The sequence below is a fragment of the Phaethon aethereus genome, assembly GCF_964289735.1.
Source record: "Phaethon aethereus genome assembly, chromosome: Z".
In the NCBI taxonomy this organism is placed as follows: domain Eukaryota; kingdom Metazoa; phylum Chordata; class Aves; order Phaethontiformes; family Phaethontidae; genus Phaethon; species Phaethon aethereus.
In genome coordinates, this window is record NC_138577.1 from 69,634,872 (window position 1) to 69,779,050 (window position 144,179).

A 144,179-nucleotide genomic window follows, 5' to 3' on the forward strand; every position below is an offset into this window, starting at 1 on the left:
GTGCTGAATTTCCTTGATACCTATAGCTACCAGCTAACACGGAACACAGAAAACTTACAGCATAGTTTTGTGCATAGTAGAAGGCTGTTAAAGAGAATGGCAGCAGTGTGAATGTTATGATGGGTCATATACAAATGTAAAGCAAGATGTTAGGCCTTAATAAGGGAATAGATAAAAAAATGAAATGTACCCTTATGATATTATACAAATCTATGGTAGGCTCCTAACTTGAATATTGCATGGGGTTCTGGTCACCACCTCTCAAACGGCTACCTAAAAGCTTAAAAAAACAAATGAACCAACCCCAGGAGAACAAGGATGATCAGCAGCCTAGTATGGCTACCACACTAAGAGATTTCATAGACTATTCCACTTGGAAAACCAGAAGTAATACCAAATCTTGAGTGGTCCTGGATGGAAAGAGGAAATTGTTGATATTCACTGTTTCTCACAGTACAAGAATTTAAGGATATTTAAAAGGACTGTCAGAAAACAACTTTAAAACAGAGACGAGTGCTCTTTTGACACATGGATAAAGTATTAAATTCCTTCCCATAGGCTGTTGCAGAGAACAAAAATAGCTACATGAGTTCAAAAAAAATTTAGACAAAGTAATGGAGGCTATTAAACACAAATATCTGATGGTACCCCATGTCTTAAATACAGTTTAATGCCTGGTGGAAGGAATTTGCCTGGGTAAAGGACATTACACATCCCATTTCTTATATTCTTTTGTCCTCAAGCATCTGCTGCCAACCACTGTCAGAGACCTGACACTGAGCTTGATGGATCTGTGGTTTAACTCAATGTGGCCATATTTATACATAAACTCGTATCCCGTATTCTGCAGTTTTTAATCTAGGAGGTAGTTATTTTATCGCAGAGAAATGACAGCTATGCTTCACTGGCTGACGTGTCCACATCTGAATTTTAAATGTAATGAACAACCTACAATACATAGAGGCTTTGAAGAGGTTTTATAAATATCTTTTCTCCTTCTGTAGACTATGACATCTAACTAAGCAACATACATATTTTACAGCTGGAGTATTTGTGTTGCTAGAATCATGGCTGTGTCAGCGTTTCCACTGGAAGCCCATATTTCAGGGGTTTTTAATGGGACTGTAAAACTTTCCTCCAGCCTCAGACTTGGCACTTACATGTGAGAGTCTGAGCTGATCACCAGCTGGGTGAAGAGGGAATTCCTGCAGGACTTGGGTTTTGTGCGCTCTGTGTGCCGTCGGATCAGATCAGGTTTGCGTAGAGCAATCTGTATCGGCCATGGCTAAAGACACTAGATTTGAACCAACGATACATTCATATATGGTGATTCTTCCTAACGTTCCTAACAGCAAAGAAGTTTTCAGAAAAGATTCATCTGGAAGAAAGATTACATTTTTAGTTCTCTCAGATACTTCTGTCGCTAATTTGCCTGAAGAGACGCCATTTCCGTGGAAAACTCTATGAAAATGGCCCTAGACTCTGCTATTCAAAGATGGCACTTTGGCAGAGTACATCTATAGCAGAAAGTTGCATCACTCCTAAGAGTACAGACAGGTTCCAACACACTGTTCAAGTTTGTACTCAAGGACCTCTGAAGCTGTTTACCTGTGATTTACAGATATTTAGGTCCAGTTTTTGGTCAGTTTTGATTTTATGCTCACCTTTTGTAAAGAACAGTGAGTGATAGTATCAACAATATTTACATAAAAGGAGTGCTGTAACAAGTGATAATAAAATACAGATAAAATACAGTTATCTCACAGATGAACAACTATCAATAGCGTAGGTGTTTCTGACGCAGTAGTAATATAGCGCTGTCTATAAAAGTGATATGTTAGACTTATGTGTTCTAGTTTAGATATTTAAATTAATATGCCAAGAAACAATAAGTCTTATTTCCTGAGATCCCTAATGTCTAGAAAGTTACTATTCCTAATGATTTTTTGTCATCCATCTCACCTTCATTTTTAAGGGACTGAGCCCTGGCTGCTATGACACCTACAATGCTGATATAGATTGCCAGTGGATTGATATTACAGATGTAAAACCTGGAAATTACATTCTGAAGGTAAGGTTATTGGGAGGTTTGGGTTTTTTTCTGTTGTTTTTTGAAGAAGCAAATCATATGCCTGTGTCCTCTTGAATGTAAGTTATTGACTCAAACCTGTAAGTAGACAACACTCTGCTTTCTCCCCTTAAGGTGAGTGTAAACCCCAGCTACTTGGTGCCTGAATCCGATTACTCAAACAACATAGTACGCTGCGACATACGCTATACAGGCCACCATGCATATGCCTCTGGCTGTACAATTTCACCGTAAGTGCATTCCTTTGTCTTTGCAACTGTTTCATATTCAAGTTATTTATAACTGCATAGCTTCAAATCCTGACCTCTGGTAATTAAACTATTTCCCTAAGGCTAGCACTGTTTTTTTATAATTTTTAGTCTTGAAAAACAATCGCCAATGAGAATTTTGCTCTTGCAATCATGCCATCAGGGTGTATAGCACTTTCAAAATTGCTGCTCTTGTCTGGGTTGCTAGATAGCTGCCTCTGGCTCACGCCTTCTTTGTATTTGCACTAAAACCTTTCTGTGCTTATTCAATACCCATTTATAGCATCCACTCAGAACTGTTGAGCAGTTATAGACCTCTTAAAACATTCCGCAAAATCCCACACATATATGTTAGTTTGCTGCTGCTGACAGAGCAGCCATCCTCGCTGAAACAGTTCTTCCAGACACACTCCATTTACAGTTTAGTTCTTTAAAAAGTTTAAACAATGCCACAGTTTCGCCTTTTTTTTTTTCCTCCAAAAAGGAAAATTCATTTAACTAATGTTCTTGTGGTAGATCCACTGTAGCTTAGTATCTGTGAAACACACACACACAAAGCAATTGGTCTTTTTTAACAGACGTAAGCAGCTAAGTATAATCTATTAGTTGCTCGTACAAAATATTTATCAAGTGGTTTCATCTGGATTGCGTAAGGAGTTGAATTAAAATTAACATTGTATAGAGGTTCATGTGAGAGAAATTCCAGAGCAGTAAATGAAAAGTGAAATAAATGACCACTATAGTCTGCTATAAGAGCATCAATGAAACAAACATACTGAATTAATGTGACTATTGCTTAATTGGCCTTTAAAATACTCATTCCTTACTTTTTATTAGGAAACCAGTAGTTAAGTGAGGCTAAAATGAGAAACATTTTTTCACGCCAGTGTGAAGTCCTGTATTTATACTCACACTCTGGCCATAAATGCGACAAGTTAAACGGCTTCAGCAAAACACTCCGTTTGTTCTCACCGTTGTGGTGGTCAGACTTGCAGGAAAGGGAGGAAAAACAACAACAGGGGTCCTGCAGGTCACGAGCGATTATTTTTGGCAGACCTGTGGCAGGAGGTTTTAAAACATTTCTCTGTAACAGGACGGGCTGATTGGTACTTCTGGGAACACCATTTCTGCTCACATTCCCGTGGAAGGGGAATTTATGCTTCACGCCTTTAACTTTCAGTCTCCCCACCTTACCTCTGTGAATGTTACCAAGTAAATGTGTTAATTTAGGGTGAGAAAACAAAATTTCTGCACCGTCAAGCTGACAAAAGGGTATTTAACAGATGCTCTTTTTGCATCTGCTTGGGTCATCTGCATAACATTGTTCTTTTCTTTTGACAGATACTGAAGAAGATGCAAGAAAATGGACGAGACGGTGCCAAGTGTTTTGAACTGAAGTATCATTATATAAATTTCAATAGGATGTAAACACTATAGAAACGAAACTACAGAACATACACACACACCCCCACACACCTTATGTGATTTTGAAGCACTTCAGCTGCTTCTGAACCAAATCTATAACTGGATTTTAAGCATTTAAATCGGCATTACTTTTATTACTATTGAAATGTGTGGAACTGGTGATTCATGCACAGGTACTTTAAATTTTGGAAATCTAACTAATTCATTAAAAAATGAGCATTTCTTAACTCCTGAAAACTTGGAGTTTAGGTGATAATAGACTTAAATGGGAATATTACTGGTGAATGAGTTGAATATATTTTAAAAGGTAGCAAAAATTTATGTAAAATGAAATAAATAAAATGCAATAGAAAGTACTAATGTCAGCTATCTGAGAAAATACCAGACTAAAAAACAGCTTAAGAGTAATGCCACAGTACCATTAAAATAAAACTTGCTAGGACACATTGATATTAATGAGAAAAGTATGTTCAGTTTTCAAGGAATATTAACATATAGCAGAGAAATACATATATATATATATATCAGTTATACCCCTGCAAGAAAAGTTATGTTTACATTTTTAATACATTAGAAGTTCTTCCATTTTCTTAAGTAAAAAACAGATGGGGTTTTGAAAGAAACCTTTCATCTGTGGAAATGAATTAAAGAACTTATCCACCTTTCGATGTTCAAGAGATTTTTCAAGGTGGGGCTTTTAAAAGACTTCTGCAAACTTAATGTGGATAAAAATAAATACCTGTTGAGAAAAGGGCTCTTGGAGATGACGAAGAGTCCCTGATGTAGTCATCTGTTAAAAACATCCGCTTGAACAGGCTAACCATCAAAATAATACAGGCAATTAACTCAGGTGGCACCACAAACAGAAGTAGGTCAGAATCTCAAAGTATTTTTATTGTGAAAAAGCCTACTACCTGCTTCCCCCTTAAGTACTGTATGTGACTTTAAAAATGTATATCTCAGTATTCAAACAATGACGTTGAAAATATACTATATATAGAGGGAGAGCAAAAGTCAATGTATTTAACATCCTACTTCAGGCTGTTCAGGAACCAAATACAACATTGTTAAGGGGAAAAACTTCCAGCCCTAATTAAAGTTTTTGCTGAACTGTTTAACTGGTGCTGGGTACACCACTCCTCCTCCCATCCCCAAATTATTTTGCTTTTGCAGTGCACCCTGCTGTAAGCTACAGTAGCTGTGATTTTGTTTTTAAACTGTGAAATAACATATCACAAGGGGATCTGGCATTTTTTTCAGAAGAATTCTGATCATGTAAAATGAAGGATCTGCTTTTGAAACAAAAGGACCTGGAAATATTGATTGGTATTGGTTAAGTTTAATCAGCAGTTCAGAACACCTAATGAAACATGGAACGCTCAGTATCTTTTTTAAAAAAAATGAAAAATACATGTGCTGTTCAGTATAGTTAAAAAATGAAAAATCTGAGAAGTATGGAGACGTTATCACTATTGAGAATACTTCAGGCAGTATTTGGAAGTATTTTATGCACTAGAAGCCTATGGATTAAATTTGGAAGTTTTATGAATTATAAATATGATCATAATAACCTCTAAGGATCACCTTGTTCCTTGCTACATATGGTTAAGCTTATTTCACAATTATGAAGTATTTCCACCTTGGAAATAACTTGATTACAAATTTACACAACTAGTATGTATACTTTAAAAGAATCTAAGAACCAGCAACCCAGTGGTCACTACCCAACGTTGGGAGTGGGTGCAGAATGATTGCCATTTGTACCTGCAGGTCCCTTTTTGTTTGCTGAGAGATCCATTTTAGCAATCGGTCACCAGTATGGGCAATGAACAGAAGCAAAATTTGGAAACTAGGTTTATTGGAAAGCCATTTATTACATATATCTGCAAAAACGAGGGTCTGTTTAAAGTCTAGGCTTCTGAAATCTCAGCCCAAAGAGCTTTTAAGATTAAGAGGTGTTAAGGGATGCAAGTGCATTCACCTTGCTATAGACTTGGGTCAAAACTGGGGTGAAAGTCCTGATAGGCACTTGGGCAATGGACACGAAAGCTACTGTAGTGGAAGCTAGGCTGTGGGCACGGGCTGCTTCCTGGTAAGAGGTTGTGTGCTTGTACCTCATTGTGCCTGATGCTGAATGTGGGATAAGAGAGCACTAACTGGACACAGAGCAGCCACAGAAATTGAGTTTATCCCTTGGCTTACAAGGCAGTAAGCTGCTCACATGTCTATACCCAAACTACTTGCAGAACTCCACTGAAGTCAGCAAGAAGCCGGAGGACCTTGAGCATCTGTGTAGGTGGAGCAAGTTGTAATACTGGACTTAGTCCTTTCAGTGGGAATGGCCTGGTTCGGAAAGGTGTTGAACTCTATAACTGAATATTGGGGATATTGTAGCTACAAAAATGTAGCTTTTTTTTCCGTAGCAAAATATTGTATTTGTTTTGAAATGTGTGTTAAGCAACATGACAGTGATGTACAATAGCACAAAAATTGCCTAAGATAACATGAACAGTCTATTTAGAAAAACGAGGGATTTTAGGATTAAAAAAAATGAAGGAATGTGACTTTAACTTCCCCTGTTTAACTATAGTAAATCACAACGCAGTGAAAGTAGAAGAGTCTATTATGTAGCATGTGTAGAAATAGTTCTAAATAGGGGAGTGCCAACCAGTATTTTCAGTATCTTGGCTCTGCAGTTTTGACCCAGACACCTTAACTTACTTTTTTCATACTGGAATATATTTATGGGATTACGTGCATTTTTGTTGAAAAAAATTTATAAAAAATGTTTTGATAAAAGGTTATTTTATACAGCAAATTATATTTTGGAATCTTTTTTACCAGACATTGGGCTTACTCCCATTGTCTTTGAAAGGCATCTTGCCATTGGTCTCAGTGGGAGCAAAATCAGATTTAAATTTCATGAGAATTCTAGCATCAATTTGCTGTCTTGCAGTCTCAAATTTCCTTTGAAAAGCCAAATCACAAAAATGTGTGTGAAGCAATTACCTCACGCATTTCAGATCTTGAGATAAAAATTGCACATAAGGAACATATTGTATGTCAGGCTCATTACAGGAGGGGTTTGTTATATATTTTTTTTAATCCTGAAATACATTTGATACTTGCATATTTCTAGACAGAAGTATAACAAAAATGACAGATTGGTCACCAATGGAACCAACACATTGTGTAGATGATGTTTTTGTGTTAGTAAAAATCTACTCATTTTCTCTCTGCTCCAAAGTTTACTATGCAATGTCGAATGAGTGCAAACACCAGATGTACCTTCCTGTAGTCATACCTGCATTGTTGGCAGTGTACTCATTCAAAACCAGCAGGGTGAATTTCATAAATGAGACATTGAAAGGTGGTTTATCCTGTGTCTCACATGTATGCTGATAAGGCATTTTCATTTCTCCAAATCCTAAAAGGTGCTGAAAGATTTTAACTTGAATTAAAACCAAAGAGTATGTTATTGGGAGGTTTTTATTATGTAACTAAATGCTACAGATACAGTGAAATGCCACTTGTTTTTGCAACTTTTTTGAAGGTTTTTCATTATTTCTTTCATTTTTCTTCCAAGAGTCTTAATTTCAATAACTTTGCATCTTTATCTGAAGAGCTCTAATTTATAATATTCAGGCACTAGCTTCGTATTCTTCATTGCACTTTCATATTCTTGTGTTACATGCCCGTATTATGGTTGCAAGTTTATGTGAAAATGACTTGAATAAAATGTTTCAAGCGTTCTACTTGTCGAAGTATTATACTTAATGCATAGGCCAGATCCATCTCTCAATGGAGACTGAGCTCTCTTGAAAGGTTCAATTAAAGTTGTTATATCTATATGAAAATGAGGAAGATTCTGTCACGCTGACATGGTCTCAGAAAAAAAAGGCACAAGTTAGAAGAAAGAAAAAGTTGCAAGGCATAAATTACCTCTCACACTACATAAAGGCTTAAAGGCATAACAGGATGAGGTATGGTTCATCTGGATACAACATTTCCTTACCGTATCATAGGAACAGGAACTTGGAAACCACTTTCAGAATTTCTGCTCCAAAACCTTTACTTTCATGGAAAGAACATTTGAGCAGTCCATGGTAGAAAGTCTACGTACTGTAGAACTAACACATTTAACACCCAGTTACGCCAAAAACCTTTTACCCTTTGTTATTTACATTCTCCAAGTACAAACCAACGTCCTGCTGCCTCTTCAATCTGTACGCTAAACTGATGAAATATGCTGAATCGTGAAGCATCTCTTGTCCCTTCACCGAGAGATTAATACAGAGGTGCACGGTTAAAAACTTTGGAATGTTCAGTCTAGTAAGAGGTTGTCAAACACTTAAATATCAACTAATGGCACTCTTGGCTTTGAGTAAATGGGAGACAAAACCAATGTAGTACCTTTTAAAACTCATAAAATAAATGTAGAATTATTTCAGATAAAAAGTGTTGCAATGATGTTTCTATAATTTAACAAAATTATTCCTACACTACTACATATTAGATCTCAGAGCTTTAAACTGGGAATTCCTGCAAGTGCTATCCCTAGAGCACAGAACTTGGTGTGGATCAGAATCCATGCAAATACAAAAATGCAGTCAAAAATGCATACAATTATTGCAGAACAATGTTATGTTTATGTTCAATTTTATTGAAAATAAAGCATATACTAGTTTCCAAATATTTTCTACCTGCTATTCTACTATCTCATTTTCACATTAGATCACCTGCCTAGTATTGCAAAATGATCTATCACCAGTGCATGGTTAGAAAGCAGCCAAACGCTGTTAAGAAAGCATTGCTGTAACTGAATTTTCATTCAAGCCCTGTTTCTCCTGGTCTAATCAGTCCATAAAAACTGATGAGAGAAATATCATGCCTGTTTGGAAATCTTCAAATTGGTGCTATCAACAGTACACCTGTCTTTTTTAAAAAATACATTTAAACTAATATTGACTCTCTTAAAAGATACTGAAAAATCCGAGATGGTTCTGTCAGTAAGTCTGAAGTGAAAAAATTGTGCACCTGAAGCAGTCTAGTAGTGTCTGACAGTATGTACCCTGACTGAGAACACTTCTTCTATGGTATGGTACTGAACTGGAAAGCATGGTTCTCAAGGATTTTTAAATCTAATCATCACAGAATGAAATAACTTTTCGTATCACTGTAAAAATAAGTTGGTAGTACTTTGTAAGAGGTATCTGTCTAAACAGTATTACAGATACAAGTTATGTTAAAATCATGTATATACTGAAAGTGTTATGTTGTTACAATGAGGAAAAAATGTTCTGAACTTTTATCAACAGCCTCCAGGCAAGTTTATTGGCTTTATCAGTTCATAGAAAAATTGTCCAGTTCCACATAAAAAATATTATCAAGTCTCAACCACCACTACTCATTTGTATAGTGCATTAAGGCTGTGATCCAGGTGAGTCACCAAGTACCAGCTGAAAGTAGCCGTAACCCATTACAATATGAATCAATGCCAGTAACCTAATCTCTCTTTTCTCATTCATGTTCAGTGTATGTTATCTTTTTCTTTTCTTTAAAGTAAGAGCTCAGAAGTGTTTTTTGGAGACTAAAAAAGAGGTTTTGATAAGTCAGACGTCCTTCAGGAAGAATTCTATGGCCACAAATTACAGCTGTAAGAATGGAGCAAGAAACTTGCTCAAATGCCAAGATAAACCAACGCTCCTAGATGTCTAAGCACATGTGAAAAAGCACTTTAAGACAGTAAGCTTCTTAAAGTCTTTTTTCTCCGCAAACTATTTGCAATCTTTAACAGTTTTTGTCTTCAATGTGAATCAACTCTTAAAATAGGGTGCTCATCTGCTAAAAGAAAGATAAGCTGTCCATGAAAAACTGTGTTATAGCTGATGACATGTACCAGAAGCATTTTTTCTTACCTTTTATTGGAAACAGAGAAATCGCATACCAAACATTTGTTTGGTGTAGCATTCAGCTAGGATTTATTTATTTAAAGCATTAAAGATTAGCATTTGCATCTGGAAAACCTGAAGAGTTTGTATATAGCAGGTAAAAGCATGGCTTTTTCTGGAAAATATGATCCTTCCCTACAAAGCCACAGTAAACACGTTTCTGTGTTTTATTTTGATGCTTCTGGCCTTAAATGTTGTTCAATATGGTACAGTGAAAATGACAACAACAACAAAAAAACCACTGGGAAATGGAAGGTTATCTGAATTTCTAATTCCTCTGAGCAGCACTGCCATTCAGGAAGATAATACCACATATACTGACATTTGTTCAGGATACAGAAAATAAAGCCTAACTCAGTGGGGCAAAGACATACCTAGATAATAATACAAAATGGACCAACCAGAACACTTAGCCTTAAAGAATTTAACAGAGGATGGGTCAATGGGCAGAAACTGCTGGGCTATCAATGTTATTAAGATATAGTCTGCAGGGGAGAGAGAGAGGTGGCCATACCAGCAACAGAGTAAACACTATATCAAAAACCCTGTATTTGTTCCTGCCATTTGACTCTAATGTCATCCCAAGTGGAAACCACTGAAGTATTACACAGCGACTACATGTTTTAGACACATCCAGCAACTCTCCTGTGGAGCTGCTGACTGTTAGGGAGTCATTGCTTGACTCAGTCCTAAGTATACAAAATCACAAGGAGTAGATGAAGAGGCCTCCGGATATCATTTAGTTCAAACCCACTGCCCAAGCAGGGTCAAGATTGTGTCCGGTCAGGTTCTGAGTATCTTCAAGCATGCAGACTCCACAACCTTTCTGGGCCCCTGCGCCAGTGCTCTGTCACCCTCCCAGTGAAAAAGGTTTTTCTTATTCAAGCAGAATTTCTTGTATTTTGGTTTGTGGCCATCGCCTCTTGTGCCATTCGCTAGCACTGAGAAGAGTCTGGCTCAATCTTCTTTACAACCCCCCACCCCATATTTATACACACTGACAAGATCCGCTCTGAGCATCCTCTTCTTCTGAACAGCCTCAGCTCTCTCAGTCTCTACTCTTATGTCATATATTTTAAACCCTTAATCATCTTGGTCACTCTTTCCTGGACTCATTCCAGTCTGTCCTTCTCCTTCGTGGACTGGGCAGCTCAGAACTGGACCCAGCACTTCAGATGTGGCTTCACCAGTGCTGAGTACAGGGCAAGGATCACCCCTGTCATCCTACTGGCAACACCCTTTCTAATGCAGTCCGGGAGGCTGCTGGCCTCCTTTGTCAAGACAAAGAAAAAGATTGTTTTTCATAAGAGTGTAATACATAGGAAGGACTTCTACACCTTAAGGAATTACAGATTCCACAAATTTACATGGATTTAAGAGCAGAAAAATCTGCAGAAAAGGAATCCACTGTGGATTATTCAACACAGTAAGCTACAATATCACAAGATGTCCCTGAGCTATAAAAGTGGAAGCTTGCCAAGTTGGAAGCTGGATGATGTATCACTGTGTGCTTCCTCTACCCCTATACTTAAAGCATCCCTTTTTGACTACTGTTGAAGGCATTAGGCTAGATGGATCTTTTGTCTGATGCAGGGCTATTCTTAGGCATTACAAAATGCCTCATACCTCAGTCAAATGAACTCTCAAACTCAGAATGGCACTTAAATGTTTCACAGTGTACAAAGACCTTTCAGTTCAGCATTCTTTCAGAAAGTGCAAGACGAGCATATTGGGGGACCCATATATATCCACCACAATAATAGTATTAAAAACACTCTTTCAGTTCTTCGAACCGGCAGTATAATCAAAGACAGATCACGATTTAACAGGCCAATGTTTTATTGCTCTCCAGAAATTTTCATATCATGCATACTACTGATCAACTTTTCCAGCTACCTGATACAATCATGAATTTGTGAAGTCTGTTCAAGTTTAAGATTCTCTTACTTTTCCTCAGCTGAGATGTATTTGATAATACAGTCCTAGGATCATCACCTCAATATTTTGTATTTCCCCCCCCCTTCTGACATCCAAGTCCTCACATAGTTTTGGTTTTTTTTTACACACACACAAAAAAACCCCGTCCAAAGAGTCTGTACTCTTTATACAGGGCACAAATGATGTTCCTAAAAAACATTCATTCACGTTAGGGTGTATTTCATAACTGGTGACACTACGTAATGGGACTTATGAACCAACACCATATGACCACACAGTAATCAACAGAGAGCACACTGAATAAATGAATCAATCTTCATTATTAACAGGTAGTAAGTTCTAGCAGTTGCTATTTTATACGTCACAAAGGATAAGGACAGTGTAACAAAAATGTTCCAAGAGCACTTGTTACTTCATATGATGTAAATCTGCAAGAATCTTCTTTTAAAATCTCAATTTACAGATAGTCTAGTCATCAAATTTAATCTTTTTCCCTTGGAATGCTGTAATTTGAGACATTTGCTCCCGGCGTCTCTTGCTTGCTTCCCATGACGGATGAAGAGGCTGCTCCAAACATGCTTTCTTATTGTCGCATTTAACACCTGCAGCTTTTGCAAATGGTTGCTTCTTGAGCTGTGGTTCCTTTTTAAGAAGAGCTGTGCAAGATGTACAAAATAAAACATTAACTACATCATGAACCTTCATAAAAGTATGCTAAAACTACCTTGGGATTGCGGGTATTTTCAAGAATTTCTTAATGAGCCATGGGGAATACATTCATCTGAATGTTCGCAGCAAGATTTCCTCATCTTACGCACCAGTAAATTGTCACTCGGTAGACTGCAGATAGTTAAGATTTATTATTACTGAACACACTCAAAATTTGTGGAGACAAATATTCAGCACAGTCTCAACTTTCTTCCTCACAATAAACCAATGACCAATTGGTTTATTGTGAGGAAAATTTATTATTATTATTACCAATTTATTATTTCCTCACAATAAACCAATTACACAAAGTAACTAAACATGACTGGAATGATATCTTCGATACAATTAATTCCAAAATGGAACCATGTATTATAAATGGAATAAAATATTGAAGGATCTATTGAAGGAAATGCTCATGAGATAAACTACTTGTTAAATATCATAATCTGACACCTTTACCTGTGCACAGGTAACAATAACTGCTCGACATGAACACAGATGGAAAAGCACTTTCCTGTGTAAACCCTACTTTAAATATTTCTAATATTAAAAAACAGGAAATAGCAAACAATATGCATAGATTAAAATGAAAGCTCAACAATTTGACCATTTTAACAATAAATGTTAAAATGTGCCACAAAATTGAAATAAAACAAAACCCAGCCTATCACGATTAGTCTGCAGAGGCAACAATATCTTAAGATGTTTTTACTCTTATAACTTTACCATGTTAAGTAATACATACCTGTTCTTCCATTTTTGAGAGGCTGGTCTTTAGTATTTCTAAAAATAAAAAGAGAATTTAGGATTTTTCAAGAAACTTGTAAGATGAAGAACACCTGTGAATAAAGAATTGTCATCACCAAAACACTTGTGCAATGACTTTTCAAGCATAAAGTGCAAACTGCTTATATATTGTTTTGTCTTTGTTAATAAAGAAGTAAAGATAGAAGTATTCAGTAGTGATTTAATCTGGATGCAGGTCTAGTTAGGAATCCTGTGTATATGTCAGTGCTAATATGAATATGAAAAATACGTAAGTGTCAAGAAAGCACAAGAAGGCTGCAGTGTACTTTATGTGAAGATGTTCTAAGCTGTAATTGTCTGAAATTAGAGTTGGGGAGAGGGGAACCTCATGAAATTTAACAAGGACTTGTGCAGAGTTCTGCACCTGGGGAGGAACAGCCCCATGCACCAGTACAGGTTAGTGGTTGACCTGCTGGAAAGCAGCTCCATGGAGAAGGACCTTGGAGTCCTGGTGGACAATAAGTTATCCATGGGACAGCAACGTGCCCTGGTGGCCAAGCGGGCCAATGGTATCCTGGGGTGCATTATGAAGAGTGTGACCAGCAGGTCGAGAGAGGTTATCCTCCCCCTCTACTCCGCACTGGTGAGGCCTCATCTGGAGTATTGTGTCCAGTTCTGGGCTCCCCAGTTCAAGAGAGACAGGGAACTTTTGGAAAGAGTCCAACGGAGGGCTATGAGGATGATTAAGGGACTGGAACATCTCTCGTATGAGGAAAGGCTGAGAGACCTGGGGCTGTTTAGTCTGGAGAAGAGAAGGCTGAGAGGGGACCGTATCAATGTCTGTAAATCTCTGAAAGGTGGCTTCAGATGGAGGATGGAGCCAGTCTCTTTTCAGTAGTGCCCAGTGATAGGACGAGGCACAATGTGCATAAACTGCAGCACAGGGAGTTCCACCTCAACATGAGGAAAAACTTCTTTACTGTGAGGGTGACGGAGCACTGGAACAGGCTGCCCAGAGAGGTTGTGGAGTCTCCTTCTCTGGACACCTTCAAAACCCGACTCGACACGTTCCTGAGCAACCTGCCCTAGGTGATCCTGCCTTGGCAGGGGGGTTGGACCAGATGATCTTCAGAGGTCCCTTCCAACCCTTACCATTCTGTGATTCTGTGAAATTGTCCTTGCTTGGTAAGGGCTACTAAAAATCACAATTTCCATTACTGGGAAGGTGGGAGGGAATGGAGAACATAACAAGGAGAAAAGGCTTACCTTCTTCTGTTTTGAGATTTCTGATTAGAGGTAGACAAAGAACTGCAGAACATTGATTCTAGCTTGCTTGCTTTTGCATGTGGCTTTCCCTCTTCCATGATCAAATCTTGTGCTGTCCCAGGCGCTGTGTTCTTGTCTTTCTTCAGTATGTTTTTCTGAAATCTATCCTTTTCTTTTTCTGAAGAAAGATCAGTAACTGCTGCTATCTTTTTCTTTCTTTTTACTTTGCCAATGAAGAAATCATCATTGCTGTCACTGCCAGAATCTGATGACTGGTTATAAAACCTCTCTTCAGTACTATCATCAAAGTACTCCTCTTCATTAGGATGTTCCTGGTCACTATCATCATTAATTATTTCTTTTATTGCACTTAATTTGTTCATGATTAGATTTTCTTTCTTTTTTTGATAGCCAAGTTTCTTTCCTGTTTTATTCTGAGTAACTGCTTGCATTTCTACTGCCTGAAATGAAGATTCTTCCCGAGCATGTGCTTTCTCCATTTCCACAGTTTTCTGCTCAGATTCACTCTCACAAAGTTCTTCAGCCACCCTGTCAGTTTCTATTTTCATAAACATTTTTGTTTTGTGTTCACATCCTTGCTGTTTTTGAGCTAGTTTAAGAGCTTGATCATCCAAATTGCTATTGAAATGTTGTGCTGATTTAGGCTGTTCTTCTGTCTTGTCCTTTTTCGAAGGAGTGGCTTTGGCTGGGTTCTTTCTTGCATCCTTAAAAGCTTGTACAGCAGCTATACAAGGGGCAGAAGAAAAACCTTTTGTTGCAGCTACACAAGTTTACGTAAGTTATTTTAATATAATAAAACACTTTTGCAAGTTAAATATGTTGTATTAAGTAAGCATATTTTGAACGTGGGGAAATACCTTAGACTACAGCAACAACAAATGTGAGGAAAAGAACTTGAAATTATTACCAACTGAATACACTGTTAAACTTGTGTTTAACTGTGAACTTCTCTTTCAGCAAATAATCTGCAGCTGATAATCATGTTCATTTAGGGTATTACTTTGTGTGTAAAAACTGCAAACAAATAGTAAATTGCTCAGATACAATTAAATGGATATTCGACATGCTCTGTTACTAACAAAGTAACTTCGTGACAGTATTACTAGGACTTGATGCTTTTTAAGATAAATTTTAGTTGGAAAATTTGAGTTTAAAGAGAACAAGAGATAACCTAAAGTATGAGGAAAGATTCCCTCAGGATTTTGTGGACAGTTTCCAGGGAAGTTTAATGGAATCATCTGCAAAACCTCTTAGCTGCCTTTGGAAACCCAGTTGTAATGCTCCTTTTACCTTTGTCTGTGCATGTTGTTGTGCTCATTGACCGTTCAGTCCTATTTAATTTAAAGATACTCCATTACATACATTCCATTTTTAGAGTTCCCATTATAAGCCCTGTTTGTCCTACACCACATATCTTAAATGCCATATGGCATACTGTCGCGTATAAACCCATTTCAGACAATATAAATGACCACAAGCTTGTGACACTTCGTTCACTGCAGCTAGTTAAGGTAATTACAGGAGCTTTTCACTTTTCTTTTTATACTGGTTGTTCATCTCAGGAATATGCAAGAACAAAGTAACACACCAGTTTACACTTCAGCTACTGAAGTCATAAATAAGTTAACATAATATTTCATACCTTTAAGTTCAACAAATCTGGGTTTCAAGATGGGATGTGTTGCAAGTCTTGCAATGGCTCGCTCAGCTGCAGTACAATTTGGCTATACAAAATAAATTCAAAGGCATGAAGTCAATAAGAACGGTGAATATTTAAATATTTATACAGGCCTGTATCAGTTATGCTACAATGCATATTACTGTGATTCTGGACTATTAACTGAACAAGAGGAAATGCTTATGGTACTATAATATTTGAATATTTCTTAATTTTCCTGTATTACCGTCATTCTAAATGACAAAAAATCTGGCTGCCCAAACATTAACAGAAATGTAACAGACATGTAAATCTGCTATTTCTCACATACTAAATAGGGTTAACATTATTTTTGTTTTAAAAGCATAACAGACACTTTTCAGAGCTAACATGCTGATTTGACATTCACTATTTCTTACTTGTGCAAAACAAATTCATGAACCACCTGAATAAAGAACATCATATTGGTAGAAGGCATTCTGCATGAAGGAATATAGCAGCTTCCAAGAAGCGCAGTATGGATCCCACAAAAGTAGACACCATGACATAGCAGGTATTGAAGGAATATAAATTAAATGTGGTTGAGATGCAAGGTCTAACCTGGTCTTAAAGACAACCAGCCTTGAATTCATGTGGTAAAATACTGGAACTCTGTAGACTGATTCAAAGAACAAATATGATCTTCATGCTTTAATTTGAAGAAAAAAGAGCAAAGTACGAATTGCTTCCATTTTGGACTTTGTCTTTTATATATTAGAAATCACAGGTATGACACACTGTAAAACATCTCATTTTCAAGTTCTTGTCATCACTCTTCTTGAAGAAGAAAGTGAGAGGTATCTAAGACTGTTCCAAAGACAGCTTTGTCATCTTTATTTGAAGGTGTAACAGGCTTGTAAACCAGAAATTTATCAAGATTTCTTAGAGCCTGCAGGGGAGAGGAGAAAATACACAGCTTCCTCCTAGTGGTACTGTAATTGATACATGTTTAAATTGTTGCTACCTGTGATTTGAGCTATATGCTACACAAAGTACTAAAGCAGAAGCCACCTGAACCAACAGGTGATGAGCCTCATAAAAAAAACAGGCAAGTGTCCTGTGACCCAAGCTGAGCTGGTTTTCGTGCCCAACAAGTTAACACAACACGCTGCGTCTCCTGTCCTGAACAACCACTGCAACAGATGGAGCCCAAGTCACAGGTATGTAAATGGTAGAGAGTAAGGGGTGGAAATTGTACTGGCTCTGCCCTGGGATGGAGTTAACTTTCTCCATAGCAGCTGAGATGGTTGTGCTTTGGATTTGTGACTAAAACATTTTAGAGGTGGTAACACACCAACGTTTTAGCTATTTCTGAGCAATGCTTGCACAGCATCAAGGCCTTCTCTGTTTCTCTCTCTGCCCTCCCAACAAGAAGGCAAGAGGTGGGCAAGAAGCTGGGAGGAAACACGTGTGGGATAGCTGATCCAACTGACCAAAAGGATATTCCATTCCATATCAAGTCGTGCTCAGCAATAAAAGCTCAAGAAAAGGAGAAGGAAGGGGGGATGCTTGTGGTTATGGTATTTGTCTTCCCAAGTAACCATTACGTGAAATGAAGCCCTGCTTTCTGGGATGTGGCTAAACATCGGCCCACCAATGGGAAGTAGGGAGTAAGTTCCTTATTCTCCTTTGCTTGCACACACAGCTTTGCTTAACTTATTAAACTGTCTTTATCTCAAGCCATGAGTTTTTCTCACTTTTGCTCTTCTGATGCTATCCTTATCCTGCAGGGCTGGGTGCTTAGTTGCTGTCTGGGGTCAAACCACGACACAAGCACTACTGAATCATGTTTTAAGTATCCAATTTGCTTGACAGCAGAGTGCTCAGTGGGGAATCATACTTGTTTGTGTGTACATTTTCCTACAGCAGAATTAGGCCGCTTAGTATAAACACTTAGTATTCCCTGCATAAAGATAGATGGACACTTCACACCAACTACTAGTGCAGGACAGTCACTTTCAGTGCTTTGGTCTGAAGGAAACAGAGCAGAAGATGACACTACAGCTACAGCAGAGCCAGTACTTCTAAATGCAGAAAGATTTAATTGGTTTGCAAAATGTGAATCTTGTTCCTCAACCAATGCAAAGCAAATCCCATTTGTATTTCTTTTACTTTAGTTCTACAGCTTACAAAATATACTCTGGGTATGTCCACTTATATTTCATGTCTGAAGTGCAGAGCATCTAAGAATTCTAGTACTTTCTCTCCTCCTCAAGTCTCTGCTATTACAACGTTATTTCTTCAGGTCAAGAAAAAGTGGAAAAACATTTTCTGTGTAGACTGTCTATAAAATTATGAACATTGGCTAGAGGAGACAGGTCAAAAGATGGGTCCATTTCCAAGGTCCACAGACTGGCTTACTTTCAGGTTAGCCTAGCTCTTGAGAACTTGAAAACTGAATTTTGATCCCCATGTGACAGTGCTGCATGCTGCCACCAGATTCCTGGGACAGCAAGCTCACATTTCTGAAGATCAAACGCTATTTTCTTTGGAGATTTTTCTATAGCTGGAAAATCTATTTCTGAACTTAATTAATACACATTTTCCCTCAGCTACTTCCTGTGGGTTTTGAAAGAATATACCATGAAGTTCAGAAAGCAGCAGCAGCTTCTGTGCAACATCTGGTGTCCTTTAATTCAAATATTTATAGAAAGGGCTTAAGCCTATACATGCCAATCCATATGGAATAACCACATTTTTTCCTTATAGCAAAATACCTCACAAACACTACTCACACTGATAGACAGTAGCCAACAAACATACAATATGACATTCACATTCTTTAAAATTTCCCATTTTTCTGTTTTTTTGGCACATCCAATGCTCAATTTATTTTTCCTCAAGTATTTTCCATTATATAAAACCTTGGCAGAAAATAAAACTTAACAGAAAAACGTCAATTGTATTTACAGCAAGAACACCCTTTCCCCCTTCTCCTGCCCCCAGTATGTTTAATTATGCAGATACTGGAATCATATACATTTATTCTCACGCATTCCTGCTACTTCTTGTATTATTTTGCACTAATCATTTTTTCACGCAAGAATTTCCTAGTACTTTCCATAGGAAAGTGTGCAATTGAGGCAATGCAAAGTGAACAAAGCAACTGAGCAGTGTATAGTCACACATTTCAGTGAAAAGTTGTAAGCTACCTAGAGAACTACTTGAAAGTCAGAGTCTCCTCAAACTTTTTATCTTGGTAATTGATGCATTTTTTCTATACATAGTATTAAAGATGTCTAGCTATTGTCACTGACATGTTTCATTAAACTCCATGGGGACATTTAACTGAATTAGCTGCACTGATCTATTTTCAAATCTCTTAAAATGAAAAGAAACCCAAACTGCATGAACAAGCATTCTTCATCCTAAATGGCAGATGTGCACACAGATGCACAAAGCTCAAAACATAATTTGTCAGTTATAGCATAATAAAGCAGCAGTTGTATAATTTATACACGTGAAAACACACATGCATGTCCCACATAAGGGACAGAAACTTTGTACAATATGGAAATGATTGGTAAGAGAATGGACATTACAAGCTTGCTAAGATAAAAACAGCTTCACAATGCAAGTTTTGAGATATGCTGGAATACAGGTCAGAAGAACTATGAAATGGCTCTGAGAGCTGGCAGCACTGGGTAAAAAACAAGTCAGGCAGAAGTTGTGTGGGTAGTACCTGCTTCAGGTGATAAAGCAAGAACAAGAAGCTGACTGTCTCAGGGCCTTGGGGCAGATGGGATTGCAGGAGCTGAAGGGGATTCCTTGTTAGCATGCTTGAGACAGTAGAGCTTCAGGCATTTAAGGGCAGAAACCTGGGATTAACTTGGCAACATGAAATGGGGACTTCTGACCATCATTTCGTTCCGATTACTCTTCCTGTTAATTTTGTTCATACCCTCTCTACTATAATTATAATCAATAATAGGAAAAAAAGAGGTCATACTTCTATGCTTCAATTGACTTCCACACAAAAGGGGATTGCCTTGTTACAGGTCTCACCAGAAAGAAGACTGCTACTAGAAGACCATACTACTACAAAGACTAATACTAGAATTTCAGCTCGGTGAAGGACAGTGCTACCAAACTGACAATGCTTGGTGGCCCTGTATCTGTCAGTTTGGATCATTGCTCAGTTATTTAAAATAATAACATTCAAATGGAAACAGTCAGAAGCCCCAGTGACAAGCATGCAGTACATGGCAAAAGCCATGACATGAAAAGTAACCTTGAAACAGTCATACTCAACTTTCTTAAACTAACTGAAAATGTAGTTTAATGTCGAATGTAACAACCTGATTTTAAGCAAAAAAAAAAAAAAAAAAGGGCAGAGATAATGCTAACCAGGGTAAGCATAAAAAGTAAAAATTTCCCAATTGTGGGCCAAAACAAGATGTCATTGCAATACCCTTTGTCACAGCTTAGGAGAAGAGCTGTCTCTGAACTAAGAAAAAAAAACAAACAGAAAACCTGTTAATCCACACGTTCTTCCCAGAGCTCCTAACCAGTTACAGCTGTCCTTCATAATAGCAGATGTGGTTAATGTGGAGTCACAGGGTAGCTGAAGGTGCCAGATCATGGCTGCCACCCAAGTCTATTCCATGACCTCATACTGCCTTGGACTAAGACCCCTGAGAAAAGTTACTTTCTGACTGTGAAATGCTGCTAGTTCTCCCTCTTCCTTTATGTGTGTAAGACATCTAGTATGTGATTTGTGGCCATCAGACATGGTGAAGATTTTGGTATGAGAGGCAATCGGTTATTGGTATCACTGTGGCAGCATTGCTGTCTCTCAGCTCCTGACAGCAAGCAACTTCTCCAACACTGAGTCCTTCCCACAGGCTGCAGTTCTTCACAAACTGCTCCAGCCTGGGTCCCTGCCACAGGGTGCTGTCCTTCAGGAACACACTGCTCCAGTGTGGGTCCTCCACGGGGTCACAAGTCCTGCCAGCAAACCTGCTCCAGCCTGGGCTCCTCTCTTCACGGGTTCACAGGTCCTGCCAGGAGCCCGCCCCGGCATGAGCTGCCCATGGGGTCACAGCCTCTTTTGGGCATCCAGCTGCTCTGGCATGGGGTCCTCCATGGGCTGCAGGTGGACATCTCCTCCACCATGGACTTCCATGGGCTGCAGGCGCACAGCTGGCATCACCATGGTTTTCCCCACAGGCTGCAGGGGAATCTCTGCTCTGGTGCCTGGAGCCCCTCCTGCCCCTCCTTCTGCACTGACTTTGGTGTCTGCAGAGTTTTTTCTCACGTATTCTCACTCTTCTCTGCCAGCTGCTGTTGCACAGCGGTTTTTTCCCCTTCTTAACTATGTTGTCCCAGAGGTGCCGCCACTGTTGCTGATGGGCTTGGCCTTGGCCAGCAATAGGTCTATCTTGGAGCCAGCTGGCATTGGCTCTATCAGACACAGGGGAAGCTTCTAGCAGCTTCTCACAGAAGCCACCCCTGCAGCCCAACCCCAGCTACCAAAACCTTGCCATGCAAACCCAATACACTCATCTTGATAACAGGAGGATGGATCAACTGGGGAACACAGTAAACGGGGCTCTGTTGGATTTGGCAAGAGTTTAGAGAGAGTGGTTCTCCTGAGTATAGAAATAACAGAGAGCAATCCCATAGTACTGAAAGGAGAGAAACATCAACATTAAATGCTTCAGACTCTGCACTGGAAACGGATAGCCAAAACCTGTCGGATCTATAATCAGCTTTTACTCAGGTTTTCCCAATTTTCCATGTAACGTCAAAATGATGGTACAAGGTTACAAAGAATTTACTCTACAGGCTTAATAGCAACACAGGTGAGAACTTCTTACAGCAATTACTTCTGTATGGATCTCAGGAAATTATGCAAATCTCAAGCTTTTTTTTTTGTTGTACTATATACAATTTTTAAAGTAGACTGATGAAAAAGTTCCAGTTGAAGCTAAAAGGCATGTCCTAACAGATCTAAAGCCTTTGCAAAAAAACTCAGCAGGATAATCATAGAATCATAGACTCTTTGGTTCGGAAGGGACCTTTAAAGATCTTCTAGTCCAACTCCCCCTCCCTGCAATGAGCAGGGACATCTTCAACTACAGCAGGTTGCTCAAAGCCCCATCCAACCTGACCTTAATGTTTCCAGGGATGGGGCATCTACCACCTCTCTGGGAAACCTGTGCCAGTGTTGCACCACCCTCATTGGGAAAAATTTCTTCCTTATATCTGGCGTAAATCTACCGTCTTTTAGTTTAAACCCATTACCCCTTGTCCTATCACAACAGGCCCTGCTTAAAAGTTCATCCTCATCTTTCTTATAAGCCCTCTTGAATTATTGAAAGGCTGCAATAAGGTGTCCTGGCAGCCTCCTCTTCTCCAGGCTGAACAACCCCAACTCTTTCAGCCTGTCCTCAGAGGAGAGGTGTTCCATCCCTCTGATCAATTTTGTGGCCCTCTTCTGGACCTACTCCAAAAGGTCCATGTCTTTCCTGTGCTGAGGGCTCCAGAGCCAGATGCAGGACTCCAGGTGGGGTCTCACCAGAGTGGATTACAGGGGCAGCTCCCTTGACCTGCTGGCCATGCTTCTTTTGATTCACCCCAGGATGTGGTTGGCCTTCTGGGCTATGAGTGCACATTGCCAGCTCTGAAAATTTCCATCTGTGTTGTAATAGTACAATATAAGAAAAATTGAACAATTTCTTACAAAACATCAAGATACACAAGTATACCTGAAGTTCCCCATGGCTTCTTGTTGTTTATTATTCTTTTCAACATTTGCCACAGTTTATATTGTTTTCTGTTATCATGTTAATTTTACCACGAAAATATCTGGATATTTACTTTATTTATCTTGCAAGCATTATGGAAGTTGAAGACCCATGGCAACATGGGGCACTCTGGACAATCTTTTGCTCTTCTGCAGAACTGCACCCAATAGAAGGTAAAGGTCTAGAGAATCTAGCTGACCTTGCATTGATGGCAGTAGCAGTGACTGTCAACTCATCACTGACTTTTGGAGACTCCTGAATCCATCATCAGGTAGAAGAAGTATGAGATTTTTCTAAATACTATCAAGGTGCTTGCAATGCCTGAATTTCGTTTGTGTGTCGGGACCAAAGTTATTCTTTCCCCCATAATTTGTGCACTTAGATTCACTTCCACTCTTACATCCAGTTTGGCTTGTCTTTTATCAAAAAGGAGTGTGAAGGATAAATTTGTTTCTGTCATTGTCTTCTTTTAAAATAAGAATTTCAAAATAGGACATAAATTCAAACAAAAATAAGAGTTCTTGCTGTTCTTTGCTGCATGCATGATAAAAAATACCTACTATCCAAGAATTTGAAAAAGATTAAAGGCCCTTTAAGAAGCCTAGCACTTTACAAGTGTTAGAAGACCATATTTAATTGGTGTATAAAAGAGTCAATACAGTTTCTCTGTAATAACCTGTCACAACTAATTTAGCCAACCATACAAGTGTGAGGTAAATGCTTATTTTTCAGATTGCGAAATGGTCAAAGAGAAATGGAGTGTTTCATCCCAAACTACCACAGTGATCTACAGCAGAGCTTGGCATAAGCCCCAGACCTGCCCAAGTACAAATTATGTACTTAATCTTCTACTAATTATTTCCTTCTTCTCTTTATGCATAAAATAATTCCTATGATTGTTTCAATAAAGGAAAGTCAGAGCAAAAAAATCCAGAATAAAGCAGGCAAGGATTCTTAATCACCTCCTCATGGAGAACAGGGTCAACCTGAAACAGCAAGACTGTAGGAAAGCTCAAATGCTTCTAACTCTTCTTCACTTCCTCCAGGGCTAGTAAGGATATGTGTCTATAATTCTCTCAGTTTGGCATCCCACACAAACAATGCACACATTTTTAAAGAAAAAAAAGTTAACTTCTTAAGGTTGTGAAAGAGGACATAAAGCAAGCACCGTGGCAACTCCCCTGCACAGTTGTGGTGGTCTAACTCAGTAACTACCAACACTGACACCTCTGCTGGCCTTTGAGAAAACACAGAAGCATGCTGAACATTAGTTTATGCTATCGACAAATGTGTCTATGATGTGGAAAAATTCCCAGTGGAAAGAGTTGTGAAGAGAGTACTCCCCGTATTAGATTCTAAAAAAAAAAATTAAGAAATATCTGTAATGTAAAAATATTACATAATTTGAATTGTACATCCAGTACAATTAATCACTATAAAATATGTACAGTTCTGACTTACAGCAATGTAAAATCAAATACATAAAACATAACAGCATAAATGCTAAATGTTCTTTCTTTTTATACAACTTTGTAAAAAATACATGCATTTCATATATTTTAACATTTGAACAGTTGAGGCACTATATCACTACAAAATATATGTGTCTTGTCAAACTGAATAAAAAATATTGCCGCACAGCACAGTCAAATAGATGCCATTAAAAAAAATAAAGCCCCACAAAAAAAAACAATTAACTCCCCCAACCCAAATCAGGCAAAAGACAATCATATTAAGAAAGTAAACTGGAAAGCAAAATATGATGAAATAGAAACCCTGAAGCAAAAAAATGTACTTCAGGGTGAATAGAAACAAAACACACCTTGGATAAGGGGCAGTAGCTGTGAACAATACATAGAGAAAGGTCTTTGCCACAAAATTCATATAGACTTCTTCAGAGAACGTAATGAAATTTGGAGGAAAGATCATATATAAATTAGCTTGACAACCACAGTGTATCAGATCTGAAACCACAACTGACTTTTGCAGAAATGTGAAGTTAACATATCCTTTGCTCATAACTGGCCATCTAGAATGAGGGTCTGGAGACTTAAAATAGGCAGTTGTTTATTAACAACAGGCTGTTTGTTAATATTGTTTATTAACAACAGGCTGTTTATTAACAGGGAGTTAAGCTGGCCAATCTCAAAATGAAATCTGAAACAACCACTATTTGGGAAAACAATTTAAAAAATTGATTACTTATTTGTTATAGAAAAGACAGCAGAAACACAAAGTAGACCAACAACACTCAGGCAATGCTGCAAGCCAAGTGGGAAACAGAATTATCCAAATTTACTACAACCTGAATGCATCTGAACTCCCAAGATCCAGCTGTGCATCACAGGCATGTCCAAAAACTGAGTGGAAGCAGATGGTAGCAAATAAATTGGTGAGATACAGGGATAAGCTACACATTATTAAAACTACTTAATGGACCAAAAAGTTGACAGTATTCTGCCTTGGGTGAACCTGAGAAGGTTAAGAATTGAGATATCCACCAGTCTCATTATGAAGTCAATTTGGTGACAAAACTCTGTACTGAACTTCCAGGGATGTAATGTTGAGATATCCTTGCAATATTTCACTGGAAAACAGATGCTCAAACCTCAAATTATCACTTGTCAGATGCAGCCTGATACAGTACCACATGTATCAGCACCATGTAAAAGACAAGTTTATAACAGAGAAAGTAGACATAGTTCAGATCTGCGAATTTGAAACAGATGCAAAGCTTCAAAACTAGCTAACATTTGAAAAACAAGTGCCAATTTAATCAAGTATATTTCAGACAATTTATAACATCAAGGTAAAAAGCTTTATGCCTGCCAACAAACCCTGTCTTGCTCAGATCTTCACATTTACAAGCATTACCACCAGGCAACACACCTACATATAACTAAAGTATTGTCGGGTCAATGTCTTCAGATAAAACTCTCGGGAGAGATGTATTTAGGTTCAGAGCACTGCTGATGGAACTAAATATGAGAGCCAGGGATTTGGAGGCACAGACGACTTAAAGACTTTGTGAACGCTGCACACACTAACCAGGGGTAGGCCATATTATAATATGCTATTCCAAACAAGACAGAATTTCTTGGCATAGCACATTGCAATTTTCGTGCACAATGGAAAACAGATTTCTTTTAATCTATATGTTTTTCAGCCACTTTCTGAAAAATACAATGGAAATACAAATTCTGTCCACTGAAAAACTATTAAAACATCTGAGATAAACACACCAGTTTGGCACCAAAATGTAGATTTTCCATCATTAAGTCTATTGTGGGAGTATATGCATTTGAAACTTACTCTAATGATAAACATATGTCAGATACATATGGAAGCCCTGATATAACTTGAGCATACTAGCAGATGATGGATGTAAAATAAATAGAAATCCTGGATGTTCACATTTTATAGCAGGTATTTCAGCATATGGCACACAGAACAGTCACCTTTATGCTTAGAGGCTCTCGGGCATCTTCTAGGCTCTTACATTATTATTACCGAACTCTGGCATGCAGAATTTTCCTAATGTGTAATCACTCAACCATTTCAGTCGTCATGCAGTTATTTGTCTTTGAAACTCGAGAAAACCTAAACCATCACCTTGTAAATTTAATGCTGTTATACTTTCACTAAGTGACTAGTTACCTCATGCTTCCTATACTTTCTCCTACCTATAATCTTGCCATAGAGGGGCAATATGCTGTAAACTTTACAGTCATTTTACCAAGCGGTAACGTTTTAATGTAGTCAGCTTTAGCGGCTATATTCACTGACATCCCAATAGATAAGATTTTTCTTTAAACAGAATTCCAATAATTTAAGAACATCTAATTTTTCTCCTTCTACCATTGTGTTTTAAAACGTTCAAGCAATAGTGCCTCCAGCACTTCCCATCTAATTTTCCAGTGTTAATAGACTGATGGGCTTCATGTTGAGGTGAAACAGCCCTCCTAATTCGATAACTTCCCTTTTAAATTTTTTTTTTTTATTTTTATAAATCTCAGTTTCTTAATTCTGAGTTGCATGACTTTAAAAACTGATCTGGATAGGAAAGGGGAGAAAAAATCGGAATTTTTTTTACTTTATTTTTATATTATATGTATGAAAAAGTGATAGAGTTTAATTTATAAAAAGAGCAAGACAGCAGCAGCTGGTTTTCATTTTTAGAAATATCAGGAATGTCAGATTTATTTTTTTCTGATTTTGTAATGCAATTCTGAGTCATACTACAAAGCACATATACTGAAAGAGCTTTTCCAGTTAGTAATGTGTAGTAGCTCTCAGTTTTACCATGTGATTACAACTGTTTATATAACATAAAAGACATCTTAACACTTTTTCTCTATGCAACCAAAATAATGAAAGATTCTACCTCATGTATGTTCTACCTTACGTTCTCTCTCCTTGCACTTAACTTCAGTGACAACTCCATGGTGCTTCTCAAAACAAGATCAGGAGGTAATGCATTATAGCCACCTTTCCCTCAGTGGTACATTGATCTTGGTTTCTCACACAAAAAAACCCTGTTGGAAGTTAATGCTTTTAAAACCACCTCCAGTAACCTCGGCTGAAATTGCTCAATACTTAGAGGATTAGCAGATAGATGGCAAGACAGGGAAAACATTTCACTTCCTCATTTGGTTGAGGATATCCTTCTCCCTGCCCCTTCATGTGGGGGGGGCAGGGAGAAGGATATAAACTGCTTACTTTCCCTATGGATACATAAAGGATGCAATTCAAAGATTCTCTCATTAGTACCTGAATGAATTAAGCGTAACTGAAAACTCTCGCTATTAATGTATATCCTAATTTTGTAGGTTCTCTAATCTCATTTACATTTTATGTTCACCACCACCATTCTGACTGGAGGCTCTTAGCACATTACTAGTACCAAACTTTTTTGACAGTTGGAACTGTCCATTCAAAAAGCTTCCCGGTGCTTCTCTTTTCCTGTAATACATTTGTTCTATTAGACTTAAAATACAGTGCTTCACAACACTGCACCATTCTCATGTACACAGATCCTACCCATTATCCTTGTAAAGATGGTACCTTTCATTAGTTATCTTGAAGACCTGGTGGAAGGAGGGTATTAATTATATCTGTGGTGATGTTATAAGTCAGTTTATTCTAGTTTCCCCCCCATTAATTTTTTCGGTTCAAGGATTAGTATGAAAGCATTCATAATTTACACCCTTTCTATGTGGCTCAGTATTGGAGGTGCCAATCAACTGACACTGTAGGAAGTCTGATTTACCTTCATTATTTATTGGATCAAGCTGTTCCCTCTTTGGCCTTTAAGAGACATCCTGAAAAGTAGCCACATGCCCCCTGTTGGTCATGTCATTGTGAGTCAGATGTTCCTCCATGCATATCGTCTTCCCCTTGATTCCTTTATGACCCTTAAAATTTTCAATGCTGGCAGCCTGGCACAATTTTTATTATCATGCAGCTCATCTTTCCTGTCTAGCTTCCTCTTGTCCCAAAGGTTCCCCAGACACCTCAATCTCTTCTTTCTATACCATACTATCATCCATGCATTGAGATTCTGGACCTCTGCCTGCCTCTTGAGGACTGCATCCAAGTCTGAACAGTATTTTGGAGAAGGATACTAAGGAGATTCTGAACATCAAAAACTCGGCCTTCCTTTACTGAAGGGGGGGGGGGGGGGAAGGCCAGACCAACCACCATAGTTTAACCTCTTGTTACTTTTTTCCCCCTGCCTAAAATCAAGACTACTTCTAACATTTTCCTGTTGCTTCCTTGACAGGTCATATCCAGTAAGATATTTATAAACACACCGCTTAAATACTCATTTAAAATAGGAATGAAAGTCAAGAGTTGCTTGTCTTTCATAAGCACTGTGATATAAATCTTTCTGTGACTGAAAAAATACAGCCATGTGCATGTGAGGTACCACCCATCACAACATCACTACCACAGGCATAGCTGAGCTTAAAAACACTGCTCTTCCACCACCTTTTTGTCCATTTATGCTCCTGCAAGTTGTTTATTGTGTCTGAAGTACCTAGATGGTCAAAGCCAAATATTGCTTAAAAAATGTGATTCCCTCTGAGCTTTACTGAGAACAATGTGCCTGCTCACATTATGGTCTGACACACCAAATATGTGAAATAGGCATATTCAAATCAAAAGCAATCACATCACTTTTGGGATTGAGCTTTGTCTAAGGACAGGTATACACTTTAATAATCTCAAACAACGAGTTCAGCCAGGCAACAAAATTCAGTAATACAGCTTCACAGGAATGTAAATGAGTGGTCAAAAGATCCCTGGACTAGCAATTTAGAATTTGACAGGAGACAGCCTTTTTGTGTCAGAGATAAACATAGTATCTCTGTGAAAAACTGCCAAAGTTGCTGGCAGTTTATTTCAATATTGAACTTCAAAGATTCTTTCCAGAATGCACACAATCCAAGCTGTAATTAAACTGAGATCACTGCAATTACTACTCTGCTGTTGAAGATGATGGTAACTTTGGTCTAGTCTATCTCCTTGCTCTCAAGGAGATCCTACTGAGGCATATGTGTGGCAGCCTAGATTGAATGCAAAGGGCTAATGGAGAAGAGATCTACAAATTGGCCCAGAGCAAATAAGGGAAAGAGTGTGTGTCTGTAGGAAGGAATGGCTAACTAAAGGTGGGAAGGCAATGGACAGAATATAGCATAGACAGGAGCCTGCATTCTTGCACTGGAAGCCTGGGAAGGGATTGATACTGGCTGGCCTAGCAGACAGATGGACAGTTAGATGGAGAAGTCACTGGGAGATGAGTGGAGAAAGATTTGTCAAAAATTGACAGACTTAGTTTTATATCAACATAAAACTTCAGTTGCAGCCATAGCAATGGATTCTAGGCTGTAAAATACAGAGGAGCACGTATAAAGGACATGCTAAACACCTCGCAGTTCAAGTGATCAAACTTGGAAGATGAGGAACCTTTAGGAAAAGAAAACAAAAAACAATCAGTCACACAGAGAAAGTATTTACACCTCAATGTGATATTCATCACTGAATGCAAAATTCTTCACTTCATCAGTAGTCTTAGGAAGACCACAGACATTCCTGTTTAACGTTAACATCTGGTGTTTGACATGGAAAATTCTCAGGAAACAGCGGCTTCATACATTCAGCGGCTTCCATTCAAACAGAGTCAAAATACTCAGGACAAAAAGAATTCAACTCTGCAACACTGATTCCCAGCATCAAGCCAATTATTTTAGCCTGTGTTACAGGAAATTGTGCTATTAAATCAATGCAACACATTTCCAATAATATAAGATGTTGACAGATGCAACTATTACATAGAGAAAAGTATATCTGGTATCTGATATGCAAATGAGTAGCTTTTTTTCCATACTGAAATAAGAGAGCAACATAACATTTTAACATGAAGGAAAATAAATGTACGAGTATTATTTTACTATTCTCAGCATAAGCACATTGTTGGAGAATGGAAACATCTTTGTAGATATAAGGCAATACAATAATTCCGAAGGAAAAGTAAGTAAAGTTGTTAACGATGTTTCCAGTAACTGATACTTAGAAAGAAGAGGGTGGGGAAATAAGATGGAGAGTGTTAACAGAGTCCAGGTAGGTGATCATTAAGCTATTAAATTATCACATACCCATCTTACAATTATGCTCTGACTGTCCATACATGATTTCTAATTTAAGAAGTGTGTAACAACCACAATTTTGATAAAAAGAATGAAATCTTTCACGTCCTCAAAAACACCAGCAATTTGCCCCCACTTTGTCAAAATAAACCACAAGCCAGCGAAGAATTAATGATAAGCATATTATACAAAGCTGATGGACTATCACATCAGTATCACATGAAAGACTGATTCACACAGTAGTCTTCTCTCTATGGTTTACAGATTGCAAACAAAATATTTTCATAAGCAAAGAATGTTAAAAATCCACATAAGTAATTATCTAGTTATGCTGCTGTTAAAGGCACTAACAAGAGAAACAGAAGTTTTATATCAATAATAACAACTATACTAATGAGAATGTTTTTATAGTGAGTAGAGTTCTTCAGGGGGGGTGGGAGGTAGAGAGGAGGAGGAGGTTTTTGTGGAAAAATCCCCCTAAGCCCAAACAAAAGACAGCAAATATTCTGTACTTGATCCAAAGCCTTTGAAGTTAATGGAAAGTCTTCAATTAAACTGCAAGAGACTTTGCATCAGGCCCCTTTTCTGATTTAGTGCATCTCCTCACATTAAATCCACAGAGAGTTCAGAGGTTTTGTTTTTGTATCTTTTCCACTAGAAAGTACATTTTTAAAATAAAGGCAAAGATTACAAGTGCACATTTAAAATTGTCAGCTAAAATAGAAACCTTTATATTTTTCAAAGTTAGAAAATACAGATATGACTGTACCTCCTCGGATGCAGATGTGTTTAATCAAAAGTTCTACTTCATTCAGGAATTACATCTTCCTTTCCTTCCCTGACACACAGTTAAAAAGTACTAGCACTATCAAGTTTAAAATTTCCTTAATAAATACGTGTATTAATTAGAATAAATTTATTAGTTGTGTAACCATATGTGTTAGTGTCTTCTAACCAAAGTTTAACCTAGTGATATACTCCTGGGAACCTGATGCTCCAAATAATTACTGACTGTTAATTAATGCCTCAAAGTTACTAGCCCTTCCTAAATTGCATTTCACAGATTGTTGGTGTGAAACACATTTTCAGTGTAAATCTACAAAGAAAAACATAAAACAACACAAGCAGTGTGACTACGCTATCCTTGCTCTTTTTTTGGTTACTTAGGAGACAGAGGTTGTGGACTGATAAACAGGCTAACCTCAGGCCATCACCTGCATAGTTTAAAAAGAAGGTGATATGAATCTGAGAAATGCTATTTTGCTAATGTGATTTAAACACTCTTTTGAAAGGAAAAAAGGTACTACATAATCAGTCCTCCAACCTCTTCTTTTTGTTCCTGTCTGTCCAGGACAGAAATACCTTTCTACCTCTTTCTCATGTCTTTCTTGCCCAAAGACTTCCTTAGTCCTGTGCCAGAGATCCAGTAAATTCACGGAGGAGTTTGGGATGTAAAAAAGGGTCTTCTCACATGTGATGCAGTAGAACTCTCATTTGATAAATCACAGAAAACCTTTTCTTATTACTGTTAGTATTTTAGCTGGTTCCCCAATCCCATTCACAGAATCGCAGAATCACTACGTTGGAAAGGACCTTCAAGATCATCAAGTCCAACCATTAATCCAGCGCCACCATGTCCCCTAAACCATGTCCTGAAGCGCCACATCCACACGTTTTTTGAACACTTCCAGAGATGGCGACTCCACGACCTCCCTGGGCAGCCTGTTCCAATGCCTGACCACCCTCTCAGTGAAGAAATTTTTCCTAATATCCAATCTAAACCTCCCCTGGTGCAACTTGAGGCCATTTCCTCTTGTCCTATTGCTGGTTACTTGGGAGAAGAGACCAACACCCTCATCGCCACAACCCCCTTTCAGGTAGTTGTAGAGAGCGATAAGATCTCCTCTCAGCCTCCTCTTCTCCAGACTCAACAACCCCAGTTCCCTCAGCCGCTCCTCATAAGACTTGTGCTCCAGACCCCTCACCAGCTTCATTTGACCTCAAGTAAAAAGCCACATATACTAAATTCGCTCACCCCTGAAATAACCCCCAGAACTTTAACTGCAGCATTAACAGCCTTGAGGCATCCATTAAAAATATCTGGACTGAAGCTAGACAGCACTAATGACATCCCTCCAAAATCATGTTAAGTACAGCTGTCCTCATCAGGCAGCTTAGACTTTTGATGATAAAAATCATACTGTGCACCAGGCTGCTCAGTCAAATCCTGGCACATCTCTCTACGGCTGTGCATGAGCTGCCCGGGATCCTGTTTCTAAAGCCTTCGAATTCCTTTTAAATTCCAAACAAGACAAAGTTGGTTCCTGAACATGAAGCAATCAAAAATAAGCTCAGCAGGCCTTACATTAGCAAAAAAAAACTTCTAAGAGCTAGTAATGGCTTACATTTCTGGTCTAGAAGAAATTTCTCAACACACTTAGAAATTGTGGCAAGCTTTTCAGTAATCTTGAGACTCAGAGGGATGTGGCATGGCCCCAAGAAACTTTGCAGATCACAATATACTCAAAATTTGCTGTGCTGAATCCTCTTTGCAGACAAGCATCTGCATGATTCAAACACAACAGGATTAGAGAAAATACAGGACTTGTAGGAAAAGTTGGTGCTCTTCTCAAGGACCACAGATTAGAGCTCAGTGCAAACTAAGGGAAACTATGCTACTAAGGTTATGTGAAGATTGTATCTGAAAGCAAAAAAGAGGATGTACTTAACATCTATGAATATTTGTTAGTATTCCTGCAAGCCAGAAGCACGTGCTCAATTCAAACTCTGCCAATAACGTATATTGGTACTCTATTCTTTACTCAAAGAAAAATGCAATAGTTCTTTGCAGTTTCAGTTTCAATGCTGGCCCCTATCTTAAAGTCGCTGAATTTTGAAGCACATAGACTTTATTACTTTGAAAAAATAAGAAGTATTTTGACCTAAGTCAAGATGGTACTCCAGATCATTGCTTGTAGTAGAGAGTTCCATTATGCTGGAGCAGAATTCTGTCATTCACATTCCCTCATGTCCTATATACCAAAGATTTATTGGAAGAAAAACTAAATGAGATGCTACAATAAGTTAGTCAATTTCTGTTAGCACTAGTGCCAAGGCAACAAAACCAACTGCTGTTACGATAAAGGTGTTCACAGGTGGACCAATGTCCCCCTTCCTGAAGAAACAAGCTGACACATATAATTTCTCTATTACTGGAAAAATATTAATACATATTAACCTATCGATGCTGCCTATCTTAACCGAAGTTATCTTAACCCTATGTTAGCAATAAGTTGAAGATAACATCTAAGACCTTCGTCAGTTCCCAAGTCAGTTTCCTGCTTGTAATGAACAGCATTTTTAGGATTAGCTTCTGATTCATAACTTTGGTATACTGGAGCACAACACTGATGAACCAAGCCTCCTGTAACAGTTCAGGTACATATCTTGTAAGGAACACTTCAAAATGCAATCACAGCTGGAAATATCAGTTTAAAAAAACATTAGACAACAGATCTGCTGCATGTTTTTTAATTTTATTAATGGTTGGCGAATACATTTGTTGCAGACAGTACACAACTGTGTACAGAAAGTGCACAAAACCTTAGTCAAAACCTGGAAAATACAGGTTCCATTTTTCAACATCTGTAACTAAGTACCAACAACATAAAGTCTAGTTGCAGTTCCATGGTAACATTCATTACAATTTTTAAAATAGAATTTATCACCTGTTGATAGCAATGGTGCCACAATGGTGCCAGCAGCAGCAGTATTAAAATGGATTAAAAGTATTTCAGCAGAGGTGCACGAAGAAGAACTGTTCACCTACTCCTTGTCTTACAGTAATGTGGTAAGCCCTATAACATTTTTGTAAATTAGAAAAGGAAGAAGTCTTGTGTCATGTAGCTGGTGAGTCTTGCCAACTCACTCTGCAACTATCATAAATCTGATTTGCATATTAGCAATCATCAGTATGGAAATATTGACAGCTAAATCATAAGAACTCAAGTTAGAGCGCCACTTGCTAAACACTTAGCACAATTTTATTGTAGTTGACTGCAATCTATGCAAACTCTTTTTATGTAGAAAAGTATGTGTACCTTATTCTGAAAAATATATGGGGAAACATAGTAATGGAACATAAAATCTCAGTGGGCAGAAAGAATTAAACAAATATCTTGACTACATGTTCACTATGCAAAACTAATATTCAGCATTCCACAGTGAATTAAAAGCAGATTGCTTTTTATCAATGAAAACAAACCTATTCTGAAATTGAAAACAGCCACAGGATGTTTTTCTTCAAATATTTCGAAACTCAAGTTAATGAAAAGGTAAACAGTGTGGTCTGCATTTCATGTGACCTACAGATTATTGCTAGGGATAGAAAATCAATTTTTTTTAAATTGTGTGTTTAATAACTAACTGTGGGAAAAGAAGAAATAACATATTGGAAAATTAACTTTTGTTAAAGCACAAGAAGGGATGCCTTCTATAGTTGGGAATATGCTATAGTCAACCAATAGCAAAGAATAAAGTTATGATGACTTAGCCACTACTTGTCAATGTAATCATTAATTGTATATGTTCTTCTACTGCAGTGAGGTTAAGAACCCTCTATGGGCTTAAAAAAGCATCAGCACCCATCCATAAACTTGATTTGAAACACGAGAACCGTTTACTACAAGGTGTGAGACTAACAGACTTTGACTCCACTGTAAAACAGGACCAGCAGAAAGTAACAGAAATAACAACAATTCTAAAACCAAACAATTCCATTGATACCTTTATTACCTGTTTTCAAGGATTACAGCTAAATAAAAGCCTGTTTTAAGTAAATATGGAAAGCATAAGTCAGCCATGACTATGAATATATCAAAAATAACGGGACAAAATAAACTAGTAAGACTAACAATATTCCTCCTCTATTCCTGGCAATAAAATTGTCCTCTTAGAAAATAAAATTCCAGCTGTAAACCTATAAAATCCTTTAAAACAACAGCATCAATTACTTCACTTTGGGTCTTCTATATGTAACTAGCATAAGCCTGATGCATTTGAATCCTTCGCAGAAGAATCTCCTAAAAAAAGTGACAAAATGTCTTACTGTTTGGGTTTAGCATCCCTATTCTAGCATGAAATCCCTCTCCAGGTGTCCTCACATAACCAGAATCTTCACTTCTGTACCCTTTCTAACATTACCATAATCATTTTCTGACTAGCTCACTTTCAGATTGGAGAATCTTGGTCAAATAAATTTAAATGAAGAATGCTGCTTCTTAGCTTTATGTCAGTGCATCTGTGACCTTTTCCTTACTCTCTTCGATCATTAAGAGAAGGAAAAGCAGTAAGACACTTCCATCCAAACACTGCTCCAGAAATACCAAATTCCTATGATATTTTCCTATTAACTTGATTTGGCTCACACAAAGCATGGAAATCATGCTGCACACAATGCTAATAGATGAACTACATCACACATGACTTGCTTTGCAACAGAATAGTTGTATTACAAACTAACGCCATTATAGGAGGAAATGACCCAATTGTACATTAAAACCTAGCCTGTGGACTATAAACATTTCAGATTTCAGACTCCCTCACTGGACCACCCACAGGAATTTAGGATAATGTTGAGGAAAATACACAATTTCATGTACTGATATTTTTTGATTCAGAATTGCCTTCTGGCATCAATTCTGGAACACATCCCTTAAAATGGTAATTATTTCTGCTCTTCTTCACTCTAAAAGAAAAGTGTCCTGTCTACCCTCAACCTCAACTGCTTATTTCAACAAGCATCTTCCCACTTGTATGTCCTAATTTCATCTCTTACAGATATGACTAGTTAGAAAGTTAATGTTTAATAATGTACCATCAGTGGGCTTCATGAGAAACATTGCACTGAAATTAATAAGCCACAGCAGTGTTAAAATTCCACCTTTATTTCAGGCTAACAGTTGTCATGTTTTGTTCACATATGGAAACTTCTCTCTGCATCTAGAACTATTTAGAGTCTTTTTCCAACTGTTGTTGAAAGCTTAGATTATTTATACTAACTGAACCATGTATACATACTGTATAAACAAAACAAATCTATTTATAAAGACTCAGAAACCACTATTACGCTACTCCAGTTACTAGGGATTAGCCTAGATGACAAGCCACTTATATTAAACAGCTATACATTTTTTTGGTAGGTATGTCCTAGTTGATGAATTTCCTTAGAAAAGGAATTAATATCTACAATGAAGATGCAATATAACATACAAAACACACTGTGCCAATGCACGTACTCCCACCCATACGTGCACCTTTTCCTACAGAGCACTCTCACACTCACAGCAGCAGGGGAAAGAAAACAAAAACCAAGCAGCCTTACCTTTCTGCAGACACTTTCAAAATTAACTTCCGTCCTAAGAGCAAGTCTGGTAACTTCATCTGGCTTTAATTCCTGTGGACAAAAGATACACTTATTCTTCTTATGATCAGTCTTTATGAAATCTTTCTAAGGTTCACCTTCCTCATAAATAGTCTAACTTGATGGCATCTCCCACTGACCTCTTAAAGGAAGAAAATCAGTTAGCTATATAGAGAATGTAAATATTACATTTACTGACTTCCAAAACATTACTTATGCCTAACCTGACTGTATCTATTTACTACTGAGGGCAATAAAGATTTTCAACAGCAAAGTATGCAGAAGGGTGATTTTATTTACAAAAATGTTTACATTGCCTGTATTGTTGTGCTACCAATAAACTCTGGAAGGTTTGGAATGACCCACTTATTTTAGACTCTGAAGTTATATGAGAACTTACCAGCATATGTGAACATCTAAGTTTGAAACAATGAAAATTAAGTTGGGAAGAAAATAAAAAGTCTGTTTTCTGAAGAGACTGACTACACATGTAGTTTTCATTCCTGGACTTAAGCATTTCCATTGGCAGCTGAAATAGAGAAATGAAAATCCTGGACAAGTAGATTTTGTTAAAAGTTGCGTATTTTATGAAACATGCCCCCATGACAGATTTCCCATTATTTTAAAATACACACTTTATACATGTTGTATTACAAAATGCCCTATTAACTTTATCAATTGAATGCACTGAATATTGTTTTTTTTCTCCTAGGGCACTGCATCAAATAAATCATGTTACATACCAGTTGTTTGCCAGATGGCCATTTTAAAAGCAGTTTAACTACTGTTAGGCAGACACCAAATAACTTCCACACATCCATAGTTCTGAAAAACGAAAAACTGTACAGAGAAACCTAGTTATTCTGACAGCTTTCATCTACACCTATAGCCTATTATCACAATGCTGGTGGCTTCAATACCTGAAGAAAACTATCTGCTGAATTTCTAAAACTGTAGGGAAGTAGATGACTTAAATATACAGTAATTTTGCAACACTTGTGGTCAATAAAAGAAGAATAAAACCTAAATTGGAAGTGCCTGTGCAAAGTGTTGTATTTTGAGAAAATGAGACATGTCCAGGTGCTTGGGCTGCACCTGTAGTTAACATTATGCTCAGATCTGGACAAGAAAGATGCTAACTGAAAGTCCTTAAAAGCAACTACTCTAACTATTGGCTCAGAATAATTAATCTCAGCAAAGATTCAAATACAAATCAAATTATGGGGGACATGATAATTTGCAAATGTCTAGGAAAAAAATGTACTATACAATAGTGAAAGACTATCATGTTAACAACTAAATTATATTTGTTCCATTCTCTCTTTTTCCCTACTTAATCACCCTTCATAAGTATTCCAACGCTTTCATTTAACATCCTGCTCCCTTGTTAAGTGTCCATATTCTACACTGTTTCTGCCCTAAATCTGGAGCTGTCTGCACACTTCCTTAAATGTAATTTCAGGAAGAACCAACTAGCTTACTTTCTTTTAGAGGGTCATAGCTTACATTTCAAAACCTTGTATTGTCCCTCCTTTTCTATATTAGATACCTTACAGAGAGTTTGCATCTTACCTAGGTCTTTAATGTGTTGCATAAATTGCAAGTCTTAAAACTATGAGCAAGCATATAATAATGGGAATAAAGTAACAGAATGAAATTAAATTAACAACAAAAAAATCTCTTTTTGTGAATGTCAGAAAAGCTTCTTGACAATGAGGTGTAGAAGTCTGCAAAATCATCTCCCAAAGGTACTGGTGGAAGCCCAATCACTTGGAGGACAGAATCCAGACTGGAAAAACACTGGTGGATGTAGGAAACAATCTTCTACTGGCAGATGGACAGTTGGATGACCTAATAGAATCTAGAGATGGAAAAGACCTATGATTCAGTTTTCCATGACTTTCCAAAGTGTTTCACAGATGGTGAAAGTAGGACACTGCAGTTAAGTGACATGCTTACTGTCACATAGTTGGTTGGGGGCTATGAATAAAGCTCTGGCACTCAATGCTATTTATTAAATCAAGTTGTTGCTTTATTAAAAAAAGAGGTTATAATACATATGACCTCCATCACAAATACAACTGCCTGTTTTCTGCCTTTCTAGGATTTAAACACAGCAACCTGGTTCAGAAGGGAGGCAGGTAGACTTCAGCAATCCCTACGCTAGAATGTCAAAGGTTTAATTTTTATATAACAATATCGCAGAATTCCCTTAACATTGCAGAATCTTGCATAATAATGGAGAAAGAAATTACAGTTTGGAATGTAAAGTCATGAATGGAGCTTCACTGAAATGTGTATACAGTATACAGAATGAGGCCAAGAACCTCCTGTTAAGGCTCAGCCCCCCAAGTTTATACAGCATCTCCTTCATTTCTCTTAAATCTAAGGCAAAACAAGCTGCTTGTAAAAGCAGCCATGTAAGTCAAGTTATTGGAATAAATAAACCTTTCTTCTGTGTCTATCAATGGTCAGCAGCAAACAAGAAAATAGAAGAAGGATATAGTGATATTTTTCCCATGACAGTTTTCTCAACTTTTGAGATTCAATATATTATGAAATATTCTTTCATCAATTATGTTAAGGGAGGTTCTAAGTGGCTGCTATCTCCAGCATCTCCGGGACCAGTCCAGGGATCCCTCCTGCCCTGCTGCTGAATCCCATCCTGGTGCATCCAGAGACCTGGAGGTCTCCATCCCAGGCCTACAACCTGGCAGTTGCTTTCTCATTGACCGGTTCAACCAGTAGTGAAACTCAGCTATGCAGCTAGCTGCTACAGACAAGGCACTGCCTTCAACAACAACCACATGTAACACTCCCAGGACTCACATAAACTTAAATACAGCCAGCCAAGACTCCTTCCTCCTTTTCGTCAGGTCAGGATTGAGCTCACTGTTGAGAGTATGTCCCCTTCCATCCCCTCTAGATTCATGACAACATGCACATTCATGGATCCCTCAAATATCAGCACAGCATACACCTCTGCCCATCTAACACCCCTCTGCCTGTGTCCAGTGCCCTTTTACCTATCTCATGGGCCTCCTACTTGTGGGCTGGCAGCACATCACTAGCAGGCAGATGCATGCACAGGTACTCTTATCTTACAGGCAAGAGGTGAGCATGTAAAAAAAAGCATGAGCCCATGCTCACACGTCCCTCCCAAACACAGGCACAGGCCCTCTATGCACCTGATACACCTGCCCAGTCCCAGCACCTCCCACTCCCTGCTAGTCCAACTTGGAAGTTTGCTAATGAATTACAATGGATGCCAAAGAGACACACACATGGGGTCAAACCACATGAAAATACACTCTGCCTGCCCCTGTCAGCAGCAGGCACCAGGCACACAGGCTGTGACCCGTGGTCCCAGTCCAGATGCTATGCTGAGAGCCTCACTTGCTTCACTGGCCCCAGTCTCACCCGTAGCTGCGCCCAGGAAACACAATGCACAATGTCACTCTCCTCCCAGTTGGGACACATGCTGCTCCTGCCCCCATGGCTGGAGCAGGGACCCTCACCCCCTCCTGCTGCTGACTCCCTAGGCTTGGAGCACCCAAACCCCTGGTCTGACTTCAGTTGCTAGCCCCATATCCACTCATACCAGTCCCGCCAGTCTAAGGCACCTAGTCCTTACAGCACTTGCACACACAGGATAAAAAGTGAGATTACATAGAGAGTTAAGAAAAGATTTATAAAAAGATGACAGACTGTGGCAATCAGACACAGGGCTTGGTCAGGTAAGTGTACTGACTGGCACTGGCCTCTCTGATACCCGCTCCCACCTATGCCCCCTAAACATTATTTAGTGAGCTTCACATAGTCCACAGGTACTCTCATATCCCCAAATCCTCATGTTCATCTTCCTTCCCCTTCGTATCAGTTACAAAGTCCATGCTGGCCTTTCCCAAAACTGTAAGAGTAATTTCTTAATGACCCATTACTCAGTCACTGGAGACTTTTTGTCTTTGTCACTGTCTCTGTTATCCCTTGTCCACAAGCTCGGTTCCTCTCTGTTTTTGTCCACCCCTTCCCCCTTCATTTATTATCCCCTTAGCATTGAAAAGGTCCACTACTGGAGGCCAGAATGAAGAATGCTCTCACCACCTTCCATATGCCCTCACAGATTATAGCTGCTTTCTGAAACCATGTTAATACCTGGTATCATAACACCCTGTGCCAGTAATTTTCCAAGATTAATGAGGTGTTAGGTTCCAAGTGAAGAGGGAATACAATAGTTAAGAGGGAACCAGGTAAGCGTGTTACTTTATGAAGTATCTGGTCCACAATAATCCCAAATTAGGTAGATACAGACAAAGCCCCCCTACCAACCAACACACACACACACTCTCCTTCTCTCCTTGAAAATCCCCTCTGACAAACATTTTAAACAACCCTCAAACACCAAAAAAAAAAAAAAAAAAAAAAAGCCTTAAAAGTAAGGTGTTGAAGTACCAACTGCCTCTTGAGGGATGATGAAAAACAACTGCTGGGATCAACAGACCCTTCTCCCATGCATGCTGACCATGTTTTCTCTCATGGGAAAGAGACTACCATTACAACAAGATCTACTGACTTTCAGATACACTACAAGCACCAGCAGCACCAGTGCCCTAGCTGGCAAATGCTGGCATGCTCATAGGTAACGGGTAGTAGGCAATGAGGGAACCACTAATTTTCTTTTAATTACAGACTGCACACCTATCTCAACTTCTGTCACGAATCCCTTTAAGAGAAAGGGATGTGAGCAAGAGGTGTTCAAAAAATGTACAGATGTGGCACTTCAGGATATCGTTTAGTGGGCATGGTGGTATTGGGCTGATGGTTGTTCTTGATGATCTTAAAGGTCTTTTCCAAGCTTAATGATTCTGTTCTATGACTCTGATGTGCACAACCCAAAGCACAAGAGTGTAGCTCTCTTTGTCCTGGTGCCCAAGCTGAGTCAACAACTGCCACTGGAGCAACTAAGATGAGACTGGAAGGATGTGGCAAGGGCAACAAAGCGGCAGCAGCAGCACCAGTCTGACTCTCACAGCTGGAATTTGCACAATTTTTCAACAATTTTCACAATGTGGAGACTAAGACTCCTCCAGGCACTGGCCGCTTGAGCAGCTGCTTCGTGCTCTGGTGGGGGGGTGTCAGGCGAACCGACCTGTCAGCCAGTTGGACCTCATCATGGCTGCAGGCAGATGACTAGGCCTTGGCCTGAGATTAAGCTGAATAAACAGGATGTGAAAAACTACTGGACGTGACATAAGAAAACTGCTGGATGTGACAGATAATGCGAGAAGCTGACAAAGCGGCTGGATTTTACAGATCACACGGCAGAGATGTGAAAAACAGACAAGCTCCCCGGAAAGGTGGAGTACCGGGCAGCTATCGGGGGGAGGGAGGAGAATGTCTTGCAAGGTTAATGGTACCGAGGTAACCATGAATAGCACACAAAGCCAAGACCACCTATGAAGTCACACCAAAATACAAAATTTGTGGGAAAAGTAACTAGGGGTGGCCAAAGACTGGCATGGGCTGGGAAAACGGGGTGCTGGGGCAAAGGAATGGATAAGGCGGTGCGCAGCAGGGCTAGCTGTGGGGCAGTCATGCAGCTCTGAAGCGAGTCCCGGTACCAGAGGCAGAGAGCTCACCCCACTACTTACAGAAACTCAGAAGAGCAAAGTTTGGGTTTTTTTTTTTGAGTGTGTTTTAGATTATATATTTATTTAAACAAACCATAACTGTTTTACACAGAAAGGCTGTATGGAACAGAAGTGTGACAAGCATAAATGGCATCTGAAAACATGATTTCATGCTGATGTTGATTGTGGTCACTCAGACAACACTTCATCCAAGTGATACTGAGGAAGATAAATTTTCTAACTTAACAGGTATGTAATGTAATTTATCGAACAGCCTTTGGAAGTCAGGAAAGACACAAAGAAACCCTGTTGGATGAGGCTTTGACAAATCTCAGAAATGCAAGACTATTCACGTAAAATGTATTCCCAACTATGCTCTCTAAGGCAGTTTTAGTTGACTCTGGAAAAAAAGTTTGCCAGTACTGGCCTGTGGAAGCAATTTAGGAGTCCTCACACTATTGAAAACTACCCAATTTCAATTTTGTTTTGCCTAGTATTTTCCTTTGACTTTTATCATGCAATTCATTCATTCTCCTCATGATTTTTTCATACACAGCTGTATGAGTGTTAAATCTTTCCTCATGAAATCACTCCAGATATACCACCTCTGTAATATGACTTCTGTCTTAAAATGGAGGGATTTCTATAAAAAATAAGTAATAGAATCAGCGTATATACAAGTAGATAACAAAACACCCATACTAAAAATCAAACATTTCAGGTGACATCTCAACTGTACTTTGTGCATTACTGCGCTTATATCTTTTAAAACATTACCACAATTTTTACCCTTGAACAGGTATTTAAGACTACTTTTTCGCAAAGTTTCTTATATTTTTCCACAGCATTCAGTCTCATTTTGCTGTTTTCTGTCATTTTTCTAGGCTGCTTAGTGAGGAGGAAGGGAAAGGAAAAAACCACAAACCTAATTTCAGAACAGGTATTTGCCTTATAATTTAATTACTGCATGGCAGCCTATCATAACCAATTTGTTCCCCTAAGTCTGTAAAAGTTTAGAATTTTAGTCATTCAGTGCAAAAGGAGTCTATGACTCTTAGTGTAAATACTACCATTGTCAAAGTACACAAAAATGGGATCACACACTTACAAGCAGGATATCTTCAAAGCAGTGAAATAAATCAGCCATGGTTAACCTGGAAGTTTATACGCTTTTCAAAAAGAAACTAAATCCATTATAAGAGTACAAGTTTGCTTCATCTATGAAGGCCTGTTTTCAAGAAATGCAGTAATCTAATTGGCTATACCAAACTGATTATGAAGAAAAAGTGACACTTTTTTCCCCTGACAGTTTACAAATCCAAATCCTTTGTCAGTAACTGTGACCCAAATACATATTCATATACATGCACACACACACGAGAATTTCTACAGACGCAAGTCTCATTAGTGGACCACCATAACAAACTAAGTGGCACTCTGCCTACGTAAAAAAATAAAATACATCCACTGCCCAACCCATATCCCCCAAGCCCCCATTTTACCAGATGTGAAACCAAGATGCACAGTATTGCCAGGAGAGGAATTTGGATAAAATTAATAAACAGAACAGCAGGACAGAGGATTTAAACTGGTAAGTAAAAATCTGGTATTGTCTACTTAAGTGTGGCTTTAGCTTATTAATAAATTTATTAAGCAGATCAGTGCTAGACTGAGATATCTGCTTTGTTATAAAACCACTATGCAATTTTACCACAGACAAAATTAAGCACTTTCGAGTAGCTGGCTGCCTTCCTGCCAGTACTTACAAACTATTAGTGTCACCTCTCAAGCCCCCTTCTGAGAAATTAAATGTCCTGAACTTCATCTACCATGGAATGAAAATTTGTCCATATGTAACCTCTGCAAGTCTTTTCTGCCTTTGTTCTCATTTTTTTAACTACAAATTTTAAAACAGGAATAAAATGGGATGCAGTAGCTGTCTTGGTAATATCACACAGAAGAAGTCTCATTCTAGACAAAGATCCTGTACCGTTCTTTACTTCTCGAAACTTAATCTTTCATTTGGCTTTACATTTTTCCTCCATGGAATCCAGGCAACCCAGGTTACTCTCATCTTTATCCACCACCTTTAAATTACATAAAATCCTTCCAGAGAGGTCTACTGATTTCTCTCAAGTTTCCTTCACTGTAACCTGGTGTTAGGTAAACTCAGAACACTGTATGTGCTACTTGTTTGTAACTGCACCTTCTGCAGCAGAGCTTTTGACACCTAAAAACTTGGACTTTTGTTTTAATGATTTCCTGTGACTGTGACAAGTAACCCTGAAAACCCATTTATCTCCTCTGGCCAGATGACAACATGAGAATGCCTGAATGATGCAACCATGCCATTTATTTCACTTGGTGCTAAGAAATAGATTGGATAATCATTAAAATGTTTCATTCCTAATTAACAAAAATATAAGCTGATACATTAATGTAAATGGATACAGTAGCACATTTGATACCAAAAATTCTGTTGCTAGCAGCCCCTAGAAATCTCCAGTCTTTGCATCCATACATTTCTACTAAAAATAGCAGTCTGAAAGCGTGGCAAGTAAAAACCAGATTTTTTTCATCAGGAATTCAATCCAGCATTTCAATTCTAAAAAGACCTGCCATTGCCTCCTGTTGCAGCAGGCTGCAAACAGACACTTTACGTAATGCTTCACGTCCGTGGATGTGAAAGCATTATGTCACTGTTACCAAGAGTTTCAATTACCGCTTGAGGTGGACTGAGGTTTTCAACCCACAGGTAAGAACCCAGTGAGAGCCAGTAGCAGTCTCATTAGAGGTAGACTGATTCACAGGGAGTCTAGGACAGCACTGTTTGGGCCATTGCTGTCAAAGGTCTGAATTTGACTGATGCCCAGAAAATTAAGAAGGTATACAGACCGCCAAGTGACTTGTTCAGAATATTATGGCCCTTCATGGGTCAAGTAAGTATCTAGGTATCTAGGTATCTCTGTGACAAAAGCTTTCCTGACTTTTTTTTTTGCCCCCTAAACAGTCATTTGGAAAAAAACCCACACCCACCACTCCTAGAAGTGTCAGTCTTCCCTATAGCCCAGGCAGCTGAAATGGGGATTCATTCTTGGGTGAATCATACTTGGGGCTCTGGGCAGAGGATGTGCTGGGTAATTTCTCCACTTCAGCTACCCCGGTTTACAGAATCCCCCCATACTACACAGACAAGGTCCTTGTTATGCCTCCCAAGCCACACTCAGTTCATGCTAGATTTAAATAAAATGCAATTAAAAGCATTTGTTTGTAATACTTAAAACACACAGAGACACATTTATAAAATGCTTAGGTAAAGAAGTAAAAGACAATATATGCTTTATCTACTCACACTAAGGTTAAAGATCTCTCTGCCTTGCTCAGGTTGACTCGCTGTTCCTCCTGGCAAGGCAACGCTCAGGATTTTCAATGTTTTACACCACAGCCTGCACCTTTCAGGTAGGGGATCTGAGGGAGTCTATTTGGGAGCTCGTCATGGCTCCTTTGGTGACTCACTGGCACCTCACTGGCATAAATCCTTGCTTTTTACATTACAGATGGACACAAAATCTAAGTGATGCAAACATATAAAGCTTATAGAAAAACACAATACTCTACTGGGTGATAATAGAGACCATAGAAGACAATAGCTACCCACTGTGGGGTGAATGTGTTTGGGAAGATGGATTCCCAATACTTTTCATCTAGTATAATGTAATATACTGACACAGTAAAGACTGCATGTTGAGGCATACATGCACTCAAAATTAATACAAACAAGACATATAAATCAGCATATTACTAATGTATTCTTTTTTCTAAGTGAAAATGACATGTCACATTACAATGGGGGTAGGAATGTCTTTCCAATTAGCAATGCTCTGCATGTTGTGGGAACTTCTCACTATTAAACTGTCTTCATACTATCAGTATTACAAATATTTACCAATATTATTTGAGTAAATACTATTTCAGAAGTTTGTACATTCTCAGGAATGACATCGTCTTTTAATAAATTACTTCAAGAAGTTAAACTTTTGCTAAGCTTACAGCCAACGTAGTAAGGCTGATAAATGTTCAAAGGATGCGGATGTACAGATTTAGCTTTCCACAGAAGTCAAGTTTTACTGTAAATACCTGTGTCATAAAGAACAGACAACCACAGGAAAGCAAAACCACAACAAAAAAAGATTCCATAGACCTTTTTTTGTTCCATCAGTCTAGCCAACAAAGCTTTTCCCGGCAACCTGACTGGATGACTTGATTCTATATCATCACATACTGGAAACAGAAGTTTTATCCAGTAGAAATGAAGACATTTTCTCTCTAATTGCAGACAAATTAAGTGAATTATAATTTAAATACATTTCCCTGTATCATTAAGGTTTAAGATTATTATTATTATGTCCTACAGTAATTATAGTATTTTTCACTTATCAAATATCTAGATTCTGTATTACAAAGAGCAAGGAAAGCATAAAAAGAAAGGGTTCTACAGTTGCTAATTTTCTGAAAGTATACACTAAAAAAATTTTCCTGTATTTTTTAATGTCATTGCATGTTTCATTGATTGCCTTACATTTTCAAAAGCTTTATAGAATTTAATGGTATTTTAACTTGCCTTTTATTTTCATATATGACTTTTCAAAATAAAAAATAATCTTCTTTGAAATCATTAATTTTCAGCCTTGTTGGACTGATAACAACTTGGGCAGGAATACCACAGAACAGATTAAGAAAAAATACTAAAACTTAATTCCCATTTTAAAATAACAAAACCAAAGAAATCACTAGAGGAAATTACCAGAACAGAACTTCCCCAAAAATCAAAAGCTGTACAGCCATCTCACTTTAGATGAATATAGGACATTTGATTTTGATGGGAATTAACTATTACTAACCTGTTAAAAAAAGAGCACTTCAAAACTACAGTTAATCATTGGGAATGCAAGAATGTATTTCAAGTGGAACTTGCCTAGCAATTGTTCTTTTTGTAAACTACACTGGTGTCAGGTTTTTGCTGGCACCGATTTTAAACATTACTAAATGTCTACAGTATTGCTGTCTCAGTTTAGATCCAAGTGAAATTCAATGTCAACCTGTGAGTTTTCATCTACTAAGTTTCACACTACGAAGTTTTATAATGTTCTGTTTTTATTGTTCTCTGGAAAATTAAATTTATTAAAATACTCATAAAACAAAGCTACACAATATTCCTATAAACAGCTTTATCCAAAAGGTTACCTTCCTCTAGCTAAAAATCATTACTCTGCTATGCTGTACAAGCTCTCTTAAAAGCAGAGCAAGAAGCTGAGGCAAAGACTACTTAGTCACACAGTTCAACAGCAAAACAAAATGAAAAAACAACTCCCTAAAAGAAGAGTTAACATGGCTCGTTTGTTTAAGCTGTTGTAAAATACCCAAACTTTATTTGGCAAGTATAGGCTGCTCTTTTCTGCCACGTTTATAAACTAATTCAATATTTCAAGAGGTATGCAAGTCAAATGCCAGCAATTACATCAGTCTACCGAGATGAACACTGTGAACTTGGCATTTTATTTAGTCAATTAGATTAAATTAATTGTTTAATTTTGGAGGTTCCCATCTGATTCAGTAGCCACATTCATGGAGCAACATCACTGTTTTCACCATGGGATACAAAAAAAAGTTAACAGGTCTGTAATCTTGTAACAATTTCAGAAGTAGAAGGTATTATGAAAGTAAACTACAATTACAAGCATTCAAAAGAAACGTTACAAAAGGAAAAAACAAGCTCACTGGGTTATTCAGTACAGCAAGCATGATGATGCCAAAACTATAGTTATTTGAATACTCTTTTTTTCTTCAAACATCTTTTAGTTCTGAATGTCAGTGTTCACTTGGACTGGTACAATCTGTAATTTCACTCTGTACTGGCAATTTGTTAGACACTGCTTTTCTAATATTAAAATAACAACCACATGGAGTTTCAGGGTTAACATATTTTCAAGCAGCCCTGTGTTGGCTGGAATTATCTTTGTTTTGAATTACTATTCCCGGTATTCACAACCGTTGCCAATATCGCTGGTTGCCAGATAAACTGTTTTTGTAAAAATTAAAGAAAAACAGCGTTACCTGTCAGAAGGGGACGCTATGCACAACTAGCAGAAAGCCGCGTCTTTCTCAGTTTAGCCTCCTTTCTCCTAGCAGGAGCTTCAGCCAGCAAGACTGTCACCAAAGCAGCCAGGAAAAGGATGTGCAATATTCTCACAACATTCCCAATGAAGACAGTGACTGACAAATGAGTGCAATCCAGCTAATAATCGCCACCCTCTAGATTCTAGTTTGAAATAGATATGGAAACAGAATGGAATAATGAAGACAAAAGAACCTGGACAGATGCAGAGAGAGGTAGAAGAGTGTGAATGCACAGAGCCATATATGCAGCCCCTCTGTCTGCTTCCAGAGGGCATAAAAGAGTTCAAAGATTAGACACAATGGAGAAAGAAAGAATTTCCTTTTTCCATTCCCCTTCCCAGTATGCACTATCTCCAGGAAAAGTACTCCCCCCCGAGTTGTTTCTTAAAGCGCCATGGGAAAGAACATTATTTTTTTTCCTTTCCTAGAGATCTTGAAACTTGAGCAACACAAACCTGCTATCTCATTTGCCTAGAGTGAGGGGGTAAAGGTGGAAAGAAGAGATCTGGTAACAAGTCGTTAAAATACACAAATTTTTTTCAGTGCCTGCAGATTTCCACATTGGCTGCTAAAAGCTCCTGAGCAAAATATTGGTATACAAAGTGCAAAAGAACTATCCATGACAAAGACATGAATTGTGTAAACCTCCAACATCTGTAGATCACCTTGTATCCTGGGGAATACTGTTCCAGTTTTTTTACACCTTCTGTAGATGCTACACCATATTTCTGATCATCCTTGACATTTTTCTTTATACTTTTACTGATTTTATTTTATGTTTTTTTGTTTGGGTTTTGTTTTGGGGGGGTGTGTGCGGGTTTTTTTTTAAAATACATTAAGAAAACGTATGCAGCATATGGTAAAATAATTGATTCAAACAGGAATAGACTGTCTTCTGTCTGAAGACACTGAATAGCAACATAGCATTTTCACATGGATATCTATGGTAACTCAAATATCCACCTCCTCACTGTTAATAGCCAATTTCAATCCAGTGAAAATGAACCACTGAAAATGTAATTCTCACCACCACCACCTGCATTACTTTGCATTTATCACTATTGAACATCTTTAGACATTTTATTGCCCAGTTAGTCAGTTTTGTAATTTTATTCTGCAGTGTCTTAGTATTAGTAACTTCACTATCCTGAAATTTTGGATCATGAAACTCTGTCATTCATTTTCTATTTCTGAATAATTTCCAGCACTGATGTCCACAGAACTCCACTGTTAAGCTTTCCAACACTAAGAAAGCTAACCATCCTCTCTTCCACATATTCCTCTCTGTGACTAAAAGAGGAAAACTCATATCCATGAACAGCTTTTTTTTAAAAAAAAAAACAACCAACCAACACAAAACCCCACCAGATGCTTTGGTGAAAGCTGGACAACAGCTTTTTGGAAATTTAAAACAATATACAGGCTCAATCAGCAACATCTACTGTATGTAGTTATTCCTTCAAAGAACTCTCACTGATTTGCAAAGCATGACTTTCATCTCCTAAAGGTACAATTATTCTGCTTCATCCTATTCATCCATGTGTTCACTAAATCCATTCTTTAATAAAAAAGCCAATGAGTCTGTCCAGCACTGAAGTCATATTTACATTAGTATTACATTCCCAGAACAGACTTTTTTTTTTTTGTAAGCAGGAGGCAACCATGGGGGAAATAAGATTTTACACATAACAGCATCAATTGGAACAAGGAATTGCAGCAGCTGCAGGCACCACTCTGAATTAATTAGTTTCCAAGTGACTATAAAGACATTTACAGTACGTCACCAATTTCTTTGTCTCTCTCAACCCCTCCAATTAGATGAAATAAGAATAAAACCTTTACTACTATATTCAATAGTAGTATTCAATATAGCTGTGAAAAACAAAAGACCTAACTTCTCTGCGAAATTTCTTCAGAGAGTCCCCAAAAGTAGAGTTGATTAAGGATATTGAGATAGTTTAATACTGAGCGACCATACTAAGGAGATTCACTGCTTACTGGAGATAGTAGTCTTAGCTGCTCCAGAATAAATTAAGTACAAAGACCAGCTAGTATACAGTGAGAAATTAACTAGAACTGCCTCAGAGATCTCACAAGGACCATCTTATTTGGCAACTATTAGTACACTTTAGCATGGGATGGCCAAAATGTAAAGAAAAGGTATGCAGTGCTTACAGAAACATTCTTTTATATCTCAGGTTCAGATGATTTATGAGGAAGGTTAACAAAGAGGCCCAAGTTGGTGTACTGAAGTGAAATACATGTTGGGATGATGAAAGAAGTGAACAACAAAAAAGTATCTATTTGGAATATGCATAAATATTTTCAAAATGAGAGCAGAAACATGCTGACACTTCTGTCATTATTTTTAATAATAACAACAAGAAGTGATTTGGTTTGCTGTCACTGTTCAATTTTCTAATAAATTAAGGCATATGGGTTGCATTAATTTGTTTTTTGTACTCCTGCAAAGGTTGCCTCTTTATTAAAATAAACAATAAAAATACTTATGCAGATTTCAGAAAGGAGATGGAGTCTCATCTGCAAGCCATATTTTTTAAAAAGTGAAAATAGCTTATTTTGCATCCTTACAAAAAAATAATATAGTAAAATTCTTATGCAAGACTGAAGAGGAAAAAGCTTCATCTGCAAGCCATATTTTTAAGATAGTTGACAACCTTTACTTAGAACCTACTTTAATATTTTCCTTAAGCTGTCTCAAATCCAACAAAAAGCTGCTTTTGTGACCTGTTTTCACTTTGTAACTAGGAGTCCAGTGCATAAGAAAAAAGCACATAATAACTGTTTCTATTTAAGTATCTTGTCAACAATGAAGCCTTGAAAATGAAGCGGGTGATATTTTTACTGACTTTGATATTTAAGAAATGCAGCCCATCTTTTTTCATGCAATCCAAAGCAGTATTTGGTGTAAAAAAAAATAATTACTTTTGTTATCATAATGAAATAAAACAGTAGGAATGGCTGTCAGTTGTTTTCTCATTCTAAATTAAAATCACAGAATCACAGAATCACAGAATCACTAAGTTGGAAAGGACCTTTAAGATCATCAAGTCCAACCATTAATCCAGAACCACCATGTCCCCTAAACCATGTCCTGAAGCGCCACATCCACACGTTTTTTGAACACTTCCAGGGATGGCGACTCCACCACCTCCCTGGGCAGCCTGTTCCAATGCCTGACCACCCTCTCAGTGAAGAAATTTTTCCTAATATCCAATCTAAACCGCCCCTGGCGCAACTTGAGGCCATTTCCTCTTGTCCTATCACTAGTTACTTGGGAGAAGAGACCAACACCCTCGTCGCCACAACCCCCTTTCAGGTAGTTGTAGAGAGCGATAAGGTCTCCCCTCAACCTCCTCTTCTCCAGACTAAACAACCCCAGTTCCCTCAGCCGCTCCTCATAAGACTTGTGCTCCAGACCCCTCACCAGCTTCGTTGCCCTTCTCTGGACACGCTCCAGCACCTCAACATCCTTCTTGTAGTGAGGGGCCCAAAACTGAACACAGTATTCAAGCTGCGGCCTCACCAGTGCCGAGTACAGGGGCACAATCACCTCCCTACTCCTGCTGGCCACACTATTCCTGATACAGGCCAGGACGCTGTTGGCCTTCTTGGCCACCTGGGCACACTGCCGGCTCATATTCAGCCGGCTGTCAACCAGCACCCCCAGGTCCCTTTCCGCCGGGCTGCTCTCCAGCCACTCCTCCCCAAGCCTGTAGCATTGCATGGGGTTGTTGTGGCCAAAGTGCAGGACCCGGCACTTGGCCTTATTAAACCTCATACAGTTGGCCTCTGCCCATCGATCCAGCCTGTCCAGATCCCTCTGCAGAGCCCTCCTACCCTCCAGCAGATCAACACTCCCACTCAGCTTGGTGTCATCTGCAAACTTACTGAGGGAGCACTCGATCCCCTCATCCAGATCATCTATAAAGATATTGAACAAGACTGGTCCCAGAACCGAGCCCTGGGGAACACCACTCGTGACCGGCCGCCAGCCGGATTTAACGCCATTCACCACAACTCTCTGGGCTCGGCCATCCAGCCAGTTCCTCACCCAGTGAAGAGTAAACCCGTCTAAGCCACGAGCCGCCAGTTTCTCCAGGAGAATGCTGTGGGAGACGCTGTCAAAGGCTTTACTAAAGTCCAGGTAGACAACATCCACTGACTTTCCCTCATCCACTAGGCGGGTCACCTGGTCATAGAAGGAGATCAGGTTGGTCAAGCAGGACCTGCCTTTCATGAACCCATGCTGGCTGGGCCTGATCCTTTGGCTGTTCTGCACATGCCCTGTGAGCACTCTCAAGACGAACCGCTCCATAATCTTCCCTGGAACAGAGGTCAGGCTGACAGGCCTGTAGTTCCCAGGATCCTCCTTCCGGCCTTTCTTGTAGACGGGCGTCACATTGGCAAGCCTCCAGTCTTCTGGGACCTCCCCTGTTAACCAGGACTGCTGATAAACAATGGAGAGTGGCTTGGCAAGCTCCTCCGCCAGCTCTCTCAGTACTCTCGGGTGGATCCCATCAGGCCCCATAAACTTGTGGGTGTCCAGGTGGCTTAGCATGTCCTTGACTGCTTCCTCCTGGATTATGAGGAGTACATTGTGCTCTCCATCCCCGTCTTCCAGCTCAGGGGGCTGAATATCCTGTGGATACCTGGAGTGGCTATTAAAGACTGAGGCGAAGAAGGCATTAAGTACCTCAGCCTTGTCCTCGTCCTTGGAGACAATGTTCCCTGCCATATCCAGTAGGGGATGGAGATTCTCCTTGCCTCTCTTTTTGTTGTTAATATATTTGTAAAAACATTTTTTATTATCCTTTACGACTGTGGCCAGACTGAGCTCTAGCTGGGCTTTTGCCTTTCTAATTTTGTCCCTGCTTGACCTAACGAGATCCTTGTACTCTTCATGAGTTGCCTTCCCCTTCTTCCAGAGGTGATAAACTCTCCTCTTTTCCCTGAGTCCCAGCAAAATCTCCCTGTTCAGCCAGGCCGGTCGCCTTCCCCGCCAGCTCTTCTTATGGCACCTGGGGACTGCCTGCTCCTGCGCCTTTAAGATTTCCTTCTTGAAGACTGTCCAGCCTTCCTGGACCCCTTTGTCCTTCAGGACTGTCTCCCAAGGGACTCTCTCAACCAGTGACCTGAACAGGCCAAAGTCTGCCCTCCGGAAGTCCATGATAGCAGTTTTGCTGACCTCTCTCCTTACTTCACTCACAACTGAGAATTCTATCATGTCATGGTCGCTAAGCCCAAGACGGCCTCCGACCACCACATCTCTCACCAGTCCTTCTCTGTTTGTAAACAGCAAGTCCAGTAAGGCACCTCCCCTGGTGGGCTCACTCACGAGCTGTGTCAGGTAGTTATCCTCCACACACTCCAGGAACCTCCTAGACTGTTTCCTCTCTGCCGTGTTATACTTCCAGCAGATGTCCGGTAGGTTGAAGTCCCCCACAAGAACAAGGGCCAGCGAATGCGAGACCTCCGCCAGTCGCTTATAGAATGTCTCATCCGTCTCTTCATCCTGGTTGGGTGGCCTGTAACAGACTCCCAGCAGGATGTCTGCCTCATTGGCCTTCCCCCTCATCCTTACCCACAAGCACTCTACTTGGTCTTCACAATCTTCGATTTCTACGCAATCAAAACACTCCCTAACATACAGAGCCACCCCACCGCCTCTCCTTCCCATTCTATCCCTTCGGAAGAGCTTATAGCCATCCATTGCAGCACTCCAGTCATGAGAAGCATCCCACCATGTTTCTGTGATGGCAACTACGTCATAGCTGTCCTGCTGCACAATGGCTTCCAGCTCCTCCTGTTTGGTGCCCATGCTGCGTGCATTGGTGTAGATGCACCTGAGCCGGGCTATAGATTTCAACTCTGGCACGTTGAACCTACCCCTAGGTTCAACTCTAGTGAGCCCCGTTTTATCCCCTCCCCCCTCCAATTCTAGTTTAAAGCCCTCTCAATGAGGCCTGCCAGCTCATGAGCAAGAATCCTTTTGCCCCTCGGCGTCAGTTGCACTCCATCATTTGCGATGAGACCTGGTGCCGTGTAAACCGCCCCGTGGTCAAAGAACCCAAAATTCTGACGACGGCACCAGCCCCTGAGCCATGTGTTGATCAGGTGTGCTTTCCTGTTCCTGTCAGCGTTCTTCCCCGTCACTGAAGGGATTGACGAAAACACTACCTGTGCTCCCGCTCCACTGACCAGTCGCCCCAGCGCTCTCAAGTCCTTTTTGACTGCCTTCGGGCTTCTTAGTGCAACCTCATCGTTGCCAACCTGCATGACCAACAGCGGGTAGTAATCAGTGGGCCGAACCAGACCAGGGAGTTTTCTGGTGATGTCTCTCACCCAGGCCCCAGGGAGGCAGCAGACTTCCCTGTGAGTTGGGTCTGGTCGACATATTGGGCCCTCTGTACCCCTTAGGAGGGAGTCACCTACAAAAATCACCCTCCTCTTTTTCTTAACTAAGGACGTCTTGATGCATGGGGCTCGTTGACTCACCCTAGGCACCCCCTCGGACGGACCTTCGTCAGGGTCCTCATGTTCCTGTCCCTCGTGTTCCAGAGCCCCATACCTGTTGTGTAAGGGCAGCTGGGACGGTGAGGGAGGCCGGGAGGGAATTCGCCGACCTCTCCGAGGAAGGACCTGCTTCCATTTCCTCTCATCTCTTAGGTCCTCTCCTTCTGCCCGGCAGCAAGAGGACAGGGGATCTCCTGCTGCTTGTGGAGCCTCCACCAGCTGCCCCTGCCTCAGGGCCGCCAGGGAGTGGCTCCACCAATCTATCTCCCTCTCACACTCCCTAATGCTCCTCAGCCTCTCCACTTCCTCTTTCAGCTCTGCCACCAGGCTGAGCAGCTCTCTCACCTGGTCGCACCGCACGCAGGTAGTGTCCCCATCGGTCACTGGGACAACCGACAGGCTCAGGCACTCTCTGCAGCCGGATACTTGGACAGCCGCGTGCCTGAGCGGGAGCTCCGTCTGTGTCGCCACAGTCTTTCTGGCCCCGGTTTTCAGCCGAGTGGCGACCATGGCTGCACCTCCTCTAGGAGGACGATGGCCACTTGTACTGTACCCCGCCCGCACGCCTTCCCTGCACGCCCTGCCCGCGCGAACTGCCGCGCAAACTGACGCGCTACGCCCTGTTTGCCCGCCCTGTTCGCCGCGCTCCGGGTCGCTCGCGCTCCTGGGGGCTGCTCTTGTAGGCGAAGGGTTTTGGCCGCCGCCGCCCTGGGCCCCGCCCACGCTGCGTCAGAGCTGCCGCTCGTCAGGAGCCCGCTCCGCCGGCCGGGGGTCGGGGGGGGAAGCTGGGGCACTCTCTCGCTCCCTGTGCTGCCGCCTTCGCGGTTTGGCCGCCTCGGGAAGGCTCCCCCGGCGCGATCCTTCGCTCCATAGCCCTTCGCCTCGGTGGCTTACTGTAATTGTACTGTACTGTACTGTACAAGATCCACCCCCATTTCTCTCTCAGTTCTCCTTACAATTCTAGGTATTCTTTCATGCTTGCTATCTAGAAAAAAATATATCATCTTCTACAGCTTTCTCATGCTGAGATTGTTATGCTTCTCAGTTAAGCTATTTTCAACATGAAAGAGGAGGAAACAGGAGACTGACTTGCGAAAACAGTTCTGTTAAATATGGGGTTTCCCATTTTAGCATAAACATGAATGGAAGCAATGTATCAATGAAAATAATCTGAAGTGCTATGAAGATTAAGAGCAGCACAGAACTCAGTCAGTGAGTATACCAACCTGTCTTCTCACTATTTTAATAATCGTGTCAGAAAAAGGTGGTAGGTAGGAATATTCAATGAAAGTGCATATACTGAGGAAACACGGTAGTCTCCTGACAGGGCATTCCTCCCTCATTCTTATTAATCAAGAATATCAAGAGCCAAGCCTCAGTGCTCATAAACACTGAGGAAAGCATCCCAACAGACAGTCATTCAGCTCATTACTTCTTCTGTATACTTATACTCCACCTCCGCTATGAAGACCAAAACGTTTGCGCTTTGATAAAAAAAGTTGTCATCATTTGTTTCTAAGGATAAGCACATGTACATACTGGTAGACAGGCATAAGTGAAACATCCATTAAGTAAATTACATTCAGAAGCAACATCTTTACTGTCTTCACTTGAGAGCAATTACATACACCAGCATTTACTCCAGGAATAATTTATATTTGTTAAGGCTCCCTTACTTCTCTCTGAAAGTATAACAATGTCTTTGCTCATTATTTCAATGTCAATATAATGTTTTTAATTTTAGAAACAGAAGGAAAGAAGTTTTTTCAAGTAAGAATTTTTTCAGTATCAAGATGTCTTAATACTTCTGAAACAAAATGCTTATGAATTATGCTTCAAGGATATCACAGAAAAGGAATTCCATGGAACTTCACAATTAGAAAAAGTAAAAGGTATCAGTGAACACATCCAACCACCTATCCATGATAATCTTGATAGACAAACTGGAGAGCGAGCATTTTGTAAAAATGAAAGAGAGAAAACCCTGACATTGAAGTTACAGCAAACACCACTTTTCCCCTTCTAATCCAGTGCCCAAAATGCTTTAATATTCATATGGAAAGGATGATAAAACACTATGCATCAACCAACTCAATACATAAATACACAATGCTTTCTTCCCTACCTCCAGTCATGAGACACTGATTGTCATGCAAATATCTTTGCCATTTTTACACGTAAAATGTACTAAGGGTGACTTGTTCACATCGTTTCTGAAACAGGTCTATTTAGTGGTAGTACCAGTTCAATAATACAAGTGAGCACAGAACAAAGTATCTGTAAGTTTATCAATTAAAGCAGTATTAAATTCCACTGTCCAGACAAGCAGAGGTGCAGTAATGCTACACACAGTATATTCTCAACCACTTGATCTAGCTGCCTATATTCAATACTGTTTATGATGCTCTTCCATGCTTATGATTGTGTAAACATACTAATGTAGGCTGGAAGAGACCTCAAGATCTGGTGCAACCTTCTGCCCAAAGCAGCTCTAGACAGAGAATGCTCTTCAGGGCCCTTAAGTTTTGAATACCACCAAGGACTGAGATCCCATATCCTCTCGTTGCTACCTGTTTCAGCATTCTATCACCCAATGGTGAACTTCCACCCTCCTCCCCACACAGCAAGTCAGAATTCTCCAGGATGCAACTTATGCCCACCATCCTTCCAGTGGACATCTCTGAAGAAAGAATGGCTCCATCATCCTAGGGCATCCTGTAGCTAGACAGGAATAAGCTTTCCCTTAGCCTTTTTTCATTGAGGGTGAAAAAACACAGTTCTCTTACCTTGTACATCAGCCCCTAACCAGCTTGGTGGCCCTCTGCTGGACTTGCTCCAGTATGTCCATGTCTTTCCTGTTCTGGAAAGCCCAGACCTGGACACAGTAGTCCATGCAGTCCCAGAACAACCAAATAGAGTGGAAGGACCACTGCCAGCTACACTAATGTAGCCTACAATGCAGTTGGTGCTCCTTTCCACAGGGGCACTTTTTTGTCTTCTGTCAATTTCATGTCCACCTTAACACTCAGGTCCTTTTCCACAAAGCTGCTTTTTATCCAACGAGTCCCCAGCCTGGATTGCTGCATGGAGCTATTCCATCCCAGATACAATACTATGCCTTTGCTTTTCTTGAAATACATGTGTTTCTCTCAGCTCAGTTTTCCAGCCTGTACAAATCCCTCCAAATAGCAGCCCTGCCCTCAGGAATTATCATCCATGTCCACCAATTTGGAATCATTCATAAATCTGCAGAGAGTGCACCTCGCATCATCATTTATGGCATTACTAACACACTAATACTAACTGGTATTAGTACAGACCCTTGAAGGTACACCTGTAACTAGCAACCAGTTGGATATTCTACCATGAATTATAATCCTTTGAACCTGTCAGACCTGACGAGAGGTTGGATCTCTAGTCCAACTCCCCACTCAAGAAAGTCAACTAGAAAACATTCCTTGAGCCTATGCCAAGACAGGTTTTAGGTATGTCCAAGGATGTATTTCCAAACCCTCTGGGCAATCTGTTCTAGTGATTAATCACTCTCACAGTGAAAAGGTTTCCTCTTAAGTTTAAATGGAGTTTCTTGTATTTCAGTTTGTGTTTGTTGCCTCTTGTCCTATCAGTGGGCACCACTACTTCCATCAGGTATTTATACACGTTGAGAAGGTCCCACTGAGCCTTCTCAAGGATGAACAGTCCCAGTTCTCTCACCTGCTCCTTCATGCTCTAGTCCTGCTGTCATCCTCATGACGCTTCACTTGTCTTGATTCATGATGTCTGTATCTTTCTTGCACTGGTGAGCCCTGAACTGGACCAAGCACTTCAGGTGTCTCTCACCAGGTCTGAGCAGAGGGGAAGGATCACCACCCTCAACCTACTAGCAATGCCTTTCCTAATATAACCCAGGAGAATGCTCACCTTCTTTGCCATGAAGGGTGCATTGCTTGCTCACGGTCAGCTACTGTCCACCAGGACAAAAAGACCCTTTCCTACGAAGTTGCTTTCCAGACTGTCAGTTATGAGCATAGATGGGTGCAAAGGTTTACTGCTACCCAGGGGCAACACTTGACATTTTCCGTCACTAAACCTCATGAGATTTTCTCTCTGTCTATTTCTCCAGCCTGCCGATGTCCCTCTGTCTTATGCTTAGTGAAGACATTAAATACTATTGACCCCAGAATTGAACTCTGCAGTATACCACCAGTTACTGGCCTTCGGTTAGGTGGCCTTCATGCTACCATGAAAACCCTTTCTGCTCAGCAGTCCAGCCAGTTCTTGATCCACTTCTTTGTCCCTTTACCTAGTCCCTGCTACTTCAGTTTGTCTATGAGGATGTTACGGGATATGGTGACAAAAGCTCTGAATCAGAGATAAACAATCACTGTCTATCTTGCCCACAAAGCTAGTCACAGTAGAAAGCTATGAGGTTCATCAAATGTGATTTCCCAATTGTAAATTTATGCTGACTATGCCCAACCAGCTACTCGTCCTTTATATTTTTGTAAATGCTTTTCCGGATTATTTGCCCCATTCACCACATCAGCAATTGAGGAGAGGCTGCCCAGCCTGCGGTACCCCTGATTTTCCATCTTGCTTTTCCTGAAGACAGGAGTGACGTTTGCTTGTTCCCAGCTGTCAGAAAACTTCCCACCACCACCCCTGCCAAGCTGGTCTCACCAGGACCTTTAAAACTGACTGAGATTGGTGACAATGGCCAGCTTCCTCATCAACTATGGGTACATTCCAAGAAGTCCCATGGACTTGTGTATGTCCACTTTGTTTAGAAGTTCCCTAACCTGATCCTCCTCCACCAAGGGAAAGTCTTGCTTGGTCTGCCCTTTCCCACTGGTTTCATGGACCCAGGATTCCTGAAGGCTGCTCTCATCAGTAAAGACTGCAATGAAGAAGGACAGGCCTCCTGCTACCTTTTTTTGACTTCCCTTTTGCTGCAATGGTTCATTCTTGATGTTGGAGGTGGTGACACCTAAAAAATCAATCTATCCTGGATTCCCTTCCAGGACTGTACCCCCCGGCATTCTTCTGACCAGCTGCTGAGAAGACCAAATTCTGCTTTCCTCAAATCCAAGGTTGTGATCCTGCTTATTTATTTTTGCTCCCTTCTCTCAGGATCCTAAATTCCACCATCTCAGGGTCACTGCTAGCAACGCTGCCCCTGAAATTCCACTTGATGACCAATTCTTCCTTGTTTGTATATGTCAGGTCCAGCAGAGCATCTTCTGTCATTGGTTCCTCAACCACCTGTTTTAGAGAGTTATCATCAGCACTCTCCAAAAATCTCCTGGATTGCTCAACAGCTGTGGTTTATATCGCTGAAGCAGATACTGGGGCGATCCAAGACTGCAAGGGGCTGTGGACATGAGGCTTCTTCTAGCTGTCAGAAAGTGGCCTCACTTATGGCCCAGGGAGGGTGTGCGCAGCCATGAGGGAAGGCTGGTGGTGGGGAAAGTGGGGCTGGGGTGAGCTGGATCAGGACAGTGCTGGTGCCTGTTCACACCCTTAATGTGTCCAGTCTCAAAAGCTAAGCAGGGGTGGGCCCAGTAAGTAGTGGGATGGGAGACCACCCACAGACACACTTTTGCCTCTGCCTCTTTCCGTTCTGGGTTTTTCCCCTTCCTCTCTCACCCTGCAGTTTGTTGTCCTGCTTCTGAAACCTCCTCACACATGATGTGGAAATTGGCCAGATCCGAGCTGATGGGTGGAGGGCCACCTCCCACCTCCTTTTTGTCCCACCAGCATCACAGTCTGCAGCATCATTGCCTCTGGTGCTGGCCTGTAGATTGGGAGATGCATCTTCCACCCCCTTGGGCTGAGGTGGGTGGAGGTGTGAGGAGGTCTTTCTGCCCAGCCAAAGTGGCAGGGGGGGCTCCTTCGCCCCTCTGAGGGACTGGGGCAAGTCCCTGGACCTGGGCCTGGTGGAGCGTGTGGTGTCCTGGGAGGTGGCGGGAGGCAAGGGCAGGAGGAGGCAGGCAGGGCACTGATGGCAGAGCGCCAGTGCTGTGAGTGCTGGTGGGGAGCACAAGGGAAATCTGACACTAAGCAAGGGGAGGCCTTGCTGGAACACGGCACCCTGAGAGGGCAAGCTGCCATGGTGCTTTGGCCAGCAGCGCAGGGCATGTGCACACCGCCATGGACAGCCTTTGCGTGGCGGTAGCTCTGTAACATGGGGAAGTTGTGCTTTGTGGAGGGGGTGGGGTGTGTGAAGTCATCTGGAAGGGCATCTTCATCTTTCCATCTCAAATAGTGATAGCACAGCATGTGTAGGGAAGTGGTTGTCCCTTTGTATTTGGAGTTGGTGAGGCTGCACCTCAAATACTGTGCTCAGTTTTGGGTCCATCACTGCAAGACAGACATTGACGTGCTGCAGCATGTCCAAAGGGCAATGAATCTTGTGAAAGGTCTAGAGAACAAGTCTTATGAGGAGCGGCTGAGGCAACTGGGTTGTTCAGCCTGCAGAAAAGCAGGCTCTGAGAGAGAGACCTTATCACTCTCTACAGCTGCCTGGAAGGAGGTTGTAGCGAGGTGGGTGTTGGTCTCTTCTCCCAGTTAGCAAGCGTTAGGACGAGAGGTGTTAGGATGTACAAAGGTGGTGCTTAGGGACATGGTTTAGCGGTGGACTGGGTAGTATTAGGTTAATGGTTGTACTCTGTGATCTTAACGTCTTTTCCAACCTAAAAGATTCTATGATTTTATTATCTTTTTCTGATTAGGCAGTGTGTAGCACATACAATAATATCACCCGTGTTGTCCTGTCAGGTAATGCTGACCCTTATGCTCTTAACTGGCTCATTATCATACCAAGGCAGAGCTCCATGAATTCCTGCTGCTCTCTCCCATAATATGTAATTTCCCATTCCTTTTCTTCCCAGCTCTAGTTTGGCTATAAGGAGTTTCTGGGAGACTGTGTCACAGGCTCTGCTGAAGTTAAGGTATACAACATCTGCTGCTTCCTACTTGAACATAGAGACAGTCACCTCATCACAGAAGGTAATCAGGTCAGCCAGGCACAATTCAGCCTTGGTAAATCCATTCTGACTATTCCCAGTCATCTTCCCGTCCTTCCTGTTCCTGGAATTAGCTTCCAGAAAGACCCGCTCCATAACCTTCTCAGAGATTGAGACTGACAAGCCTGTATTTGCTTTCATCCTCCTCCTTGAAATTAAGCATATTTACCTCCTCCCCAAGGTCAGTAACCTTTTTCAATTATTGTGACCTTTCAAAAATGATGAAAACAGCCTCATCATGACATAAGTCAGCTCCTTCTGCAGCCCAAGTATGAGATATCTGGCCCCACGCACTTGTGTATGTCCTACTGATTTATGCCTTTCTTAACAGCATCATTTTCTGCTGTGACTAACATTTCACTCTCACAGACTCTACTTGTACACTCTGGAAACTGAGAAACCAAACAGTGGAACTGACCAGTAAAAACAAAGATGGAAACAACCCCACTGAATACCTCGCCCTTTTTCATACCTTATGAGTTATGGACCCTAATTTTCCTTTAGTTTTACTTTTGCTCCTGGTGTACTTCCAGAAGCCATTTCTACAGACCTTCACACTCCTCACTAATTGGAAATCCCTCTGAGTTTTGTATTTTCTAACACTATCTGTGTGCATTCAGACAGTGTCTCTACATTCCTCCCAGGTAGTCTGTTCTTGCTTCTACCTTTGGTGGACATCCTTTTTGTGTTTGGGCTCAGGAACACACTGTTTATCCGTGCTGTCTTCTTCTGCATTATGTTAGGTGTTCTTTACATTGTTTCCTACTTGGAAGAGTTTTCTACTTTGGCCCTGACAGAATTTAATACCTGTTAAATGAATATTCAGGGTCTGTATTAAAAAATCATCTGCCTTACTTAGGCGTACATTACCTAGAAGAGCCACGTAATGCCGCTAAGAAAGTGGAACGTGCTGTTGAGAACACAAGAAGTAAAATTCAGTGTTTCCTAAAAGTGCCTGACCTCTTCCACATGTACGCATGAATAATGCACACATGGATCTGTCCACCACTCAAAGCACCAAGTTTCCTGTATTGTTACAGAGAAATGCACGATGCATGGATAACAAGTCAGACACTTGCCAAAGCAAGGATCCACACTGCTCCATTGTGGGGGCTGAATGGCTTCGAGTTCTATCCCTTCTTCCTGCCCTGAAATGGTCTGTAAGTGGCACCTGGCCGTACCACTGTGAAAGCTGGACTACCCCTCCCTCTGTCTTTTGTTCAGAAGCATCAAGGACCCTTGACATGGTTCCCCACATGATCCTTCTCTAAATCGGAGGGAGATGGATTTGATGGGTGGACTGCTGGGTGGATGAGGAACTGGTTGGATGGTTGCATCCAGAGGGTAGTGGTCAACGGCTCAATGTACAGATGGAGATTGGTGATGAGTGGTTTCCCTCAGGGGTCCATATTAGGACCAGCACTCTTTAATAATGACATAGACAGTGGGATTAAGTGCACCTTCAGGAAGTTTGCAGATGACACCAAGCTGAGCAGTGCAGCTGACATGCCTGAGGGATGGGATGTCATCGAGAAGGACCTGGACAAGCTCAAGGAATGGGCCTGTGTAACCCTCATGAGGTTCAACAAGGCCAGGTGCAGGGTCCTACACCTGGGTTAAGGGCAACCTCCAGTATCAATACAGGCTGGGGGATGGAGGGATTGAGGGCAACCCTGCCAAGGACTTGGGGGCTCCTGGTGGATGAAAAGCTGGATGTGAGCCGGAAATATATGCTCACAGCCCAGAAGGCCAACTGTATCCTGGGCTGCATCCAAAGAATTATGGCCAGCAGGTCGAGGGAGGTGATTCTGCCCCTCTATTCCACGCTGGTCAGACCCCACCTGGAGTCCTGCGTCCAGCTCTGGAGCCCTCAGCACAGGAAAGACATGTTGGAGGTGGGTCCAGAGGAGGGCCACAAAAATGATCTGAGGGATGGAACTCCTCTCCTCTGAGGACAGGCTGAGAGAGTTGGGGTTGTTCACTCCGGAGGAGAGAAGGCTCTGCGGAGACCTTCCAATACTTCAAGGAGGCTTATAAGAAAGATGGGGACAGACTTTTTAGCAGGGCCTGTTGTGATAGGACAAGGGGTAGTGGTTTGAAACGAAAAGAGGGTAGATTTTGACTAGATATAAGGAAGAAATTTTTGACAATGAGGGTGGTGCAATCCTGGCACAGGTTGCCCAGAGAGGTGGTAGATGCCCCATACCTGGAGACATTGAAGCTCAGGCTGGACTGGTCTCTGAGCAACCTGATCTAGTTGAAGATGTCCCTGCTCATTGCAGAGGGCTTGGACTAGATGACCTTAAAAGATCCTTTCCAACCCAAACTATTCTATGATTCTGTCATAAAGATTCTACTATTATTATGGAAGTCTGCTATGTATTATGAAATAAAATATGCCACACTGTTGTTGGAAACATATGCTAGGAGAAAGAAAAAGCAAAACTGCAAAAAATCAGTGAGGACTGATGCATTAGTCCTCACTCTTAGTTAAGACAATTTTACAGTGAGACTTTAACTGAAACCAAGGCTACAGAGGATGAAAGCATTAACCAAAAAAGAAACTACTACTATTAGAAGAAAACTATGAGGCTCTTTGAAAAAGCCTGGTATTTCAGGATACAAAAACTCCATGCAAAAAAAAACCCACAGTAAAAGAAAGATATATCAAGTTCCTTAGGCTGACCTACTCTAAAATCATCAGTTACCCTGATGCAAAAGCCATTTCTCACCCATATTACTATGACTTTAATGAAATTGGACGATTTTTATTTTAAGGCAAAAGATTGTGAAAACATTTTTCAGACTGAAGCTCTACCTTTACAAATTAATTTGGCTTTGAAAAGCCTGACAATAATACTGGAGTTCATACTTACCTCTACTTCTGTTCATATATTGCTAAAATATAAAGTTGAGAGAAAATAATTTAGAGTAAAGCATTTTTTTTTCCTTTATCTCTTAAACTAAACTCATTAAAACATAATATTTATTGCAGAATAAGTGCATTACAACAAAACACTATATTGACTTATCTGTTTCTCCAGTGTTAATTTTCAGAATCGAGTATGCATCTTTCTAAGCAATTTAACAATGGCTGTAACCAACTGCTGCTCATTCCCAACAACTGGAAGACTTTTCCCTTCAAGCACTGCAAATAGCCTTTCTTCCAGTTCTCATTAATGGGCATCCTCCAAAGAGGATATTGCAACACCTGCCATAATACCAAGGCTTTTGTTGTAAGATAAAGGCAAAAACTACTCCTAAATACACACTAAAGCAATCATATAAAGTTGTATTAAGGCCTAATTTCAGCTAAGAAATTTACATGATTCAAGATAAGCTACACATTGCTAAGATATCACTAGACAATCAGTTATTTTTGTGTAAAGAAATTTTTGAAAGTATCATTGCTTCCTAAATATGATTAAGAAATACTCTACAATGGATAATTAATCCATTCTGACAGTATCATCAAGCCTGACAAACAAGTAAAAAAATCCCTGTAAGTATCCACAATTCTGTATTTTAAAAAAGTAGTGTCATAGTAGAAGGCCTAGAAAGGATCATACTGTTCTTTTTTCCCCATCTTTCATGAATCGTTAAATAAATATTTCATACGGTTTTGGCAAAATGAAATCTGAAGAACTCAAAAAACAGTGTGCTATTCCAATTGCTTTGAGGACTCCTGCAAACAATTAACCCAGTTCCTGCATCCACGTAGCTGGAATTTTTAACTGCTCTCATTACCCACAATGTTTACTTCTGATTGTTGCACTTGAGACATCATTAATTTTATTTGCCAATTAAGTTATTTTTAATCTTCAGTTCTAACAATGAAAACATGTATAATAAAAAATTAAATGTCATTCCGACAATAACACAACAACATACACTATTTGCAAATTCAAATAACAAAAACTTACTTAATACAGCCCAGCATCAACACTTCCTAGTTTTTCAATATATGCAGAACTGTGCAAGTGTTTGTATAGGTTACAAAAAAAAGGAGACAGGCACACATTTAACCTCAAAAGTGAGCATCTAATTGTGTCCTACTCCTAGGAAACAGTATTTATAGTGAAATTATGCCAGTGTCTGTTTAAAGTCTACTTGAAGACAGGAAAAAAGCATCCCCAAGAGTTAGTTTTAAGACAAGAGTTATCAAATAACAGCAAGCATTTTCTCCTTCCTATAATATCAGCTTGTAATTAGTAGAGATCCACACTAGAAAGAGAAGTTAAGATCTTGTAACTGAAAGTTCACATTTGTCTCACTCAGGACAGCAGCTCTTATAAGTCATGCTGAGCTGCAGGCAGCCAGCCTGCCACAGATGCACCATCAGGCAACTGATTTTTTTTGTTTGTTTTTTTTTTTTTTTTTTTTGTTACAGTCTGGATGAAAGAGAACAGTTGCTCCACAAAGTGGCAGCAGCCATACTGAAACACTGCACTGTCCAAGACACAGATTCCCCAAGTAAATGAACTAGTACAAAAGGTTTGTGGGTTTACAGGCAGCTGAATGCAGAAATGTAATTCTTAATAAAGCAAGGAATTCTCCCTTATTAAGATTTCAGACCCTCAGATTTTTTTCCTGAGTAAGAGAAATTCACATTAAAACTTCAGTAAGACAGACAACTGTGTCAAGGTCCCAGAATTCCAGTCTCTCTTCCCTGAGCATGAAACAAATTTCCTGTGAAATCGAATCCTCCTCTTGTGCCTTCAGGTCATCAGGATACATAAAGCCCTTCACAAAAGACTCTGTTCATGTCAGCACTTCCCAGAAGGTTTTTTTTTCCTGGATATGTGGTAGAGGAAAGGTGGTCTGGGACTGCTCTTGTCTGATGGAAGAAAAACGCATATTTAAAAAAGAGATGTGATCTCTTTGGTAACTGGGAAAAAGTGAGGAAAAATTTGTACTATTTTCCTTTTCTTTCAAAGATGTATTTTTTTCCATCTACAACAACCCTTCATGCCTTTGTCCAACCAATAAAGAAGTTCTAGAAGTTGTAAGCAGCCATCTCAAGAAATCTTTCAATATGAAAATACATGTGCTGTCAGACTCTGGTGTAACATCCACTTTCAAACCACTTTGGGCCAGTGTAATTATTTTTGTTGTTTTTTGTCTTTTCAACTGAACTCTTTGCAGCTTGCTATACTCCTCAATACTAAACATTCAGTAAGAGAGAAGGCAGACATTTCTTCTTACATAAAACATGTAAGTTTATGACTCCTGCATGTCATGGAAAATGACCAATTCCTATAGTCAATCAGTTTTGAAAGGATTTGCATCTCCTCTGACAAGTGTTTGAGATCTACACACTGAACGTGCTAGAATAGTCAGGATAATGCAAGCCTGCTCTAAGTTGCAATTTCATAGACAGCTTACCAATTCACCTTATTAACCAGTTCTATTCTGTCCATTCTTTCCTAAAAATTCTAAAATTCATGTTAGGCAAAGAGCTCTTTATGAATCCTATGATCAATAACTTAAGACAGAAGGTTGTTGGGAGTGACATTACATCAATATAAAATCTCCCGCTATCTCAAATATTACCAGTAATCTCTGTGAAAGCTGTCTTGTTACTCTTCCGTGCTGAATAAGGAATATTTCTATGCCAACTCTAAAAAGCTCTTAGTGTAGAAATCACTTGTGCTGAAAACATATGTAAACAACTAGTGCCTTTTATGCAGTGATTCATAAGAAACAGGGATTTTTCTTTCGTCTACGAAACAAATACACTGTAGAGCTACTAAGTGTCTATTAGTTCATTTTTAAAGACTGAAAAAACCCAAGAAAGCCAGCCATGTTGCTGTAAAAATATTATTAATATAAGGGTGCATTTTTTAACAATAAAGACTACTTACAGCACAATTTCAGCTAACGAGCGCATTTACTAGCTATTTGCCTGAGAAGTGGGAGAGCTTTTCCTCTTTCTCAGCTGCTCACTTCTAAGACTCCTCCCTCTCTATAAACTATTTCAAAGCAAAATTTGTTTGTCTTCAGCTCTTGACAATTGTTCTTAAAGTTAACACTTACAAGTCCTGCACTCATTAATGTGAACTGAAGAAAAAGCTTGAATGTACTTGGCCAATACAGTCCTGAATGCAGGCAGCCTTTAGGATGTCTGCATGAGTAAATTCTGGAAAGAAAAGCACAATGTGGACAAAGCGAACACTTCTGGGAGATGTGTGCAGGATGGCTCTTGCGGTGAAACCCTCTCAGAAGCCCTGTAAAACATGGGCATGAGCTCAATGCTGCACCACACCTGACCACTTGATACATACTCTGTGAAATTGAGGGACAGTTCCAGAATCCTCATCATGCTGCAATAGACACAAAAATGTGTCCAAAAAAAAAAGCAATCACAAGACCAAATTTAAGACTGATAGCAAGTCAGAAAAGCGGAATGCTTCAATATGACCATCATGTTGCTTGTCTGGTGCTTTACCCTTCAATACAGTGCTGCCCATTTTCTTTTCCCCGTTACTGATTCGTGAGGACTCTTGTTTTATAAGTATTGTGCTAAAACCCCCTATGATTCCACCTGATGAACTGGCACAAAACACATATAAATGGGTCAATGAAGCTCTTCCAGTTACCAGCTTTTTTGAAGACTAAGATCTGTGCAAGGATCAGGAAAGAAAAAAAAAGGAGAGAAAGGTTGAAAAAAACAAAATAAAAAACTACACAATGGTAACGGTGATTTTATCACTACCGTCATCAAGGAAAAACAAACAAAACAGCCATTTTACATCAAAACAGTTTTCTTGGCCTATACAGGACTCTTGTGCTCAAGCCTTATGACTGGAACTAGTACCTCATTTAACACACACAATTCTAAGCTGTATGCATTAAAATTGAGATATGACTAGCACAAAACATTATGAAGTTGCAATGTTTCTGAAGCATTTGCTGATATTTCATAATGTGTAAGTTATAAAAACTGTATCAATTGGCAGCAAAGTGAAGATAAAAAAAAGTCTGACTCAAGCGTTACCAGTCCCTTGCAGCTAAAATTTCAAATTACTACAGTATTTTGAAGTTGAAACTAAAATGCAAGTGTCATCATACTTAAAGCTAAGAGAACTGACAACGAGGATGCTGTATTGCCAGGCACACAAAACGCCTTCCATACTCCTGAGCGGCATACAAACTTTAATTTCTGTGCTTTAACTGTTACAGTAAGAACTTCAACCACCATGCATTTCTAAAATTCATGTTTAGCCTGGCAAGCTTAAGACTCAAGTTGTCTAACACCTTGACAGATGGAGCAAACAAACATGGAAATATGCAAATATTCATAGTTTTCCAGCTGTGTTACAGTAATGACCAAGCTGACTCTGGAAATATTTCAGTTAAGTTTTAGTAATGCAGTCCCAGAAAACAGACAAAACTTTTTATTACTAAAAGTAGTTGTCTCTAATATTTAAATATCTAAACATGGTATTACCTTCATGGCATGGATTTCTTCTATTAACCTCTCAACTCGTTTTTGGTTCTTTAATTTCAAGTCTTCTGAACACCTGCAAATCAAGTCTGCCTTTTAGTAAAACTAGGAACTACAGTTCCTATCAACAATACATAGGAGACACTAATATCTCCAATATAATTACATTTTAATATCTGTAATATTTAAATACATAAAAGATCATTGGGCTTGTTTCTTCTTTTGCACAATTTGCTAAAACTGTTGGAGAAGAGTATGCTCAATTTACACTTTGAACACCACTTTGAACACAATAACAAATGTAACTTATTACTGTCTCCAGTAAGACATGTCTTAAGTTACTTTGGGCTAGTTATCTTTAAAAACATAAATTACAAAATGTTTTAACTACTTATGTATTAATTAATACTTACTATTAAAAAGTATGACCTGTTTATCTATGAAAATTGAACAGTATTTTTTGCTATAGAACCTTGCAGAGAACTGCACTGAGAAAATGTTGCACAACTTACGTTCAACAGCAGAATAGCGTGTAAGATCAAGTCTGACACATTTAAAAGTGCTGTAAAAAGTTCTGTAAGTGAATGGGATTAACTTCCAATACACAAATGTCTTTAAAAAAATGTTACCCCAATTCTGCTTTATGAAACTGCTTTTCAGGTAGTATTTTTAGTCTATCTAAAGTGACATAAAAATAAGACAATTTATGTATCACAGTGCCTTAAGTTTTAAATGTAATATATGTTTCTCCCACTTCTGTTTTTGGGAAAACAATTAAGATACTGTCTCATTTATAAACACACAAACAAGAACACTGATATTTAAAACTGACTTTTTCAACTTTAATTTCCCGATGTGTCTGGTTAGTCTGCGAATAGTCAGGACTCTGGCCTTCTTCACATCTTTTCTCATCTTCACAACCTGTCAGAAAGATGGAAAACATTATAAAGCTTGTTTTCCTTGATTAGTTTCCATACATAATACATTCGTTACATTGACTTAAATTTTAGAAATCAGTTCAACAAAAAGAACTATATTTGAAAACAGAGTGCATTCCCCTGTTAACCAAATCCCAGTTCAAATGAATTCAGACTTCATGTAAAATCAAACTGCTTCCATAAACATCAGAGGAAGAACAACCAACAGTCTAAAAATGTGTCTGAGGTCTAAACAGAAGACAAGACATTCCTAACTAGCAATACTTTAATATTATTATTATTAGTGCTAGACTGAGCTAGAGATTTGAAGAAAGTCATCTTTTGCCTTCACTTTGTTTATTTTTGTCCTGGTGAAACAGCACCAGTACTTTTCCATTAATGCATAATATGTAAAAGCATTTTTGCTGTGAAATATTTTGAAAGATTAAGGAAAGACTCCCAAACTAAACATGATTTATTATAGAACAGAATTCAAGATATGAAAATCTTTATGTATTTGAATTGAATTTTGTTGAAAATAAAATCAAAGTGATTTCCAGCTCACTACAGTCTCTTTCAACTTCCTATCCTAGCCAGTACTCTGTTCCCAAAACCTATTTCAAAGTAGACAGTATTAAAGGAAAACCGACAATGATGTCTTGGTCTTATTTCTCACCTCAAAATAAAAGAAACAGAATTCTAATTCTTATTAGACAAGATGGTACAAACAGACAAATCTTTTGATTCTTTGCTATTAGATTCCACCACAGGAAACCTTAGGCCCAGGCACTGTCTTGTCAATGATGCACATTTTGGAGACACAGGGAGTCAACAGTGACTTATAACCTTGCTTTTTCACAAGTCAGAAAAACCCCTTATTTATTCAGATGTATATCACTATCACTATTAAGATTTTGTATTTAACAGTTAAACTTAGAAAACATGAAATATTAAAACAAACAAACAAAAAAATCAGTCTTCCTGACAAAAAAATCCAATTTCTTAAATTTATCCAGTAGGCTAAGTTTCAAAATAAATTGGCACCTCTTTCTCAAGGAAGTTCTTTACCACAGATTTCTATTTTATCTTCTAATTTGTCAGAGATACCATCAAAATGAGTGCTTGATGGTGACTACACCATCAAGTCAGTTCCACTAGGAATAATAGTATTATAAACCTGCACCAAAAAAGAGAACAAAATAAACCTTCAAAGCTCACAGAGGAACATCACACCTATGATGGGAAGCCTGGCTAGTATATACCTCCTGTGCAGAGACCATAAAGGGGAGACTGTATCACTTATTTAAAAAAAAAAACACAAACCAAAACATCCCCTCACCCCCCGTATTTTGCACACCTGATTATGTTTCTATCTAGGTTACCGACACAAGAAAGTGGTTAAAGCCTTGAACTGTACTTGGCAGTGGCTCTACTGAAGGCTGAATAAGAGCAAAACAATTTCCAGAGGGGCACATGCTGATTGCCAGCCCCACCTCTGCCAGGGCAGAGGAGGAGCATGTGAGCAGCGGTCCCCCAGGAAGCAGGGGAAGGGAATTGTCCTGGGGCTGCCTGCATTACTTGCACTTGCACAGTGACAATGGAAAAGGCAAAGAAGGTTTTTGGGACAAGAATGACTGACTTAAAATTGATCTCCTGTTCTAAAATTTGTTCAGTAAAGGTCAGTGCTTACCTCAATTACCCTAGTGAAAATAACTGTGCACACAGGCCTGCCTACGAGCCTTTCTACTTTAGCTAACAGCAGAAACCATATGCCAAAAAGCACCTGTGCCAAGTCGATGCTAGACGACAGCACTGCTCAAAGCTCCACGCGCTAAGGAAGAAATCTTTAACATTACCATTTGCCATCTGAGCACGTAAACATTTATTTTTCTAAGATTTTAAATGGAATTATCACAGCTCCCTATATTACATCTTCTTCTAAATGGAAGAAAGAAAATAAAGCATCTTCTGGCTGAATACCCCTTAGATAGTATGCACATTGAAAGAGTTTGGCAGTTCAGATGCAAACTGGGTATGCCTTCTTAGAAAGTTTGAGGAGTGGGAGTTGTTTGGTTTGTTTTGTTTTTTAAATAAAGATTAAAAACATCCACAAGCTACAAACATTTGATTTTAAATAACTCATACATTACACATTAGTTACTGTGCATCCAAAACCAAGATATATTTAACTTTCTCTCAAAAAAACATTTTGTAATGTATTTCTTAATAGAAATATTAATGCAGACACAGAATGTTTCCGGGGCCTATAAGAGCCAAAACCCATCCTCCGTCGCTGCCAGCCAATGAAGGCTGTATAGACATATGACAGCAGGAATGAGGGAAGGTATTCGCTCTTTGGCAGCCTAGGAATATCAATTTATGTAATCCACAGTCACTTTTTTTTCACATGGGACAGTATGCATCAACTGTGTTCTTGGAAGTACTCATGAAGTTCTCAAGAAAGCAGTCAGCTCTTTGGGACAGAAATAAAAAAAGTTTTGATTTAGATTTACAGTGTGTCTGACACAATGGGGCTTAGACCACCAGGGTGGCTGCTAGGACTCACTGAACTATCTGCTTCTTGTGTTAGAAGTGAGATAGGCAACTTCCTCCTAAGCTGGGGGGGGGGGAACCCAACCAACCAACCAACAAAACCCCCCAAAAAACCACTCCCTCCCCCAATCCAATAGTAGATTTAAGCTATTTTTTATAAATTGCTTGAGAAAAGACAACAAGAAAAGGAGAAGTCTTTGCACTGAAATTTAGAAAGGCTGCAGTATAAGTCAGGGTCAGACCTATCAATGCTTTAAGACTGGGCAATAAGGATTTTTAATCTACTTAGAGGTAGCAGTAAATGCAAAAGGCAAATCTCAAGGCAAACAACTTCTTCTATCAATAGGAACCATTCTAGCATTCCTGGAAATTCAGGGAGCCTGCAACTGTAGTGGAAATAATCACTGCAAGGATTCCTTGCAACAAAGAAGAAGAGATGCCTGCCTTTGTTGAAGATATTTCTTTGTTCTGTAGGAAAACATCATCTACAAGGCAATGAAGCCATTACTATTCATTAGTACTAACACATGTATGTGTTTATTAATGATTAATACATATTTATTAACTACAATTCTTAAACAGTAAGACTAGATAATATAAAAGTAAGACTAGATATAGATAATATATCAATTATTAAAGCTAAAAGAAACCATAGGGGAAATGAGCTCACTTTTTAGAACAAGCCTAGGTAGTACCACATACTAGCCCAAAAGCACATGAGCATGTTTCAAAAACTATGGTTAGGAGTAAAAATTACATCCATTCTGCACTAAGCCTTCCACAGTATACTCTACGTATTTATATTACTACAGATCCTAAACAAAGATGAAATACAAAAAAATTCCATGGCTGCAGGTATTCCACAAAGAAAACCTTCCATCACTCCAACAGCTTGCAATCTACACTGACCATTGCCACAAAACATGACGTGTACCAGCCAACTGCAAAAAGCCATTTCAAGCCACAGGCAGACAGTAGCTGCTGCCGTTTCAAGACAGAAAGGGCAAACAAAGAGCACAGCGTAGGATCAGCAGATTACTAGCCAGGCAAGAACTAGAAACCCTCTCCTGCAACTTACCTTTGCCCAAGCACTGCACATTACTGAGGGGGATTATAGCGGGAATTGCGGACTTCAGCACATAGCTCCCTCACAGTACTCCTCCCACAGTACTCACTGCTAGTAGCAGCAGTATCTGGCAATATAAAGAGCCATGATTTGGATGGATGGGTACACTTGGCATGGTACAAAGGAACAAGAGGGTGTATGTCAAACCTAGAGGGTGAATTTCAGAAAAAAAAAAAATGCATCTAACAAGTGTACACTTCAAGGCATCACAAGAACTATATTTAACCCAGAATTTGCAGCTGCGGAAGGGAGAAACCAACAGCTTCAGCCACTTGGCCTTCTTTTTCCAGGTCGCTTGTGCCTCTGAAGGGTGAATAATTCCCAGAGTTCTGTCCTCGTGTGTCATAGTCCAATCAAGCCTTCCCCAGTCCTCAGCATGTCTAAGCCCTTCTCATGCCCAAACAAGGGGAAGAAAGAGAGAGAAATGGACACAGGATTGCTTAATCATACCTTTGATCGCTAAACTTCCTTCTAGGTTGTCTGTTTGTTTGTTTTTGTTTTCCAAGAAAATAGTTTGGTTTGAACACTGATATTTCAGTCATAGTTACAAATTACTTAATTTCAACTAACAAAAATCTTGGAAGGGCTGAATCAGTGCCTGAATCAGTGTTGGACTTACTAGAAAGGACTTCTGATCACATTAAACTTTTTAAATTAATGGGACATGGTTATTTTATATAATACAAGACAAAACACATGTGTAATAGAACATAGAGTTATTTAAGAGCCTCCCAATTAAGCTGTTGCAAAAAACCTTTCATAAAAATTTTCAAGTTTATTGAAGAGAAACCTAAGGTATTTTTAGATAAAAAAAAAAATCTGGTTTAGATGCCAAAAACCTAAATCACTACGGAACGGTCCTCATATTGGTGATGGCAACAAAAACACATCAAGCGATGGGGACATAAGCAACAGTATAGGCACAATATTACATTTAAATTCACATGATTAGTCAAAGGTATTTGCCTTCACATTTTTAAGACAACAGCAGCAAAGTTCTCAAAGAAACACTACATTAGAATAAAATGTTATCCTTGGCCACTTCTGAAACTTGTTTTGGGGTCTGTATGGGCAACAGTTCTCCAAACTAAGCTAGTGTTCAGCCAATTAGAAAAAAAATACAGGAAAGTGTGACTAAAGATTTGTAGATGTATCAAGAAAGGTACGTGTCTACTCTGAATTATAGTATCAACTGTACTTGACCAAAAGGAAAAAACCCACAAAAACAAATCATTGTTCAAAAAATATGAATCCAATGGATTAAGAGAAAAAATAAGCAATAACATGTTTCTGCCCATGACTGGTTTAATATAGTCTATTCAAAAACACTGAAATACTAGAAGAACTGTATAGGTTTACAATACAAAAAGCAAAGTGTGTTTTTCATGTTACCATGTAAAAAAGCTAGTATTGTACATGAAAATACCTGAAAGACCCAGAAATTCTTCTTAATTCAAAGTTAATAAAAGTTTACTTATGTACTTGGCCCCAGCTATCCAAAATGCACAAAAGCCAATAAACTCATGGCCCTGTCTTTTTCCTCTGAATAGCCTGAAGTACATACAACTGTTCTCCTTGGGCTTCAGCCCATGAGGTGCTGAACATTTTGGTCCTGACCCAATAATGCACTTAAACAAATTATTAAATCCTTGAACAACCAGCACTAGACAGACTGGAGTTTCTTCATCCACTTCTGCTTTATGCCAGCACACAGTCTAGTCCTACTTCTTGTACAAGTAATCAGAAAAGACAAATCATTCTGTTCTCCTCAAGGAAGGACACTGCACATAACCTCATTCAGTGAAAAACTTACTCACTGTAAGAGTTTATAGTGCTCTGAAATATCCACAATGTTATACAAACACATGCCCATTAAATAGAGGCCTCCCTCCTCTCCCCCAGCATGGTGAAGTCTCTCCTATATGAAGATTGTCTTCAAGGTCCAGACACAACTGCAAAAAAATTCATTTACAGTTTGAAGATACCATTCCTAATTTGCTTTTCTGCTTCAGTTTCTTCCTGTGCTCTCAAGTCTAACAGGCTTTGTCTGCGGTGAAGGTCACATCTGAGAGAGGGATGAAAATGAGAAAATATCAAAAATCTACCTTATAAATTCTGTCTCAGGAAAGAATCCATTTTAAATATACCTGATCTTATTGCTATCAACAAATTACCACATACCTGCACAAACTGGGTCTAGTATGAACAACAGTGATAAACAAAACCATAGGTACAAGCTATATCTCAGTCCTGCCAGAGCCCTTTCATGCCAAGAGAACCCTATTAGGTTGAAAAGAGTCTGACCAATTAAGAACAAAACAGCTCAAAGCAAAACAAAAAAAATTATTTGCATGTGCCTAAAGGTATACAACAGCTTTTTGATTTTATTACATTAAGAAATTTGCTTCTGAACCCCCTCAAGTTTAAGCAGCACTGCTAAAGTGGAAAGGAAAAAGTCATCAAAAACACATCAATACAGTTGTGTATGTTGCTTCAATTATGTAAACAAAAGCAAGAAATCCAGTTTCAAAAAAGAATAAAAAGAAAATTAAATGTATTTGAGTATTCAAGGTCTCTCCAACACCTACAAATAAAACCCATGGAACTAAGTAATGTTTCAGTCTCACTGATCTTCTTTCCTTTCTTCATTTTAGGGCACACCAGAAGCATTGGTTTCATTTTATAGTTATTTGGCAGTCTTCTAACCGAGAAATTACCATGGCAACAGAGTATTCCAAACGTTAATTTTTGGTGCTATTTGGCAACAGAGAGTTTTAAAATTCAAAACACCTGTAGCTGGATAACATATTAGCCAGAACTAACAATAGTACATAATCTTTTGAGTGAATAATCTAAGTGAAAAAATGTTTCTGGAACTTCATTACAAATATTTCTCTCTATTATCTGGAATGTCAGCTTGAAAGATCTAACGATTTTTAGATTCTTGGGAAAAGTTAGGAATTGCCAAGTTTACTTTTTTTTTCTTTTTTAGAAGAAGGATCACTATATTACAGTATATATTTTATACATGTCAAAATATCTAGAAATAGCCAGTCTTAGCCTTATTACAGCTTCTTATATCTGCATTATAAAAGCATATGTAAGTAGGAAGGTAAAGGCTGCAAGAACAATGTAAATGCACCTATGCGGAGTATCAGGGTTCAGTCGTTCCGTTCCAGGACAGTTTTACACAAATATGTATCCACAAAAAAGAAAAACCCACACAACCTAACCTTACAGAAAACAAACCAAGGTGAGTTTTCATCCAGATCAAGTTTCCTGAACTGTTTCCCCTTATGGTCACACAAATGCTAGGTGGTGCCAGGGCAAAAAAGCAAAGTGAGAATGTACAGAAGGAGACGGAGAGATGGGCTACAACGAACCACACTATGATTATTGAACCATCCCTGTATTTAATATAAGGATCAAGTCCCAGCATAGAGAATGCTAAGGAACACAATTTCTTCAGCTAGTGTCTGTGCTATACGAATATAGTGCTATAGGGTTAATCTTGCCTTTGCCATCTTCAGCTACATGCAAACAGATTTGAACCAAATGGATGGACTGAATTGTATCACAATACATCTAACAAAATGTAGACAAGTTCACAAAACATAAAGCAAGTTTTTCTGGATTAAAATACAGCATGCTGCTACCCAGAGCAGGCAAAAAGGCCATCACTAGCTGGAGGCACCTGCAACGCAAAACACCTGCAGCCTCTCAGGCTTCTGGGCACTCACCCTGTCAGGTTCCTGAGAGGGGTTACTAAAGATGAATGGGAAAAAGCACACTGCCCACATTTCCACCTTTCTCATGGGACAGATAATGCACACACTTCTTGTGAGTTACTGTCAAACCCTTCCTCCACAGTCTCCTTGCTGCTTTCTTTGTACTTTCTGAAAGACTGAAATAAGCGTTTCTTTTTTCAATATAGCATCGTATTTCCTCCTGCATGGAGAGCAGTTGTCATTTCTAGCATAATTTCTCCAAGTGGAAACCACAATGAGTACTCAGACTGCTAGCAAAGATCATTTTCATCTAAAGGCAATTCCAAATATCTCAGATAGTTGGGAGGGAGGAAGGCTAGTCTAGAATTACTTGTTTGTTGCCAGAGACCAAAATTTAATGGATTTACTACTTCAAAGTCAGTGTCTCACTGTATGGAGTCAAGCTCTACGTAGTACTTCAGAAAGCATTCGAGCTCTCAAGTCCAAACCAGGATCATGAGCTGGCTAGACACATTTCTAAACCCTAAATAAACAGTAGGAGTTGTAAATGGCCAGATAAGAAATAACTGTGATAAACCAGCCCAAAGATGCTATATTACATAAATCAGTGCACAGGTCACCACATGGAAGTAAAATTACACAAGTCTTCCAAAACCGAAGACTACCTGAAGGTCTAAATCAGGACTACCTGATTTCTCACCCTGTATTTAACGGATCAGCTGGACATGAGTTTGAAAACTCTCAGCTAGTACTCTGCTAAAAATATTTCCATGGAATGTTGCAGGGGTATGTGATCAAGGCAGTCAACACAGCCAAGCTCAAATCAATGGATTTCTATATCTAATTAGACGAGGTCTCTAGCTAGAAGCCACATATGACTTTCATGCCGCATCATGCTTTGATTTCACAGGAAGACAGTAACAGCAGAAGCTACAGTAGTGACGTAAGAATTATCACAATGAACATACATGAACAAATAATGAGGGTTGTTTTCCCTTTTTTCTTCAAATGGTGAACTTCTTAAAAGCAAATGAAAAAGAGACCACTGATCCCATGACAACATTATGAATCTCTACATTACGTGCATAATCTTAAGCATAACACCATACCTTGACTATGACAACTCACCATCTGTGTAATTTTCTGCATTAATTATACAAATTGCAAACATTACCCAAACCCATAGAGTTTAACTGCTATCATGAAAAGAAAATTGTGGCAAAACTGGGTATGACAACTTTCACAAAGTCAGAGGTGCAACAATAGTGTTTCCAGTATTGATTTGGAGGAGTGGAGTGATTGCTTTGGCTTGGGATTGTTTGGGGTTTTTTTGCTTTAAAGATGCACTGTTACATTGTTAATTCCTCTTCTTCCACTTCAAGTAAGATAGGCAATGCCCTTCTGTAGAAACTGCAAAGTTCTTAAAATAATTGACAGTCAAAGAGGTTTACAAACTTACACTCCTGTCCTGAGGATATTTTAAAAATATGACATAGGTTAACGTATAATTTTTAAAGATTAACCTCCTTTTATCGAAAACATGAGCCTGAGTAACATTGTTGAGCACTCGACACCCTTTCACTTCACACAACTCACGAAACACAGTATTAGCCTAACCACCAGCAAGAAGCTAGAACTCTCACTGATCTAGCACCAGAAAGTACTCTAAATGCAAATTAAATTCAGTCTGTCTAAGCCCCAAAAATCACAGGATGTGTTTTTCTGACAGAGCTAAGAGATGCAAGACTCCTTGCTATGTAAGCCAGCAAGAGATCTATTAAGTACCAACTATTTTGCAACAGAACATATAACTAAAGCATTTGAATAGATACAACTCCATCTCGCAAGAAAAGCACAGCAGAAAAACCAGCTGGGAGCTCAGCTGAACGGACAAACCAGTGCATCAGATCATCTACCCTTATTCTACCTCAGTTTGATTGTATCAGTCATGGGGTATCAGTCACTTGAAAAAGTGCACTGCAGAAATGCTTACAAGAGGGGAATGGTAAGACTGAATAAACTTTGGCAAACGGTAAACACAGTACTGTTTCCCTTATATTATTCTCTACCTTCCCTCATTTACATTTACTTCCACATAGCACTCAACTGTTTAACATTCATAAAATCATAGAATAGTTTCGGCTGGAAGGGACCTTTAAAGGTCATCTAGTCCAACACTTTTGCAATAAGCAGGACGTCTTCAACTAGATCAAGTTGCTCAGAGACCCATCCTGCCTGACCTTCAATGTTTCCAATAACGGGGCATCTACCACCTCTCTAGGCAACCTGTGCCAGTGTTCACCACCCTCACTGGGAAAAATTTCTTCCTTACATCTAGTCAAAATCTACCCTCTCAGTTTAAAACCATTACCCCTTGTTCTATTGCTACAGGCCTCACTGAAAAAAATCTTCCCTCCATCTTTCTTGCAGGCCCCCTTTAAGTACTGGAAGGCCACAATATGGTCTCCCAGAGCCTCTCTTCTCTAGGCTGAACAACCCTAACTCTCTCAGCCTGTCCTCAGAGGAGAGGTGTTCCATCCCTGAGGTCATTTTTGTGGCCCTCCTCTGGACCCATCTAACATGAGCACGTCTTTCCTGTGCTGAGGGCTCCAGAGCTGGACGCAGGACTCCAAGTGGGGTCTCACCAGAGCGGAGTAAAGGGGCAGAATCACCTCCCTCGACCTGCTGGCCACGCTTCTCTGGATGCCAGCCCAGGCTGGCCTTCTGGGCCAATACAGGCTGCGAGGGCACACTGCCGGCTCATGTCCAGCTTTTCATCCACCAAGTCCTTCTTGGCAAGGCTGCTCTCAATCTCTTCATCCCACAGCCTGTATTGATAGCAAGGGGGGGGGCAACCTAGGTGTAGGACTCTGTACTTGGCTTTGTTGAACATCATGGGGTTCAAAATAACAAGCTAGTAAATTGCACTTGATTAAATGTGCATTTCAAGCATTCTCATACCATTCTTCTGGCCAACCAGTTGTTCTTTGCATGCTACAGTTCACTTTCAAGGAACTACATGACTTATGCATTCATGGATCATCCACCCCTTCAGTATCCTATGGCCAAACAGTCAGCAGGTTAACTGTCATACTGTCTTACGCTGCCTCACCCAGATCAGCATGCAAGTGTGCCTTGCCATTAAGTAAAACATCTAGATTAATTTTCAAACCACAGCAAAGCTGCTCAGCTCCAGCTGTAAGAAGATCAGTCTACTGCCCTAGGTTACTAATTGTGGGTGCGATGGGAATGGGGAAATAGGGACAGTGGCAGTTGTATGCCAATTAGCGCTACAAACATGCATGCTGCCCTTCTTTTCGTACTGGCCAAACTGATCTCATATTATTAATGCATTCATTTGTTTTGAAGTGCTTTGGACAACATCCACCAAAAGCAATTATTTGCATCCAGAAAGGTGGCACAGCTTACGATGGGCTTTAAAAGCAAGGAGAGAATCAGCACCTGAGCCGACTCAAAGCTTAAGATGGAAATTCTGAAGACTGCCAGCCAAGCTGATGCTTCTATGTATAATTTTTCCTTTTAATAGTTTATTTAGACTTGAAGTACTTTAAACATTACATCAATTTGTATAACTACTTTTATGTAACACTGATGTTATGATAAATTACTTTATTTACATGCTAAAAAAATGAAGGAAAACGTATTTTATCTCACATTTAAACATACTGTGTCCATGTCATCTTAAAAAAAAAAATCTCATCTTTGTTTCAAAATTTAGGTTTCCAAAATGTTTGCTGCTCAGCATTTCCAATTGAGTTTAATTAATCATAATTTTTGCAAAGAGATGGTGATATCGGCCTCTTAAGTCACCAGAGAAAAACCTCAAGAGTCCCGAGAGCCAATACACTACAACTTTTCTCAGCTATCCTGAAAGAGTGGAACACTAAAACTGTGTGTATTCTGGAATCAAATTTGTTAACCTGGTTTCTAAGGAAATTAAGTTTGTCAGCACATTGTTTGCCTGTCAGTATCCCTCCCCAGTAACTTTCTGGCTTACTAAAGAGAAACCAAGTTTGACAAATCACCACAGGCCAGAGCTCCTACACATTTTGTGAAAACTGGTAGCCAAGTAGGAGATAAGCACTAAAATTAGTATGCCTAGCATGGAAGAAATACACAGGCAGAATTCACATCTTTTCCATTTTGGCTGCCAATTAGTACATGCATACTCATTTGCCAGCACATCTGGCTCTGAACCAGCCACAGAACACCAGTCACATCTTCAGATTGGCCGAACAGGTGGGAAACATGGGCCATAACTACAGTTAGTGATTAATGTTCAAAGAGAGCAACTCCAAGGGTAATACACTAAAAAACTGTAGAGACAAAGGAGTAACTGAGGATACTGAGGAAGGTTTAAAGAATACTGGACTCAAAACTGTAAGATGCCAGGCATCATTGTTTCTGCAACTTCAACATATAGTATGTTTTATTCTTCCCACATTCTTTGGACTGATGTTTTCAATCTGGTGATTGAAGCTTCAAGGGAAATGCAAACACTGACAGACTGCTGAACTGGACAGAAGGTGGAGAGGTCCTCCTGTGGAAAGCACTTCATGTAAAACCAGACATTTTTATAGTTATTTCAGTTACTTTCAGCTTACACTAGTCTCACATGCTAAGAAGCCAGGGAAAGTATGGGAAGCCTGTGCAACATTATAGCAGCACAGTATTTGCCAAATAATCACATCTTAGTATTACCATAAAATGCATTATTTTTGTGAATTTGTCATTCAATACAACCACTCATTTTGTACTGAGACTCATCCACTTCAAAACTTCTATTTCAGTGTCACTATATAGTTCTTAGTAAGCCGGCATAAAGGAATTATAAAAGATAAATGGTTTCAAGTTTACTAAATAAAACAAAACTCAGCATGAGCTGAGGAGTGATCAAGCTGGAGAAATACCTATTAAGTAATTTCTCCATTTCTCTACAAATCTGAATGATAAAAAAAGAATTAAATACCACAATTTTTAGGTTATGTATAAAGTAAATTTATTTTCAGTTACCATAAAAACAGGTTATACAAGCATCTGATGTTACTGTGATAAAAAAATAAACTTTTTGTTTTAAAATCTAAACTACTTTTCTTTAGACTCCTCCTCAGTAAAGTTCATCCCTGTTCATGCATGTAAGAGGAAGAATAAGTACTAGGAAACCAAAAGGCAGGAAGGTTCTTTAGGTATGTGAAAATGGGAAGGTCTCAACTATCAAGTCCTGCTGCTAAAGTGAAACTCAATATTGAGTGTAATTAACTTTTGGATAGGAGCAAACAACACCTCAAGTTAAACCTTGCAACAGTTAAAGCTAATTTTCATCATGACTCATTTTGGAATAAGCAGCTCTCCCTGTACTACACTCTCCTCACAAGCTGAGAGAATTTCCTTTGTGCAAGTATACTTTAAATCAACAATAAAATTTTCACCTGTATCTAATCTGTAACTCCCAAGAATGTCTACTTTGTTGTCTGATGCTCAAAGATCATATTTCTGAAGTTTAAACAGAAAAAAAAAAATCTATGTAACTAGTGTCACAGTATCGTAACAAAAAAACATCACACGGGATACAAGTAGTGAGGTCTGTCATGGAATGAAGGACGATAAGGAAAGCAAGGAATGATGCCTGGTCAAATAGAAGTTTCAGTGAGTGAAGTTCCAGGGGAGAAAAAAAAAAGTCATAAGCACTTTTCTTCTTTGCCTGGGAAAAAAAAAGCTGTGGCGATAAACACCTAATAAGGATTTAACAATCATGTTTTCAAAGGAATAAATCCTCTATTAAAAATTTAAAACAGAGAATAAGAAAATGGAAGAAGCAGAAAACATGTGTATGTAGTTTTAAACTTTCAAAATATCTGGTACCTTTGCATAACTTCTTACAAAAACTGCGTCTTCTCTGTATTTAAAAAATGCTAACAAAGGCAGATTTCTAGCGTGTCTGACAGACACTATTCTTTTGTTTTAAAACTATACCTTCAAGCAATTAGTTCTCCATTAGGCAGTTGCCAAGACACCAGATCTACAAGAGGTTGTGTAACTACCCCAGTTACTATCAACTTAAAGCAGTGCTTGAAGGTTCCTGCAAAATCTTCTTTGTTGTAATAGAACAAGTGCTCTCACATTACCCATTTATTTTAGGTATGGTATGCCTATTGTAGAACTTCTCTCCCACACCAAGTGCAGCTTATGTTGGGGGATTCCCTTCTTCTGAAGCTTGCTACTTTCTTCTTCAGTCTCCAGCTTTTTCATTCCAAACACGTTTCCCCTCCTTATGAGCTCTCTTCATTCCTCATCCTATTTTCTTGTGTCCAATACACCTCATTTGCCACCTATAAAGGCTGCAACAGTCAAAAATGAAAGAATTACCAGCTCTCTTTTCCCTTCCTTCCATCATTCTCACTACTTCCGAACTGCTCCATGAGCAAGCAATCACCTTAACTGCCCTTTTGCTTTGTATCATCTGGAATTTCTATTTCTTCATGCAACTAAGTGTAAGTTATACCCTGCTGCTCCTATGCTACTCATTTCCTCTGCAACAGTCCCCCAGGTGATTTTTGCCGCTGGATGAAATCCCTTATTCATTCCTTTGACTCAGTTGCTATTCAAAACAGTTCTTACCAGCCTCTCATGCAACCGGTCTCTATCCACCAATCACTTCCTACATTGGCATATCAGTACACGACCTCAGACTTTTTCTAATGTGCTCTCATAAAACAACCAAGATGAATTATAGCAACACTTAAGTTGGGAAAGACTCTTAAAATGATCAAGTCTAACCCTTAACCTGACACTACCAAGACAACCACTACTCCATGTCCCTAAGCGCCACATCTACACATCTTTTAAATACCTCCGGGGATGGTGACTCAATCACTTCCCTGGGCAGCCTGTTGCACTGCTTGACAACCCTTTCAATGCAGAAGTTTTTCCTAACATCCAGTCTAAACCTGCCCTGGCACAGCTTGAGGCCATCTCCTCTTGTCCTATTGTTTGTTACTTGGGAGAAGAGACCAACACCCACCTCACTACAACCTCCTTCCAGGCAGCTGTAGAGAGCGATAGGGTCTCCCCTGAGCCTCCTTTTCTGCAGGCTAAACAAGCCCGATTGCCTCAGCCACTCCTCATAAGACTTGTTCTCTAGACCTTTCACAAGATTCATTGCCCTTTGGACATGCTCTAGCACGTCAATATCTTTCTTGCAGTGAGGGACCCAAAACTGAGCACAGTATTGGAGGTGCGGCCTCACCAACTCCAAATACAAAGGGACAACCACTTCCCTACACATGCTGTGCTATCACTATTTGAGATGGAAAGATGAAGACGCCCTTCCAGATGACTTCACACACCCCACCCCCTCCACAAAGCACAACTTCCCCATGTTACAGAGCTCCCGCCACGCAAAGGCTGTCCATGGCGGTGTGCGCGTGCCCTGCGCTGCTGGCCAAAGCACCGTGGCAGCTTGCCCTCTCAGGGTGCCGTGTTCCAGCAAGGCCCCCCCTTGCTTAGTGTCCGATTTCCCTTGTGCTCCCCACCAGCACCCACAGCACTGGCGCTCTGCCATCAGTGCCCTGCCTGCCTCCTCCTGCCCTTGCCTCCCGCCACCTCCCAGGACACCACACGCTCCACCGGTCCGGGGACTTGCCCCAGTCCCTCAGAGGGGCGAAGGAAGCCCCCCTGCCACTTTGGCTGGGCAGAAAGACCTCCTCACACCTCCACCCACCTCAGCCCAAGGGGGTGGAAGATGCATCTCCCGGTCTACAGGCCAGCACCAGAGGCAATGATGCTGCAGACTGTGATGCTGGTGGGACAAAAAGGAGGTGGGAGGTGGCCCTCCACCCATCAGCTCGGATCTGGCCAATTTCCACATCGTGTGTGAGGAGGTTTCAGAAGCAGGACAACAAACTGCAGGGTGAGAGAGGAAGGGGAAAAACCCAGAACGGAAAGAGGCAGAGGCAAAAGTGTGTCTGTGGGTGGTCTCCCACCCCAGTACTCACTGGAGCCATTACAGAAATACTCCAATGGACCCAATTTTGACCTGTTTATTCAACACAAAAATTACAGCACAGAAGGGCATGAGTAAGTCAGGTCACTACAGAACAGAAAATACACCAGGATAAAAATGAAAAGAATATTCAATGATATTTGATTTACAAAAAATGATAACTGATTGACATTCTCAGTAGTTAGTTTTGAATATGTACACACACACTTCATTTGGTATTAAAAGCCATAAGAATAAACATCTATCATTGTGACCCATCCTTGCAATGGAAATAATGTAACAGTAATTTTTTTTCCATATAAAAATCAGTACAAGAATTTAAAGTCTCCTTCTCTTATATGAATTAAACAACAATCAAAGTCACTGAATTTAGTAGCTGGCCATTTTTGTGCTGAAAACCCTAACTTTTCCTTTAATTGCTCTTCCCTGTTGACCTCCAGAGCATAAGGCAAACTGAAAGGAATTTTATCATTGCCATATAAATTGGCAATTCGCAATGAATTCACAACTGATTACTATTCTTCTAGTACCACCCCCCAAGCCCCCACAATTCTATTACGAATAAAAAATCCAACACTATCCCTTCCCTTCCACACCCATTTCAGCCTTGCTTCCTTCATTTGGCAGCACGCTTCAGGCCCAGCAATGCAAAGGTTGCAGAAAGATCTTTGTAAATGACAGCAGTAAGCAATTAAGTATATTTACTGTAATAGAACCATTTTTAATAACTGTATTTTATGCATTAATATAAACCCATAAATTATGTCTGATAAAAGACTATACTGTATACTGCAAGTATCTTGCCGTTCCTTTAAAATAAAAATTACAAAGTTTCCCATGACCATGTTTGCATGTTTTTTTCATTATTGTACACTACCACACCAAGGAACCACAGATGTTTTGTTTTATGACAGCATCTTACTAGTCTACGTGGCCTACCACACACACTTTATATAAACCACTTGAGCTAAGGAAAAGTTTTCCTTTCTGTCCTGAAGTACAGTAGTTTAGTAATGGCTGTATACAATATTTCCAGAAGCAAAAAACTGTGTAGTTTGCCATGTTTAATTGCTTCAGTAATCTGCTGAAACTAAATCTGTGTGAATAGCAGATCAGAATTTGCTGTTAATATTAGCATAAGTGATGATGTGGCAACTCTAGAAACTTTAGAAACAGCTGCTGGAACAGTTCCTAGGAAAAAAAAGCCACAATTCCTCAGAATTCTATCTCACAGAGTATAAGTTTGGAAATTTCATAAGCTTTCAAAAGACCTTTTCCTTAGGACATTTACATGGTTTGTAAAAGAATGTCAGTAATTTAACACTTGAACTGTTTTAAGCAGAATTCAAGCCCAATCTAGCACAATTTTCTTCTCCTTCAAGAAACTGTTGTGCTTAGAATTATTTATTAGTAACACAAGTAATGCAAGAATTTTTACATGCATTTCCACAGAGCTAAAATGACTGCTGGCAAGTGTTCCTGAGTTTAAAGAGAAAGTCCTGTTTGCTTTCTAACTTTGCACAGACTTGTAATATACAGAAAAATGTAGTGTTTTGCCAGTATACTGAGAAATAAGCTGATGGAATAGATTAGTTATTTGGTTTTGAATTATGAGAATGGAGAAAAAATAAATTTCTACACAACTTGCTTATATGCCTTCCCAAGATTTGAGATCGATTTCAGTGACATAGGAGATTGTATGACCAGCTTCAAGGAAGTATTTAAAACCGCATGCAGTCCAGGGATACGCAGATCTTGGCACTGCCAGAATTCAGCCACAGCTTCAATTTTGACCATAGACCATCATAGGTACCTGACCTTTTTCAAAAGTATCTAAGGGCTAACCACTCTACCTTAAGAATAATTCTGAAGTGGTCACATATAAACCTAAAGCTGACTTAAGTTGCCCGAGAGACAGAGTGTTTCTGATACAGCTTAACCATACTGGCAGATAGCTCAGAACAGTACTGGAACTGGTGTCCACCATCTTAAGGAACAGTCTAGATGTTAGGGCACTTACCAGCCTAAAAAAGCCTAATGTTACAGACCTTCTCCAATGTGAGGGAGTCCAGGACAAATGCTTCTATTTCAAGAGAGGGGCTTGGCCAGCATGCTGGATAGGTGCTGGAACAAACAATGCTCATAAGCCAGAGACAAGAAAGCAGAAGGGAACTCATCTGTAAGACTGGCAAAAATAATTTCCTCAGGGGTAGAGTTCTGAGTTCCAGTACTTCCTTTGAGAGAGCTCATGTATTTTATGTTAATTGTTGGATAAACAGCCTTTGGAGCACTGCCAAGGACTTTTCCTACGGAAATGCTCCCACTGGTGAAATACATGGCCAGGCTCCCCTGACCCCATAAAATCTCCCTTCTCTGCCGGACAGTAGCCCAGTGTTAGTATTTGTGATTAGTGCACTCTGCTGGTGATTGAGATCACAGGATTCAATTCATCTCACACCGAGAGAACCTATATACCAGCTTTCTCAACTACTGGAAGTTTTCTAACTAAGCCATGAAACAAAAAATGCAGCATTTTCCCCATCAGACAGAGGTATGCCTTTGAAGAAGGCATGGTATTTTGAATTATGAGCAGGTAAGACAACTCACAGCTCAGCCCAGTACTGGATAACTAGTCAGATACTTCACCTCATGCCTCACCTCCCCTTTAGGCAGCTATAAAGTCAGCACACAGCAATATTAAATTGTCCTAAAGGAACTCCTAGATTCCCACGTCACTCAGGGATAGCACACAAAACAGATCTTTGGGGGTAGCTACTTTATTTCAAAGAGAAACCTGGATCACCACACTGGGCTGGCTGCCCAATATTTCCGACTGCTTTAAACACCATAATGCCTACAGCACTCAGTCACTGTTATTTTGAAAGTTTCCACCTAGGATTCTTTTTTATCACTGGTAAAGACAGTCCAGGAATGCACTTAAAAATATCACAACATACCTTAGGTAACACTAGCTGTTTGGATATAATACACTAGAAAAATTGAATGCTCACATCAGCTTGTTGATGATAGTGAAAAGCATTGTTAAAAAAAAAAACCAAGAAAGAAGGCTGAAGTGTTCATTTCTCTGATTACTGGGGGAAATACAGCTCATTACTGGACTGCAACTTGTTTTAAGAATTCTTTTGCAACAGGTAAGAGACCTTTCCCCCCCCCCAAAATAAATATAAACTTATTTAAGTATAACAGCAAAATTGTAAGATTCTTCTTTCAAGCTGATTTTTAACTACTCTCCAATGAACTCATTATGTAACATTATCAAGACCAGAAAAATATAAAGGCTCCTTTGGCTTCCTCTTTGAACCCTCTAGTTCTCCTGCCGGTATAGCCTTGACCACTAGTTAATTTCCGTAACATAAACACCTGCCAGACAATGTAACTGCACATCATATAATCATCCTGTTTTAGGTTTTGCTGGTTGAATACCTTCCCCAGATCTTATGGCTTATTTCAGAGAAATGCCACTGCCTAAAGTTGAACACTTAAGTGGGATGAAGACCAGCACAGTTCTACCAGCCCCACAAGCCAACTGAACAACTCGCTGTGGTGAAAGTGGGACAGTCCATCTCCACCTCTCCTCCACACCCCTCTCATTCATCCCTGGTCCCATGTTCCTGCTGCTCTCACTCCCTTTAAGTCCCTACTAGCAGAAAACTACCCGAGAAAAAACTTTATTCTGGTTACAGAAGAGGGAGGCAGGAACATGTGGCTGGAATGGGTAAGGAGCAAGGACAGTGAGAAGCCCCAGCTTCAGAAGCAGTGAGTCCAGTTGCCAGTGAAACCACAGTGGGAGAATCATGCTCCGTCGGGGGCATGTCACATGTACCAGACACCACACACTGGACAGCAAAGCAATTCTTCACAAAAAACCTTGTATGAAAGGCCTTTCAATGTTAAAAACTGTCCCAGTTTCTATAGTCTAAAGGGGGGGGGGGGGGGGGAAGTCATTAATAAATAAAATCTTGAATTATATGTCTAAATTGTAATCTTAAAGTCAGTGAAAACACAGAGAGGGATATCACATCCAAGTGATGTGGCAGTCATAATGCTGAAGAAGTATGAAAACAAGGAGGATCTTAAGTAACCACAAATAAATACCATGGAGAAGTCTTAAACTCACTTTGTATGGAATGCTTCTCTGCAAAAATTGTGATTATTCATAAGCAAAAAACCTTTAATTTAATTTTGGATCAATTTAGAATTGACATTTATACAAACACGCTGGACCTACTGCATCAATAACAGAAATATCTAAGTCACTAAGGACTAGCATGTGTAAGTAACCAGGTTTTTCACATTTAATTCACCTTTACAAAAATCATGCTGCACTTCCTGGCTATAAAAGCCAATTCAGCTTTAGGAGGAATGCATGACCCTCTCAAATAACCGCCTCCCCATTCCTTAATAATGCCACCTTATATCCCAGACAGCCAATGTTTTTTTCACTGCTATACCAAAACTTTGGTCACCAAAAGTGATTCACATTTAAAAGCATGTACTTGGCCTTTCAGCAACTTGTGAGTGAAGGCCTGTATAAATGCAATTTCAGTAACTGTTTATTATAGAATCTTTAGTTTGGAAGGGATCTTTAAAGGTCACCTAGTCCCACCGCCCTGCAGTGAGCAGGGACATCTTCAACTAGATCTTCAAATCTTCCAACTAGATCAGGTTGCTCAGAGTTCCATCCTACCTGACCTTCAGTGTTTCCAGGGATGGGGCATCTACCACCTCTCTGGGCAACCTGTGCCAGGGTTTCACCACCCTCATTGGGAAAAATTTCTTCCTTCTATCTAGTCTATATCTACCCTCTCTTAGTTTCAAACCACTACCCCTTGTCCTACTGCAACAGGCCCTGCTAAAAAGTCTGTCCCCATCTTTCTTATAGGCCCCCTTTAAGTACTGGAGGTCTGCAATAAGGTCTCCCTGGAGCCTTCTCTTCTACAGGCTGAACAACTCCAACTCTCTCAGCCTGTCCTCACAGGAGAGGTGTTCCATCCCTCAGGTCATTTTTGTGGCCCTCCTCTGAACCCATCTAACATGAGCATGCCTTTCCTGTGCTGAGGGCTCCAGAGCTGGACACAGCACTGCAAGTAGGGTCTCACCGGAGTGGAATAAAGGGGCAGAATCACCTCCCTTGACCTGCTGGCCACACCTCTCTGGATGCAGCCCAGGATATGGTTGGCCTTCGGGGCTGGGAGCGCACATTGCTGGCTCATGTCCAGCTTTTTATCCACCAGTACATCCGAGGCCTTCTCATTTCTATTTACATTTGTTACCTTAGCTGTGTCTGACCACCTAATGACAACCATAACGCCTACCCATGCTATACCAGGCCAATCTAGCCTTTATATAAGGATCTCCAAATACACACTTACTTCTCGCTGCACTGTGATAAAAGATGCAAGTTTCACAGAGTTACAGATATAACTCAGACTGCAGTTTCAGACTTTGAGTGACTGTATGCCAGTCTTCCTTCACATGTTAAGGTTATTGCCCATGGCTTTTTGTTTGATTTTTTTCATAATCAGCCATGTTATCCATCTTGCACTTTGCTGTACACCCGTCTAAATTCTTAGCCACATGTATAGACTGCATTCTGAACAAGTCATTCGTCTAAATCGCAGTCCAGATAACTCAGAGGTCAGGATGTCAGTCCTAAATTTAAAGAGGAAAAGGGCCTAAGTATTGTCATGTTGAGTATCACAACATGAAGTGTTGGGACCCAAAACACTACTGAATGGAAAATATCACCTTAAGCTTCATTACCAAGCTCCTTACACAACATTTTTAAAATCTGCATTTTGTTAAACAGACTGAGAAATGTGTGTGCACACATATTACTCTGAAGACATCCTTTTATCTTGACTACCTTCAAGGGAAAAAAAAAGAACACTTCAATTGTGGATGACAAGCATTACATAGACATCAGCTTTTGTTATCTAAGTACCATGGCTTTGTAAACAAAGCTCAACCTTTTCTAATTCAGTAAGAGGTCCACAACATTTTTATAGAGAGAAATTATTTTGGATGCACAGAATTGATTATTAAATACAAATTGAAAAATTCACCTGATACCGAAGTTTCCATACTCAAAGAAGTTTGACAAATTCAATTCATATGTCCCACAAGCTGAAACAACTCTCAACTGTGAGAAGATTTAAATTTGCTTTACATAGTATGATGCCTTACTAATATTCAACTTCAGCCATTACAGTACTCATGTAGATACACATTGGAACACTTATGCTTAAAATAATTCATACAGACATCATTTGCATTAGCTTCATGGGCTCTGTGCAGCTTAATTCCTTGAAGCAGTTGTAAGCAGAATTTCATTCCAAAAAAAGAAAAAAGGGGAGCAGAGAAATAACTGTATTTGTTGTAATCATATGATATTGGTAGCACAGTATGACTGTAAAAAGAGAACAACATAATTTAAGAAGCACAGGTTCTGAAAAAAAAAACAACCAAAACACCCATAAATCTGGGTTGGTTCCCATTCAAAAGCTTCAGTTCATACTACCGTATATTGCTTATCAACAACAATCATTCTTCACAGTTCACATGAGCTAGCTCTTTTTAAACTTGCCCTTGTCCATGGCAGTTGATGATTATGTGCTGCCACCTAGCAAGTGTTTCCAGAAAAGCTTAACTTTTGAAGCTATTATGTGACAAGACACCTGAAAATTCTTAGAAACCTTTTTAAAATAGGAAACATGTACAAGACATCAACAGTTTTTTAAAAAGATACCTTCAGCCTGCATGCTTATAAAATTTAGCACAAGATGAGTATACAACTAGGCTAAATACAGAAAAACCTTGCAACAGCATGATGATACGCAGTTCATACATAATAATTGCAAAACTCTGCTTTTTCATTCTACAATTATGTTTTCCCTTCCATAAAAGAATGTGATGAGTAGAAAATGTCAAGAAATACTGCATTTTCCTCTTCTTTCTCAAAAACTCTAGTCTTTACAGTTTCCCTTTCTGCAGTCTTTACTTTCTCTGACCTCAACTCTTCCTTGGGCACAGAAATCACAATGCAATAATCCCGTACAGGAATGGGATGTCTCAAGTACAAAAATATTCATATTTTTTAATTCTTTTCAATCTCAATTTTTCAGTCATGCAGCCATGCTGAAACTGTACCACATTATTTGCCAGCAGCAAGATGATGGCTTCTTAAATTACTGGACCATGCTAACTGTGGGTTCTGCCAAGTTCTTGCTTTTTTCTGTTATTACCTAGGCATATATGCAATTAGTGAAAAAGAAAAAGAACATTTATACACTTTTGGCACAATACCCATTTGTTGACATGGAAATAACAGGGGTTTCTGAAGCTGTTACACTGATACAAACAACTTTAAATGAAAAAATAATGAATAGAATGTCTAATCTAATTATTCTGTGAATAGTTGAATAATTATGACTGATTTCTCCTATTTTTCTGTCTTACTTCACCTCACCACAACTGCAATTCTCTTATTTTCACCCAGGATCCTTACCACTGTACAGTAACTTCAGATCCAATTCATACAGTCACCTAAACAGCACAACATTTTCATTCTTTGTTCCCTATTAGATCAGGACAGCTGGGAGCATGTTGCTTCATGGAGGCACTATTCTTTAACTAAATGGTAATTTAAAAAAAACAAACCAAACCAAATAAAACTTTTGAGGTCTTTACTTCTTTCCAAATTCTCTGAAATTAGCCAATTAATTCAAAAGCCGTCAGAAAGGAGACACAGACCACAGTCCTTTATTTGTCTCATTTCTTTGGAGGATTAGATTTTCAGAGTAACAATATTCAACTTTCGAGTTTCTTTGGTGATAAGAACTTAAATCATCACCCAATTAAACATCCTTTAATTTCAAAACACGTATACATTTTACTTCACTATAACACTGAACCCAAAGGCTTGATTTTTACACTGTACTAACAAAACCTTCCATTGAGAGTGCGAAAGGTTTTTTTTTTTTTTTTTCACCAGGACAGTAATACCAGAACAAGTCTTACCACTAAATTACACTGAACTGAAGCCACCTACCCAAGTGGTAAGTAATTATCTTTCCCATTCAGAAGCAAGCTAAACAAATGCCTGATCTGTACAAAGTATCTGATCTGTACATAGCAGATACTGGGCAACTTTCACCTGCGAAAATACAGTTTATAGGAATGCTGTAGACACTCCAGAAGAAAGAAGTTTTTGGACATCGATAACTATTTGTTTTGTTAGTTACTAGCAGCAAACATATAACAGGAAGTAATGAAAATAAAGGTCAATTAACATTGAGAAAGGTGACAATTTATGTTACTGAGAAACACTGGTCTTAGACTACTTGTTCTTCCTGTAAACAAAATATAAATTGGTAAAAAAAAATTTGAAATCTATCATTCTAGAATTTCTTAAGACTTCCATCATCTAGCAGTCCATTATAGTTTATGATATTAATTAATAGCAGAAGTCTGCCTTTGCCAGAATTTAAACCTGGAATACATAAACATAATACAGCTGAATTTACAGGGCCTTACACAGAACTACTTGTAAATCTAGCCAATACAAACAAGTTTATCAGCTATATAAGGATCACAAAGTTATTTCTGCAACAACTAGACCATGCAGATTTGATACAGCCTAATGGGGGAAGACATTTGTATGATCCCTAGCATTGAAGAATGCCAGAGATGCATAGTATAGAGCTGTTTTGTATTTACAGTAAATCTTTCCCTTAGCAAACTGGAAGAATACACAAATCCAAGTTTGTTTAAAACATCAGACTTTCTAAAATCACTACTTTATTCATGCTCAAATTCTACAATTTCACTTTTATTAGAGGAAAATAAATATTTCTTACCAGTAAACACATTCTTACAAGGGCATCTCAGTAATAAATACACAGAGGATATCCAAGTATTGGTAAAGAAAATATTTATTTCAGATTTTATGACTAGTCACCATAGTAATTAATACAGACCTGATGCTTATGAAAAGGCATAGGTGTAGAAATGGGAAAAAAAAAAATTAAATTCATTCACACCAGGTCTTCATTATACTCTTAGCCAGCCTGACCTTCTCTCCCTTTTGAAGAGATGGCAGACAGGATTTCAGTCTCTGTACTAGCTTACATCTTGGACAGACCTGTTACTAGAGAGTTTTTTGTCCGAGCTCTGATGAAAGCTCCCACCTCCAGAAGAATCTAAGATCTTACTTTTAGTTTCTTCTTAGGATAGGGTGACGCTGGAACTATAAGAAGGAATGGCATCCCCAGTGTCCTTACTGAAATTTTTTACTCTTTTGTAGAGAAAGTTATTGTATTTTATCTTTTGATGAAGAATGGTTTGGTCATTTGTCAGTCAAATAATGCTTCTTTTTTCATCCCTTGTTATATGAGCATCTTTTTTGGACTACATATCACCACCTGGACTTGAGAAATCAAAAAAATCCCTGCTTCAGCAATGAATGAAATACTCTCTTCTTTCTTTGGTGATTGACTGCCATATTTCACTGTGAAATCACTCACATTTGACCTCACATTTCTTAACAGCAAAGACCAAAAGCATGCAATAAATTTGAGTAAATATATTTTAAGTAATAGGAAACGACATTTTTTTTCTGACAAACAGGCTACCCCTTAGTAAACTCTTAACTTGCAAATCAACCTCCCTCAGAGTTACTATAGGTCTAGAACATAGATCTTACTTTAAATATATGTGTAATCTGAGAATGCTTGTATAATCCGTCATTTTCGTTCCGCTGGTGAAAAACACTAACTTCAACCATACTGTCAATTATCTAGGAATCCTGGAAGTGCAGAATTCCATCTGCAGAAGCTGATACAACACATGCTTAACAGAATTCTCAGTTACTCTTTAGGTGTTGCAGCAACAGTTTGAAGAGGCCAGTTTAGTTGTCTCAGACTTATTGTACACAATGATTTGCATATGTGTAGTCAAAACGCATCAGAAGTAAAACTCACCTAATTTAATTCCCTCTGTAGAACAGCAAAAAAAAATTCTTAAAGAACTATGAAACACCTAACTTCCTGCAGAACAAGAAAAAGCTAGCTCTAACCCATTAACTTCTCTTTCTCAGCCCCTCCACTTCCAAAAAAACAGGATAACATAGTATCTTTGCTATCCAGGAAACTGGCAGCTGACACTTTGGTAGGTCCCCTAGAGTCACCTGCAAAACTTCAGTGCAAACACAAATACAGTAACACGCGACATAACATGATGATGATATGACACTCATCGACAGGATGTTGAACTGAAGAACACATGTTCAGTTCACGACAACTGCGTAGCACTCCCCTAAAGGTAGGTTATCTTCGCAAGACAGATATTTATTTTCATCACATAGCCGTTCCGCTGAGAGCCAGCACAGTGCGCAGCGTTGCCCAGGGGCATGGCAGCAGCCGGCTCGAGCCGCATGGCGACAGCCGCGGCCGCCCCGAGGCCTTCCCCACCACTCCCGGCAGCCACGCCGGCCCTGGGGAGGGCCAAGTCCGTCCTGACCCGCTCGCAGGGTGACACGCCACCACTCAGCTCTGCCACTTCCCTTCCCTCCCGGTGCACCGGCCGCCTCCAAGGGCCGTTGCTTCCACCTGCGTCGCCGGGCCCTCCGCGGCGGGAGGCCTCCTTCTCCGGGCCTCCCCAACCGCCCCGCCTGCTCCACCCGCCGCCACGGAGGACGCCGGGGCAGATAGCTCACCTCGTTGTTGAGGTTCAGCACGGGAGCCATGGCGCCGGCCCCTGCCCGCAGAAGTCCGCCGTCCCTCGGCTCGGCTCGGCTCGGCCCGGCCCGGCTCTCGCCACCACCACAGCCGCCTCCCCTCCGACCTCGCTCCACGCTGGTGCACAGGCAGCACGAAGCGAAACTAAGCGCATGCGCTGCGCCTGCCACGGCAGGCCCGCTCCAGGCTGAACCTCTATGGGTAGAGCCTTTCTAGGCCAGCTCTCGAAGGCTTCGGTCCTCCGACTCCGCCCTAGCCGCGCGACTCTCGGGTGGCGCATGCGCCTCTTGCTCTGCAGCGGCGCAGCTGACCACCGCCCCACCCTCCCCTCCCGCCCCACGCCGACGGCGCACTGGCGCGGGTCCCGGGCTGAGGGGATGGGAAGGCTCGGGGGTCTCGGCGGGCCCGGGGGTCCCGGCAGCCCCGCGCACTCTGCTCCCCCAGTCCGGAGTCGCGTTTCCTTTAGAAAAGGTGGTAAGGAGGGTTTTCTTTTGCTTCTCGCTGGTGATACGCGGCTTCGGCAGGAGGAGGAACCCGAAGCCTGACCAGTCTGAGGCGCGTGACGGGCAGCTCATTGAAAGGAGCTCGCCTGGCTTAAGGTTAAACCTGAAACTTCTCGCTACTGCGTTGCATTTTATGCTGCTACGCTGTATCATCAGGTGGCTGAATCAAAGACCTGAAAAGATGTAGACTTTTAAATCCTTAAAATAAAGAGGCATCTGCTTCTCCGAATAGTTTATAATCTTAGAAGTAATCTGGGATTCTTGCTTTTCTCTTTTTGCTGCAGTTGTGGAACTAGCCTAAGGCTACATGAGTAAACGCCGAACAGTGCCGTAGTTCTAGACTTTTCTTTATCCTCCGCCAGCCCCTTTTTCCTATGACACAAAAACAGCCTCCATTTTCAAACTCCTTTAAAATTTTCAGATTGATTTTTCTATTTGTGCGGAAGGCAGAGTATAGATTGTGCAGAAATTAAGTCGTCTGAAGCTTTAGCTCTGTAAAACAAGTAGTTGTAGTGAAATGGAGCCGAGCATGTGTTCTGGATGAGATCTCTGTCTGAAAAGTTTGGCAAAGTTTCATCAGAACTTTTCCAGTTTATTACGGTAGAAGGAATTGTTGATTTAAATGGTTACAAATATTTTTCTATTTTACTGAAACGGGACTTTTACAAAACTTGTGCCTATGTGTAAGGAAGTCTTAGCATGTCTAGAGAATGAATCAGTTATTGTTTCACATTACTTATCTGTTGCACTATTTGAAAGAACTGAGATCATATTTGAAAATATTTGGGGAAGTTGTTTTAAATATGAAACCTTGTTTATACGAATAAAATCAGTTTCAGGAAATTCTTTGGACCTTCACCAGCAATTAGTTGGCCCCTGGATGGCACTGTTGTGCCTGGAATTCTTCTGTTTTGAAGTCTGAATATTTAAACAAATAGAACTGTTGTCAGCCATCTCTGTAATGCATTTTGTCTGCAGGATCTAGCATTTAGATCTTGTTATATTTTAATGTTTGATTTCTAACTGGTGCTCAGGCATTTCCTGCAAGTGAACTGCAACTAAATCACCTTTTGCTGCAATTTTTATTAAGTCTTACATGCAATTGAGATCAGGCCAGGCTAGTCCTTCAAAGTAAAAGTTTCAAGTTCTATTTAGGATGTTTCAGAAAGTGGTACTAGTTGTTCAGTAGCAGTCTCAGTTTTGTTTGGATCAATAAAGAGCTAACTGAAACTACTTTGAAGCCATCCCTTCATAACGTAGTAAAGGTATTTTGTTCCAACAGGAGCTGAATTTCGGGTTAAACATATAGATGCTGAGAATGCTTTGGCTCTAACTGGAGGTGAGGGGTATTTACCACAGCTGCTGTTTCAGAAAAATTCTGACTTGGGCAGTGATATACAGCCTACCTAAAGTCAGCTGACCATCATAGAGTATTCTTTGTTTTTTAGTACCACTGATGGCAAGCAGCTGTAGTATTCTACAGGAGAAGTAGCTGCATTTGTTTATGGCAGCATATAAAGTAATCTTGGATGTGATGCACTCAATACGGTCAATATATTTTTAAAACATATGCGCTCATATCTAGGTTGGCTTGGTATGCACTGAGTGTAAAATTGGAATCAGAAACTCAATAAGAAAGGATCTTCCAAGGAAAATAAAGAGGTGCTTCCTTTTGTCTTGATCTTTCATGCAAAACTAATTTGGAGATACTCCAGTCTTAAATTCCATTGTGCACCTTAGCAAAGAGGAAGAGAAAAGCGAAACCAGGGAGCCAGCTGCGGTTCTGTGACTCCAACCAGTGCTAGCCTGGCCTCACACCAATTAGAGTTGTTCCCTGTTGTTCCCTTTCTGTGTAGCCTACTGGGTCATAACTTCAATTTTCTTTTCCATTTCCTCTGGACACTGCAATAACTTGCCTTGGCAGTCTCTTATATATCCTGATGACATATTTCTGGCTCTGCTTCATCCAACAATTTTCTTTTCTTGTTACTCAGTCACTGATGAAAATATGTATTTTTGTTGCTTTCATCTTTTTAAACTTCAGTGGCCTTCACAGTTTAGAATCGCTGTGCCTCACAGCTGGTTCATTCGCTCTTTGTCATACTATTTTTTGATTTAAATTCATTCTAAGTCAAGATTTTCTTGTCAGCTTATCACAGTCAGGATGCTTTGAGGCATTGCACTGTATAACACTTTCATACTTTGATGCTTTGTTCTGACCTTTCTTCCTTTCATGTCAGTATTTCACTCAGATATTTTGGCATGCTTTCTCAGTGTTTGAACGCATTTTTCTGGACCATCTTTTCTACTTTGAGAACAGCTGCCTGTGTGTGCACGTGGCAGGGTAGCATGTATTTGTAGGACATATGTTGCAGAACAATACAGGGGAGCTGGAGTGGTAAGCTATTTATGGAAAAAAGGCGTTATGACTGGGTCCCATTTCCCTCCCTTTATTTTGGCACTCTCCAGCTTTATGTGACGTGGTAGCAACTGTGCAGACCATCTTGCTGCTACCTCTGGCCTTGATCCCAGAGACCATGCATGTAAGTCATATTTTTGGAGTACTTACTGAAATTTGTGATTATTGCAGGCACTTGCACTCATGCATAGTACAGACATAATGAAATACGCATTATAAGTGTGTTTTGTATTGAAAAAGACAATAAGTAAAGGTTTAGTGATTTCAATTAATTGTTCATGTTTAGTAAACTGAATTTAAGAAGTTTCACAGAATGAAAGTGCCAATAATGTTCACTAAACATCGAGGACCACAAAATCAGAAGGTGTTCTCCAACTTGTAGCTTCCTGTATAGCAGCTTGTGCTCTTCACTTTTGCCAGAGGAGTTTCTTTTTACTGATAGGAAAGCATCTGTTCTGGCTTGCTCGCTTTCTTTTACCAGAAATTTTATTATTACTTTGAAATTATAATAAAACTTAAAGGATCTATCTGGCACTAGGATCCTTTTTTTTACTTAGGTCTCTACATATGTGTAGTAAGAGAAAATTTCATCATCACATAGCAAGCAACTGAAAAAGCCAGGTGAACTACTGAAACTGCTTCTTGTAAAAGGAAAATGTAGGATATAGGCTTTTAAGCAGGATGTTTAATCAGGGTTCAAATCAGCATTAACTGTCCCTTCTGTTCACTTCAGAGGGAGATGAGGGATACTTACACAGAGCACTTAAGTTTATCTAAGATCTTGCTGCTGAGGATAATAGAAGTCTAGGGTGACTAGATTCTTAAATTAAATGCCTTAATTTAGGTAAAGATTAGTTAGGTAGGATGAATCTTGGCATGAGTATCGTTGTAGTTGGGAAAAGCTCAAAAATGTGAAGAGTGTAGTGTCTGCCTAAGTCTGAAATCATAAACAGATATGATTTACTCCAGATATCACAAGGTGTTTCCTCAGTAGTCCCAGTGTTCAGTACAAGTCCGTGTTTGAGTTAATGTAATCTTTCATAAGGTTCATGTACAAAAGCAGCTGGGGGATTGGAGTCTTATAGTGTATTCCAAGGGGTGTCTGACTAATAAAGCGCACTTTCTGTTTTCTTTCCCCTTTAAAACTGATCTAGGAGTTAAGTCTGTGGAGCTGAGCAGAATTCATCCAGGGTTCCTCCCTCAGAGCAGGTGAGTCAAAAGAACTCCACAGACCAGAAGGGGACTTAAAGCTGCTTTTTAAGTGAAGCCTTAGTTTGGTAACTCAAATAATTAGAGTTTTTCATAATCAGAGTTTGGAAGAGTACTGCTTTGGAATTCCATATTTTCACAATATTAGGTGGTGATTAATAAGAATCCTGTTTCAGCATTGGTACTAATGATAGTTTTGATGTATCAAGAGAGATAACAGACATACACGAACAAATTTGTAATGGTGTAAATTCTCTGAATTTCTCTGAGGAAAAAATACCTTTCCTAATATCCTGTCCTTAAAGTAAAGTACAATAAAGTACCACTTTTTTCAAAGAAAATCACCAAAATGTAAACAAAAGTCTAGAATGCACTGTAAGTCTTTTTAAAGTAATTAGTTACAGTAGTTCTTTAAACGTTCACATTTTATATCACAGGTCTGGCTTTAAAGAAACAGCTGCTGGCACTTCTGAGCACAATCACAGAACTGAAGGAGATTCTAAAAAGTCTGGGTAGCTAAGAACATGAGTAACAGTTGCAGTATTAGGTGCATACTATATTTTATGTTCTTATTCATATTGCATAAACTGCCCTTAAATAACTTCACCTGGTCATCTGGTACAACTCTGAATAGGAAGGTATAATACTGGTCAGTTTAAAGATATGTATAACAAAACAGACAGATGGTAGCAAATTCAGAGCAGTAAGTTCTACTTGTAAGCATGCAAGTCCAATCAATGGATACTCATTTGTAGTAACAAGTTTTCAAAGATAAATGCATCATTTATTTCATTAAAATGAGCAAAAAGTTAGAACTGTGTTTGGATAGAACTAGATTTTGGATAATCTCCCTTCAAAATGTGGTTTCTAAAACACACTGCTTTTTGATTTACACAACTTCAGGAACAAAAAATCTGAGAGACTTTATCTTTTAATTTTTTTTTTTTACGTGGTCCTGGCTTAGAATAGTTTACAATTAGTCTTGGAAAGCAATCTGAAGCTAATGTTAATAACAAAACACAATTTTATGATCACAGAATCATTAAGGTAGGAAAAGACCTTTAAGATCATCCAGTCCAACTGTCAACCCAACACCACCATGCCCACTAAACCATGTCCCGAAGTGCCACGACTACATGTTTTTTGAACACCTCCAGTGATGGTGACTCCACCACCTCCCTGGGCAGCCTGTTCCAGTGTTTGACCACTCTCTCAGGAAAGAAATTATTCCTAATATCTAGTCTAAAACTCCCCTGGCACAACTTGAGGCCATTTCCTCTCGTCCTATTGCTAGTTACTTGGGAGAAGAGACCAACACCCACCTCACCACAACCCTCTTTCAGGAAATTGTAGAGAGCGATAAGGTCTCTTCTCAGCCTCCTCTTCTCCAGACTAAACAACCCCACTTCCCTCAACTGCTCCTCATAAGACTTGTTCTCCAGACCCTTCACCAGCTTTGTTCCTCTTGTATGGACACTCTCCAGCACCTCAATGTCCTTCTTGTAGTGAGGGGGCCCAGAACTGAACACCGTATTTGAGGTACGGCCTCACCAGCGCCGAGTTCAAGGGCGCGATCACTTCCGTACTCCTGCTGGCCACACTATTTCTCATACAGGCCAGGATGCTGTTGGTCTTCTTGGCCACCTGGGCACACCGCCGGCTCATGTTCAGCCGGCTGTCAACCAGCAACTCCAGGTCCTTTTCTGCCAGGCAGCTCTCCAGCCACTCCTCTACAAGCCTGTAGCGTTGCATGGGGTTGTTGTGACCCAAGTGCAGGACCCGGCACTTGGCCTTATTAAACCTCATAGAGTTGACCTCTGCCCACCAATCCAGCCTGTCCAGGCCCCTCTGCAGAGCCTTTGTGCCCTCCAGCAGATCCACACTCCCGCCCAACTTGGTGTCATCTGCAAACTTACTGAGGGAGCACTCGATCCCCTTATTCAGGTCATCCATAAAGATATTAAACAACACCGTCCCCAAAACCGAGCCCTGGGGAACACCGCTTGTGACCGGCTGCCAACTGGATTTAACGCCGTTCACCACAACTCTCTGGGCTCGGCCATCCAGGCAGTTATTTACCCAGTGAAGAGTACACCTGTCTAAGCCACGAGCAACCAGTTTCTCCAGGAGAATGCTGTGGGAGATGGTGTCAAAGGCTTTACTGAAGTCCAGGTAGACAACATCCACAGCCTTTCCCTCATTCACTAGGCAGGTCACCGGGTCATAGAAGGAGATCAGGTTGGTCAAGCAGGACCTGTCTTTCATCAACACGCGCTGGCTGGGCCTGATTCCTTGGTTGTCCTGCAGGTGCCCTGTGAGCACTCTCAAGACAAACCGCTCCATAATCTTCCCTGGTATGGAGGTCAGGCTGACAGGCCTGTAGTTCCCGGGATCCTCCTTCCGGCCTTTCTTGTAGATGGCCGTCACACTGGCAAGCCTCCAGTCTTCTGGGACCTCCCCTGTTAACCAGGAGTGCTGATAAATGATGCAGAGTGGCTTGGCAAGCTCCTCCGCCAGCTACCTCAGTACTCTCGGGTGGATCCCATCAGGCACTATAGACTTGTGGGTGTCCAGGTTGTTTATCATGTCCTTAACTGCTTCCTCCTGCATTATGGGTGGGTTATTGTGCTCTCCATCCCCATCTTCCAGCTCAGGGGGCTGAATACCCTGTGGATACCTGGACTGGCTATTAAAGACTGAGGCAAAGAAGACATTAAGTACCTCAGCCTTTTCTTCATCTTTAGTGACAATGTTCCCTCCCATATCCAATAAAGGATGAAGATTCTCAGGGTGCCGTGTTCCAGCAAGGCCCCCCCTTGCTTAGTGTCCGATTTCCCCTGTGCTCCCCACCAGCACTCACAGCACTGGCGCTCTGCCATCAGTGCCCTGCCTGCCTCCTCCTGCCCTTGCCTCCCGCCGCCTCCCGCCACCTCCCAGGACACCACACGCTCCACCGGTCCGGGGACTTGCCCCAGTCCCTCAGAGGGGCGAAGGAAGCCCCCCTGCCACTTTGGCTGGGCAGAAAGACCTCCTCACACCTCCACCCACCTCAGCCCAAGGGGGTGGAAGATGCATCTCCCAATCTACAGGCCAGCACCAGAGGCAATGATGCTGCAGACTGTGATGCTGGTGGGACAAAAAGGAGGTGGGAGGTGGCCCTCCACCCATCAGCTCGGATCTGGCCAATTTCCACATCATGTGTGAGGAGGTTTCAGAAGCAGGACAACAAACCGCAGGGTGAGAGAGGAAGGGGAAAAACCCAGAACGGAAAGAGGCAGAGGCAAAAGTGTGTCTGTGGGTGGTCTCCCATCCCACTACTAACTGGGCCCACCCCTGCTTAGCTTTTGAGACTGGACACATTAAGGGTGTGAACAGGCACCAGCACTGTCCTGATCCAGCCCACCCCAGCCCCACTTTCCCCACCACCAGCCTTCCCTCATGGCTGCGCACACCCTCCCCGGGCCATAGGGGAGGCCGCCTTATGACAGCTAGAAGAAGCCTCATGTCCACAGCCCCTTGCAGTCTTGGATCGCCCCAGTATCTGCTTCAGCGATATAAACCACAGCTGTTGAACAATCCAGGAGATTTTTGGAGAGTGCTGATGATAACTCTCTAAAACAGGTGGTTGAGGAACCAATGACAGAAGATGCTCTGGACCTGACATATACAAACAAGGAAGAATTGGTCATCAAGTGGAATTTCAGGGGCAGCGTTGCTAGCAGTGACCCTGAGATGGTGGAATTTAGGATCCTGAGAGAAGGGAGCAAAAACAAATAAGCAGGATCACAACCCTGGATTTGAGGAAAGCAGAATTTGGTCTTCTCAGCAGCTGGTCAGAAGAATGCTGGGGGGTACAGTCCTGGAGGGGAGTCCAGGGGAGGTTAATTTTTTAGGTATCACATCAAGAATGAACCATTGCAGCAAAAAGGAAGTCAAAAAAAGGCAGTGGGAGTCCTGTGGATGAACAAAGACATCATGACCAACTCCAATATAAAGGGAAGTATACAAGTGGAAACAGAGGCAGATGTCCTAGGAGGAATATAGAGACACTGTCCAGGTGTGCACCTGTAGCTGAATACGGTGAGGGACATGAAGGGCAACATGAAGTGCTTTTGCAGGAATTTCAGCAGCCAAAGGAAGGCTAGGGAAAATGTGAATCCAGTGATGAGTGGACAGGAGACTTCTGAAAAAGGACATTATAAAAGGCCAGGGTAATCAGTCATTCTTCATTGCAGTCTTTACTGATGAGAGCAGCCTTCAGGAATCCTGGGTCCATGAAACCAGTGGGAAAGGGCAGACCAAGCAAGACTTTCCCTTGGTGGAGGAGGATCAGGTTAGGGAACATCTAAACAAAGTGGACATACACAGGTCCATGGGACCTCTTGGAATGTACCTATAGTTGATGAGGAAGCTGGCCATTGTCACCAATCTCAGTCAGTTTTAAAGGTCCTGGTGGGACCAGCTTGGCAGGGGTGGTGGTGGTAAGATTCCTGACAGCTGGGAACAAGCAAAACATCACTCCTGTCTTCAGTAAAAGCAAGATGGAAAATCAGGGGTACCGCAGGCTGGGCAGCCTCTCCTCAATTGCTGATTGTAGAAACATTAAGGTTGGAAAAGACCTTTAAGATCATCAAGTCCAGTCGTCAACCTGACACTACTAATATGGTGAGTGGGGCAAATAATACTGAAAACCATTTGCAAAAATTTTAAAGGACAAGTAGCTGGGTGGTGATCCATTCCCTCTGCTGAGACCTGGTGAGACACCTGAAGAGCTTGGTCCAGTTCAGGGCTCACCAGTGCAAGAAAGATATGGATATCCTGGATCAAGTCAAGTAAAGGGTCATGAGGATGATTATGGGACTAAAGCATCAAGGAGCAGGTGAGAGAGCTGGGACTGTTCAGCCTTGAGAAGGCTCAGGGGGATCTCTCAACGTGTATAAATACCTGATGGAAGTAGTGATGCCTACTGATAGGACAAGAGGCAATGGACACAAACTTATAAGAATAACAAAACCCAGCGTATAAGGACATTTGGATGTTTACTTTTCGATTTTGAAACAGTGATGGAATGAAGGGTCTACGCAGTTCCTGACTGATCCGTGTTTATGATGCAAGTCTCAATTCTTTGGGTTTTTTGAGTAACTTTAATGTCATATCTTGGGGCAACACATCGGTTGTAGAATTAGTATTTTGGTCATCTGGCTTTCTGCTACTATGGTAAAGAGATGTTAAGTCAACAGACTTGAATGAGTTGGACAAAAGAGAACGCATTTCTATTTCTGATTTTTCATTTTCTGACCTGTAATATTCTAAGAAGATGGACTTTCCTTTCTGTAGCAAGTGAGTGGAGGCATATGCTAGAACATGAAGACTCATTGACGGCGTTATTGTGTAAATAGTTTGCGCACCTGCCACCTTTTTTTTCACACTTCTCAGATTAGGCCTGGCTTTTCAGTCCATTGAAGAGTAGACTGAATACAGGTTCAGCCTGGTGATTATCAGGGATTTCTTGATTTTTCTTCCTTTCTTTTTTCAAATCACATAAATTATATGCATCTGGTCTTGGTTCTAACTTGGTCTGTCTTTCATTTCTGTAATAAAAGACTGTCTTTGATGCAATAAACTGTGAAACAGTATGTGTAACATCTGTTGGTTTTTTTTCATTTTCTCTTGCAAATGCAGCTAGCACTCCAGCAATTTTATTAACCACTGCATTTTACTTTCTAATAACTGTAGGAAGAATATTTAAATTTATTCGCTTTTTTCTTGATTTTGAGCATTAGCAAATATGTTAAGCCTGCTAACAAATAAGTTATCATACAGTAGTGTTTCTTTTTTATCACTGTTAGACTTCTCTGTGTGTGCACATGTGCCATGTGACTTTGTTTTGATACTAGACAAGAGAATAAATAGAAAAGTCTTTTGTACTACTGAGAAGAAATTACAGGAATTCATTCACAAGGTCTTCATAAATCTGATGCAGCAGCATCTACACACCTGAGTTAGTGCAGACGCAGCTCAGACCTGGTTTCTTTTGAAGTGACTAGAAAAGGAGAGGAGCTAAGTGAATTACTTGGCTTCTCTAGTACTTCTGTAATAACAGAAAACTCCCAAAAGCGTTGACAAGAGTGGCAGGCAATTGTTCAGTCACAGTAGTTTGGGACTGGTTGTAGGCTCTTGTTTTTTATCAATTTTGGAAAGTGATGACTGGCTTAATACAGTAAGTAAATATGCATATGAGTTCTCCTGAATATGGTCACCATAAGTGAATATCCATATGTGGGTGGCAGTTATGGTGATACAAGGCTCTGAATGAATAGCAGTTATTTTATGAAGAAATGCATGCACATAGTGATCTTTTCTGGTTCTCTGCCAATGAACGTACAAAATCCCTACAGCCTGTAATAGTATCTTGACTATAATTCTTCCATTCATGGCAGTCATGCCCGGAAAATGAACAAGTATATTCAGTTTGTTCCAATGCAAAAGAAGCATATTTGAAGAGCAATTTTCAAATTAATATATGAATAAGAAATCCTGTGAAATTATTTCATATCCTTTGATTTCTTGCTATCCAGTGATGCATACCCACGCCTGGGATAATTTTAGAGAGAAGGACAGCTGTAACAGACATGTTAAGAAGGTCTTTTCAGACTGCTTAGGATTTAAGTATTTAGCTTTTTAAGATCCTAAGTGGTTTGCTCAAAGTTGTTGCTCAAATTTGTGATAAAGCCAACGAAATAAATTTTTTTTCTATTTTCCAGCTTCATGGCCTATCTACTGCATTAACAACATTTTAACCACTGGTTTCCAAAGGAAGGTTATGTCAGTCCTTCTTCTGGTTCCTCATTCATCTATTTATAGGTGAAAGGTCTGACTCTGCAGGGCTATTGTGTAATGCAATAGTTTTGGAAAGTAGATAGAAAGTTGATAGCTCAGCCTCCGTATGACTTCTCTGCATAACTTCTAGGGGGTCAAAGAATGCTAATGGAGTCTGATTGTACTTCTCACCCTGATGTGGAAGCTCCTGGGGAAAGCAAGCAAGGTCAGGGTAGTCCTTAGCTTCTGACTTGTTCTATGCAGTTACTGTCAGCAGGCTATCAGGATGCTTTAATTTATGTGAGGGTCAAGTAAGCCAATTGCAGGGCGTCTGGAAGTTCAAAACTGGCAAAAACTCATTGCTGAGCATAGCTCAACTGTGAATGAGAAAATCTAGCCTGAAATCCATCTATTTGAAATCCGCAGCGCTTAAGCACCCTTGTGCGTAGGCTTCACACATAAAGAGTTTGACTTCAGCTCATGTAAATAATTCATCCACTTAGACAGACCTTTTTTATACAAATTAATTTCAAGTCTCTTGTTAGAGCTTACTAATTAAGATTACTCTAGAGTCCTGAGTGGTTTGGGAGGGGCAGAAGGTTAGTCTCATTAAAATGATCTGACTGATGGGGATTTTTCCTACTACGTCTAGGAAGTATTTCTTTTAGAGATTATGAATTTTTTTATGATACCCTTAAAATGAAAAATCAGTGGAAAAGTCCAGAAGCCAATTTCCATACTGCTTTTTGAATGATTATACAGTCATTAAATTAATACATTAATACATGACCCTCCATGGACTATGCAAGTACACCAAAAGGAATTAGGAGATTCACCTTGTATGCATAACCTGAAAAATGCTGTGTGAATAATTTATTTTTGTGGCTTGGTGTCAAACCTGGAAACTTGAAGGAAAAAAGTTCAAAATTACCTGATTATAAATTTAAAATAGTGGTCATTTACACCAGTTTTGCACTTCCCATTTAAACCACATTGTTCCTATTGTGTAGAAGTGCATTTGGAAAAGCATCTAGAAAAAAAAAGTTTTTCTTGCTACACCTTTCTTTGTATTATTGTCTGACAAATTATTGAAAAGTTATCAGTAAATAACTACCACATTATTCAAAGAAGTTGCTGTACAGTCTTTGTTTTGCCATATTGTTTTCACAACAGATGTCTGAATGGTTAAAAATCCCCTGTTTCTGCCATGTATGATCCTTTGGATGATTCTATTCCTGACCTATAAAATGCTTGCCTCACCTGGGCAACTGTGGTTTTTTGTTTGTATGTTTGTCTGTGGTAGATTACTCTTGTAACATTGTCACTACTGAGTGATAAATTCTCATTTTCTGATTTTATCAAAATTTCTGTATTTTCAGCAGGTTTCCCTCTGCATCCTGAACATTAGAGAAAGCATATATGTTCTTGATGCAGAAGAAGATATCTCCTCACATCCTTTATTAATATTAATATTCTGTCATTTGGCTATTTACATCAAGTCTGTTACAGAAACTTAATTTTGTATTTGATCATGCATTAGGAATTGCAGTTTCTCTTGGTTTGTCCTCATAGTTCTTGTGTATGAACTTCTGAGCGATTCTATGACTTGATCTTGCCTTCTGAAGTTATACAAATTTACTGTTCAGTGCAAAAGGGTCTAGAGTCCAGTTTTTGGTATTCTTTGTGTTACGTTCCTTAAGGAATGGGTTGTTGAGTCTTCTTCATTTTCTCTGTCTCTCCAACCCAATAAAAACATTCATGGAGCACTTCAAAAAGAAAAAAATCAACCTTGGAATATACCCTAATTTGATTGTTAGAATACTGTTGTAGGAAGTAGCTGTTCTGGTGCCTGTGGTGAAGGATAAAGGAGAAATAGACCCAACCATTGGATTTTGAGTAAATAATACAATGTCTTCTCCATTTGTTTCTGAATTCCAGTTTCTATTCCTCCGTTTTTCTTCTCTGAAACGAGTAAGTTTAACCCAAATTTTTTGATAGCTCTGAGTTGGCTACAGCTGCATTTTTCAGCAAGCTATTAATTAAAATTTGGTCATCCCTGCAGCATATAATTTAAAGACTCTGTAACTAAACTTCTTTTAATTGTTATGTTTGTCAGTTCAATGGAAAGAAGTGTTAAATGCATTTTGAACATGTTCAGTAAATTGAGGAATGATTGTACTGGCAGCAGAAGTCAGTACTTCCCCTAATGGTTTAAAAGCTGAAAAAATGCACAAATCTTACAAAAACTTGTTTTATATGACTCTCAGGATGATTTGCAATTAGGATAATGCATCTAAATTAAGAAATCCTACAGAGTTTGTTATTGGCTATTATCAGTAGGAGGTCCAAAAAACACCAACATTCATTTACATACATGTTCAGATACATTTTGTAGGATATTTTTAGTGATACATTGATCAAATGGATTTTCAGTCTGCTTAGGTCAGCAAAGAGAAAATAGTTTACAATAATTTTAAAATAATGCTGGCCAAATTCTGTCTGCTTTATGAATACAAATCTATGAATGTTCTTGTTAAAGTTTGGTGAGCAGATGTTAAGTCACGTGTCTGATGTTTGGTAATTCTACATGATAGGAATAGTAGTCTGTGAAAGTAGTTAGCCACACAGTAGTTAGCCATGGGGCACACCACAAGAAAGAGTAAAAATGTAAAACTGATATTCGTAACTTTATGTTACACAGCTACTAATTAAGGTGGATATGGAAGGAGAAATTCTCCAGCTTTTAATATCACTGAGCAATGTCTTTAGATATCACTCAACAGTCAGATCTAATCATTCATTACAGCTGTTCTTACAAATTTTGCCCACTAACGAATAAATAGCCTGTCTTCTACCACCAAAACCTGGAAGCACCTTTGGGAAGGAAGTATTTACTGATTGAAGGAGACACTTAGGTGTTTATAGGCATGTATGTCCCATCTTTTGTTGTGTTGAAATCCTTTTGTTTTTATTATGACTACTTTTGTTTTTATTAAGACTATTGCTGGAGTTATTCAAGGACTCGGCACTGCTAGGAGGGACAGCTTTCTAGAAGTTCACACCATTTTTCTGAAAGTTCACACTGTTTAAGAGAATTATTTCTTTTTCAATCTTCAAGGCAAATCTTGACAGTGGGGGTGGGATGCAGAGATCTTTAGGTCACGAGAGATCCATTTTTCAAGATAACAAAACTCTTAACACTTGTGTATCATTAGCTGATTTTACTGCCTTGGAGTTTTTTCTCTTAACTGTGTTTAATATTCAAGACCCATAGTCTAGGTAAATTATCAATCTATGAATAATATTTTGAAAGTTGAATTCAATCACAAGATCCTTGATATTATTTAAATTTACAAGAAACCAGTCAGGTGTTTTTATTTTGTTTTGAAAGCAAATATTGCCTAGTATTACAAGTTTAACATCTGCTCTTCCAAAATTTAGGCTCTGGTTTATTGATAATATATAATATTTACATTTAATGTACATATATAAATGCAGATGTATAAAATATATATGCATATAATGCTTAGATATTTTCTTGACTTTAAGGATGTATTTCATGGTCTTTATGAATAGGGAAGGACTTAGTTGTAAAATTGCTTTCTTTCATGACGACCTTGTAGTCTATATTGGTAGAAAACCGTTGTGTATATACATCCTTAAAGCCTGTGCCTTCTTGGGAATATAAAACTTTTCTTTAAAAAGTCCACCAAAGTTTGTCTAGAGGTTACTTTAGTATTCACCTCCCTGTAAGTAAAAATAAATTAAGGTTAGAACTTTGTGATTTTCTGAAATATGTAAAATCTATCCTTTCGTCTACAAGCCACTGTTATTCAGCTCACATCTGCAATCTCTAGTTCTCGACAGAACAAGAAATGTGACGAACAGAATTGTATTAACAATAATTATTATTACTGTTCATTCACTCCAGATTGCTTGATACCAGGGAAATTATTGCAGTAGCCTTCTGTAGGAGAGCTGTCATTACAAATAGTTGTTGCCAATATGGTTTGTGGCAAAGAGTATGATGGGCTGAAAGCAAAATTGCATCATCAAGTTACAGCAACTGAAGTTAGAGGGTAGAGTTTAAAAATTACTGAAATGTTTGAACTCTTTTAAAAAAAGGCCTCTTCATTACTGCAGAAAAGGTGGCAAAACTCAAGAAATGAAGTAGAGAAATATATACTCTAATACAGCTCAACAGGTAGAATAGATATATGAATGTGTATATGAAGTAGTCAGATATATACCCAGGTACAGCTCAACCAAGGTTAGAAATATGTTTCTTCAGTTGTTCCTTTTGACTTCTTTACAAGGTATGAGAGCAAGCAGTAATGGAACTGAGGTGGCATTCCCTTCAGAAAAATATAACTGGACAAAGAAAACCCCTTAGACAGCCTAACCAACCACCAGCAGTCAGTCACCTGGATGCAACATAATGTGACAGAGACTGCTTGCAAGGGAAGAAAATAAAAGAGCAAGTATCTCACAGGGCATATTCTTTTCCCAAACTCATGCATTGTATGAAGCAGGAAGTATATATAACGGTGTGATAGAAAAGCTGTCTTGCTATACATGCTGTGAGATCCTCACTGGAGATGTCACTGTGTTCATGTAACTAAAAAGGGCAGTTAGCTTGCCTGTACAGATAAAAATGGTGCATGAATATCCTTAGTTGGGTCAGTCTACATTGTGACTTTTGAAACAAAATAGGACCTTCCATTCAGAAAAGTCTTCATGGTCATTAGTGATTTAATATTACGGCATTCAGTTTACTCTACAGGAACTAAAACCATGGTAGTCACAAAGCTCCTGCTGCAGCTGCTGTAAAGTTAGCATTTCATTGATGACTGTAATTTTGGTTATGTTTTTGCACATGAATTTAATTTCAGAATAATTTGCTGCCTAATACCTTACAAAATCATATTACCAAGCTCTTTATTGTTAGGTTAGAATGTAGTTATGTAAATAATAAATTAATTAGTTCTTAAGTAATTATTTAAATATGGAATACTATTTTCAGTACTTTTTACTGAAAGGTTACTTTTTAAATCTGATGTATTATTGATTTCCATCACCATATTGATATATGCTTTGTTATATTTTCATTACATTCTTGGGGCATTCAGGGTGCTGAAAAAAATGGCTGTTGGGACATTGAATACTGTTTCAACACTTTTTCGCAACATCTGTTTCTTATTTGAACTTTCTGTATTCACTGATTCCCCTGCCCTGTCTGGGCCTCACTGTGAAATGGAGCTGCCAAAAAGCAAAAGAAATAAAAAAGAAGTTTCTGGTTCCCTGAAACTGTGGTCAGGCAACAGTGTTCTGCAATGTTTTCTTTTTACACCACCAGACATGTGAATGTGCACTCACTTTTATTCTACATTTTTTCTCTCAGGAAAAACTCTAGCCAACTTTATGATGGAAGAAAGGCAGCAAAAAAGACTGACAGATGATTCTCAGATTCCAAAAGACGTTTCAGAGATTGTGATCTGCAAATAGATCTGCCAGTCTATTGATTTGGACTAAGTCATCCTTCACAGGAAAATCACTTACTGGGACTCAGTGGGCAGCAATCGTTCTTCTGAGAGCACTTGCCTCAGAAGAGCCAAGATGCTCTGAAGGGTTGTCAGTTTGTGGCACTCTGCTAGAGTCAGTGCAGGTTTTACTGACAAGAACTTGCAGTACCACCCATCTCCCACCTCATCAACCGTCCAGTGGAAACATTTTAGGAACATGTTGTTTCTCAAGGAGATTTAGTGAAAGTGGCATGTCTCTGGATTTTCTTAAAAAAAAAAAAACAAACAGACAGATGAATATTGTCAGAAAATTCTAAAGGGTTTTCACATATAAATGGGGCATGAGAATAAAATTGTATAGGATATTTTTCTAAAAGAGTGAAAATTTTTCTTAGAATTCTGTGAAGCTGAAATTTCTCTAGAGCATGTTGGCAGGTCACGCATGGGTTGCCAAGAAAAAGGACTGTGACACTAAAATGCATTTAAGTGATAGCAAAACTGGTGTATTTGCAGCATGGTCCAACACAGAAAGTGAAATCTCTGCTAGGAGTTAAAAGAGTATACTGTGCACAAAGTGTGGTAAAGGAAGGTTAATGGAGGCTAGCATCTGTTTTGTCCAGACAGAAGTTCCCATAGACACTGCTTTGAGAGATACTGATCAGCTCTCAGCTTTTATTTTCAAACTAATATACGGTGGCATTTCAGCATTCCAGTAGTCAACAAGGGAAGAAAAGAGTAATTTGAGCACGTTATGCAATAACTTTGCATCCTGGGTCAAATTTTTTTCTCATGTAGCACCAGCCAGCTCGAACAGAGAGAAGTTCATAATGCATTGTTGGAAACGTTATTTGGAGAGCCTTAGCCAAAATGGAATGGAAGCCTGACACATAATTTCCATAATGCAGCATAGTGTCTGGGAAATGCTATTTAATATTTTGTTATTTCAAATATAAGTATGTCCTTTTTGGCGCAGTATAAAATGCGTGATGCAGAGAGACCTACAATGAAATATTTGATTTTGACTTTACATCAGAAAATCAGGTTTTAGGTAAAGTCAGGCATGTGGAAAATTCACAATGAACTTTAGTATTAATATAATTAAACAGCTGTTTATTCACTAAACATGTGGAACTGTGGTAGCTCTAGTAAATTTTTTAATCTGAATCCAACCACCTTTTTAGTAGAAACTGATGATCTAACATCAGTCATGTTCTTTCTAGTAAAAATTAATAAGGAAGTAATTTCTAAAGACTACATACAATTTCTGTCATAGACGTTTGTACTATGAGAATGTGAGTACTTGTACTGAATGGAAAAGAGGAGTTTTGCATGTCAACCACAAACATGCAAAAACAATGAATTGCATCTTTCCTTTCCCCTTTGCTCTCAGCCCCTACATACAGAATTCAGGTCTTCTGAATTTTGATCTTGAAGAATTTGTAGGCATCATTTCCTCTCCAGCTATTTAGTCTGAAGGTGTTTTTAACTGGAAGCTGATGCTTTCAGGCAATAGTCTGATCCTGAGCTGCTGCTCAGTCAGTTCCATAGACAGCATGTGCCTAGTTTCATGCTCAAATGTGGATCAATTTATACACCTTCACAGTCTGCAACTTTGTTTTCACAATACTATCATGCAAGCAAGACAATACTGTCCTGTGTAGAAGTATGCCAACAATTGTATATTAAAAGTCATCTGCACAGTTTGGAAATGATAGTAGATAAGGTTAAATGATTTTAGCAGTAATCATTTATCCTACATTACTGCTATAAAATACAGAAAATCCTGTGGAGAACAGGTACAACCTTCTCATTTTCTGCTCAGAGAAGCAGGGAACTGAAGTGATACTTCAATAATTGTTAAACATGGGAGAGGCCCATGTGTCAGTCTCAAATACTTGTGGACATGAACGCAGAAGGAAAGGCGGTCATCCTGCCAGATGTCATGGTTCTTACAGTCCGCTCCATGTGAAAGAATAGTGTTGTGTACTTCATTGCCTTCTGACAAACATTTCATCGCTCTTAACAGCACTGAAAAATAGAGCCTCACGAGTACTTTTTGAGGCTGTTAGGCAGTTGCTATTGTAATTGTTTTCAGATGTGGAAAACATCCCAAGATTATTAAGGATCTGAGACAGAGCTAGGGAGAAGACTGCAATTTGTTGACTTCCAGTCCTTTGCTTTAACCAGAGGATGGTCTTTTCGAGACTGTATCTCATATTTCTAGGCGTTTTCTTGGTACACAGCTGAAGAAAGAAAAATGTTAGTTTGATTTAGGTCATTAGTTCAAACTTTTTCTGTTAGGTCTGAATCTCCTGAAGGTAATATGTGGGCTGACTTGCATATCCTGTGTTACTGGATGGAAATCAGAAAAAAAAAAAAACACTGGAAGGATATGGTAAAGAAAGAGTAAAAAGATGTTTAAAGACAACTTGCTTCAAAAGTTCAGGTCTCAGTAGCTCTTGTGAAAATACTATGTGATCAAAGTCTGGGACTTACTACATCACAGATCCTAAACCGGTGGAACATGTGATTGAGGCTGCTGTTAACGTGTGCAGGAAGTTCCTTGCTCAGTGCTGTGAGTGTAATGTTATAAAACTTAGCATCTTGAAATTCTGAACTTTATTACTGCCTAGTGCAGACTGGCAGTGTTTTCAGAGACCCCATCAGCACTTCTGCTCAGGCCATTGTACAACAGCTTTCCAGATGGTGCCAGTTGTATCACTGGGAAAGTAAAATTCTCACACAGGATCTGAAACACAAATGGTGACTTTTCCTACTTCAGCATTTTGTATGACATGAAGAAGAATGTGATTTTAAAACAAGTTCTGTGTTGCAAAGCTGACTTTTGTGAGGTAGAGCTATGGAAAGAGGTTTAGTAGTATCTTCTAGAATTTCTCCTAGCCTTCCTCATGTTGAAGAGTTGCTTTACTGTTTTTTGAAAGGAAATTAACTGATAGCCCTGTGCAAAGTCTGCATGCAAAAGATACTACTAGCCAAATACAATCTTTGTACTCAGAGGACCTAGGGTTTGTGACTTAATTAAGAGAAATGAGTGGCAAAAGGAGATTGGCCTCCATTTATATTCCTGTGCATTTAATGGGCACACAAAGTACCACTGAAGCAACTATCTTATAATTGGGCTAGACTATTGCGTAGACCCAAAAGAAACTCTTAGATGTTATCTGCTGTAGCTTTACAGTTATGAATTTTAATTTTTTATATCTATCAAAATTTTAAAGTAGAAATTTTCATAGAAAGCTGTTGAATTATAAAAAATTTGGCACAGAACAAATACGTATCCATCATTCATAGGCTCTAAGCCTTAAACAGCAGAAGACTTGTTTGTCTTATCAACTTCCTTAAATACTCGATTGCACATTGCCTGTGTTGGAGAGCTTCCAATTCAGCTAAGGACACTGAACTGTCTTTTGAATAACAATAGCTTATAGGAGTTTTTGAAGACTTCCACAGTGTTTACATTAATAGAGGCTGTGACTACTGTTGAAGGAAAGAACACCTTTCACTTCCCATTCCACTGGTGCATAATGATGAAAGTCAGAAAGCCATGTTTTTCTTTAGAAACCGATTAAAAAAAAATTAAGTGAAATGCAGTATTCTCTTGTAGGTAGTCTTAGGCTGCGTCCCTAACCCTAGTCCCTAACCCTACCCCTAACCCTACCCTTAACCCTAATCCTAACCCTAACCCTAATTTTTTGCCTGTCAAAAAATCCTTTCATCTAGGAGGCAGTAGTGCAAAGTTTAGGCAAATATCTAAAGTTTCTGACGATTTGTCATTAATAGCTTCAAGCAAGCACAGGTTATAAAGTACTTAGTTTTAATGGACTCCGAAACTCTTTTTCTGTCTTTCTCAGAGTTGCCACAAAATGCAGTACTAACAAAAGCAAAAAGATCAAAACTTCATAATTCCCAGACAAATAATAAATCACAAGCCCAACCCTGAGAATGAGTACTTCTTCTGAAGTGTCAAACATTTCTTGTATTTCAAGATAAACAGGAAAATATGCTGCAAGATTTTTCTGCTTTAGCAAGAAGAAATCTTTCCTGTAGCTGTGCATTGAGGTCAAAGTCATCAAGTCTGTGGTTAGGAGATGTAAACCATATTTTATAGAAAGACTCCTACAAACAGCTTTATGGTATAGAAATAGTAAAACACTAGAAAAGATAATCGTTACAAAACATTAAAAGAGAGGAAATATCCTTTGAATATCCTTTCGAGGCCATGAGGCTAATTTATTGTAATATATTGAAGTGCTAAAGTAGAGATGTGATACAAATTCTTCCTTGTCGTAATACGTCACAATGAGTGCCTTGTCAATTTTAGCTAATTACCATTGCCAGTAGTCTCGGTGAGACACTACTGTAAAAATAGCTGATGATCTCATGAGTACTGGAAAATTAAACTCCCTTGCTGCTATATCTATCTATTTTTTCCACCTATCTACATGCAATTTATAAGAAAAGTTTAAGTTCTTGTGATTTTTTGAACACAATTGTATCTTAGGGATTTCACATTTTGCTTCTGTCTGATGAATTCGAATATAAATCCATGCAGTCTTCTCTTGAGTTAGTAGACTCTGAATATGCTACATAGGGAATAAACTCAAGTGGTGGAGTATTGCCTTTTGCTTCTTGTTTTGAAACGCTCAATTTTGACTCATCTGAGAGGTTTCTTGGCAGTCTTTGCTGAGGGATTAATTCAGCCTTTGTTTTACTTTTATTGTCATGTATAGGATCTAATGAGTGTATCAGTCCTTTCAAAGAACACTTTTCTATAAAAGGTAACTCTACTACAAGTTGTTCCCTATGTGCTTTCACTAATTTGGATTATTTTTTTAACTAAGAAGACTACTCCAAAAAGCAAACATATTACCAAAAACACCATCAAACCTTATTTTGCATTGAAATGGAGATTTCTTGCTCTGATGGGAAATAATAAAAGGGAAGACTGTTATGGAGAAGGCTTTTCAGTAGCTAACGGGGAGAACAAACTCTGGAACATCAGCGCTCTCTGTTTACGTTGAACCTGAGTCAAGGAATTAATTGCTAGCAAACAGAGCCTTGAAAACTAATATCAAACAGTTCCAAAGTAAAAAAAGTAAGTGAAGTAGATTAAAATGAAAAAATGGTAGAAGTCAAGAAACAACATTGCATTGCCAATGAACTTTCTGCCATTATTTAAGTGTAAATGAGTAAAGAGAAGAAGTTATTAAGAATTTAAGGTAAAATCTAACTTAAATTGAAAGGGATAGTAAAAAATTACATGGCTGTAGTATTAAATCTAATTTTCCCCAGAGGGAAGACATGACAACCATACTGGCTTCATGGAAAATAAAGCATAGGTGATAAGGGAGGTACAGTAAAACAGAGTAACATAAATGTCAGTAAATGCATATACTTCTTTTAATTAGTGGGGTTTGCTTACTATGATTTAATTTTAGAAGGTAAGAATGAGTCATGGCAAAAATATCACCTAGGAAAGCATAAGACAGAATAATTTTTCCACTTGCTTAATGTTCATCCTGATTAAAAGACCATGCAAAACATTAGGGGCCAGATTCACTTTTTGTGAAAATGTACTAATTTATGCAAAGAGTCATTTTTTAGCAGTACTTACAGAGGTTCAGCTAGAAAAGGCAGGTTAGAAAACAGCTTAATCCTTTATATCTATAGCCAAGTCCAGAACGAAATGCTGACTAAAACCAGCAGAGGAACTTACAGTGACTGTTAAATTTTGCATTACAGCTCACTGCAAATGAAATAAGCTTGAAGACCTCACCCTAAGACTTTAGTAAATAATCACAATCAGCACATCTGTGTAGGGCCATTATAAATGGTACTTCTGTCAACATAAGTAAAGTATGTGTTTCTTCTTCCAAAGATTTTGCAATTTACACAAGACCTGAGAAATAGCTACATAACTCAGAATAGCAGTGAAGAACATGAGGATGTGCCGTCAGTTTCCAAGGTACAGGAGAACAGGCTAACTGTTCTAAGGGTTTGAAGCACAGTTTTGCTATTTGTCACATTTCAGATATGCAGATGGCCAGTTGTTGTGCACTGACAATTATAGATCATATATGTACTATTACACCCATTTGTCTGAGGTGGCATTTTTCAATAAATTAGGACTGGTGTTGGAGCCATATGTTGGAAGGCATGAAGGCTTAAGCCGGCTAAGATGTAACACTGAAGAATTGGTAAGATATTGTGGTTACTGGGGAAAAACAAACAAGAAAGGAAATTAAGGAGGATGACATAGGCTTATGAGAAGTCAGAAATTGTGATACAAGAGATAAGCCAATAAACAGATAAAAAGGAAGATGTTCTGTGACTTCTAAGTGTGAAAGATGAATCTTACAGTGACTTTCTAAACTGAAAAGGGACAATGTAATAATAACCTAGACAAGTGGCAGTACAATTGCTATAGAAGATGACCAACATCTAGCAGGAAAGTCTTAATCACAGAGATTACAAAATACCCTGAATTTCGGGGACATTAAAAGCAAACAACAGCAGACTGGATATAGGAGAGGAGATCGCGAAAAGGTTGTCATTAAGTAGCTCTACAGAAGAGCTCTATTGACTATTGAAGCATGTTAAAAACTGTTTGAATTAGGCATAACACTGCAAACTCTTGCTATATACTGACTACATACTGTAACATATTTGATATTTTGTAGAGGTAGAACCTTTAGAAAGCTCAAGGAGAGCTGGTTAAAGTAAAAAAGTGTATAAACAACAGAGTAATGAGAACATATAATTATTGTGGAAGCAAATGTTTCCTGGGGTTAGCTGTCAAAACTGATAAAGCTGAACAGTCTCTTTACTACTTACATAGCTCATTATAATGCTTTAATAGTTCATGACAGGAGGTAAAAATGAACTTCTTTTCCAATCAGTCACAAGAATTTTCCTGGGTGACAGTGTAGTGACATTGTGTGCTGAAAATTTTTGTGAAGTTATGACTGATACTCATCTAATTTGCATTATTTGACCTTTATTACATTTGTGGAGTTTTTTTCCTACAAAGCTACTGGGTTTGATTTGTTCTTCCAAGATCCTGGACCCTGACCCAGTTGTGACACCATCATTCTGAAAATATTTACTTAGCCACTTTGTGTAGCTGAGATCCACAAGGTAAAATATGAACTGGAGGACATGAAGTATGTGCATTAACTCTGGCTCATTATCATTTGGCACTTTGGCAAATTCTGAGTCTTAGAATAGTCTGGATGAAGAAAAATATTTATTAAATTAAAGGTATAATTAAGCGTCATAGAAAAGGTCCACAGTTTGCTTAAGAGAGTCCTATGTTTTGAGTTCTCACTTAGTTCACTGTTGTGGCATTATATAGTGGCAGCAAAAACACGGTTAAGCAAACACACTGAATTTCTGTGAGCCCCAGGTGTCTTTTTGATTAATTTTGTTGTAGATACTGGAAGTGTGGATCAGTTGAAATGGTACACAATTTGCTGTGTTGACAACAGGCCTGTGTTTAATGTTGACATAGAGGAGATTAATTTAAACCCATGTACATCCATCATGTGATTTTGGATTTTATCCTAATTTGTCATAGCTTTAACAGTCATAAATAAAAATTCCACACCTAACTGCTTTTGAGCATATAAGACAAGATCTGTTTTGAATACAGTTATCAGGCAGCAAGAGGCTCCACAAGGACACAAAGGCCAGCAGCACCATGCTGCACCAACAAGGGCGCAGGCCCACCATCCCAATGAGGAGAGTGGTGCAGGGTCGGGACGATGACCAGAGACAGCCAAGGGACCTGTGACCACCACACCAGCCCCAGCCAAGGGGCAGGTCTGAGGCCAAGCCAGGGAGCCAAGCCAGCAGGTCGGGGTCAGCAAGGCACAAGGCTGCGAACAAGGAGGCAAAGGATGAGGGCCTGAGCTGAAGTGCATCTTCCGAGTGAAGGCAGGGAGATCCCAGGGAGGTTCTTCACAGGTTTTTCCCCCCAGGTCTTTTCCAGCAGGCTTCTCCAAGGCCATGGGAAGAGGAGAGAGGCTGTTCTGTACCTCAGCCTGGCCTCTGACACTGTGAGCTTGGAAATTCAGATAGGACTTCAGTTTTTCGTCCACTTTACTGATGTGAAGTGTGAATTTAGATGTATATCCTAAGGAGAAGTTAGAGTACAAGCTGTTTCAACTGAAATATGGACTGGTAAGTTTTCATCATTGCTGTGTTTGCATGGTGCTTCAATTTCTGTTTATGGTTCTCACATATTCACACATTTCATGCTCAAGCCCCAGGTCTTTTTTTCCTCCAGCAGCCATAATTGCCATTAGACATTGTAGAGGACCCTCTGCTGAATAAACCTGACTCAAATAAGAAGTTGGAATTCTGTAACTGAATGAACTCTGCAAATGAACAATCACTATTAGCTCCATTTTGAGTAGACTTAAGCATACTTTTATTCTAAACTGAGTCTCAGTAAAGCACTGTTTTTTTATTGTCTGCATGTGTTCAAGCTTTATTTCCTTATTTACAGAAATAAGTTTGGGGTTTTTTTTTAATGTTTGCTAAAAATGCATAGTTAAAAAAAACAGGAAAGTAGTCTGGAGTGATGTAGATCTGCAAATCAGTTTGTATTTCATCTTGGGTATTTACTAAATTTCATTTGCAAAATGGTAACTTTGTAGCATGCAAGTCTTGCAGCAAACCTATTTTGCCTTAAAATGCATCTCAGATAGGTTATATTATGGCTGTTGATCAGAAAGAATAAAAGAGTAGTTTGCAGCTAGAGAAAGATAATAAAACAATATTTACAGATTTGCTTCTTGAACAGAACTGCATTTTAACTTTACCTTTAAAAATAATACCATTAAGTCAGAATAAGAAAACAAAGAAGTAACTGGGACCAAATTTCATTATTTCTTGTATGCAGCTGATGGAAGCAGTACATTTCGTTCAAATTTCTGTAGAAACTAGTCCAACTTGTCTCCTCTCATCTTTCGGAACAGTACATTTTGCACCCAAATTTAATTTACACATGAAAATAATGGAAAAGTTTTGGGTCCTTGAGGTAATGTATATATTTTAGATTGGTGTGATTATCAGAGTTGTGGATGTGCTGTTTTACTCAATTAGTTATGACTGTGATTCCTAGTCTGAATGCAGTGCTTTATCCCTCTGTGTTCTGAGAATACACATTCCCTCAGAAAACCTTACTTACTGTAAAACCGCGTTTACATTTTGGCACATTTTCCTTTTCCAGCTGATAGTACTGCCACATCAGTGCAACCTGGATGTTTTACAAGTGGTGTTTGTCAATTAAAAACGTAGTAACTGCTTTATGCAAACGCTAAAAGTATGAATGATACATGGACACTGCCTGTTAGTGTGTTTGCTGGCGAGGAACATTCAGAGTCGATTATTTTGGATAACAATATCAGCTCTTAAACTACAGGTCATTGACATGTTTCTGTTTCTGGAGAGTAATGTCTTTTCCTGAGTTCATCTATCCAATCTTTATGGTTATAAAGATTTTAGTAGTACTGGAATCTAATTAGGAGCGCTAATAGTGCCAATATGGCAAAATGACTTGATCCGCATGGAGACTTAGCTTGGAGAATAATCAGATCTCTAAAAGGGAGATGTTAAGAAACAAATATCTAAGGTTGATACATAATTTTGTGCAGCCTGAAGAGAGAAACTTTGTTCTACTTTGTTCAAGTACTTTGTTCATCACAAATTGACATACCAAAACCCTGCACAAACACATTCAATAATTTCTTATATTCTCAATTAATCTTTTGAAGAGGTTATAATTGTCCCAGTTATCTGCGAAAGCTGATTTATACATTCTTGCAATCTCTAGTGCTCTTTCATTATGTATTTAAACAAACAGTATGATGTCAAGCCACCTTAGTCTAGTGTTTTTGATAGCTGTTGAAGAGTCTTAACAGATCACAGAATCACAGAATCATTAAGGTTGGAAAAGACCTTTAGGATCATTACATCCAACCGTCAACCCAACACCACCGTGCCCACTAAACCATGTCCTGAAGTGCAACATCTACACATATTTTGAACACCTTCAGTGATGGTGACTCCACCATCTCCCTAAGCAGCCTGTTGCAATGCTCGACCACTCTCTCAGGAAAGAAACGTTCCCTAATATCTAGTCTAAAACTCTGAGTGCAATGTGAGGCTGTTTCCTCTCATTCTATCACTAGTTACCTGGGAGAAGAGACCAATACCCACCTCACCACAACCCCCTTTCAGGTAATTGTAGAGAGCGATACAGTCTCCCCTCAGCCTCCTCTTCTCCAGACTAAACAACCCCAGTTCCCTCAGCCGCTCCTCAAGAGACTTGTTCTCCAGACCCTTCACCAGCTTCATTGCCCTTCTCTGGACACGCTCCAGCAACTCAATGTCCTTCTTGTAGTGAGGGGCCCAACACTGAACACCGTATTCAAGGTGCAGCCTCACCAGTGGCAAGTACAGGGGCACAATCGCTTCCGTACTCCTGCTGGCCACACTATTTCTGATACAGGCCAGGATGCTGTTGGCCTTCTTGGCCACCTGCGCACACTGCCGGCTCATGTTCAGCCGGCTGTCAATCAGCACCCCCAGGTCCTTTTCTGCCAGGCAGCTTTACAGCCACTCTTTGCCAAGCCTGCAGCGTTGCATGGGGTTGTTGTGACCCAAGTGCAGGACCTGGCACTTGGCCTTATTAAACCTCATAGAGTTGACCTCAGCCCATCGATCCAGCCTGTCCAGATCCCTCTACAGACCTTTCGTGCCCTCCAGCAGATCCGCACTCCCACCCAACTTGGTGTCATCTGCAAACTTACTGAGGGAGCACTCGATCCCCTCATCCAGATCACCCATAAAGATATTGAACAAGACGAGCCACAGAACTGAGCCCTGGGGAACACCACTTGTGACCGGCTGCCAGCCGGATTTAACGCCGTTCACCACAGCTCTCTGGGCTCGGCCATCCAGCCAGTTCCTCACCCAGCGAAGAGTAAACCCATCCAAGCCACAAGCTGCCAGTTTCTCCAGGAGAATGCTGTGGGAGATGTTGTCAAAGGCTTTACTAATGTCCAGGTAGACAACATCCACAGCCTTTCCCTCCTCCACTAGGCAGGTCACCTGGTCATAGAAGGAGATCAGGTTGGTCAAGCAGGACCTGCCTTTCATGAACCCATGCTGGCTGGGCCTGATCCCTTGGTTGTCCTGCACATGCCCTGTGAGCGCCCTTCAAGATGAACCTCTCCATAATCTTCCCCGGCACGGAGTCAGGCTGACAGGCCTGTAGTTCCCAGGATCCTCCTTCCAGCCCTTCTTGTAGATGGGCGTCACACTGGCAAGCCTCCAGTCTTCTGGGACCTCCCCGTTAACCAGGACTGCTGATAAATGATGCAGAGTGGCTTGGCAAGCTCCTCTGCCAGCTCCCTCAGTAGTCTTGGATGGATCCCATCAGGCTCCATAGAGTTGTGGGTGTCCAGGTGGCATAGCAGGTCCTTATCTGCTTCCTCCTGGATTATGGGGGGGTTTACTGTGCTCCCCATCCCTGTCTTCCAGCTCAGGGGGCTGAATACCCTGCGGATACCTGGTCTGGCTATTAAAGACTGAGGCAAGGAAGACATTAAGTAACTCAGCCTTTTCCTCATCCTTGGTGACAATGTTCCCCCCCATATCCAATAAAGGATGGAGAATCTCCTTGGCTCTCTTTTTGTTGTTAATATATTTGTAAAAACATATTTTGTTATCCCTTACGACTGTGGACAGATGGAGTCCTAGCTGTGCTTTTGCCTTTCTAATTTTGTCTCTACGTGACCTAACGAGATTCTTGTACTCTTCTTGAGTTGCCTGCCCCTTCTTCCGAAGGTGATAAACTCTCCTTTTTCTTCTGCATCCCAGCAAAAGCTCCCTGTTCAGCCAGGCCGGTTGTCTTCCCCACCAGCTTGTCTTAACGGCACGTAATGATTTTCATTATAAGTCATGGTGAATGAATATTGACTAATGCATAAATGTTATATACAAATTTGTTAAGCAGATTTTTTTTAAAGCAGGGATTTCACTAGAAAGGGTACTTCACCCTGTTTTGTTCATTTGTTCATTCGCACATAGATAAATCTCCCTCAAACTTAAAACAAGGCAAATTTTCCCCCTAATAATGTTTTCCCTCTAAAAAGTCTTCGCAAATAGATCTTGGGCAGACTGGATCTAAAAAATGGAGACTTAAATGAGATTCATGCATGATACTTCTACATTATTCAGTGTTCAGTCATTGTGGAAGAGTTATGATGCTAATAATGATGCTCATTTGTTATATACCTGACAGTTTTCAAAAGAAAAAACAATTAAGACAGATTTTTGTTCAGAAGGAATAGTGCTGTTTTTGAGGACACCTGAGACTGCACTTGGATGCTCTGGGGATTTTTAAAATAGTAACATGTTGGTCAGCTCTGGCAATTAAATGGGAAAGTCCCGAGAATTATTTCCCTATCTATGAAATATTTTATAAAGTATGAATTATACAATTTGTTACATAAATTGACAATAATTCAAATTAATTTTCGTACTGAAGCTCTGTTACAAGTTTCTTGGAATATCCTTGCATCTCAGCAGTTGTTTACTTGTAAATATGTGTATGTCTGAATGGAAAATATGAAAATATTTACATTTTGTTCCTTAGACTGTCAGTTTAAAAGCCTGTGTGCTATGATACAGTTGGATAGGCTTAGTAGTGAAGGTGTGGAGAGCAACTGTCAAATCAGAAATCAAATCAATTTAACTGAGCAAAGTGAAATGTTACTGACCTCTCCAAAGAGTACTTTATATTTCAGTATACTGTCAAGGAAAAAGTAATACAATAATGAGCTTTTCACTAATGTAATTCTGGTAAATGCCACTTTGAAATAATTTATCAGATTACTCTTTTCTACATGAACTCCATTATTCATTCATCTGTTGTTTAAGAATCCCATAAAGGTTTACTAAATAGTAACAACTAAATGGTCAGGCATTGATTCACATTTCTCTAAAAGAATTTAGTATTACCAAGAATTATATATCAGCATCATTTACAAACCACTGCGCTTATGAGTTCAATAGATAGGAAATTGGAAGCAACAAGAGAGTGTTATGTTATTAGAGTGCTTCAGATCTGATTTGGAGGAGGTATTATTTGGTCTGTTAATATGTAACAGTGTCGATCAGATCTGATTAACTTAGCAGAGGCCACTCACTGAGCTGTAGGTTGGTAATAGTTCATGCTAGATGGGGGCACAGATCAAAAAATAATTCAAAACTGGTTTTGGATCTGAGGTTGGATCCCATGTAGGAAAAATTCTGCTGCCTTTATTATAAGAAGAAAACTGTACAAGTACTCCCACTGAAATAAACAGTATGTGGAAAAGGTACTATTCATGGGAATTAAAACTAGAAAAGAGCTGCTGGATCATTAGTCTTAGTCAGTGGAAAGATATTAGAGTCTAGGTCTTTCCACAGGCTCATCTTCACACTTTCTGTTTTTTATTGTACAGACTCAGTTTCACTTGCAAAATTGTCTAACAGTGCCTTGATGCATAAACAATCACAATCTATTTTGAAAATATCTTTTATTTCTTTTTATAGTGAATTGGACATTTTTCTTTCTTTTTTTCTGCAATTATAGCTTTTCTGGATGTGGCGGTGGAGTTAACTTTCTTCACAGCACCCTATGGTGCAGTGTTTTGGATTTGTTACCAAAACAATGTTGATAAGACTAGTATTTTGGCTATTGCTGAGCAGGGCTTGCAATATAGTGTCAAGGCCTCTTCTGTCACTCTGCTCCACCAGTGAGTAGGTTGGGGGTGGGCAAGCGATTGGGAGGGGACACAGCTGACCCCAACTGGCCAAAGGGATATTGCATACCCTATTACACCATCAGCTTCGTTAAAACTGGAGAGCAGATGGGTTTTGGGTAGGTAACCATTGCTTGGGGACTGGCTGGTCATCAGTCTACTGGTGGGAGGTGGTGAGTGCTTTTTCTTCTTTTTTTTTTTCTCTTTCTTCTCCTTTCCTTCGCTTACTAAACTGCCTTTAACTCATCTATGGTTTTCAAATTCTCTCTTCCATCTTGCTGTGGGGGAAATGAGTGAGTGACAGGGTAGGGGCTTACCTGCCAGCCAGTGTCAACCCAGCACAGTTTGTTGGTAAATGCAAATGCTATTTTGAGAGCTGAAATACCAGTAAGCTTCTATATTCTTACTAAACAACATTTAGTCTAATATTCAGAACTTAAGCAGATTTCAGATATTCCATTGTCATTTTTTTCCAGTGTCAATTACTTGTCAAGGAAATAGTAGAAATGTAAAAACCTTATATCTTATCTAGAAAAAAACTTATACATATATTTCACTTCAAATTTAGCTAACACTCTAAAAATAAGCTGAGGCTTAATGTTTCATTCAATGAGAGTGAGATTACTCACGAAGTTAAGAATACATTTTAAACTTTTTCTGGATTAACACCATGCAACGTGTCCCCTATGCAATCTGTGGATCTACAAATAAGAAGGTCACTTTGAAGAACATATTTGCAGGAGTGAAAGGAGGAATTTTAAGAAACCAGGTGTATAAAATCTTAATTTGATAAAAAGCATAAAAAGAAAAAACCTGTCTCTATGCAGTTACATCCACTTGACTGGATTGCAAGTGACTGCCTGGCTGAGCTCCATATCTCTTTTCATTACAGTTTCAGCACTGTGGGATAGTTAAAGAGTAGAGGAGAAACAGCCCATGTTTAAAGTAATGTTGCTTATATTGCTGCTTAGCCAAGGAATTAATAGCTGGCCTCTAGGGAACATGGTTGGCATCTGGTTCATGGCACGACTGAGTGCTACTACAGAAGCTAAAACACTAGTTATCTTATTAATAAATTGCTCTCATGTGCATATTTATTATGTACTGCATCTTCTGTCAGAACTATTCTTCCTGTGCAGCAGCTTTATTTATGGTTCTAATTCCTTTTTGCATTATTTATCTACAGTGACCAAAGATGAACACTGAAAGGTTGATGTACTATATCACAGAATCACAGAATCATTAAGGTTGGAAAGGACCTTCAAGATCATCAAGTCCAACCATTAATCCAGCACCATCATGTTCCCTAAACCATGTCCTGAAGCACCACATGCACGCGTTTTTTGAACACTTCCAGAGATGGTGACTCCACCACCTCCCTGTTCCAATACCTGACGACGCTCTCAGTGAAGAAATTTTTCCTAATATCCAATCTAAACCTCCCCTGGTACAACTTGAGACCATTTCCTCTTGTCCTATTGCTGGTTACTTGGGAGAAGAGAGCAACACCCACCTCATCACAACCCCCTTTCAGGTAGTTGTAGAGAGCTATAAGGTCTCCCCTCAGCCTCCTCTTCTCTAGACTGAACAACCCAGTTCCTTCAGCCACTCCTCAAAAGACTTGTTCTCCAGACCCCTCACCAGCTTCATTGCCCTTCTCTGGACATGCTTCAGCACCTCAACATCCTTCTTGTAGTGAGGGGCCCAACACTGAACACCGTATTCAAGGTGCGGCCTCACCAGTGCTGAGTACAGGGGCACGATCACTTCCGTACTCCTGCTGGCCACACTATTTCTCATACAGGCCAGGATGCTGTTGGTCTTCTTGGCCACCTGGGCACACTGCCGGCTCATGTTCAGCCGGCTGTCAAGCAGCAACTCCAGGTCCTTTTCTGCCAGGCAGCTCTCCAGCCACTCCTCCACAAGCCTGTAGCGTTGCATGGGGTTGTTGTGACCCAAGTGCAGGACCCAGCACTTGGCCTTATTAAACCTCATAGAGTTGACCTCAGCCCATCGATCCAGCCTGTCCAGATCCCTCTGCAGAGCTTTCGTGCCCTCCAGCAGATCCGCACTCCCACCCAACTTGGTGTCATCTGCAAACTTAGAGGGAGCACTCGATCCCCTCATCCAGATCACCCATAAAGATATTGAACAAGACGAGCCACAGAACTGAGCCCTGGGGAACACCACTTGTGACCGGCCGCCAGCCGGATTTAACGCCGTTCACCACAACTCTCCGGGCTCGGCCATCCAGCCAGTTCTTCACCCAGCGAAGAGTAAACCCATCCAAGCCATGAGCCACCAGTTTCTCCAGGAGAATGCTGTGGGAGATGTTGTCAAAGGCTTTACTAATGTCCAGGTAGACAATATCCATAGCCTTTCCCTCCTCCACTAGGCGGGTCACCTGGTCATAGAAGGAGATCAGGTTGGTCAAGCAGGACCTGCCTTTCATGAACCCATGCTGGCTGGGCCTGATCCCTTGGTTGTCCTGCACATGCCCTGTGAGCGCCCTTCAAGATGAACCTCTCCATAATCTTCCCCGGCACGGAGTCACGCTGACAGGCCTGTAGTTCCCAGGATCCTCCTTCCAGCCCTTCTTGTAGATGGGCGTCACACTGGCAAGCCTCCAGTCTTCTGGGACCTCCCCGTTAACCAGGACTGCTGATAAATGATGCAGAGTGGCTTGGCAAGCTCCTCCGCCAGCTCTCTCAGTACTCTCGGGTGGATCCCATCAGGTCTCACAGGCTTGTGGGTGTCTAGGTTGTTTAACATGTCCTTATCTGCTTCCTCCTGCATTATGGGCGGGTTATTGTGCTCTCCATCCCCATCTTCCAGCTCAGGGGGCTGAATACCCTGTGGATACCTGGACTGGCTATTAAAGACTGAGGCAAAGAAAGCTTTAAGTACCTCAACCTTGTCCTCGTCCTTGGAGACAATGTTCCCTGCCATATCCAGTAAGGGATGGAGATTCTCCTTGCCTCTCTTTTTGTTGTTAATATATTTGTAGAAGCGTTTTTTATTATCCTTTACAACTGTGGCCAGACTGAGCTCTAGCCGGGCTTTTGCCTTTCTAATTTTGTCCCTGCTTGACCTAACGAGATCCTTGTACTCTTCATGAGTTGCCTACCCCTTCTTCCAGAGGTGATAAACTCTCCTCTTTTCCCTGAGTCCCAGCAAAATCTCCCTGTTCAGCCAGGCAGGTCGCCTTCCCCGCCAGCTCGTCTTATGGCACATGGGGACCGCCTGCTCCTGCACCTTTAAATTTTCCTTCTTGAAGACTGTCCAGCCTTCCTGGACCCCTTTGTCCTTCAGGACTGTCTCCCAAGGGACTCCCTCAACCAGTGACCTGAACAGGCCAAAGTCTGCCCTCTGGAAGTCCATGGTAGCAGTTTTGCTGACCCCTCTCCTTACTTCGCTCACAATTGAGAATTCTATCATGTCATGGTCGCTAAGCCCAAGACGGCCTCCAACCACCACATCTCCCACCAGTCCTTCTCTTTTTGTAAACAGCAGGTCCAGCAAGGCACTTCCCCTGGTGGGCTCACTCACCAGCTGTGTCAGGAAGTTATCTTCCACACACTCCAGAAACCTCCCAGATTGTTTCCTCTCTGCTGTGTTATACTTCCAACAGATGTCCAGTAGATTGAAGTCCCTCACAAGAACAAGGGCCAGCGAATGCGAGACTTCTGCCAGTCGCTTATAGAATGTCTCATCTGTCTCTTCGTCCTGGTTGGGTGGTCTGTAAGAGACTCCCAGCAAGGTATCTGCCTCATTGGCCTTCCCCCTCATCCTTACCCATACGCACTCGACTTGGTCTTCACAATCATTGATTTCTATGCAATCAAAACACTCCCTAACATACAGAGCCGCCCCACCACCTCTCCTCCCTTGCCTATCCCTTCGGAAGAGCTTATAGCCATCCATCGCAGCACTCCAGTCATGAGAAGCATCCCACCATGTTTCTGTGATGGCAACTACATCATAGCTGTCCTGCTGCACAATGGCTTCCAGCTCCTCCTGTTTGGTGCCCATGCTGCGTGCCTTGGTGTAGATGCACCTGAGCTGGGCTATCAATTTCAACTCTGGCACGCCACCCCTAGGCTCAACTCTAGTGAGCCTGGTTTTATCCCCTCTCCCCTCCAAATCTAGTTTAAAGCCCTCTCGATGAGGCCTGCCAACTTATAAGCAAGAATCCTTTGGCGTCAGTTGCACTCCATCTGCTGCGAGGAGGCCCAGTGCTGTGTAAACCACCCTGTGGTTAAAAAACCCAAAATTCTGACGACGGCACCAGCCCCTGAGCCATGTGTTGATCAGATGTGCTTTCCTGTTCCTTTCAGCGTTCTTCCCTGTCACTGAAGGGATTGATGAAAACACTACCTGTGCTCCCACTCCATCGACCAGTCGCCCCAGCGCTCTCAAGTCCTTTTTGCCTGCCTTTGGGCTTCTTAGTGCAACCTCATCGTTGCCAACCTGCATGACCAACAGTGGGTAGTAATCAGTGGGCCGAACCAGACCAGAGAGTTTCCTGGTGACGTCTCTCACCCAGGCCCAGGGGAGGCAGCAGACTTCCCTGTGAGTTGGGTCCGGTCAACATATTGGGCCCTCTGCACCCCTCAGAAGGGAGTCACCTATGACAATTACCCTCTTTTTTCTTAACAGAGGAAGTCTTGATTTGTGAGGCTGGGTGACTCACCCTGGGCAACCCCTTCGATGAACCATCGTCAGGGTCCTCATGTTCCTGTCCCTCACATTCCAGAGCCCCATACTTGTTGTGTAAGGGCAGCTGGGACGGTGAGGGAGGCCGGGAGGGGATTCGCCGGCCTCTCCGAGCAGGGACCTGCTTCCATTTCCCCTCATCTCTTAGGTCCTCTCCTTCTGCCCGGCAGCAAGAGGACAGGGGATCCCCTGCTGCTTGTGGAGCCTCCACCAGCTGCCTCTGCTTCAGGGATGGCCGGGTGCGGCTCCTCCACTCTCTCTCTCTCGCACACTCCCTAATGCTCCTCAGCCTCTCCACTCCCTCTTTCAGCTCTGCCACCAGGCTGAGCAGGTCGCTCACCTGGTCGCACCACACGCAGGGGGTGTCCCCGTCGGTCTCTGGCACAACCGACAGGCTCAGGCACTCTCTGCAGCCGGGCACCTGGACAGCCGCGTGCTTAAGCGGGAGCTCCGGCTGTGTCGCCACATTCTTTCTGGCCACGGTTTTCAGCCGAGTGGCGACCATGGCTGAGCCTCCTCTGGGAGGACGATGGCCACTTGTCAGAGAGCCTCTAGTGCCGGAGGAGGGGGGGGAACTGCGCCCCTCCCGCACGCCTTCCCTGCTCGCCCTGCCCTCGCGAACTGACGCGCTACGTCCTTCTAACGCGGCCCGCCCTGTTCGCCGCGCTGCGGGTCGCTCGCGCTCCCGGGGGCTGCTCTGGTAGGCGAGGGGCTTTGGCCGCCGCCGCTCCGTCCCCGCCCGCGCTGCGTCAGAGCTGCCGCTCGCCAGGCTCCGCCGGCCGGGTGGGGGCGGGCTGGGGCACCCTCTCTCTCCCTGTGCTGCCGCCTTCGCGGTTTGGGCGCTTCAGGAAGGGTCCCCCGGCGCGATCTTTCGCTCCGGAGCCTTTCGCCTCGGTGACTTTATATAAAATATATAAAAATATTTTTTATTATATAAAATAATGCCTGGCTGATTGACTGACTGAATTAATATTCAAATTTATACCGTATATATCACCCAAGGTCCCCTAAGGGCTTTCCTGTAATTACAAGAAGTAATAAAATACTGCCTTAAAGAGCCAAGGTAAATGCTAAATCCTGAATTTATTGGGCTGAGCGCTCTGCATCAGCACTCTCCAGTCTTAAAAGTGCTGAAGCAAAAAACTTTTCATGTATTACACGGTTTGGAAATAGCAACCAGGGATTTTTAACAAGCTGGTGGAAAGATAGCATGGAAAAGATAGATGTATGGAGAGAAAATAGTAATATGACTCTACTTCAGATCTAATTTGTTGCCAAGAGGAATATTTTTATGGTTTCATTTTCATCACAACTCCCACCCCTGCCCATGCTGTCACAGCAAGTCATTGGATGTTGTTGCCATAGTGACAGCAAATGGGGAAAAAAATCTGCTCTTTGCAAAATGAGTCTGACGTTTACAATGATCATGTCAAAATCATGGGTTTAACTCTAATATTACACCACTGTAAATCAAATTCAATTTCCCTGAAGCTAGTGAAGTTGTGCTGCTGAAAATAAGATGACAGATCCAAAAAAGAGGAGATTGGAAGGATGCAGAAAAAGCATGTGTAAGGGTGGAGTAGATTTCCTTATGACAATAGATGCAAAATGGTATCTTGAGTTAGAAGTTCAGGTCCAGACCGACATTTTGCAGCTGGTTGCATTTTGTTCAGTGGGCCTGCTGGAAGTTGTGGATCTGGACACAGATCCACAGTCCCTATGGCTGACTGGACACAGTCCCTATGGCTGAGCTGCCTCTCCAGGGCAACACTCGGTCTGGGAGCACTGCTCTGTCATCTGAAGTACCAACTTCTTTAGAAAAAAAGGATATAAGTAGTATAATAGTGAAAAACTAACAAGTTGTTCTGAACTAAGAATTGCAGATGCGGTTTTAAATAACCTGCTTCAGACAGGTTTGTATCTGTCTAACAAGTTATTTCAGTGCATGGCTGGCTGGCTGGAGAGGTTTTGTATTATCAACAAATGAAATACTTGGTACTTTACTATAAGTGCAGATTTTTTTCAGTGTGGGTACCATCATTTTTCTCAACTCAGAATCTTAGAATCTACTTTACATTAAATTTTAGTCTAACTTTTTATGGCTTTGAAAGATGAATACGGCTGTCAACAGATTGCTTCATGTTGCAGAAGCAGTGACAGAGGTGTCTGAATGGAGTGACTAACCAGAAGTAGGAAATGTGCTACAGGCTGGCTGTCATAAACATAATTTGCTTTACACATACATACAATCCTTTAAAACTTGTAATGCTCAATATGGAGAACTGCCAGGCTGTGTCTAACATGCCCATTGGGGCTTATGCAGACCAATGGCATGGTATTTCTACCTGACAAATCACCAAGTCTCTGATCAAACTGTCAAGTTGTGTACAACCAATTTCAGTGAAGAAGGAAGCAATTAGCTTAAAGAGAATGTCAAACAGCTCAAATGTTGTCAACAAAGGTGATAGAAACAAGGATTAGTTTGCAAATTAATGAATTAAGACATGAGCACTCAGCACTGAGTGTAAAACCTATTTGGTGATCCCGGTTTTGCTGAGATTGAGCACTTTGCAAGAATTCTCACCTTTAACCACAGCCCAGCAGTGGGGAGTGAATATTACAGAATGATACAATCACAGAATCATTAAGGTTGGAAAAGACCTTTTAGACCATCAGGTCCAACCATCAACCCAACACCACCATACACACTAAACCATGTCCTGAAGTGCCACGTCTACACGTTTTTTGAACACTTCCAGTGATGGCAACTCCACCACCTCGCTGAGCAGCCAGTTCCAATGCTTGACCACTCTCTCAGGAAAGAAGTTTTTACTAATATCTAGTCTAAACCTCCCTGGGTGCAACTTGAGGCCGTTTCCTCTTGTTCTATCGCTAGTTACTTGGGAGAATAGACCAACACCCACCTCACTAAAACACCAGGTTGTAGTTAATCTACAGGTAATTGTAGAGAGTGATACAGTCTCCCCTCAGCCTCCTCTTCTCCAGACTAAACAACCCCAGTTCCCTCAGCCGCTCCTCAAAAGACTTGTTCTCCAGACCCCTCACCAGCTTCATTGCCCTTCTCTGGACACGCTCCAGCAACTCAATGTCCTTCTTGTAGTGAGGGGCCCAACACTGAACACCGTATTCAAGATGCAGCCTCACCAGTGGCAAGTACAGGGGCACGATCACTTCCGTACTCCTGCTGGCCACACTATTTCTCATACAGGCCAGGATGCTGTTGGCCTTCTTGGCCACCTGGGCTCACTGCTGGCTCATGTTCAGCCGGCTGTCAACCAGCAACTCCAGGTCCTTTTCTGCCAGGCAGCTTTACAGCTTTGCCAAGCCTGTAGCGTTGCATGGGGTTGTTGTGACCCAAGTGCAGGACCCAGCACTTGGCCTTATTAAACCTCATAGAGTTGACCTCTGCCCACCAATCCAGCCTGTCCAGATCCCTCTGCAGAGCTTTCGTGCCCTCCAGCAGATCCGCACTCCCGCCCAACTTGGTGTTGTCTGCAAACTTACTGAGGGAGCACTCCATCCCCTCGTTCAGCTCATTGATAAAGATACTAAACAAGACCGGCCCCAAAACCGAGCCCTGGGGAACACCGTTTGTGACTGGCTGCCAAGTGGATTTAACGCCGTTCACCACAACTCTCTGGGCTCGGCCATCCAGCCAGTTCCTCACCCAGTGAAGAGTAAACCTGTCTAAGCCATGAACCACCAGTTTCTCCAGGAGAATGTTGTGGGAGACAGTGTCAAAGGCTTTACTAAAATTCAGGTAGACAACATCCACAGCCTTTCCCTCATTCACTAGGCAGGTCACCTGGTCATAGAAGGAGATCAGGCTGGTCAAGCAGGACCTGCCTTTCATGAACCCATGCTGGCTGGGCCTGATTCCTTGGTTGTCCTGCACATGCCCTGTGAGCACTCTCAAGACAAATTGCTCCATAATCTTCCCTGGTACGTAGGTCAGGCTGACAGGCCTGTGGTTCCCAGGATCCTCCTTCCAGCCCCTCTTGTAGATGGGTGTCACACTGGCAAGCCTCCAGTCTTCTGGGACCTCCCCGTTAACCAGGACTGCTGATAAATGATGCAGAGTAGCTTGGCAAGCTCCGCTGCCAGCTCCCTTAGTAGTCTTGCGTGGATCCCATCAGGCTCCATAGAGTTGTGGGTGTCCAGGTGGTGTAGCAGGTCCGTAACTGCTTCCTCCTGCATTATGGGGGGGTTTATTGTGCTCTCCATCTCCATCTTCCTGCGGATACCTGGTCTGGCTATTAAAGACTGAAGCAAAGAAGACGATAAGTAACTCAGCCTTTTCTTCATCTTTAGTGACAATGTTCCCTCCCATATCCAATAAAGGATGGAGATTCTCCTTGCCTCTCTTTTTGTTGTTAATATATTTGTAAAAACATATTTTGTTATCCCTTACGACCGTGGACAGATGGAGCTCTAGCTGGGCTTTTGCCTTTCTAATTTTCCCTCTGCATGACCTAGAGTATGGGACATTCTGCGCTATACTTCATTTCTCACTCTTAGGGAAGAAGAGTATTTAATCCTTCTCATTTTTCTGAGAAGTGGTGAACTCCTTAAATGTTAGCTACTCCGTCCATCAAATGACACCTAAAGCCAGATATTAAAGTTCGATATTGTCTGCTTTTAAAAGTGTCATCCACTGGTGGTTGTTATACTAATAAGTTCACAAGGATGTGAGTGCTAGATTGCCATACAAATGTATTTTGGGTTAATTATAAACACACCGGACAAAATCAAGGTATTACAAATTATCTGGGACAAATTTAACAGTACTGTATTTCCAAACTATATCCAGTACTAAAATAAATAACCTGTCAATATGTGAAAAGACTAGTATAGAAGACCTTGAAGCTATTGCTTTCTCATGTCAGAACTTCAAGAACAATGTTATAGAACATATACACAATGGCAGAGTGGTGCAAATGAGGCACAGAGTAGCAGTGGAACCTCAGGTAACTTTATGCATGTGAGAGAATAAATGAATAATCATTTTGCTGATGATAGATAAGTTACATTTATAATAATTTCTTGGCCAGAAAATAGCTAATAAGAATATTACTTTTCTGTAAAATTACTTCAGGTAACATCTATAATTTCTTCAAAAAACATTTTTATTCCTTAAAGTATTGTTACCAATCTTTCATTAAATATGTATTATTTTAAAGATTTATCATGTGTAACTTGAAAAATAGTGTAAAGATTTGATGTCACTTTACGCAAAGACTTGATCCCACTGAAATAACTGTGATTTTTTCCATTTATTTCCCTCTAACCAGAATCCTGCCAAAATAGGTCTTCTTGCTGTAGACACAGCACTGCATATAAGCTGATCCCGGACAAATTTTATTTGTTTCTGTGATCAATAACCTCCTCCTTGTTATTGTTATTATTAATGTTCAATGTATTTTAAAAAGACAGGAATGAAACTGAAGGTTGAAGTTTCAAATAATGAATAGGCAAGGAAAAATAGCAGTAGAGACATCTTACAACAAAATAAAAGATGAGCTAACTAATGTCTAGAGAAAAAAGACAAAATATAATCACTATTTATCATTTTCTGCCTTCTGCAGAAGATAGTCTTTTTATAATCAAGACACCTTTCTACTATATTGCAGCTTAAAATAATTTTCTCAGTTTTTGATTTATGGTAACTAAAATGTGAAGTAAACTGTTTTTCTATGAGTTTATTACTTTAAATTTATGTGTGCTGTTTTGAGAGATACAAGAAATGCTTAACAATTACAGAGGGGAAAAATGCAGTTTTCAGAAATGTTAAAGTTTTATTAATTGAGTTAGGAGAAGCTTTTTAATAAAGATATTCCTGGTTTATGTAACACAAAATTTTGGTATTATTTGAAAAATACATAAACTAATATATATCAGTTTATTTAATAAAAGCATACAGATATATCTGTTGTTATTTGTAGAGTTTGAGTGTCTTTGAAGATCTCTTTATGTTGATATGAGATTGTCTATTTTGCCTCTGCCTTCAATGTACAAAGGAAATGACATGTAGAGCCGAGGGAATTGAAGTTTCTAATTATTTGATCTGAAAACTGCAAATAAAGTTAACTGCATCGTATCTGAGTTTGAAAAGAAAATGGACTTGGTAACTTCTTTCTAGATTTGCACTTAAGGTCTTAGAAGTTTAATTTTTTATCAAAATCAGGCCATGAAGACAAGCCTTCAAGATAAAAATCTTGATTTTATGAGCTCTTAAAACAATTAATAATTTAAAAAAGGCAAGAGAAATGATAATGAGTTACATTTTTATGACCTTATCCTTTAGGAGAAATGCTCTTGTAATTAAATGGAAATGGATGATGATGCATTCGCTTTTATGGATATTTTTCTTTTTTTTAACATCTACTATATTAATATTCTCTGTCATTTTTCAAAATCGTGGCCCAGTTAAACCTGCCTTTTGCACTAACCCATAAGAGTTTTTTCAAGAACAAATAGGTAGTCCATATTGTGACGTATCACAATGACTATAGCACAAACCCAATAGTATAGCATGTAAATACAACGCATTGTGTAGTTTCTGTGTAACTATGTTGTTTTAGAACACATACTTACTTTGGATTGGGTACTGAGTTACCTGAAGTTGCACCAAAAGTTCAAAGAGAACAGACCTTCTGAGAACTAAAATGAATTAAATGAGATCTTGGTTGAAATTAATATTACAATGTACAAGTTGTTTAAAGAATTTTTTATGCAAAACTTCAGAAGAGGAGCCAAATATTATGTCTAAAACTTCAGTTTATAATTTTAGACAAAATAAATGAACAATGTGTAGGTTGAAATGCAGAATACTGTCATGGTACTCTTTTGTTTAAAACATGCAAACCTGATCTTCCCTTCTTGCCACTGAGAATATTTTAAGGAGGAATGTGCATGTCACCATCTGTTAAAAATTTAAGCTCATACTTTCAGGAAGATTTTCAAACAATTACTGTATATTGTAATCACGTCCTTCATCCCAGATAATTATTATATGACAAAAAATACTATTAATGTACCATTACTGATGGAAGGGTTGTATGATTATGTTGTGCCTCATTGCCCTGCCACTATGATACCATTTTGATGGATCTTGCTGATGTCCTGTCTCCACATAGTACATTCAAAACAGAGGTTAATCCCAAATCTGAACTTTGCTGCCATATTCATCACCATATATTATTCATTTTCTGAAAGTAAATGTCAGAATTATTAGAAGCCTTGGCATGTATTAAGGTAGATTTTAGAAGAAGTTGCAGTTAATTACTTATTACCCATGTCCTACTGGGCGTCATTGCATGGATGTATGTGGCATGTGAGGGAGAAATATTTGTCAGGGCAATTCTTATGAATGGCAATAGGCAGAACTTTCCACATTAAAACTTCAACAGTTCATTGCCTTGAGCGTCATCTAATTCATGTTTCTGAATCACAGAATTATACAGAATAATTTAGCATGTAGTGCCTCTAGTCATGCCTATTTAGCTCAAATTTTGTCTTCTTTAATCAAATGTAAAACTTTCCATAAATGTCAGTTCTGTCTTTGAATGACCCTGACCTTTTTGTTTTATTAGCAGCTTTACACAGAGTTGATCATGAAGTAATCAACTCACATTTATAGGGACAACACCAAAGGGGCATCTGAGCTGACAGTTTACACAGTAGCATTTCCCTCTGACACATGAAATGATAGAAGTTGGAAAACCATTTGGCCATGCCAAGAGAAGCTTTCTTAATAAAATGAACATAACCTTTCTAAAATCAAATGAAACACCCTAATAAGGGATTTTTAATGTGTGTGTTTTAACCTCTGTTCTCACATGCTCTGTCCTTCTGTATGTATCTGGCAACTGACACATACCTCCATTGGTAATGAGAGGAAGTCTGACCATGCAGACTGTGGTGGGAAACCTCAGTGGAGAAACAAGTATGGTTTTCCCACTGGTGAATCCAAGCTTCCGGTTGTCAGAGACAGAAGAAAGATGTCTTGCTTCGGTAACTTGTTGCTGTTCCCTGTCCTCCCAGCAGCAGAGAACTTGGAAGAGAGAGTTTCAGGATTTCAGGTACTTTCATGTTTGCAGATGAATATGAAACAGGATGAGCATGTTACCTTTCCACAGCAGTTGAAGACAAAAAAACCCCCAAACATTGGCAGATTCCTTTGTGCCCTCTCACCAGTGAAAAGTGCGGCAGCAAGGAGTTTGCCCTTCTCCCACATACCTGCAGTGACTGGCGTGTTTTTCTATTGGGATAGCCCACCCTGTTGTTGTGAAAGAAAGTTACAAAACATTACTGAAAGTTTTGGTGAGAGAATTGTAACAGTGCACTGGTGATGGGCTGAATTAATTTTCCTGTGGAAAGCCTGGCAGATGCAAGATGCTAATTGTGGAGCACCAGGGGAATGGTGCACTATAAGCTTTTCCTGGAGATCACAACCAGTTTCTTTTTTTTTTTTTTTCTTTTATTATTACTAGTTTGTCCCATGTGTGGGGGAAATCAAAGAAGACAATCTATTTTCAAAAAAAACTTTTCAGCTGTAATCCAGTGTGCAACAAAATATGATATGTCACACAAGTAATTTGTCACACATCTCAATAGCTTGAGTAACACACAGACAGATTTGCAGGTTGATAATATGCCTCATTGCCTACAGTGGGCATGGATCTGGCTGTGTATGAACACGATGTTCTAATTTTGTAAATGGCTCTCTGAAAAAAATGAACAGTTCCTATGCAAGAGAAGTTGTAATATAATTGCACATGTAAAATGGGCCAAATCATGTCTTCACACGCCATTATCCAGACCAAAAACATTTCTCTTGTGTCCTTCTCTAGCCTCCTAGAGGAGGCAATAAAATAAAGCAACCTAGAGTAGATTCCCTTCATAGTAACATCATTATTTAACAATTAATCTGAGAAATGTTTTTAAAGCTCTCACTCTTTATATACTTTAGCTAGCTGACAGACTGCACTGTCAGTGGCAGAGCAGGACTTGTTATGTTTTTATACCCTTGAAAATCAGTTAGCAGACCTTAACAATTCTTTATTCCTCCTCCAGCAAATCATTGCTACACTGGACTCTAAATGCTGTTCAGAGCAGAGGCTCACCCCAGCTGTTTTATCAGTGTTTGGTAATTCTAGGCTTGACGATAGTCTTTTGTTTTCATTACACTCTCAGCATCTTCAGGTGATATTCACTAAGCTCTTCTAATTTGAGCAACAGTTGTCAGGTATTTGTATCTACTCTCCCTTTGTGTGATAATGTCACTGACTATATTGCATGGTTGCTACTGCTCTGCTGTCCCACTGGCCTCACCTTTTCAAAACCTCATCTTTGGTAGGTTTTTGTATTGGTTTTGCTTTTCTCTCCTTTTTGTGTGCCATATAGAAAAAGGTTGACCATGCTCAGCATTTTGTACAGGCAGTAGTGAGTGAGGTCATTGTAGCTAAACATTATAAAAATATAAATGTATATAAGTATATATTTATATATAAAAATATATATAAAAATATATGACATTTGAAATGTGTTCCTCAGCACTCTGCTGTGGGCCCAATTCAGTGAAAATTCACACATTTACATTTCATGGTATAGTTGGTTACGTAATTCTTGTTCAGTTGTAAAATTAACAGCTCTCCATATCAAAGGCTGTGAAAGTTGACGTATTTAATTTTGATTTTTGCATGCCATTTTCTGATGCAAGCTCAGTATCAGCTGCCTCTTTTGTGTAACTCATGACTGATTCATGAGTGGATTACTGTCATTAGGGTATTGAGGAAGCTGTAACAGTCCAGCATCCACAGAGTTGATAGATACTTTCCATCCTCATCCAGCTCTGGTGCTAGATCAGTCAAATACAACCAACTTGGTGTGCTTCTCTGCCTTGGTGAGTTGGTAGACCTAAGAATCATATGTCAGATTATGTTAAATGATTTACTGTATGTTCTTTACAGTGTGCTGAATTCACACTGTGCCACTTTTATACTAGCATAATTCCACTTATTTTACACTTGTTCTTGATACATGTATAAATGAGAAATAAATGAATCCTATTGTCTCTGTAGCATATGTTTCTTTTATTTGTGGTACATTATGTTTATATTTTTAAACATTTCAAGTGCTAGAAAATGATTAACATAAGGCATGTAAATTGATAACACTGTATTCTGTTACTCTGTTATGTAAGGAACACTATAGTGTACCAGTGCCAACTCCTGTTGGCTTATAACAGGGACAGAGTCATCCTATTTTTTGTACGGATGAGAAGCATTGAATAACATTGCTCATTTGCAAGATCTAGAATTGGGCTAGATAGAGTAACAGATCTTCCATCTAACACTGGTAAATCTATGTCTGGCCCAGAGTAAGGCTTTCCATTGTTTTGACTTCTGGTCACAGGAAGAATCACAGAATCAGTAAGGTTGGAAAGGACCTTCAAAATCATCAAGTCCAACCGTTAACCCAATGCTACCATGCCCCTAAACCATGTCCCAAAGTGCCACATCCACACTTTTTTTAACACTTCCAGAGATGGCGACTCTACCACCTCCCTGGGCAGCCTGTTCCGATACTTGACCACTCTCTCAGTGAAGAAATTTTTCCTAATATCCAATCTAAACCTCCCCTGGCACAACTTGAGGCCATTTCCTATCATCCTGTCACTAATTACATGGGAGAAGAGACAACAACCCCCTTTCAGGTAGTTGTAGAGAGCGATAAGGTCTCCCCTCAGCCTCCTCTTCTCCAGACTAAACAACCCCAGTTCCCTGGGCCATTCCTCATAAGACTTCTGCTCCAGACCCCTCACCAGCTTCATTGCCCTTTGGACACGCTCCAGCACCTCAACGTCCTTCTTGTAGTGAGGGGCCCAAAACTGAACACAGGATTCAAGGTGTGGCCTCACCAGTGCCAAGTTCAAGGGCGCGATCACTTCCCCACTCCTGCTGGCCACACTATTTCTCACACAGGCCAGGATGCTGTTGGCCTTCTTGACCACCTGGGCACACCGCCGGCTCATGTTCAGCCGGCTGTCAACCAGCACGCCCAGGTCCCTTTCCGCCGGGCTGCTCTCCAGCCACTCCTCCCCAAGCCTGTAGCGTTGCATGGGGTTGGTGTGGCCAAAGTGCAGGACCCGGCACTTGGCCTTATTAAACCTCATCCAGCTGACACAAAGATGCTGTTTCTGGAGGCAGTTAGGGATGTTTTTGTCTGAGTAATGGTAACCATTAGAATTTGATGGACTTCTAAGTAATCGCTGCAGATGTAGTCATCTGATTCAGTCAGGAGTCTTTGGGAGCACAAAGGTGTCAAAAAACTCTATGATGCCTATTTTTGTGTTGGCAGGGTTCTAGATGTATATTGTATTAATACAATCTACAGTAGAAGTTCATAGCATAAATTAAGCATTGATTAGTATTAAAATACTTTCAGCCTAATGTGAAGGAATGAGGTTATGTTTCCTTCCAGTTTTTTTCTCTGGGTGCATACACTGGCACATAATGATTCCATAAGTTTTCTAAAAAAATTGAACTATCTTATTAGTTTCAGCTAATTAATTGCAAAACAATATTCATTAGAACAATAAATCAGCTGCAAACTAAAGACAGTTGAGAAGAACCAAGCTTTCTTTCTTTTCAGTGTACAGAAAATGGTATCTGGTTTGCCTTCAGTGCAGTTAAAAGGCTTCTGTTTGAACTCTGTATAAACAACCTCATGGGGAGTTCTGAAAAATGACAGACATCTGAAAGATTAAATTTTAATTTATTCTCATCACTCCATGTAATCTCTGGTGTATGACAAGAGGAATTGTGTGTACAGTGCTAACCCAGTGCTGGCATCCCTTGCAGTTACTTAGTCAGAGATATTTAGAAATGTTTCCTAGTGACTAAATTTGAACTTTTCAAACTCTTTTCCGTTAATGGGAAATTACAGATTACAGCTTCATTTCACTTCATCTGCTATTGTTTCTTCACAGATATTTTAAACATGCTGAGGAGGGACTTTTCTACTTATTATAAGGAAATAGTAGTATCTCACAGGTGGTCACCATGATGACAGGGAAATCGCTGTCTTTTAGGATTCAGCATAGTGAAATAATGTACATATGAAACGCAATGATTTCTCTTTGTGTAAGCCTAGTTAGGCTTCACGTTTCCATGCTGGGGTGACCATTTGCAATTTGATATTTCATACCACTGACATCTCTTTAGCTTGTCAGAAAAGTTATTCCTTAAAGATTAGAGAACTTTAAGAGCAATCTTTGGCAAACTTAGTGACACATCAT

At 40.1% G+C, this 144,179-nt stretch overlaps 2 protein-coding genes across 2 annotated transcripts in view; one reads left to right on the forward strand and one right to left on the reverse strand.

The window, feature by feature from the left end:
- The window catches only part of LOX (lysyl oxidase), a gene marked incomplete at both ends in the record, with an annotated part of 7,949 nt that extends 5,626 nt beyond the window's left edge, over positions 1 to 2,323 (forward strand). Inside the window, 2 exons of the mRNA XM_082013144.1 lie at positions 1,976 to 2,071; positions 2,204 to 2,323. Of these exons, the coding sequence (XP_081869270.1) occupies positions 1,976 to 2,071; positions 2,204 to 2,323 (216 nt within the window). The remainder of the gene's footprint in view (positions 1 to 1,975; positions 2,072 to 2,203) is intronic.
- Positions 2,324 to 12,119: 9,796 nt separating this feature from the next.
- Positions 12,120 to 96,839, reverse strand: SRFBP1 (serum response factor binding protein 1; the record flags this gene model as incomplete). The annotated part of the gene is made up of 8 exons (XM_082013633.1): positions 12,120 to 12,307; positions 13,108 to 13,145; positions 14,376 to 15,120; positions 16,039 to 16,120; positions 36,873 to 36,944; positions 69,731 to 69,803; positions 70,560 to 70,648; positions 96,810 to 96,839. 8 exons carry the CDS (start codon positions 96,837 to 96,839, stop codon positions 12,120 to 12,122), a joined length of 1,317 nt encoding a protein of 438 aa, XP_081869759.1.
- Positions 96,840 to 144,179: the final 47,340 nt, after the last annotated feature.